General features: G+C 28.4%; 6 protein-coding genes across 15 annotated transcripts; 3 read left to right on the top strand and 3 right to left on the bottom strand.

Moving 5' to 3' along the window:
* The first annotated feature begins 27,529 nt into the window (after positions 1-27,529).
* Positions 27,530-47,471, top strand: LOC113555866 (RING finger protein nhl-1). 5 transcript variants are annotated; one of them, XM_026960452.1, is made up of 14 exons: positions 27,530-27,682; positions 38,660-38,835; positions 38,939-39,217; positions 39,294-40,520; positions 40,588-40,753; positions 40,831-41,064; positions 43,023-43,290; positions 43,358-43,746; positions 44,155-44,403; positions 44,946-45,118; positions 45,192-45,332; positions 45,402-45,542; positions 46,214-46,431; positions 47,068-47,471. In XM_026960452.1, the coding sequence occupies exons 2-14, from the start codon at positions 38,701-38,703 to the stop codon at positions 47,279-47,281; spliced, it is 3,834 nt and encodes a 1,277-aa protein (XP_026816253.1). In that variant the 5' UTR covers positions 27,530-27,682; positions 38,660-38,700; the 3' UTR covers positions 47,282-47,471. The 5 variants fall into 5 exon arrangements, with proteins under 5 accessions (XP_026816253.1, XP_026816255.1, XP_026816257.1 ...); XM_026960454.1 differs by having other exon boundaries at positions 44,158-44,403; XM_026960456.1 differs by having other exon boundaries at positions 43,358-43,428.
* A 1,229-nt stretch (positions 47,472-48,700) lies between these two features.
* On the bottom strand, positions 48,701-60,937 carry LOC113558765 (peroxisomal membrane protein PEX14-like). 5 transcript variants are annotated; one of them, XM_026964296.1, is made up of 9 exons: positions 60,793-60,936; positions 60,325-60,708; positions 50,222-50,374; positions 50,068-50,124; positions 49,950-49,997; positions 49,718-49,879; positions 49,499-49,639; positions 49,229-49,440; positions 48,701-49,155 (listed from the first exon to the last, which is right to left on the bottom strand). In XM_026964296.1, the coding sequence occupies exons 3-9, from the start codon at positions 50,303-50,305 to the stop codon at positions 48,804-48,806; spliced, it is 1,056 nt and encodes a 351-aa protein (XP_026820097.1). In that variant the 5' UTR covers positions 50,306-50,374; positions 60,325-60,708; positions 60,793-60,936; the 3' UTR covers positions 48,701-48,803. The 5 variants fall into 5 exon arrangements, with proteins under 5 accessions (XP_026820097.1, XP_026820095.1, XP_026820093.1 ...); XM_026964294.1 differs by having other exon boundaries at positions 48,804-49,155; positions 60,330-60,708; positions 60,793-60,937; XM_026964292.1 differs by having other exon boundaries at positions 48,804-49,155; positions 60,797-60,932.
* LOC113558766 (testis-specific serine/threonine-protein kinase 3-like) lies at positions 51,861-55,263 on the top strand. Its single transcript, XM_026964299.1, has 4 exons — positions 51,861-52,599; positions 54,111-54,318; positions 54,763-54,944; positions 55,167-55,263. The coding sequence occupies exons 1-4, from the start codon at positions 51,983-51,985 to the stop codon at positions 55,261-55,263; spliced, it is 1,104 nt and encodes a 367-aa protein (XP_026820100.1). The 5' UTR covers positions 51,861-51,982.
* Positions 60,938-61,159: 222 nt separating the features above from the next.
* On the top strand, positions 61,160-71,017 carry LOC113556892. Of its 2 annotated transcripts, XM_026962109.1 has the most exons (9): positions 61,160-61,328; positions 66,554-66,607; positions 66,676-66,908; positions 67,525-67,730; positions 67,796-67,916; positions 67,973-68,281; positions 68,347-68,489; positions 68,958-69,172; positions 70,256-70,332. In XM_026962109.1, the coding sequence occupies exons 2-9, from the start codon at positions 66,559-66,561 to the stop codon at positions 70,294-70,296; spliced, it is 1,317 nt and encodes a 438-aa protein (XP_026817910.1). In that variant the 5' UTR covers positions 61,160-61,328; positions 66,554-66,558; the 3' UTR covers positions 70,297-70,332. The 2 variants fall into 2 exon arrangements, with proteins under 2 accessions (XP_026817910.1, XP_026817909.1); XM_026962108.1 differs by lacking the exon at positions 68,958-69,172 and having other exon boundaries at positions 70,256-71,017.
* Positions 62,080-64,033, bottom strand: LOC113556893 (succinate-semialdehyde dehydrogenase, mitochondrial). Its single transcript, XM_026962110.1, has one exon. It carries the CDS (start codon positions 63,779-63,781, stop codon positions 62,267-62,269), a length of 1,515 nt encoding a protein of 504 aa, XP_026817911.1. The 5' UTR covers positions 63,782-64,033; the 3' UTR covers positions 62,080-62,266.
* An 881-nt stretch (positions 71,018-71,898) lies between the features above and the next one.
* Positions 71,899-73,729, bottom strand: LOC113557020 (integral membrane protein 2B-like). Its single transcript, XM_026962292.1, has one exon. It carries the CDS (start codon positions 73,452-73,454, stop codon positions 72,639-72,641), a length of 816 nt encoding a protein of 271 aa, XP_026818093.1. The 5' UTR covers positions 73,455-73,729; the 3' UTR covers positions 71,899-72,638.
* Positions 73,730-108,306: the final 34,577 nt, after the last annotated feature.

The raw sequence follows: 108,306 nt of genomic DNA on the forward strand, positions 1-108,306 counted from the left end.
AAGAATACATCATATTATATTTTTTCTATGAAAAATATAAATCATATAAACACAAAAGTACAGATGTTTGAAATTTTGTACCTACTAAGTATTAAAATACTAAAACCTAATTATTATTTATAAAAAAAAGTTAAAATTTATTTTGTTTAACGTAAAACATTCTTTTTTTAAATTAATTTTGTATCAAATTTTTTTTTACTTTAATTGTAAAAAATAAATTGTTTTTGCATAGTTCCGCTTTTTGTAATTTAAAATTAGTTTACTTGAATAACAAATTTAAAATATCACACAACAATAAAAATTTAACTTTAAATGAAAAAATTTATTTTAAAAGAATTTAAGAATATATTATATTAATAAAAATGTTAAAAATACATCTCTTGGCTATTAAAATTAATGTTATTGTAAATAAGTACATTGTGAAATTATTATAATTTGTCTAAATGTTTTAAAAAATAAATCAAAAGAGGTTTTTCGTTGAACTTTTAAGTTATATATTAACTGTAATATTATTGATCATGTTAGTATTTTTAACTTATGCCACAACAGTCGTTATTTTTACTATTACAATTTTATATTTTATGTTTAAAATATAAAATTAAATTTTAAAACAATACTGTACTGTAGTTTTAATATAAATAATAATAAACAACAATATTTTATGTCTATACTTGATGAAATGTAGTTTATATTTTTTTTATTCTGTACGTTTATTCCATATTTAATTTATACTGTAAATGATAAAAATAAATATTAACAATTGATTTAAAACGAAAATAAATAAACCTACAACATTAATTTTGTATAAATCATATTCAATATATTCAAGGTTTTTATCAGCAGTCATTGTAGTTAACGTCAAACTATATATGTGTTAACTGCCAAATATTACAAAATCCCGGAAAAGTGACCAACAGGTCAAAATACTAAATTGGACTTACTCTACCACGTAAAAATACCTTGCCAAATGGAAATAAGTCAAATCTATAATTAAAAAATAAATTTGTTATTATGTTAGTATAATGTCATATTTTAAGCTAATAATAAAGCATAACCTTTAATATTAATATTTAAAAAGCTCAACGACTAAAAAAAAATATGTAAAAATTTACTTAGTTATAATATTATACTAATAAAGTCTTTATTAATTATATATATTATGCTGCAATTCAAAATATGGACGAATACAATTTTAAAAAAGTTTTTAATACAAAATATATATACATATATGAATTCATATTTAAAACCAAGCAACAAATTTTACACATAACCTATCCATTGAGAGAATAACATTTACATACCATACACAATGAGTTAATAAATAATTTATTTCTTTTAACTATCAGCAGTATATTAATAACTATAATAATTATAAGGAATGATTCAGTAAGCATGCAAAACCCTCTTTTATCTCGTAGTAATGAATTTATTAAAATTCAAATTTTTCGAATTTTTAATTATATTTAAAAGACCATGTTATTCTTAAATACTTAATATTTTCACTTAAACTAAAGAGTGCCCTATACAAAATCATTTTTTTTTTTTTTTTGTTTTGTGATGAGAACCATAATAGTCTGAACGGAGCTTATCGTACTTGTATTGGTTTTACAAAAATGTATGTTTTTTTTTTTTATTGTGTTTAATGTCACCTTGTATAATATATCCTATAATGTACATTCTAAGGATAATAGTATTGTCACGGAAAACTCTTTAAATGCCATGACAAATCTAAGTTATTCAAAATAGTATGGTATTTAAGTAAATTTAAATATCAATTCATATTGAAATAAAATACTTAATATTTACTCGTATAATAAAAAGAAAAATGAAGGAGAGCATAGTTGGTCAACCTTTAAATAACCAAAATTCATATGTTTTAAACCTTCTTTATAGTCAAAAATGAATACCTATTTATTATTATGTATTACACATAATGCATCATATTATGCCTTACTTAAAAATGTATTTGATAATTAATTTAGATTTTAAAAATAGTAATTTAACATTAAATTTAATTTTTTGAACATAATTGAGTTATATTACTTAATTTTATCATAATTCAAGTCTTATTTTAATAAAATTAATATTTTATGTTATAAAAAAGATAATTTTTAACATATAGTGCTAATGTGTGCATTTTTAAATATCTGTGAATTTATGTTTTTTAGCATATATTTTTTTTATGAATATTTGACTTAAATTTCAATATATCTATAAGACTATATAAACGATATTTTTTTATAATTTTAATTCAAGTATTTTTTTTTTATTTTCAACCAAATTTTAAAAAATTAAGTCAATTTAAATCAAACTTAAACTTTTACAATAGTAATATAAAATAATTCAAAAATATAGGATCAGACTTCAGTAAGTTTATAAAATGAAGCATAAATATTTCTATGGATATTTTATAAAAGTTAGTGAATGTTGTACTGAATGGGTCTCGATATTCGTAGGCAGAATTTATGAACTCTAATCTAACTAGTGTTTCCAAAATCTATTCAAATAATATTCCAACAAACTATATGTTTGTCTATATATTGGCCAGTGTAAAATGTTGTATCATTCTCTACTCTGTAATCGATATTACAATGTTGTAAAATTAACTATGTACAATTATTTATAAAATTCTTTGAATATGCTAACTATTACAGTAATAATAAATTACAATATACTATACTAAAATATAAATTCATGTAAACAATGCTATATTGATTTTAATATTAAAATGAAATTTCTCGACGAAGATACCATTTACACAATATATTTATGTGATGGTCAGTTCACGACTAAAATATGTACATCGACATAAAAAATATATCAAACATATTGCTAATAAAAATAATTACCGACTTCATCAAAAATTAATTTGAAATTTCAAACGTGATTATTAATTGTTTTTATTATTTTAGAAGACATGATAAAATACTAAATACTTAATACGAATACGTTGATATACAATAGACCTATCATCTGAGTAAAATTAATATATTAGGTAAGTACTGAAAAAAGAAGTAGGTAATTGCATGGTCAATAAAAACAATGTAAATCTATTTTCAATGGTAAACACGATTAATAAAATAAAATAATATAAACAAAATCCTATACTGACAACAGCTTTATTATAAATATAAAAGTCGAAATTCATACTCGTAAACCAGCGAAATGTGTTTAAACTATTTGTTCTTTTGACAAAAAAAAACACGAATAACCGTTCAATTATTAAGAACTAATTGCCGAGTTGAGTACCTATCCATTAAAAATATCACATGCACTTCACTAATGTATCTTACACGTCTTTTTAGCGTAATAATATTATAATATACGTATTAATATTCAGTATTTATATAGCTTCTTTCGAAACCTTTTGAACGCCAAAGTTATATTATAATGTATGTCTATCCAAATGTTGAGAACGAGCTATTTTTTTATTACAATATAATGACCAACATTAAACCAAAGGGTATTATCATTTACATAAGAATAGACACCCTCTCGTCTTTAGATAATGCCCAGAGAACTTAACTCGGGCTATACAAATATGATATCCCGGTAATCGGAAATAATCTTTGAAATATTTTGTCAACAGAATATAATTTTTATATCGATATTTATTATATACCACTGAATTTAAAAGGGTTGTCTTTTTGTAGAAGTGTTAAGTTTTATATTATTATTCATATTAATAAGCCAGCTTGTATTTTATTACAAAACGCTAATATCTAGAATAATCATTCGTTCGATAAATATATATTAAATAATATCAGGAATGTAATAACACAAAATAATATTAATATCACACAAGTGTTCTTAATCATTTTATAAATGTGTCCAATGAAAAAAAAATATTTCACTATTTAAATGTAGTATTACAGTAGACGTTGTACGTTATAAATATGGAATAACTTATAATTAATTTAAATATTTTTAAAATTTCATTACGTATCGTAAAATACTAAAATATAATAATATAGGTACGTAAAACTTCCAAGTCATAGCAAACAATATTTACAATACAGTAACTAAAATCGTTATTCTTTTATTAGATATTATTATACAATTTCATAAAAAATAATTTGACTTAAAATATTAAAAAAAAAATTAAACTTTTGATACATTTTTAACTTAAAAATAATTCATACGTTTTCGCGGTTTATACAAATGTAATGTCGAGCATATAAAACGATTGTAACATTTGAATGTTTCAATTTTTTTGAATTAATATCTTTTGAAATACATTTAACAAACTAAAATCTTTGAGTCAAATATTTTAAATTATTATTATTATTATAATCAATTTTTTGAAAATGTTTATAAAAATATTTGGTGGCGTATCTATAATTATTCATTTTGAATAACAACAAAACGAGAAAGTTTTTTAAATTTAAATGAAAGCAATTTAAATCTATTTACTAAAATTTAAAAATATCAAAGTTCAATAACCATAAACCACAATTGATAATTAATGAAATTAGTGTTAGTGTATGAATTTTACATAACAAGATAGATGTATGTTTTTATTTGTTTTAATAGCTTATAAAATCTATGACATTCTGTTTCGATATTCTTTATAAACCTTAACAAACTATAAGAAACATAATTTTGTGTGTTTAAAATTTAAATTTATAATAATATTATAGGTATTTTACGTGTACTTTATGCTTATGATGTATACTATTAATTTGTTGCATACAATAACTTACTAACTCATTGTTTGTTATATAAGTTAATTACAAAATAAGAACTCCAGTCTCCTATCTATGTACTTCTGCAGTCCCGCATACTCCTGGCATGCTTTTCAAAACAAATCATTTCTTTATTAAATGTATATTTTAATAGTAGGTACTTACGTCACGCCAGTATTTCAAGTTCTAAATGTTTATACGAAACTTTTTTGAATATTGTATATTCATATTATTTATAATATTAAAATTATAATCTATAATATTATTATTAAAACTAACTTAATTTGTTTTTACAAAATAATAATTATCGATTTATATTCAATACAAGCATTTGTGATTTATTAAATTATTATTTTGTCATGGCCCGTAAGCGATGTGTCAATATTTCGACTAATGAATAAGTCCGTGATGTAGTTAAGAGAACGCCAAACCCGAATTTGTGTCTCCGTCTTGCAAATGCATAATATAGCAAACTTAAGCTCAGTAATTCACGTTTTTTAGCTTAAAAATAAGAATGAATCTACCCATTATGTTACAAAGTTTTAAGGGAATTATCTGTCAATGAAGATGTATGTAGATGTTTATGATAATTCAATATTTTTTGCCGAGCATTACGTACTTAAATAATACAGTTCAGTTAAAAAATGCTTAAAAACTAACATACAAATACAGATAACGTTCTTACTATTAAGTTTCATAATAGGTCATTTCACTTTAAATTCTCTTGTAAGTTACAAAAAAAAAGTTAAACAAGGTTAAATTCCATTACAAAGATTTTAAAAAAATATTGTAAGTTAAGTACAAGATTTTATAACTTAAGGTACTGGCATGACTCACCTCATTTGAATTTATATTTTTTTTATAATTACAATAAATTTAATTTCGCAATTAATTGTTTGATAATTTACATATTTATTCATACTAAAGAAAATAGATTCTTTGAAATTTAAATTTTAAGTAAGACTATTTAATATGTTTGTACGACTATGATTTAAGTTTAATAAATTAATTATCTTTAATTACTTTACCCCGGTTGAATAATTTTTAAATAATAATTAATTACTAAATTTAAATAGTACGTTGTTTGCTAATATTTTCGATCCTTTAAATTATTAATTATTAAATATATAATATTATAAAAAAAACTAAATTTACATACACACACAGCTAGAAAGTTTGAATACTAAAAAATATTTTAGAGTAACTGTTTTCGAAGGTCGATTATTAATTAATGGTGATCTTAATATATTTTATTATAGGTTCATATTATACCCTGATGTTTGAAAAGCCCGTCATACATCATTTAATCGTCTCAGTGTTTAGCTCATATCGACATAATAGTATAGGCGGTAATCGGGGATACTTTAAGTGAGGCTTAGCCCCCCCCCCTCGAAAAAAAATTATAAAATATTTTTCAAAATATAAAATATAGGTGCTTATTTTACAACAATATTGATAGATTTAAATTCCCTCCTCCCTAAAATTCAATCAAATGCTCGCCTGTGTATAGTAGAATAATAACAGTAATTTAGGTATAATCAGAAACAAATAAAAAACGATTCTGTGAAGACCTTGGTATAATATATTATATTGACTATCAAGTAATTAGTTTCATGTAAATTTTTATTAAAATTAACAAGAATTCTCTCACACTTTTATCTTAGTGAAAAATTTTAAATTGAGATTGGCAACGATATTTGTTTTAATCACTGGCTGTTTACATACTTCTCTTAAGGTTTCTCGGATATTTAATAGTTATAGAGTTTTTTAATTGCTTCTTTTATGTAATTATTTAGTTTTATAAATCAAATACTAATTTTTTATTGAACTATAAAGTTTGGGTTTTTGGAAATACAAAATATGTATGTATATTATTATTGTCAATCTAAGTACAGAAGTAAAGAAAAAGTACTTTTTTAAAGTTCAATCTATGTGAAAGAAATGTTGTATGCCAAACTCATAGATATCTTCTATCTTCTATGTATTTGTATTGTCTCAAATAATAATATATCTCAATAATATAATAATACCTCTCTTTGTTGTAGATATAATTTATAGCTCATATTCGTTATGAACCTAAAATGGAAAAATACATTTAAGTTTAACGGATTGATAAATTATTAGTGATCCTCCTTGGAAATTATTACAATAAAAGTTGTAATTTGTGTAATGGTTTAAATGAAACATAAGAAATACTTTTAATTCGATCAATAAATATATACATATAAAAACATGATTCATAATGATGATATTTACAAATTGTATTTTGTATTTAGGTATTAAATATAAATATTTACATATAACAGTTATGGTAACAGTACTTAACTAATTATATTTTAATATTAACTAATAACCGTTTGTAATAATGTATGATATAATAATTAAAAATAAGTATACAAAAGTAGGTACATTGTTATACACCAAATAATTTTACAGTATACAATAAACTAATTTAAAATATTGCTTATCTTAAAACTATAAAAAAATTATTGAATGAATACTAATACCTTCCTTATACGGTTAAACATACTAAAGCATACATATTATTTATTAGACTCCTGTAAATTATTTCTAAAAGAAACCTTATCTGAACATTTGTTTTTTTTTTTGTTTCCCCCTAAATCCTAAAAATGTATTAATTAATTAACACAACTGACGAAGAATACACATTTTATAAAATGTATTTATTTCATTATTTATTTTATTAATTCAACGAAATAAATAGCTGTTTTTCAATTAAAAAAAAAAAAACACTACAAATAATTATGGACATAATAACGTATTATTTGCAAATTTAAATGTAGAATATATTGTTATTATTATATTATTTAAACTATTAAACAATTAATAATAATATTCACAGGTATAATAATATTTTATTGTTTTCACATTTAACTTAGAAAACTTAAATTATGTTCATGTGCTTTAGAATAAGCATAACTGTATAAACTATACATATTCATTATAGTAATATAACTATATTTTTTTAATTAGATATAGACTTAAGATAACAATTATTTCAATAAAGTTCTGTATATCTGACTTAAATTAGTATAACAAAATGAATTAAATTAATAACTTCGTCATGAGTATAAACGTATCCACACAGTAATAACAGAAACCGCGCGATTCGATCTATGTCGGTATCTCCGTATCATTAAATCACCAAACTGCCAACACATATTATTATACGGTTGCAGATGTTATCGTCATCACATAACTCACCAATTTACAATGAAGAAAAAACAATAACATTCTACTCGCCCAATCACTTCACTATATTATACCGTGTAATTTATTCTATGAACGAGATCAGTTGATTCTGATCAAGCAAGCGGTCGACTCCTGAGCTCCACCAATCGATGTAAAAAATATTAAGGACTACAGTGCATCCTAAAACCCATCATAAAACCCATTAGTACACCCGTTACCAATAATTCTAACGGTTTCTCGTGTAAGTCTTCATCTTCATTTCTGTCTATCTACCCTCGCGGACGCTTAAATTATAATATAATCGCGGATCACCTGGGACCTGGCCGCGACAAATACCAGTGTCTAATCATTCGTACCACCAGAGAAACATCTATATATATATATAGGGTAATTATCAGAAACTTAAACCAAATAACCCTTACCTTTAACATATCTGAAGTTTTACGTGAATTCTGACATTCTGCATTGTGCCTTACTCGTTGTTATCATTAACAAAAAAAAAAAATTGAATTCCCCTTCCTCTGTTTTTTTTTTTTTTTGTAGACTTCAAGTCTGATCACAACAATAAGAACATTCTTAAATTCTCAATGTATCTTCACTACAGTGTACCGTGATAAAAGTAGGCATAGTTACCTCATAAAATCATGAATGGTCCGTTACAGTAGCACAATGACCATGAATAAACATATACCTCAAATTATTGTCCTTATCCATTCCGTTGCATCAAGAGAGAAAAATATCAACTCCCAGACAACTGTATAAAGTATAAAAGTTGTCCTGTATCAAGTGTGCCATATGTCGGAGTAATCTTAAATCCAATTATAAGTAATATCCAACTCGAATTCGTCCAAATCTCTCCTTGGGAATTGTAAAACAAATCATTCAAACTATTTCACATTATATTATCTAATAAAAACAGAAGTCATATTTCTTTATTCTCTTCCCCCTCTCCAGACCCGCTGGTGACTCCAATATTACTATATTATTATCTATTGATTCAATTAGCGATTTATCGTTATCTAGATATTCCTTGCAGACTTCATTGAATTAATTAACCTTCCTCTCCCTTACTACCGCGGTACTTCACAAATAATATACCCCATAGTTATTTCTATTTATATATTAAATTATATTATGTCATTAGAATGCGCTACCTATTAATTAAATTCGACATTTTACTTGTCTCCGATTTCCATTTACAGTATTTACACCCAATATCGCTTCTTTTATTTTATTTCATATATTCGATACATAATTATTATTATTATACTATCTTTACGCTGTAAGCTATTATTAATATTTGGCGAAAGCTAATGATAATAAAAAAAAGTTGTTATATTATTAATAATTTAACTAAAAATGTTTATGTTTTTTTAAATCTATTTTTAAGTAATTAGTTTATTTTAATCTGGCACTTAATATGTACATAACTAGTTAAATAAATTATATACTTCTTTGTTTTCTTTCGGAATATTGTTTTTAAAAAGAAACTATAATTTTTGTATTTTCAGTCAATATTTTTAAAAATATTTCATTTTTATTTAATTTTACAATTTTTAGATTTCAAACAAACACAAAACAATATTACAAGTTGTAAATGGATTGATTGCGATTTTGCAGTTTTACTTGGCATTCCGACTACATTTACATAATTTATCGGGGATCAAACAAATAGTTTACATTGATATAAAAAGCACGTTCCACTTGAAAAACTTAATTATAATTGTAAAAAAAGAAATTAACAATAAGTGTCGATAACTAAACTCAATGCTAGAACTAATTACTTAACATTCCAACGTTTTCCATCGTACATTTGATATCAATATCATTAATTTATTTACTAAATAGTAAATACAGTAGAACCTCGATTAACCGTCCGTCTCGGGACCAGAGCTTTGGCGGATAATCGAAAAGACGGTTAAACGAGCGACAACCTTTTTTTGTAAAACATACATACATATTATTTATAATTATTTTTTAGTAATTATTATGATATACTTAAAATATTTGCACACAGAGAGACTAAAAACGCGAACGGTCAAGCGAACAAACACATGTGTAATATAGAACTACCTAACTGACTTTTCAAAAACAAAATTTGATCAATATCGCAATCAACTGTTTTTATCTAGCCTATAATATGTATATATATATATATATGTGTGCATATGTACCTATCGCGTATCTAGGAGATATTGCCGGAAAGTTTCGGATTATACATATTATTATTTACTAACCGAGAAAGACGGATAATCGAGGTTCCACTGTACCATGTTATTTAATCTACTATTTTAAATAAGACTTTAGTAGGTACTCAATTCATTTGTATTGATAAAAACTGTGATTTTATAAGGTGTAAAATGTAATAATTATGATATCGCCGCAAATGCAATAATAATAAATACGGATATTGCGATGATTATCGTTCTTTTAATGTATTCACCGCATATACACAATAAAGTAGAAATAATGTCAATATAATATTAATAGGGGCTGTGTGAGTGAATACTCAAACAAGTGATAAATCTCAGAAATATGTTTGATTATATTTCGTGTATGCGTCTTTCACGAAAAAAATTCAAACTCGGTATCTAAGACTAGAAATATTATAAGAGTATCAACAATAACTACTGTTCTGCGTCATCCAGTAGTGGATACGTCCTAGACATCAGAATTTAAAACTATTACACATATAAACAGATTACTCTAATAAATTATGCTTACAAACATTTTCTATGTGCCCATAGAACAGTTCCGACCGGAACGACCCTCGGGACACTCTCTTTCCGGAACACATTAACAGTGTTCGTGGTCCGTAATCCATTGACTATTATCATCCAACGCTAAGATCGCGTTTATACTCATTTCGTACAATTATATGAAAACATTATCCAACCTTGTACGCAGTCATGCTTACACAACGTATATGATGACGCCATGTATTTCCGTTTCAAACTAATATCCTCATCATCATATTACGGTGTAATATCATTATGTTATATTAACGAAATTCGGTATAATTTATACTAATTAGAGTATGTTTGGTTTTCTTCAATTTAAGCCAAATTTTTAAAATCTTTGTAACTATCTACTAAAAATAATTATCGAGAGGATGGTTTTCTTTTTCTTTTTTTTTTTTTTACATACAATTATTATTATAGCGTGGATTATTACAATAAAATAATTATTTTCTTATTATAATTCCGTAGATAATAACTTAATAAGTATAAGTCTAATATCTAATATCTAATAGTTTTCTATTTTTAAAAGGTATTCTTTTGTGATTACAAAAAAAAAAAAAAAAAATTGGAACATAAAGAAATTTTTCAAAGACTTAATATTATATAACATGACATATTGTCATACAATATTAATTCTACATTACTTTACAGAGTGAAAATAAAGAACTTGAAATAATCCAAAAAAAATACATCCCAATTCTAAACTATAATTACGTCCCTTATGGACATTGTGTCTATAAATGCATTACGTCTACGACAAACTAAGTACCTATATAGGCTATATACAATGTGTTCCGGGGAGAAGTGATCGTGATACGAAAGTATACCTAAAATTATGAAAAAATGCCCTTTAGAGAGGGGGTCTAACTTTTTATTTTTTAAGTTATGGGCAGTTTAGCTTTTTTTAAACAAAACCAAACTCCTACCACGTATTTTTTTATGTTACTCTAAAACTTTTCAACATTTTAACATATTTTTTTTTTTTAAAGCTATTTAATTATCCTATCATCCAACATGCGCAATTAAACCAGAAATTATGCAAATTATTATTATTAAATTGAAAAAAGTAAACATTTTTTTATCAAAAGTTAGAACTTTTAAAAATAAATTTCGTATTAATCAAAATAATTCAATATTTAGTATGGGTTTTTTTGTTTGTGTATTTTTTTACTGAATAATACCTAGAATACCTTATAAGTTTGATTTTCATATCTTCCATAATTGCAGAGTTTTATTTGTATTTCTTCATCGTTTTAGCTATATTTTCGTATGACGTCGGCCGATCACTTCTCCCGGAGTACATTGTATAACAAACGGTATTAAATATTAATGTTTTAAGAATCAATCATCAGCCAAAATGTTCCAAAACATTTATATTGGAAACTGTGTCAATGTTTTCTATTAAACTCGAGTTTTCGGAATCTCGAAGAGCTTTCAAAAGTGGTATCTATAGACTATAATACGAAAACAATGTGCTGGTAGCAGCGTCGTTATATTGTCCGTGTCCCATATAGCGATGGTATAATATACTATCGAAAGTTACGGTTTGTTCAAAATGTTCGAAAAATACTCTTATAAAGTTATAACCCAAACTCAGATTAACCCTACAAACCATGATGGACCACGGGTTTATAAGCACTAATCCGTGGTATTTTTTAAATAATTTTCTTTGGGTACAAAATGCATTTAATCTTTTAGTGTTTTTTTTTTTTATTTTTTTTATTGAGTACACCAGTTTATAGTACTGTTAGATATTTTGATTCTATCATACTGCGTAGTTTAATTTAAATTATTTACATCATTCGAACCAACCACAGTACGGTGGGACATAAGTACAACTTCAAATTTATTACATAATATATGTATGAGCAATACTCGTTTCCGCCAAAAGCATACCTTTTCCTTTTTCACCGAATGTTGAATTTTGAATTATGATATTGACCACGCTTCCGCTAAAACAATTACTATAATATTAAAAGATATAATGCAGTATGTTTATTTAAAATAATATAAATATTATATTAAATTGTATGTATAGACGGGTAGGTATCCAACGAAGGCATGACTTTGGTACCGATACATAATTACATTCTTATTGCTATAAAGAATACACTTTTTGTGTTACAGCTTTCGATATGAACGTATTATCTTGATAGACAATTATTCTTCGATATCACATTTTGATGAAAGAAGGAAAGGGACACTTTTAGTGGAAACGTTTTACGCCCATTATACGTACTTATTTAAAATAAAACAAACTTCATAATATGATTGTATTTTATTTCTATTGTTTTACAATTTGTTCGTATTATATGTCCAATAAGTTAATCATATTATTTTATAACTTATTCAAGTTGAATTATAATGGATTTTTGTAAACCGATTGAAAAATGTAAAAAGTTTATACAACAAACTTATAATTACAAATTGAACATTGAAAAAATACTTTCACGGAGTGCTAGTAAAATATAGATGGGTATCGAATTCTTCAAAGCTCACAAGCACCGTAGACCTTAATCCGGGCCTGTGATATAAGTTATAACTAGGGTCCAGATTTATATGTTTTTATACATTGTTACTGAGTATATGCAGTCTTACGAGAATACAAATTGTGGACGATTCATTGAACACTGAGTTCACAGAAAATGTTTTTTTTTTTTTTATATATTTAAGAATAGTTCATCGGTTATAGAATATTCAGCATATTTTGGAATACTTGGTTCATTTAAAAAAAAAAAAAATGCCAATATCTTAAAATTTCAATAAAAAGGTACTTGGTAAAAATTGTTTAGATCACTTATGGCAAATAAATTAAATAATTATCAAATTTGTTTGTATCATTTTGATAAAAATAAGCCACGCAATGATAGTACCGCAGATATTTTGTTATACCTGTCGGTATATTAGTATAGCCCACATAAAGATGATAATACAATAAATATCATAAATAATTTTATTGTTTAATAATATCAACAAACTTTAAGTGGTAAAACAATATTATTTTCCAGCTACACTGATAGATCAAACATTTTACCGATTTTCTAGTTCTCGTGGTTCTTTATAAGTTAGCTTTCTGGTTATTTTGTAGTTATTCATCCATACTGATAAGAACAACGTATTTTTTTTATCAAATTTTCAAAATCGAAATACTTTGTTTTGACATTACGGTGCGTTTGAGGTTTTAAAACGAACAAAATATAAAGCTAGTCTTAAATTAAATTATCAATAATTCCATCACAAAACTGTATACATCACTCATCACAGTATAATTAGATATTTAACGGATAATGTAGTGAATATAAACAGAATATTTAGAGTTTTTTTTTTTTTTTTTAAGAACATAAGCATCATGTTATTTAAGGCATATTTAGACAGTATAAATCCGGGCCCTAGTTACAACCAATACCGTTTTCAAAATATTAGAAGCGATTTTCTGCAACACGATAAATAGTTCCGAGCAGCCGGTAAGGTTAAATTTTTTTCAAAATAAATAAAACAAAAATGACAGCAAACGGTATACACGTCGCACACAGCTTCAGAACTAATATAATACACACACACACACACATATATATATATACACTTTTTTTTCGAAAAGAGAGCTATATTATAGGGTGAGAAGGGAGGAAAGGTCAATAGGCGTACATGTTGTCAAAACGAATTGTTTTATTATGACCGGTGCGCGCGATGGTGATAAATCAGAGGACGATCGCTCCTGTACACTTTTCCAGTAGTATAAAGTACAACAGCAACGGGTCTGAGTGACTGTTGTTGAGGCGCGCGCGCGCGCGTGTGTGGGTGTGTACGTACTCGTTATTCGTATAATATTATATATATATATATGTGTGCATAGATACCTATATATTATTATTGTGCACTGTGTGTGCAGCGCTTTTGCTAGTCCGATACGACGCGTGTTGCTGCCGTCACCAATATATCACATTATTACACAGAGATTGCCTTCAGGCACACGCACGTACGCATTTTATTATTATTTATATATTGTATGTACACACACGGTCATAACGTATATAATATTACGATGATTGCCGAAAAACATACGCGCGGGACCAGCCGACCGATCTACATGGCTATAATATTATATTATTTTGATATTATGATAAACGCGCGCGCCGAGAGCGGAGAGAAAAATCGATGTGTATGACCGTACATAGTATATACGTATAAAATAGTGAATTTGTAACGCTGTCTGTGTATTCATAATATTTATCGTGCGTCGTTTATTTATTTTTTATTTTTTTCAACCACATTGTTCGTTCTGTGTACGACCGGCCAACTGAAACAGGTACGGTAAAACTCGCTGTATTCGAAATAATCATATTCACTGGATTTATACACGACACCGGCTCGATACCTGCACGATAATTGCATTGTACCAATACCGTGTTTACACAAAGCTGTTGAGAGAGAAAAAAAAAAACATTAAACCATACGCAGTAGTCCACACATACCTGCGGCGCATAGTCTTAAATTAAGAATAAACCGCCGACGACGGAAGGTACCCAAATTGTTCGGTAAATTCTCCAAAACCCAAAAGCTGGCAAACGGTTTAGTCCGATATATTTTTCCGTCCAGATAATATATATTCTCTCTCTGTCATTCAACCCCACCCCCCCCCACATCACGTGAAAAGTTGTTCAGACACTGAAAAGGTTTTAACCAATTGATATTTACGATAATATGGCCATGAATAATTTATTAGCTAATGGCAAGTGTCTTTCATTTTTTTTTTTTTTATCTATAATTAAAAAACCATTATCGCAAACAATTACTCATTTAAAAAAATAAAAGAAAACGTTTTACAACAAAAACACAACATTCTTGTGGTCTGTAGAACTGGACGTGGTGAATAATTGATTTTTTGTTTTGTACTGATCGTGGTATTGTTTTAAGATTTTTTTTTTTTTAACAATACAGTGATGATGAGTCATAAAACAACTATAAAATATTATACACAATAATTATCCCCGAGAATGATCAATTTCCAAAATAAACAAAATTAAGATATATATATATATGCATATATAAACAACGGAAAAAAATATATTATTGTGCTACTGCGAATTCATTTTTACAACATAGTCGATATCAAAAATTTGAATAATATCGAATATTCTAATCGGTTTTCTTGATTCAAAAGTTGTATACGCGTATTATATGCGAGTACGTGCGTGCATCTCATAGCCAACGATTTTTATATCGTGATAACTGCTATACAAGTATAATGGACATAACACGGCGGTAGACGAATAATATCTGCATGGACAATTATCAGGTCATCGCGGGTCGTGGCCCGTGGGTCCGGCGAACCGCGTAAGACGCGACCGTGGACGGCGCTTAACACTCGCATAATATAACATATCATTTTAACGTGCACTGGTTTTATGTTTTCTGTTGTTATTAATATTATTGTCGTTGTTATCCTGTACAACATAAGTCTCTAACAGTAGGTTTACGATATTACGACGATGTCTATATAACACGCGTACGGTCAAAAGAACTCAAATGACAGTGAACGATGATTCGAGACGATGTGCGTTTGTTTTTACGATAACGAAAAGGCATTATTCAAAGAGGATCGTTCCGCAAAATCGGGGATGGGTTACGAGTAAATATTATTCGAGTGTCGTCGACCACGTCCATGTTATGATAACGTTAAATTAAAGGATAACGAGTATATAAAATAGTAGGTATACAACAATATCGAGTGCAGAGCATATTTAGAGATTTCACCTGTATGAGGGGCTCACAGGAGTTGAGCCCTTAAAAAATTAATATATTACGATTATTATACTAAATTTCATAGCTTATATTTTATGTATAATATTCGAAACATTATAATATTTTAATTGAATTATAAATTACATTAAATTTTTGGATTCGATTGTTTTTAACCTATTTCCAAATGTCATATTTTAGAAATAAAAACATTTAAATATGGTAAAAAGTTTTATTTAACAAACTAAATACAAACTAGATACACAATAAAAAAAAACCCACAAGAGTGTCACTCTCCTGTATATTAAGCAATAAATAAACATTACTATTGAAGAGATACTGTATTCAGGATTTGTTAAATTTTAATTCAATGGTGACGAAGCATTGCACACGAGAAATGATCCTGAGCAGACCCTATGTATCAGTTTTTATGTCTAAAGTTATTTTATAATTTATTTATATCAACTACTATATTTACTACCTATTATTAGTTCGTTTTTCTATTATTAATGGCGTAATGTCATATTTCATAAGATATAACTGTATATACCCAATAGACAAATTTGAAGTATTATCATTTTAGGTTAAATCCAAAGTAAATATTTTAAATTCATTTCAGTACCTAATAGTAAACTATTTAAAAATATTCTCATCGTATAATTTAATTATTGTAAAAAATATTATATATTTTCAATTACATAAAACCTTATAGGTATACATCTACATTATTATTATTTTTTTTTTTTTTGAACTTAGCATTTATAAAGAGTATAGACAAACTAATTATTGGCAAGATCTTCAGAATCAGAAATATTTAATTTTGATGTCTACCGGGAGTGACGTAGTAGTGTTATATCTTATATACACTGAAATATAAACGTGTTAATTATAGATCAGAATAATATAAATAAAATAGTGCACTAACGCTGGTATTTTTGTAAACTTTCAGTTGAAAAACATATTACTAGCAATATACTAGTTGTACATAATTTTCAAGTTAAAAAAATAACGTAAACCAAATTAATTAATAATAATTGTATACACATATATGCGCAAAACAATATTAAGATAATTAAAAAAGCCAACGAGGACATTGAGACTACCATGGATTTTGAAAAAATTAATTTTATATCGCTATAGATAATTTACTTTTACATTAGTTTTACGATTAATTAAACTAATTTTAAAACGAAAAATTTAAGTCTTTAATAAGAAACCATCTTTATAGTTGAAGATGGAATCATTATTCTGACTAATCATTCATCGCACCACATACAATTTAATAAATTACTATATTTTAAAACACTTTGGATTGCAGAACCTTAAATCACATAATTTAAAGAAAAACATGTATAAACAACAATGGGTATTATACTACATTTGTTCTAAATATTTATGTAATAGTCTCTAAGGTGGTTTTGTCTGAATAACTCTAACATTAACAATCAAATATATTCACTATTTGTAAAATGTTAAATGTTCAAATTAAAAAGCTATACAAATATTCACTATATAAATATAAATTTATCTGTAAATAATTATCAAGACTTTAATAATAGCAATATTCAAATAATCCTAAAAAATTATTTTTATTTAAGTAGGATAAGATTTCGCAATAGGATTAATGTACCATGAAATCATGTTAAGTTGTTTGTGTACAAAACCCCTATCCCCCCAACCCATAAAATATGTAGGCGATGCAACTGAAATTGTCTTATCTCACTGTCGAAAATGTTCACGCCACCATTGCAGACTGTTATATATCATTTTATGCCAACTATCTATAAACCTTTAATCTAACATAGTCAATTACACTTTGTACTATAGAATAAATACCTATTTTTTTTCACAAGTTGAAAACGTTTTTAATTTCATAGATAATTGGCAGACCGCTAGTGTATACGTCATAATATTATGGTCTTACCCTGAATTCATGAAATAGTGATATATTTCCTTATATTTTACGTGCTCATCAGATGATAAGACTATTACACAGATTACTGGTACACTAAACATAGCACAGTTACATTATATTTGTAGCGATATTCAAGTACGTTTTTGCATGGCATGCCGAGCTATAATCATTTGTCTTTATGATTTGGTAATAAAGATATGGCTGATAGCCATTGACGTCAGAACGACCGTACAGATAAAATAATAAAATAGTATGATGAACATCTGAGATAAGAATAAAAATGATGTGTGGAAAAAACAAATAGAAAATCAAATAAAATGCATGTACGAATAAACATCGGTATGTCGTAAACCTATGAAAAAATAGATAAATTAGATTTAGCAATGTATAATACTGCACGCGAAAATATAAGAATTCATCGCATCAAATTAAACCACATAAAATTACTAACTAATGCGAATAGAAGAATTTAGAACAAAAAGAAAAACTTTGATAGAAATGCTAGGATAATAATCTCTATTACTATATAATATAAGAATATAGAAAAAATTATAATACACTAAAATTATAAGATCATTACCATTGAGTATATGCACGAAGATTAGAGTTAAATAATCTTATCAAAATAATAAACTAATACAAATAAATTGAAATAAATCAGTGAATACCATTTTCTGAAGTGGTTTTCGTCAATCGTAAAAAACCGCGTTATTTTTGTTTCTCAGCATAACATCGTGGTACATAATATTTATCGCTTTAAAATATGACGTGTAAGTCAAGTAACACGTGATTAAAATCATAGAAGTATTCAACTGTTCAATCCGACTACACACATGATTTTTCGCATTATTCATAATCGATTTTTTTATTATTATTGATCAGAAAAACATAGGTCCCTCGGGTCATTAGTAGCTGGTACATAAACATAATGTAATTCCTATAAGATTGGTTTTTATATATTATATTATACACCGATTTATTTAAACTTAAACGTACCACAGATTTCGGTTGAATTAAATCGAATTGTATACTTTTATTTTGGGAAAATTAATTTTATTTATATTTGAATGGAAATCCAGTCCAGACAGCAGTACTGGTGGTGACTTGTCTGACCTGTTGTGGAATGTTTCTTTTCTGTATCCTCGTATATTTTCGGCATTCGGTGGTGTGTTTCACCATGTTATTTACTCCAAATGGTTCACGTATAGGTTAGTTCGTTTATTACCATAAGGTAGTTGTTTGTTAGGAATGTATGTTCTATTCGTAGTAGACGGTTCATTGTAAATTCATCATTTTTTATTAGAACCGGGGTACACCACATACTTCACGAATTGCTTTTTATCGCATCTATTTTGATAATTGATTTTTTCAGTTTTTTTTCCATTTGTCGTAACTATAGTTGAGTATATTTTGTAAATTTCTGTTTGTTGTCTAGTTTATTTATATTTACAGTTTAATAGTAGAGTACCGGAAGAGCAGTCGAGAAGCCCACATTAGACGCTGTATGATAGGATTTTTCATTGCCGTATTATAATCTTGGCCTTTATACCATGCTAATTTTTTATTTTGACTAGAAAATATAAAAATTATTTTTATTTATTATTTTTGTATTTATACTTAAAATATAATTCATTATGACTACCACTGCTTAGTTTTTAAATGAATTATTTTCTTGATGTAAAAAAAGACAATATTTATTTATATAAACCTACTTGGCTACTTGGTACTACCATAATGTATTTATCAAATTTAATAATACGTATACAATGCATATTAAAATAATAGATAGTAAAATTGATAAATTTTACCGATAGAGATTGAAAGACTCCTATGACGTTAAAATGAAATATCATACAGACCCAATAAGGTTCTTTAGGTTCGTGTCCCAATACTTTAGTAAATATAGTTGTTATACCAAATTGAAAACGTCGAAAACATTTCTACAGATTCTTTGCGTATTACAAAATATAAAATTAAGCACACTTTTCAGTGTAATAAAAATATCATTACTTACTGCATATTTTTTATTTATAGGGTTTTTAAAAAAAATACACATCAAGTATAAAATATATATATATACATATTATTCTTTTTTTTTTAAGTTTAATATTATAAAATATTTTGATAATTTTCATGAAATTATAGTATACCCACTAAATAATATAATTAATAGAGACATTTAATTGTTTGTCATTTTTTTTTTTTTTTTTTTTTTAATGCAAAAAATAGAAGTATTTTATTCTTATTATTTATTTTAGATGAACAATTTTTAATTGATAATTTATAATAAGAAAAATTAATTAAGTCATTATCTACAACATATAAATTACATATTTACATATTATATTATTATATATAGTATAGAAATGCTTAATAATATAATTAAATACTTTTGTATTTTAAATGTATAAAAAGAAGTCTGAAGAAGATGATTTTATTATGAGTATTATTATTAATTTTTTTTTTTTTGGAGGGGACAAACCACGATAATATATTCTATATATTATAAAATAAAAATTATAATAAGGATATAATTTCAATTAAAAAATAATGATTTTATTTAAAGAATTAAAATGGTAGACTTGTTCATTATTTGTTTTATGGTATATTTTTAAAATTATTGAATGTAAGTATTTATACAAGAACCTTCTAAGTTTAAACCCATTATCATTATTATTTGCATAAAAAATCCACTTATTCAAACATAAGACTTAAACACAAAAATAAATTTGGTTTCAATTTATTTATTTTTTAAATTTAAAACATGATATTATCTAAAATATTTGATTCACAATCTTATAAGTATTATATATTTATATGGTATATAAATTATAACGCTTAAATATTTAAATATAAAATCATTACCAATCCTATTCTTAAACTTTAAACACTGCACAAACTTACAATCATTTATTAATTAATTTTAATCAAGCAAAATTTATATTTTTTAAATCTAGGTGCTATAAACAATTACTCATTTTTTTTATCTATATAAACAATTTAAAAGTGAAAAGAAGTTTATACCTCTGATTAATAATCGAATTAAAAATTATGAATATAATATGAGTACATAGTTTGTAAATAATTTGTATATTTTCTTCCAACTTTCTGTGTAGAATATTATTATTTAAAAATTAGAACACACTGACATCTGAAAAGTAATACTTTTTGGAGTATCTACCTATATTAGTAATCAGACATAACTGTTAATGTTCATAGAGCCTAAATACCCAATATATATTTTGGTCTCGAACATTTCTATCACTTTATAAATATAAACTTTAACGAATTGGTTACAAAAGAATAATGTTATTGGTTTTTTTTACTATAAATAAATTGAAATTAAAAATTAAATAATATTGTGTTTTAATAGTTATCGTACATCAAGTTTCTATGTACCTAATCAAATTCTATTTCTATACACTCAATTTTGAATAAATCATATTTCTATGTAAAGTCACACAATATGAAATTGCAGATTCTATTAGGACAGGCGGACAGCAATGAAATAAATGTCAGCTTGTCAAGTTACCCTCTTTCGGGTGCATTCAGTATATTTAAAATTATTTAAACGGGAAAAAATCAATCACTCTATAGATTCTACCAAACACATTATTAGGGTAAAAAATATCTGTATAAACAACGAATAAAAAAAAGAGAGACGCTGGACCAAACTTCTGAAGTGTAGTACGCCGTTTTTAATTAAATGTATTAGAATTAAATTATTTTGTCATGTGCAGATATAATGTAGGTATTTTATAAAGTATTAAACGAATTGTCACATCGAAAATTTTACTGTTAAATATTCTGGTTATTTTATTGATTTTTTAAAAGATTTCTCATTAGTCTAAAAACAATACATAGGTGATAGACAAGAATGTTCTTAAACTTAAAAAATAAAACGATGACAACATAGAAGATATCTATCTATACATAAATATAAATTAAATTAAAAAATGAATAATCTGCAATGTAATGTTTAAAACCACAACATAAATTGTTAACTCATTAAACTCAAATTTCAAGATAATATTTAGCAATTTATGTTATCTCGATGTCAGGTGTGGTGTGTTTAGGTGTGTAGCATCAAAATGTATACATTGTATTATTTTTGGTCGTTTTAAAATTAATCAATGATATCTTAAATATAAATTCAAATAAACAAGTACAATTAATAATTTTAATCTCTTTATGATACCATAATATAGTAGAGTTCTCAGATAATAATCGAAATATTTCAGTACCTACGTGTATATTAGAATTTAGTACCTGTGTATCAAATAAATAAAATATCTATTTGATTACTACAACGTGTAATGGCGTAACAACTAGTGATAGTTTCACTACTAATAAGTTTAATTCAAATATCGTGTTAAAGCTTATGCGTTAGTACGTTACAAAACAAATAAGAAATAAAAAATATAATTATAAAATCAAATGAATAGCTGTATACCCATAGTCAATTCTGTGTCTTATCATAAATGTATATGCACTCCAATAAACTATTATCTATTGAATTCATTTGTACGTAGAACTATAAAACTAAATTAGAATAATATACTAACCACATGGTGATAAAAATCGTTTTAAATTTAAATTATACGTTTGTTATATAAAAGCTATAGTAGTAATGTTCAGTTTCAAATCTTAAAAAATATATATAAAAAAAAATCACAGTATAGTGTTTGGGATTACTTTCAGGAAAGTGTCTATTCGTTCGACACCATTTTAAATTTAAAGGTAATCGGATTCTTTCGGCCAGTACGTGATACTTGATAAGACATCTTCAGCAAAGTAGAAACAAAAGTCGATAAATGTATTAAAAATAAAATAAAACATTTCCCAAGTGATTTAAATCACTTTACTGGTGTATTGATATATATTTTATATATTTTTTTAAAACATGCTTTAAGACAGAGCATGTGTTTTGTTCAGTATCACAACAACCATAAATATAAATTAAGGTAACTACTATAGAATTTAATACTTCTTACGTTATTAGAATATAATATTTGTTATCAATTTATTTAAATATAATTTACCGATATAAATAACAAATGTTTTATCACAATTTGTGTTATTATTTATTGACATTTGATCTAAAATTTTATTTTATTCCTTATGTACTAAAACGTATTTTATTCAATTTTGCGTTAAATAAGAATAATTAAATTCAAAAATTGTAGTTTTTATTGTATCGTGTTGTGATTTACTACATGATTTATATAATTTCGTAAATATAACATTTGTAGCAGATTGATACATTTTTTAATTCTTTTTATGAATGGAACTTCTTAATATTATCATCACTAGTTTAATATATACCTATCGTAACAAACAAGTTTCATATGTAAGTAATACTAGAAAAAATTATAAAATTTAAAACAACAAAATATTATGAATTTATACAAAAACATAGGTATTTAGATACAGATTTAATGAAAACGTATTTTTATTACAGACATAATAAATGTAAGCTAAAATTCAAATTTTACATCTATGTAGCAATTTTTTTTTTTTTTTATAAGCGGAAAATTCTCAGATTAAATTTCTTTTTTTTTTTTAAATTTCTCTGGGATATCTTTCAAGCGTAAAATTAAACATAAACATTCAAGAACAATATCCTTTCATAATAATGATGATGTTAACATATTATTTGTATTATAATTAAAATTAAAATATATCTTTTAAGGGTGTAGGTATATAGGTATAAGTAATTTTTTAAGTAGGTATATAGTTATTGCAACGTAGATAAAATAAGATAAATATTATACAAGGTGTTTTTAAAATGTATTATTTTAAATAATACATTCATATTTTTACTAATTAATAATAAAACTAAAACTGGTGACTATGTGATTTAATTTTAAAAATTACTAATCTTGTTATATTACGTTCTTGGCACAATCAACGACTCTGTGACGTTTCACTTTTCTTTGAACTTTATTTATTTCTATGTGTAGGTTAATTAGAATTTTCATATAACTTTGGAGATATAAATGAATACTGAATACTATATATATATATATATATAAGTATAATATATTAATGTGTATTGCAAAAAAATGTATTATATATTTATTGTATTGATAATAAATATTTTCAGGAAATTAATTTTCACTAGTACCCAATTTTTATTTTAAAATCTAATATATCAAACATAATTCATTGAAAGCAATATTAAAATAAAATAAAATAATATGTCTAAACGTATATGTATTGCCTACCAACCTCAAATGTTTTTAAAGTATACTATAGAAAGTTATTTAATAATAATTAAATAACTAAACATTAAATAGTAAATTCTTTATTAAAACTACAAGTATGTCTTACAAATTAAATACTATTGAATGACTTTTTGAAACTTTTTAAGAGAAATACTCAGACATTTTTGCTGATGAGAAATTAAAAACACTAACTAAAGAAAACGCAGTGTTTTTTGAAATACCTACTACTACAAATTACAATAAAGGGTTAAATGCTGAAAAATTACACAAAAATGCAAGTTTAGATTGAAATATATATGTAATACTTGATATTTTATAATTCAATATAGCCGAGGCCTTACTGAATAACTGAAATATGAAACGAAAAAACTATTTAAATTATGTAACGTACAAAATATTGATTAAGATAATTGTCGACAAAAGCATTTGAAAACATTATTTTACTATAAATATCAGGGTTTAAATAAAACCAAAACTAAATAGTAATAATGCAAGACGTAAATAAATCATCTAAAGCGAAACTTCAACGAACGTGTGTGTGTGTGTGTGTGTGTGTGTGTGTGTAAAGAAAGGAAAAATGCCAATAAATATCCAGCTCCTTATATTTGTTTTCAGCGTAATTTTACGGCAGACTCAATGTCGACGACGTTGCCACATCGAGGCGACAGGCGACGAAAACGACATTGATGACGATAATAATAATAATAATAATGAAAATCGGTGATAAAATAATAAATCGCACAACAATAACAAAACTTTAAATTGACGCGCAGATGAAAATATTAAAACTTTATTGGTATACACAGACCAATGTACCCGTGTATATTTACGCGTTTATAGTATTTTAGTTATATATATATTCAGCATACATTGTACGTGTATAATATTATATTCATAAATGCCGTGGTACACTGGTACTGCAGCGTGTGCAGACCACCGGTGAAACACGACAGCAAATCTGTAATAGGGTGGGAATGGGTTACGAAATAATTAAAAAAAAAAAAAAAACCACAACTCGATATCAACATACTCCTGTCAGGGGACAAACCTACAGCTAGTGATTTATATAATCTATAAATCACTGTATGAGTATAAGACGCATAATGATAACCACGTTGAAAATAAAATTACCCACTTTAAAAAAAAAAAAAAAAAAAAAAAACGTGTTCGGTCAGCAATTTATGATATTATGTTAGAGCGTTTATCTCGTTTTACTCATCTTGGCACGAGATATAATGTTGTATTAGTATCGTTTCAAAATTGAACGAGACAATAACTCGAATGTTCTCGCCACCAAGAAACGATGTTTGTAGTTAGCCAATTCACCTGAAAATGATAAATGTTTTTATAAGAAACATCATTACATGTTATTAATTGTGATGGTTTTTACATTTTTTCAAAATCTATATCGACTAATTAAGTAATATTAAACTTTTTTCGGCTACAGTTTGGTTTCAATTTCCACTCTATGATGGAAATAGAATAAGACACTTTTTGAGCTTGCTAAAAGCTCAAAATAAGACGGTGTGAACCGGACGATAGGTAATATCGTCTTATCTGACGACGCGGGCTAAAGTTGCGATACTAAATCTAAAAGCAATGGTAAGGCATAGCTGTTAAAAAAATAACTATTATAATGGTAGTTACATACCTCGACAGTAACCTTAATTTGGCAGTGGAAATCGCTTAAAAAATGCAGTCAATCATTATAGTCACTTGCACGAGAAACGCTGCTGTGAAATCTCTGTAAGCGACACGTTCAAAGACGATAGTATATCATATTTTCGTGATTTCCAGTCGTGTTTACTGATATATTTGTTGGGCACTTTTTCTGCGTGATTGCACATTAAAAAAAAAAAAAAAAAAAAAATAGCCCATCGCTGTAAAATCGCTCACCGCAGCTGTTCTCGTTTCGCTCGAAATCAAAAACCACCAAAGTAGTAAATTAGACACACAAAACCTTTCTACCCGCTTTGTATTATTTAATGGCGCGGTATTTCTATAATTATAGTCGACGAATTCAAAATATCATTTAGCCGATAGTCTTGGAGGTCGCGCGTGCGATATACCACGAGACGCGTATTATAATAATATATGGTACACGTGTTCGCGCGCGCTATTAAACGAGCATTGTCCTCTTCGCAATGGGCGTGCAATTCAAAAAAACAACAACAACAAACGTGTACGAATTAAGCGTATTTACGTTTATCATAATATTACGTTAACGGTCGTACACGAGGTGGACCCTTCGCGTCTTGCCGTTTTCCCGTGCGGCGTATTACGCACTCGAGGAAACCGAAAAACACCGCGTGGCCCTTCCCGCGAGACGCGCGCGCGCGCGCGTGTGTGTGTTTACCAATGTCACTGCGAACTTCGGCTATTGTTCTATTACCTATATATAAATAATGATATGTTTACATGTATAATATATATATATATATATATATACAGTGGCGGATCTAGGGGGGGTGGCGATCGGGGCGATCGGGGCAAACGCCCCCCCCGTCCTCTCAAAAAAAAAAAAAAAAATAGTTTGAAGTCCCTGATTTTAGTTTCTGACGTAATTGTACTTCAAGGGTAACAAAATTATAGTGATATGATATTTTTCGTTCTGTACGAGACCGTGGAAAGTAACATGATATGTACGCACCTAAATAGATACCTTATCAAAATGAATGCGTGCCCTCTAAAAATCGCAACACCCCCCCCCCCCCCCCGCCGCAGGTATCTTGGTCGGGATCCGCCCCTGTACATAAATATTTGTTCATATAATTATACAGTTGTACGAGTGCGATGTACACTGCGCCGCGCCGTGACGCGCGCGATCCGTCGACGACGGGCGACGGTTCGCATGAATAATAATGATCGTTATTATTGTACACTGTCGGGCGCGTCACCTGCGTTCACCGTGCGTACGTGCGCGTTACGGTATCGCCGTCTTTCCGTTCGCGGTGTGCGCGTGCACCGAGGTGGATATCTGCCAATGATGTCGGGATACAAATAGCCCGGGCCGCCGTCCGGGTTGGCCAAAAATCGCGGTTCCCCGACGCCATGTCGTTCAGTGTTCGCGTTCCATTCGGCCCGTCGTCGACCGACCTGGCCGCCGCCACCGCCGCCGCCGCCGCCGTCTGAGCAGCAGCCATGGACCCGAAAATCACCTAGGTAAGTCGCCGCATCCGATCGCGGTCGCGTGCCTCACCGGTGCCTGCCCACTGCCCACTAACCGTGCGCGTAACACGTTGTCACATTATAGCTTGTCGTGCATCGATATTTTTTAGGCCGTCCCGATTTTTCACCAAGACTACACTCAACTATGCTCTACGCAGATGGTTGTGTTATATTGTCATTGTTGTTATTGTAGAAGTCGTGGTCGACCGCGTTAGACACGCCGCCACAAGAATAAACTATACCGACCGCGTAGCAGCCGCAGACGCGTTTAGGTACGCACTAAATAATGTATGATGTGTATAATATTGCATATGTTATATATTATGCAAAGAACAAACGTACACGGGAAAAAATAATACAGTATCGTATTTTATTCCCTCCGAGAAACACTGCGTATAACGCCTCTCCCGTCCCGCAAGACAAACATAATATTATATAAGTACACCATAAAATATTTATTAAAGTTCACAGTTGCATGTCAAAGGAAAAAAAATTCAAATACATGTATATTTATCTGGTATTATTTTATGGTGATACTATTTTTAATTTATACTTATTTATTTGGCAAACAGAATGAAATCGTATATTTATTTTTTATTTTTTTTTTTTTTTAACTTTCGTGTAACACACACCGAGAACGAAATATACAATGGGAAACGCGATTTACATAATATTCATCAGAAAATATAATTAATATCTCGCTAATTGCATTCTATTCAACGTCAAATATTGACAATAATCATTTTATCAGTCCGTTTAAATTAAATCAAGCTTCGCGTAATCTAATATCGGATTTAACTGTATATAATATATGGGTAGACATTACGTCATAGTCTTATGTAATAAATAGATACATAAAATAATAACTGTTCTATTATAATTCATGACAGATTTTTTTAGAAATAATCGCCATTAGGTGTTTTACTAAAGAAAAAAAAAATAATAAGAATTGTGTGCACCTGTGTGTTTATTTTTGTGTAAGAATAAATTATAATAAAGTCACTTGAAAAGGCTTTTAATGTAAATTTAAAGTATGGTACATTGGATACCAAGAGTACTGTAATTTATATTCATGTACACACATTAAATTGATGAACAGTTTTTAATTTAATTTACAGAGTATTATAATATAGTCAGTTAAAGAGTTAGTGGTTTTATATGCATTAGCATTTGCCAAAATTCCATGTTAAAAAGGGCGTGACTAAATCTTTTTGGCACTTAAATGGTTCAGTTATCACGGCCAGCTTAAGAAAATTGAGTGCAAATAATAAAGTGTTTTTGTATCCAAAATCACAATACACGTTGCATTGTTTCGTGAACGACCATTAGACTTCATTATTAAACGCGCATAACTCATCAGTGTTTTGCAAACGCATCGATCAAAATTGTGATCGTTTGTATGAAATTATAGTGTTCGGTTAATAATTTAATTAAATATATTTTATCTTCAATTATTCATTAATAAATAAAATAAAACTATTCTAAAATTCTAGTGAAAAACCGAGTAGTATAAGGATTTTCATTTTTCGCAATTAAAAAACTTTAAAATTGTTTCTAATGTTTACTTTGAAGTACATACTTACTAACTATATATTTTATAAACAATTTAGAAAGTATTTATAATAATTTCAAATAAGAATATAATATTAAATAATATCTTGTCTATAAAAATTCAAAACATTTTTCCTATAAATAAAAATAAACGTTGTAAATAATAAATTATTGAAGCAAAAATGTGAATAAAGATTTAAACATTTTATAATAGGTATTCGTATTATATTACCCGTATGCTTTACATTTGAAAATTAAGAATTTTTTTAATAAAATTCAAATTGTGACAGGACGCATTTTTAAACTGTTTTTCAGAAGAAAATAATATTTTTTAATTTGCATTTTTATAATTATAATCTATATTGATTATTTCATAACATTTCAATAAGTCAATACGTATGTACACAGTTCAATTTAATATTTATCTTTTAAAAAGAAAATTGAAAAACAATTTATTTAATCCAACTGAACAAAAACCGTTTTGTTGTGAAAAACCTATATAATTTAAATAATGTTTTACACTTTTACATTTAAATATTGCAATGTAATTGAAAAATAAACTACATTAAACTCTTATATACCAACTCTACTCTATAGCAATATCCTTTTTAATAATTTAAACCAAATTATTAAACTTTATATACATTTCCTTAATGCTTTAAATGAAAAAATCTTGTTTGTGAAGGTATTTCAATTTATATAGTACTTTTACTATTCTTCAATTCATATTATTGAAAAACGTAATAAAGGAAAAAAAATTGTTCACGCATTATTATTACGTATTTGATAAAAATATATTTTCATGATTTTATGTTTAACATTTGTTGTAATATTTTTTTTCCAGTTTCTCGACAAATTTTATAAAGTAATATAATATAAATATTAACGTATAAATCAATCATATGCTACAACCAAATTGTAAAAATTCAGGGTATGTAATAAAAATTAATCAACATTTTGCAGTTAAAGTAGTTACATATATTTTTAGCGTAATACCTTCACGACCGAAACTCTGAATGTTGAAAGCATTGATTTGTTTTCTTCCACTCCTCTTGATTTCTAAACGTAACTATACGCTGCAAGGAGGCTGTCTTATGCATTTTGCCGGGTGATGTTTTTCATTATCGGTCCTCGGAAATCCTAGACGAACACCATCACCTTCTATACCATCTTATTTTTTCACGGTCACGGGATACCATTACACATTTTACACGTCATTAAACGCATCCAACGCAAAAAAGGAAGACGCCCATACCGAAGGCGAAGAGATGAAAAGGATGTCCTTTTACATTAAGTTCGGCCTAATTGAACTGAGTTTTTAATAAGAAAACAGTGTCTTGCCGGTTAGGTAATCCTATAACTACAATGTAGCCGTAGCGATGACGAAGAACACAAAAAGTTAAAAGGGTAAGAGGGGTTGGACTTCCTATTAAACAGATTTTTAAACCAATATAAAAACAATCATAATTAAAACACGGTGTAACGGTGGTGGTTCATCTACATATATATTGAAAACCAGCAGAAAGGGACCGATATCGACTAACGAAAAAAAGGAAGAAAAGAGACGAAACCCTGTAATAGCACAATGGAGGCCAGCGAGATTATTATTGCCGACGACGGGATGTGATCAAACTGTTTTACATTGACGATTACTCTCAAGACTTACCGGCAGTAATATACGTAATTTGGAATTGGTTAAAGTGAAGACTAAATGTTGTACGCGTTTTTATTAAAAAATATAATGTCTTTTGTAAACGGCACTTGGTACAAATTCCGAACATTTTAAAATAATATGAATTAACTATTCTTAATTATTTTGTTTACTAGAATAATAATATTATAACATTATAGATTATATAGGTTATAAATTATAACAGTTAACGCTGCAGTAATTATACTGTAGAAAGACGACAAATATGATAATTCTTTAATCATTCGATCATCATTAATATTACTGGTTTCAATAATACAATACGTCAATATCTATTAGGTTAGGCATCAATTGCAAATTCACATGCTGTTTGATAGTAAACTAATTGAATATAAACACACATTAAAAATATTTAAAAATATTCAAACTATGTAGTATTCTTGTTATACAAAAATAAATTATGATATTTTTTCAAGATGTTATAAATAGTTTAATATCTCAAATAAGAGTATCATTATATAAATACTGTTGTTGACTTAAAAAAAATAAACACACACATATATAATGAAAATGCAATAAATCGTACAGGAATAGCATAATTATACAATTCTCGTTGGTGTGCGCGCATCAATGAATCGTTGTGTTTGTCCAATAACAAAAACAAAACTTGAAATAAAATATATTATTATGATACGCCACACTTCCGTGTAGTAATAATTTGTTATATAATAGGAATGTATTTATATCGTAACGATGGGTCAGGGTATCTGCGTGTATTGCATTATGAGACAAAGGCCAATCAGCGGAAACTTATACGCGCATAATAATCTATAGGAAGTGTGCCATAGTAAAAACCAAAAAGAAAGAAATAAAGAAAGAGACGGCGTGATGGAAACAATTTTCAGCACAATATTTAAAGGGTCGCGAGGTGGACACACAAAGGCGGTTTGTGTCCAAGCCAAATTCGCACAATAAACACTGGCTCCGATCCAGGTCTCAAGCCTCGGTTGCTATCTAAAACTTCCCTAGGCATCTAATTATAAAACACAGACCAGCGCATATTATGCATACGAAAAGGGTGGGTGAACAATTCGAGCCCGAACAGGAGGTGTGGTGAACAGATTTTCTGTGCATTTTTGCATGTAACCTGGGAAAAGGCATTTCTCCAAACCTTTGTAAACTAATTCAAAAATATCCCGTTAACTATACACGAAGAACAAAAATAATTTCATTTGGAAGTCCTGGACGTTTTTAATTTTTTTCTTATTAGAAATACATTTAATATGTATAGTATTTTAATATTTTGATCATCTTACTTACATAATCCGTGTACGTTTAATAGGTTAACTATAATAGACGTTTAATCGATTGAAATATGATCAAAAATGTTATTCGCGATCCGTGTAAAATTCTTAATACTTATTTTATCTCATTTTTCAATAATTCAATTGAGCACCGAATATTTAATTAATTAATCAATCAACCTAACGAATCATACAAAATAACAAAATATGTATACAATATTACATTTCGGTTATTTTTATCAATGAATAAATAAAAATAAAATGTATTGTAGTGCTAATTATTTTTATCTTTATTAGTAGTGTAATTTAATTTACATTGTTATATTACACATTTACACACTATGCATTGTTTTAAGATGTCTAGTAAAACAAGATCTACCTTTACCTTCTTGTTAAGCACTATAAATTGTTTTCGATTTTATAAAATAACAAGATCAACCTTTTTAATAACATTAAATATTTGAGTTAATTATATAATTTAATAATTGATTCAGTAAACATAACTATATTACTCAAATTATACTTGTATCTTCTACGAATGCCTCGCGGTGTAAAACTTTCATATAAAATAAATTAAATTAAATCGAAATAACTGTATAAAAGTAAATAAACTTACTGACCTAATAATTTTAACTGTAAATGAACCTAACACCATAGCCTAAGCAGTAACCATGCATGGTGCATCTATTGTAAAATCTATAATGCATAGGTCTTACTTTTTTTCTAAAACACTAAAATTCCAAAACAACAATTAGTGACTTAATTCCCCGGTAGACAAATACCTACGTGTTAAACCTACTTTTTTGATCTTAAAAACATTAAAGTGAATCTGTGGATAATAATTAAAAATAATAATATACATATATAAATAACTAAAATAACCATAACATCATTGTAACGTAAGATGAAGATCAATTATATTAAATATTATTAACTATGATAAAATCATTTTATAAAAAATAAATGACATAATAATATCAAAATTTAGTTTAGTTTGTTTAATTTTTAAAATATAAAATTAAAACTGTGTTACATTTTTATAATAACTTAATTCCATCTACATAGACACTATTTCAAACAGTATATAATTACTACGTTTAATTAATAAAACTTGTCAGTGAAATTTGTATGTAGAAATAAACTTAAATGTGCTTCTAAATGTATTAAATGTATTTTTTTTTTTTTACAAATCTGATTTAAATACAACCGTTGTAAGTATAGTATACACTATTATGATAATAATGTAATGTATTATAACTTACAAAACACGTCTTGTCAACGATGAACGAATCACAAAATTATTATTGTTGTGCAAGTATTATATTAAAACGTAAATTACAAATGTTACGGATACATGCCTACTGCCTATATTTGAAGTAAATTCGTCCTATTCTTACGGTTCAATTGCGTAAATAAATTCAATGTTGCATTGAATTGTAAGGGTTTGGATCCCCTCAGTGTAAACAATCACATTTTAAAAGATTAATAACTATATTTGTTGAAATGATCACTGATTTGTTCAGTAAAACATTGAACTGAAAATTAATTATGTCTTGTATCGCTATCATCGTTTAGGTCGTATAATTAGTTTCAATTTTAAGCGAGCCCGCCCCCGGTTGACAAGATAATTGATACGATTTGTGTATGTTCGTTTCGCGAACATAATATTATACAATATTTATTTATACACTGAATATAATCAAATTGAAATGATCGGTGGCCACATCCCCTATAGGCACAGCCTGAACGGTATCGGACAAAACAATAAATTTATGTACATTAATCAACAATAAATCTTTTTAGAGTAGGTACTTACTATCTTCTGCTTGCATTTAAGAGGAGTACTGACTACCGAGTGTGGCAAAAGTATTTTCAAATGAGCGAATACAAAAAGAGTCGACTTATAAGTTAGTTTTCACTTAACTCTGATGTGCAAAACGGCCAAAACGTTAACCTAATTACATAAGTATTAAATATATATATTTATTAAAATACTTTTCTTAATTCATTCTAAATACTTGAACACATTCACAAAACCAACAATATTTTATATTAAATTATCAAAAAACATCTATAACGCATGTTTATACTATACACAAAATACAAATTATTATTACAATGCATTTATTTAGTCAAAATGGAATTAACAGGAGAAAATAAGTAGATTTCGTTAAAGAGAAGCATTAGTGTTTAAGAGGTAGATGTTTATGAATATTTACGGGCCTTACAAATTTTTCCATGCGTCTGGCAAATAATGAATAAGTACTTTAATGGCAGAATAAAACGCTCAACTGCAAAAATAATTGATGGAGAAATGTTGATTTATTTTTTTTTAATAATTATTGAAGGTTTTCTTTTACCTCAAGAAATTAACTTTATATTTAAAGTCATTACGTCGTTGCCTGCTCGTTTTTCTTCATAAAAGAATAATTTTCCCTTCTCATTATTAAATGCTTCTTATTTTTTATCTTCTCCTGGAGCCTGGTAATGTAGCACGTGTCTGTCAGAACGTGTCTCCCAATTTATCGTAGGCCCGAGATTGATTGCACTGGGAATACCATGTACCGGTTGTGACGCCAATTTTCTTTGGCCGTCACGGCAGTACCAATACGTACTCTCGTGACCCATTTTATTTTGACCACTCGGGACTCATACGCCATTGCACTAAAATCCATCTCTTGTGGCGTATCCGGAATGTAACCCCTACAGCACTGACCCATTGGGAATATGACTGTTAAAATATTATTTAAATTCCATTTGAACTATAGAAATGACAAAATAATTTGAATCCACTTGAAACGGGAAATGGGACTTTTGTATGTGATAATAAAACCGTTTATAAGAGTGATATATGAGTTTCCGGTTTTTTTTTTTTTTTTTTATTTACACATATAATTTTAATACGCGTTTTACAGTCATGCATTCAAGTTTTATTCGCTGATCAATTGAAACAAGAAATAAAACCGTTTTTAATGTATAATCTGCTAAGATAATAAACACGGAGAACGCAGTAACACATGAGGTACCTACCTATATAAAAACGTTTGTATAATATATAAAATATAAAAACTGTATATATTCACCATATCATTGCATAATTTTAAATCGACTAGAGTTATCGTAACAGTTATTTATCCGCGATAAAATTTACTATTTAATATTTCAGCACTACATAAACGAACAAAAATATTAATAGGTAGGTACTAATTATTTTGTACATACTTCAGTTCTAAAACTTATACCGTTTTTCAATACAGTTTAAAACCAATACATAGTTAGGTTACTTATGTTTTTGCTGTACATAACTCGTATTCTTCCGAATGAAGCCGTGACGTAGATACCTACGTCAACTCAAAATTACATTATATAACATCTTTAGCACTCTAATGTAGTTTTTACAGTTAAGGAATAACAGCTATTTTTCGTTACGTGATTAAAATTCTATTATCGCTCGTCTGGCATCCCCTGTAGTAGGTATACACCATGTAATAATGTAAGATGCGCGTCATGGTGGATACGCTGCGTATATTATATATTTATATTATGAATTATGAATGTATGATAAAAATGTAGATAAGTACACTTTTCCGTGAATGATTTGCAAACGTCGCGACTGCAAAGACGAAAAATTCTGAAAATGCTATATCTACTGTTATATGCATATATACGCTGAATTTAAATTCGACGCGATTTGAATTCCGCGTGACTGGAACGTTTCGTATTTTGCACCAAATCCAAACAGTGTATCTTATATGTGAGAAATGAACACAGGTGCAGGAGATATTCGGTGTATACTTTACGGAAAACCGAAGTACGACACATGCTTAGAATTAGAGAATAATGTGGATACCGGAGAAAAAGTTTAGATTCGCTAAAAAGGTCGACGGTCGTACACGTGTTTGCGATTCACTTGTTTTCCCAAGAGCACATTTTCACCGTCTTATCGAACGGTATCGTTAAAATGTCATTTTATTTTACAAAATAAAAATAAATGTACGTAGTAGTGTTGCGTGTACATAATATATATTTAGTATTTATTCAATAACTCAATAACTGGGTTTATTCGTCAGCGAAAACAAATCGTATTGTACCGAAAATAGTTACTTATTATTATAATTATTATTAGGTGCGTGTAAAAAAAAAACGTATTCGTATTAATGTTAATTTCGTATTACAAAGCTCTATACGTCTATATGTACATGCTGTATAACATGTTATTATGTGTAGTTCTATAGACGACCTATAGTATAATAAGTATCGATACACCCATATATTCCACGTAGGTACATTGTATTAAAGCTAATGAACTATACACATCTTATTTTATATTTTATGCACTGTACCAGCATATATATACATATATATATATATATATATATATATATATATATATATATATAATATATATGGTGTAAAGCATTGATCCTTCTTTTTATTTTAATATCACTTTCAAGAATAGGTACTGTTTTTTTTTTTTTTTTTCGTCATAATAAGTAACCGTAAAAATGTTATTGGCTTTAATACGTATACAGTTCAACAACACTCTGATATTAAAATTCATGAAATGAATAAATATATTTTTCGTGAGTTCTACATTAGTGATGTGTTAACAAAACTTTGAATAATATAATCGTCTCGTGCTAAAAAGAAAATAAAAAACTCTAAACTCCATGATATTAGTATTATTTATTTTCAAGAGATTACTGAACAAATAAAAATCGGTATATACTTACTCTGAATTTTAAATATTTTAGTATAATTTTGTCCATCTATTTAACAATTTTATTCGGAACATATACATATAAGTTTAACTTTGTTTTGAAACTTCTTAAATCGCCCATAAAGTGCAATGTTTTTTTTTTAAATCGGTGTTTTCATATACTATGTTAAAAATAAAAGGAGTACACTCGATGAATTTAAAGAGTGCTATTTAAGATCGATATTTTAAATTGGTTTTCTAACTTTTATTCCATGAAAGAAAATTTAACAATTTAATTTAATTTAGTAAATTTTCTTTGAACAGGAATAAAGTAATTAATTGTATATTTTGAGTAACTACATAGATAACATGAAACTATAGACTAGTATAATATATGAACCTATATAATACCTAATGTAGTGTGTTTATTTAAAGTGAATCATAGGTTATTACGTTTTCTTATTACTCTTCAAAATGTACACTTGTCACAAGTAAATTAGTAGCATATCTTTTTCAGTATTAGAAGTAAATAGTAATTTAAGAGATTACGTCTAGAAAAGGGGTGGAATGATACTCAAAAAAGGATAGGAACAACACAGGGTGTGACGTTGTCAATAATAAAACCCCTAGGGTTGGGAGCAAACACAAACAGCTGCAACAGTTCCCACAGACTCATCAACTAAACAAATTATTAAATATTACTAATGCATTCTTCGAGCAAAAACGGTTCTTTTTTTAATTTCAAATCTTTGTACTGCTTTTTTATTTTATTTTTTGGTCCATTTGAAATATGGTTTTTTATATCACCATCAATTCCTCTTTATCATTATTATTGCATTATAAACTAATAAATTTGATACGGTGAATACAAAATTATTTAATTTTCATAAATAATACCTTGATTGTTGCAAATGACACGACAGTATGATTTGAATTTTTCAAATGCAAGTATAAAAAATAATAATATATATCTAACCCACACGGTTTCATGACACATGGATGCCAAAAATACTGTAATCGGCAGCGTTCACACAGTAGCTAGCTCGTCGTCATCATTAGTCAACATGACCAAGTGCTTCGTGATAGATATACAATTACCAAATAAACTTCAAGTTCATCCAAATTTAATAAATATAAGTTGCGCAAAACATTTTATGCTTTTTCCGTCTTGAAATAAACTCCCACGTAAACGAACTCATACTGAGTAACGACGGGATGCGACAAGGTGAACGCTAGGATCGGATTCACTCGGCAAACATGTCTATTTATAGAGACTTCGTAACCGTATCTACAAAATATTTTATGTTCTTAGTCTCAGTCACTCATTTGCTACTGTACCGTGTGCTACGCTAAAAATACGATGACCAACTGTATGGGAAGCTTTTTATTATAATATTACAAATTGGAAATTGGAATTTTTCGAGGTAATTTGTGACCATTTTGCATACATAACAATTATTATGGTATTGTATACTTTATAATTATATTTTATTCAATAACGTGTAAATAATCGGAGAACTAAACTTCGAACGTTCATAGAATATATTATTATATATTGAAAACTGTTTAACTACAAATACAATAGTAGGTAGTCTGCGTCTTAATATGGTTGTTACGTGCGTTAAGGTAGCAAAAGTCATACCAAAAACAAAATATATATACATATATATATATATATTGATTAATACATAGTTAAAACAAAAAGTTTTGACTATATTATTTAAATTTAATATGTTAAATTCACGATTAATTTTGTATTGTTGTAGTAAACAAGTTAAATAAAACTCAATTAAAAGGATAAGACAAAATGGAACAGTTCGAGCAACTGCTGACATGCGCAATATGTTTGGATAGGTATAGAAATCCGAAATTGCTACCATGCCAGCATTCATTTTGTATGGAACCATGTATGGACGGTTTAGTGGATTATGTCCGGAGACAAGTAATCACATTATTATATAATTAAACTATATATTTTTTTATAATACAGTAGTTTCAATATCAAATATATTTAACAGTGATAATAATTTAATATTTTATAACAGGTAAAATGTCCGGAATGTCGAGCGGAACATCGAATACCATACAATGGTGTTCAAGGATATCCAACAAATGTAACTTTACAGCGCTTCTTGGAACTCCATATAGAAATTACTGGGGAGTTACCAGATCCAACAAGTGGACAAACAATGAAACGTTGTGGCGTGTGTTCAGAAAAAGCATACGTGACACCATGCGTTCATTGCGAAAAAGAAGTATGTTCGGACTGCAAAGGTGCTCATATGGATATTTTAAGAAGAGAAATAGCCCGAATTAACAATCAAGTAAACATTTAATTGTATTTTTATATTTTTATAATTTAAATTGTTGGATATCAAACATAAATTGATTATTTTACAGGTTAGGCGGGCATTACATAGGTTATCAGATATGCTTGCTGGTGTAGAAAAGAATATGTTGACTTTACAACAAAATTGCACTTCAGTTACCGAAGAAGTAGATGAAATTTATCGCAGATTGGCCAAAGCTTTAAAAGATCGTACTGATCATCTTAGAGGAGAAATCGATCGATACTTGACAACCGAACTAAAAAATTTATGCAATCTTAAAGAGAATTTGGATATTGAAATATCAAATATACAAAGTAATTGTGATCTGGCAGATAAACACATGCAATCGGATGACGTAGAATGGGAAGACAGTGAACTTATGGATGCTAAAGAAATATTTTTGAAAACTGTAGATTTTATTAGAAATTTCGAAACAGAAATTGGTGATTACAGCAGAAGAGCGAAATTTTTAATGGCCCATGACCCAAATCAATTGGTCATGCACGTCGCCAGCTATGGTGAGCTTACTATTCATGCTCCACATCAAGCATTTACTGCCAGTTCAAATTCTCTTCAGGCTCCAAGTCCAGGCCTAATGCGATCCAAAAGTGATCATAGACTTGCTTCACAGTACCGACAGGATGATAGAAATGCGTATGAACCAGGTAGTGAAATCGGCGGAAGAGTCTCGCCGCTAGGCGGTAGAAAATTCGGCGAACGATATCAAAGTCGGTATTCACGTGGTGGAGATAGAAATGATTACGATGCAGACACGACACATGACAACGAAAATAGAAGTTCAGCAAGATCTAGGATTAGATCAAGACTTGGAAGACATGGCTTAAATGAAAACACAGACTCTGATACGGATTCAAGATCAGTGCGTTTCTCCGAAACAAATACTGTACACCGTGAACGAGAACGTGTTTTAGACACCGAAGACGTGGCTAAAGGTCCTTTAAGTGGTATCACTAGATTGTATGATTCACCTAGAGTTATGAAAAGACTGTTAGAAAGCGAGAACAAAGATAAAAAATCTGATGCCGCCCCTAAGGCCCAACCACAACCAGTTCAACAGCCAAAAAAAATTACTCCACAACCAACACCACAGAGACAACTAAGCGAAGACGATGAAATAGCAAGGATAAAACGTCAAAATAAAACTGCATCTACATCGTCCGACACAGAACGAAGAGATAGAGTTAGTACAATTAAAAGAGATGACTCAAGGGATTCTAATAGATCAAATACGCCAGCAGACACCGCTCGAAAGACGCCTGTACCTGAACCGTTACCAGTAAGATAAGAAATAAAAATGAAATAACAATTAACAATTATTTAAAAATGTATTAAATGCTTTACAGGCGGATACCCAAGAATCATCTGAAAGTGAATCTGAAGAAGATTCGGTTGAAGTAGTTGAACCGAGGAAACCTACACCTGCCAGAACTACATTTCCTCCATCCACGTCGGCTGCAACGACAGACTCGAGACGATCTTCCACGACATCGGATAACTTAGCATCAAAAGGTACCTAATATAACTTATAAAATAATTCAAATTTACTCTAAATCGTCTAACACAGAAAGTATTTTTATTGGTCTTAGTAAATGCTCGACTAAAATCAAATAGATCAGACAGTATTGAAAGTACATGCTCCTCGGAAACTCCCGGAACGCCGGTACGAAAAAACGCCGGAGGTACTTACCCATCTGACGACGTGAAACAATCACCAGTTAGTTCAAGTTCTGGAAGTACAACACCGCGAGCTAGATTTTCTTCGGTTTCTTCAAAAAGAGATTCAGCAACACCAACAAGTTCTCGAAGTTACAATGTTACGGGTAATGCTTTTAAATATTTTACAATTACGGTAATATGTGTAATTATTTACTTATGGAAATCACATTCATAACATATGTAATCCAAAAAATAATAATTTATCATTTAAAAAAATGCTTTATTACTGAGTTCTAATTAATAATAAAAAAACTTTAAGCAACTTAGAATATATATATATCTAATTTTGCATTACAACAATATTCAAAATTATATACCTTATGAACTTACTACCTATTTAAATAATTTTTATATTGTGTATAATTTATGTCTATAATGTAGAAATAATATTGTGTATAGCTTAAAGTATTCTATAACCAGTTTTTTTAATTATTAAATTTACTAATTATAAAAGTTAGATTCATAATGGAAATAAATATTTTATACTTTAATTTAAAATAATAGTAGTTTTAGTTTTAATCTGTTTCTTTTTTTAATTTTGAACAGATAAATCTAACACTATGCCCCCTAAATATTTATTACATAGGTATTCAAATTCAAATTAAATACACAGAAAAGGAAACTATTTTTATTTCAAATCACTAAGTTCTCATTTTTATTTCATTTTATATTATGACTATGCAAAAGTTTATTTTTATGCTTTCAAATTTAAAAAAAAAATCAGTGCACACAGAATCAATTCAATAGCTATATAATTTTTCTAAACGTTAAATATCAAGCTTAAAAAAAAACTATAAGTAATACAACCTACATATAATCGGCTTACTAATTCTATAGTATTTGTTGATTATTTTATAGTACAGATAAAAATTATAAAATAAGCTTTTAAGCGTCGAAAATTCCACATATAAAATAATATATTTCATATTTTTGTATATTTTTGTATATTTTAAGTATTTTAAATTCTTAGTGCTATTTTTTAAGTTTTTAATGCTGTTTTTTACTGATATTGATACAGATTTTTTAATAATTATACGTATTAAATTACATTTATTTTGTATTTTTCATAAAGCTCGTAATTTGTATGAAAATATAAGAAAAAAGGTTATTAATACATGTTTTTAAATTTTATTTAATTTTGAAATTTTAATAAATACAGATAGTACGGTAAATAAAATGACAATTACAATACATATATTTCCCTTGTATACCTAAATAAACATAAATAAAATGAAATACATATTAATTATTATTTCTATTTAATGTAACATACTAACATTATTGGGTATTTATAAAACCGTACAGTAAAATAATACAATACAAAGTAATACAATTATTAATAATTAATAAAATAATTCTTTATTATAGTAATTTAGTAATGCTGTAAACCTGATATTATTATATAACTATATTCTGTTTTTATAAAAACCATAGTGTAATTTTTTAAGAAAGATAACACATATTATTATAGTTTTTATACCTTTATAAGTTACTTTACAAATTTTAATACAAATAAAAATATATATTTTTAAATAATCTTATTTGTTTATTTTATTTAAGTATTGTTATGCTATTACTTTTTAGCACGATAAGCCCCGTATTTAACCTGTTTAAAAAGTATAGTAGCATACCTAATATATTTGGTTTAAAGTAACACAATATAACATATATTATAACGATTATACAAATTTATATATAATAAATGTTTATACAAAATAAATACTGTTTAATAATTACATAAATTTAGGTAAATTATATTAAATTAGGTCACAATTCATTTACAGAGTACCTAAATAGTTATTATATCATATATTTCACAAATATATAAAATATGAATATTTTTTTATTGTCGAATTAAATTAGTTACATGCTAATTAGTAACAAAATTAATACATATTTTATGTTTTTTTAAACAATTATACATATTATTATTTATAAAAAGTATTTTTTGTTTTAATTTTTAAAAATATACCAATCAGATAAATTGTGACCAGCGTTTTTAAAAGAAGACCTGATATATATGAAAAATATTTATTTTATTTCTATACACACCAAATTATAGGTAACAATGAAAGTACTTCAAAAAAAGAAGAAATCGAAGATGAAGAAGAAGAAGAAGAAGAAGAAACGGAAACTTCGTCAGAATCATCTGAAACTGATACAGACGAAGATTCCGAGGATGCTAAACCAAAAACTCCTGTATCAAAAGGTATGGAAAAAACGGACATTGGACCATTGTTGGCCAGAAGCGCTCAAGCTAGAGATAATGGCAGCGGCAGTAACAGCAGCTCGAGGCGAACTAGCCAAGATGAATCTTACACTAGATCACGGTTAGTAAATTAAGTGGCTAACAATGTTTACGGTAAAATTTTATCGGTTTAATTTTATATTCTGCAGATACGGTACCAGTGGCTACAAATCACCATCGTACCAGAGCACCAGAGAAGCCGAGCCTTCAGCGAGTGGTAGTAAGTACCTGAACAATTCTCGAACCGAACCTGCCCCGCGGTTCACTAGCAGATTCCTAAAAAATAAAAGTATCCAAGAAGAAAATCCTAGCAAATCGAGTTACAACAGTGACAACAAATACACGTCAGACAAGGGCGGGCTATCGCGGAGTAGAACCAGCGCTAACCTAGAAGAAGACCTTCCGGATGACACTAACACGTCCACATACTCACCGTATTCTAAAAACCATTATGGTTCGGATTTGTCCAGAAGTCGATCCAGTCACGCTTTAAAATCTCGGGAAACCTCACCCGATAGGCCTGTAACAAATGCTTCAGGTATTACTGACCGAACGACAAAAATATACACATAATAAAACACCGTGCGTGATAACTGATAATCATGTTGATCGCAACGTAGTCCTACCATATAGATATACAATATATACCTAATAATATATTAATATAATATATATTATGTGGTGTAACAACCCTAATACATATGTCATACACACAACGGCTTAGAAAACAAACATAACTCACACCTCAACTAGCACATTATAATATTAGTCTATACCATATTATGGATATTTCAGTAGAACGTTACTTGAAAATCGTTAGAGTGCTATACATAACAATTTACGAATTATGACCCCTACAGAAATCGATAACACATTCACATAAAAATTAACGTAGAGAAAACGGATGCTTATTATTTTTTACGACAAAACGTTTTTACTGTGCTAGCAGGAACAGGAGAAAAAGACGGCGCGGCTTTAAGCTCATGGGCTAGGTATCTGAAAAACAAATACGGAAATCGCGGTAAAGAAAATGCAGCTAAAGATAACGCGGCTACCAGTTCTGCGTCAAGCTCGTCTTCTCGACGACTTTCGCTTGGATTACCACTACGGTCCAATTCCACTCACGTTGACAGTTCAGATGACGACCAAAAAAACATGCACAGCTCCCCCACCTCCCATACAATTATCGAAGCAGGTGCGTAATAATATAGCAGTGAATAATATAGCAGTAATAATAATAATAACTGTAAATAACATAGTCATATTGATCTATATTATGTTATTAATATCGACTATAGCGTCAGTCTTAAATCGTATGATGTTCTATTTTTGTTTTACAAAATGTCCATAATTTTTTAGTACAAATTTTTAATATTGATACAACATATCAATTATTACTATAACTAATTTTTATTATTCAAAAATAAATAAATAAAACAATTTTTTACTATTATTATTATTTTTTTTAATTTTAAATTGCCGGTATTATTTTACTGCATCTATGCAATATATCTGCAATCTTTAAAGCTAATATAAGTGTTTCAAACATATATATGTGTTTAAGTTTTGGTTTACCAAAATGGTACGTAAGAGTAAATCCCCCCCTTAAGGAACTGACATAAAGACTCCTCTGTAGCTTCGGAATAGATATTTTAAAAAACAATATTATTTATGTAATAAACCATCCAAAATTATTTTTTAATAAAATCAAATTTAAAATGTTCGTGTGTCTTTTAGGTATGCAGGGCGTAGGTTCTACCCCTAGAGTTCAATACCTACAAAAACGTCAATTGTTATTTAAGATCGGTGGTAGGGGGAGCGAGCCCGGATATTTTACGTGGCCTAGAGGTGTCGCTGTTGGTCCAGACAATCTAATTGTTGTAGCCGATTCTTCGAACCACAGGATCCAAGTACGTATATATACCGATAATTTATAATAAGCACAATAAAAACAAAGAAATTTTATACATTTTACGTATATAGGTATTTGATAACAACGGAAAAATATTAAAAGACTTTGGGTCCTATGGAAATAGTGAAGGCGAATTCGACTGCCTAGCGGGAGTAGCCGTCAACCGTATTGGCCAATATATCATTGCAGATCGGTACAACCACAGAATACAAGTAATAATTTTGATGATCAAAATCGATGTTTACATTTTTAAAAACAACTTGATTATTTCTTGTTTATAGGTGTTAGACCCGTCTGGGAGATTTTTAAGATCGTTCGGAAGTCAAGGTTCTAGTGACGGTCGGTTCAATTATCCTTGGGGAATTACTACCGATGCTCTAGGGTTCATATACGTTTGTGACAAAGAAAATCATAGAATCCAGGTAAACAAAAAACGACAAAAACTTTAGGTATTGAAAAATCCTAATCGTTCTATGGAATTAATACTTTTACTTTAAGACTAGCCGCATAGATACAAACCTACGTTTATACACATTACATTTGAATATTTGCAATTTAATTTTATCCCTTTTATCGTTTATTTTCTAGTTGTTATAGCATTAAATTTAATTAAAGTTTATTTTATTTTTACGTAAAATCTATGAAATTACCTCTTTGACTACTTACCTATACAAAATTTCAAACCAAAGTATACTGGTATACATAACTTTTAACGCTTTAGTTTATAAGTGTAACGTGACATACTCGATTATTTTGACTCCTTTATTTTATTCTGTAATTAATAAAACCATAATTCATTGAGTCTTTAAAAATAACTTGGATACTTTATAGGTACTTACTCGTCACTATTTATTAAATAGGCTCCTATAGGTAATACTCAATCTTACAAAGTTACAAATTAAACATATCTACGTATTATCGTAGGTATTATACCATTTATACCTAATAATTAATAATAGCAGTAATAAATATTATTATTATAATTTTTTTTTTACTAAAGTAAAACTAAAATAGTTATTATATGTAATCATATTTTGTAACAAACATAGTTATTTTACACACAATAATAGCAAAATTAAATTTTATTCGACAGGTGTTCCAATCAGATGGAACATTTGTAGGTAAATTTGGATCGAACGGGAATAAAATCGGACAACTGGAACATCCACACTACATAGCGGTGTCGAACACAAACAGAGTAATCGTTTCTGACTGCAATAACCATCGCATTCAGATTTTTGATGTTAACGGAAGAGTAATCAGTTCTTTTGGTACAGAGGGATCAGAAAATGGTCAATTTAAATTCCCCAAGTATGTAATACATATTAATTATTTTACGTATGTACACTAATCTATAAGTATATAATCTATAAGTAGATTAATATTTATTTATATAATTTATAGAAGTGTTGTATAATTAAAATGTATATCTCACACTCACTAGGGCGTAGATACATTTGACTGTAGCAATTACTGCCCACTGGGAAACGCGCTAAAACTTTTCTTTTTGTCTTTGACAACCAAAACAAACAACTTTTTTAGACATGATCATTTTATAAGTGCTTATACAAATCATAAATCTGAGTTGGTATTATTAATGTTTGTTTTAAATAAGATAATATTAGAACTAATGTACAATAGATTGGTATGCAATTATATTGATCGTTTATATCTCTCTTAACAAATTTCTGCAGTTTTCCATGAACATAAGGTAATAACTAATAATAAACTGTTAAAAGTAATTTTAAACAAAATAATTAGAATCACACTTGAACTTATCTAAAAATAACTTAATCTATATTAATTATATTATAAAATCAAAAAAAATGTCTAATGTACCTACTCAAACAGAAAATTATACTATACATGATATAGTTTTACTGAAGAAAACCGGTTTGTTAATAGTTTATTATTGATTTCATGTCAATAATACAATTAACTTTTCAGAGGTGTAGCTGTAGACGACCAAGGATACATACTGGTAGCAGATTCTGGTAACAATCGTATACAAATTTTTCATCCTGACTCAACGTTCCTGAGAGCTTTCGGTTGCTGGGGATGTGGAGATGGAGAGTTCAAAGGACTTGAAGGCATCGCTGTTATGTCCAATGGAAACATATTAGTCTGCGACCGAGAGAATCATAGGGTTCAAGTTTTCTAATTTTACACATTACTGACTTCATAGTAAAAGTAGTTTGAATCATGTATATAATAATAGTATTGACATTAAATCATAACTTCTTCATATGGCTTTAAAAATTAATACTTGAAGAATTGTACTGTTTTTTATTTTATTATATATATCAAAACAAATTTTACAATATAAATATCATGACTTACAAAATCATGAATTGAGTATTGTATGAAAAATAATATTAAAAATTAAAAGAATAGATAACATTGAAAATCCAAACTTCTCCAATGGATATAAAATGTGAATTATACTTTATTATAAAATATGTGTATGTCAAATAATAAATCGACCAATTAACAAAATTATTTATACAAATATAGTATTTTTATTTTGAGAAAATTGTAACAAAAATTAACCAGATACCTATTATATTAAAAAAATATTTAAATAAGTTAAATAAAATTATCTGCATACTATATACCATCTAAATCAATCAGTTTGAGTTTTTAAAATATTATACTACTAATTAGGTACAAAATATTTTTTACAACCAAATCAGACTAAAGATATTAAAAAACTCCATACAAATCCATTTCATCAATTTAAACCAATACTTGATTTATAGAGACAGAATAATAAAATTTCAAATGATTGAATCACATTATTTCAATTTTTTAATTTATAGTAGAAACCATTTCTGAGTTATGATGTTATTTAACTAAAGATTATATAACAACATTTTAATACTTACATTTTTATGATTATATCTATGTTTACAAGTTATTTTTTAATTATATTTTTAAAAAAAAATCAATCGGACTACAAAATGTTTTCTTAATATAAACAATTTTAAGTTTTTGTGTTGAGATCTAATTTGAATTCAATATTTTGTATATATAATGAAACAATGAAAAATAAAGTACACACTAAACAATGAATAGTAATAATTTGAAGTTTCAACAAATATTTCAATGAAATTAAAATATTAAATAAATATAATTTCAGAAAAGTAAATTACTATTTACTCATTTAAAGCAAAACATACTATACTTTTAATATTTTATTTGAATTTAAAAATGTGTTCTTACGTATATTAATTTACTATTTTACATGTACCCATTCTGTCAGTTTTCTACTTTCAGATATTTTAAATTTTAATATTTTTATAGGTAATAAAAATATTTTAAAAAAATTAGCGAATTTAAAAATAATATCTTTAATATGTGTTATTTTTTACCATATTGATTATTCAATCATTGAATAGGAAATAAAATCAATCAATTAATTTAATATATTATAAAAATGTAAAGAATAACAAACTAAATTCAGAATTTCAATCACAAAAATATATTAAAAAAACCCATTTTTATTTAGATCTTAAATACACAAAAGCACATAACCAGGTGATAAACCAATAACGAAACCCAATAAAAAAAAAAAAAAAAGTTGAACTCAAAAATATTTTTTAATTATCTGATTTATAATAATGTTCATACTCAAAGTTTAAAAATTAGTAAAAAATATATTTTTCACATTCATATATTTCTCGTTATTGATGTATACCTTCATTATTCTCAATGTGTTTACTATCATTTTTATTATCCACATCTCTACTTTTGACTAAACTTTGGTTTGGACTTGTCGGTAATGATGTTTCGTTAGACGTAGAGTTCATTGTCATGCAAACTTTACTGTTATCACTATCAATAAGACCATTTGATTGAGCACTAACTATAAGACTGTTTTGAGTCTCATTTAGTATATTCTTTTCACTTGTTTGTAATGAATTTTGTAAGTCAATGCTATTGGTTTTGTTTTTTTCTTCTACTTTTGGTTTGGTATTTTTTAATAGCTGCCATTCTGGTATACTGGAAGATGTGGGAGCAGGAGGAAATTGAAATCTAAACCATAAAATTAATTAAATTAATTATACATATACATATCAAAATAAATTAACAATATTTCAATAAGTACCTATTAAGAAGTAAACTTTTAATAGACTTAAGTTCAGCACGAACTTTATTATTGTATTCATTTTGCTGTTCAAAACATTCATTTGATAATTTGTATGAATTGTTTTTTTCTTCTAACATTATTATGCATCTTTGCATTGACAACTCTAAGGCTTCCAAACGTTTTTCCAATGGAGATTTTTGAGCCCCAAAAAGCCAGCTTTCTATATATTTCTAGAACAACAAAATATTTGATAATAGGGTTTAAAATATTTGTATGACGTACACATACTTTATACAACTTATAGCCAACATATACAACAGCAGCAGCAAAAGCTATTGGTCCAAAAAGACGACTATACCAGCTTTGTGATTCAAATGATGTTTGTATAACACCGGAAGTATTTGATGAATTATAATGAACAGGTGGCAACTATATGATACAAAAATAATTGATTTTAAGTTAATAAAATTATACATGTTATTAATTATGACTTATAGAAATTCTTACGTTTTGTTTATTTTGATTATCATTATAGATCACTGCTGCTCTCTGAATTGATGTTTGTATCTCATAGTCAGTTAATCCTTTTTTACGTAAGAAGTTGACTTTTTTATCAACTGGCATTTTTTGTACTGTTTCATCTATCAAAAATTCTGTTGCTTTTGATACCTACATAGCAATATATAATATATTTATTATAAATAACTTTGAAAATTATTGATGAGCTATAGCCTCTTACCATATTTTTTCGTATTTCATAAGATTCGTGCGTTTTTGAGTTATTCGCCTGGATAAAATAATATAAGAACAGTCAAGCGCATTACAATTTTGGTATAAAAAAATCGTATAAACCTTACCGAATTGTTAGTAGTACTTTTCGCTGTATTAGCTGTTTTTGTGTTTGGTTTATTCATCTATATTATAATAAATGTATAAAGTAAATATCAAACAACACAATTTAAATGAATACAAAAATATGCATGTATAATAATAATATACATATACACACACCGTGCTGTCGTTGCCGGAGTTTGAAACTGCATTAACAGCAACTGAATTATCGTCACTGTTGACTTTATCATCGTTGCGCGACATCGTGTAGCACGGTCCAACACGCAATGAACTTCTAGATGGTTACTTTGTAAAATTAGTTCCCAGAAAACCCTGAAACAAATAAAATGCATGAGTCTCTTGTAAGTACACATCAAGCCAAAAATTCGTAATCAAATTAAAACGCTTTGTGTTTGACAACGAAGTTCGCAAAATATACTCCGGTGGACTCGCTGCTCACCCCTCAGTGACTAATAATTATTACTCAAAAGTTTTAACGATAAATTACCATCATGACGTAGGTATACTAAGTACCTATTACACCGTCATAAACAGGCTAAGATTTACACAAGAGCAATAGATACCACTACACATGCACTTGTCATCGAAAAAGAAGGAGACCCTTATTATTTCACATATTATTTTCTTATATACAAAAACATACAATACAGTTTTTTCAACATGAATCTTCTTTAATATATTAATTTTTTTTTTCTTTTAATCGACAGGTATTGATAGCATTGATATACAAAATCAATAATATTCTATAGACCAATAAATTTATTTAGGCAATAAATAATAATTATTTTATAACCGTTTGTGTTACAACATTTATTACCGTATTAGAAAAAGATCGGTGTGCATAATTACGACGATTTCATTAACGTTTTCAAATAATGGAAGGGCCCAAAGAACAGTATTATTGTGAGAATATCGGATCTACTTTTACTTACGAGTACCTAAACCTCGACATGTCACTATTTTAGTGAGTAATAGTTGCTTATTTTCCGAGAGTAGAAAAAACGTACAACAAAAACCGAAAGAAATATAGTAGGTGTACTATAGGTACACATAACGCATTAAAGATGATATTATAATACCACAGCAAAACACAATTCTGTTCTCGAAATGATTATGCCAACTGATTTATAACTGTATACAGACTAATTAAAACGATCTGGCAAACATTTTTTCTTGGAACGGAAGAAGAATCAGCCTAATTTCAAAATAAAAATGTAAATTTATTTGGATTAATAATTATTATTTGATTGATTTATTTAATTGAAACTGATTAGGGAGCGGCGGGGAAAAATAGGCTGGATACATAAATTATTTTATTATTTTACATCGGTCGTTTCAAATTTGTGTGGAAAAAATAAAAAAATATGCCATCTTTTTTACCACATTAAAAAAAAAATCAAATGACACTAACACAAAATCCACATAAAAATATTATAAAAGGTGCGAGGTGTTCCTTTATGACTTTATAATGTGAAAACATAGTATTTATGACCATAAAGGTCTTAATCCTGCTTTGGGCACATACACGTAATATCTACAGAAAACACGATATTATAAAAGATAAATGTAGTGTATAATATACTGTATACTACTGTACACATACAAACATTAATACTGTAAAGTAAAAGTTATGGCAACGCCGGCTCGTTTTTCCAAACACAAAAAAATTTTACAATTGTCGTCCGCGTATTTTTCAATTTTTAGTATGATCGGTGAAAATATTTTTAGACATTAAAAAATTGAAAACGAAACTAAAAATCGACGTACATAATAGCATTACGTCCGTCACGTCGTGATATTTTAACCGAAAATCGCAAAAACGCGACAAAATCAAAGGAGATAAATCCGTAGGGTACACGATAACAAAGGCAGTACAATAGACATTTAGGCGGATACCGCGGATACCGCCGCGGACATTCCATGAACGGTCACCACCAGTTTATGCGCCAGCAACAGCACCACAGCCACCAGCAACACCAGCACCGCCACCAGCACCAGCGTCTCCTGGAGCAGCAACAGCGATATATCCAGCAACAGTGCAGCCGACGTCCAACTGCCTCGGCCGCAGAGGTGTCGCCTAATCCTGTTGCCTTTCAACCACCGCCGCAGCCGTTGTTGCCGCCGAAACACCGGCCACGGATCGTGCACCTCGACGACGAGAACGCGCTGACGGCGGCGCTGACCGCGGACGGTTACCGGTTGGGCTCGACCGTCGGCCACGGGTCGTACAGCAAGGTGCGGATAGCGTTCAAGACGGTGCCGGTGACCGCGACCACGTCGTCTACGGCCCGGGTGGCGTGCAAGGTGATCAACAAGCGGCGCGACGGCGGCACTTCGTCGTACGTGCGGAAGTTCTTGCCCCGAGAACTGGACGTTCTGCGCACGGTCCGGCACCCGAACGTGATAAAAACGCACCGGATATACGTGACGCCGTACACCGTCCACGTGTTCATGGACTACTGCGAGATCGGTGACCTGCTCAGCCACTTGCAGCACGTCAAGACCATACCGCAGTGGCAGGCGCACACGTTTTTCAGGTCAGTGCCGTTGCCGAGAACGTTGGCCCGCTCGTTTGCTTTTTCCGACATACTTCGATTATTTACTTTATTTCATTTATCGGACGGCCCGCGCGCCCGCTGTTGTTTTTCCGTTCACACGCGTAATATACCGCGCTCGATGCATCGAGTCGTAATATCGACTTTTGACTTAGTCTCGAATATTTGGACGAAACTGTTCGCATTTTTTTTAAATTTATCTTTTAATAATAGCACTTTTGAGGTTTTTACACGAACCGAGTGGCGAGTGTAATATGAATCATATATTTTGAGGCCTATATGTTGTTTGCTTAATTACCCCGCTAACTAACTCCAATCAACACTTTAAAACCATCTCATCGTAGATGGACGATTCGCTTGTTGTTTTGAACGGTATAAGCTTTTAGATTTTCGGTAAAATTAAATCTTACAGGACTTTGTTGAATAAACATAGGTTTATAATAGTACGAAGACGATAACACCAATATCAAAACTTTATAGAATTGCATATGTACCTTACAAGAAAAATTTAACCAGTGCTTTTCGAATTAATAAGTACTTTGCACGCGTTGTAGTAATAAGAATCGCCCTGCACTTTCAAACGTATAGGTAAATATAGGCGGCAGTGTTGGGTAAAAAAAACTACGATTAACTAATTATAAATTATTTTAAAGACTATATTAATACATTATCTATGTTTTAAAATCCACGCATTTATCGAATTTGTTAATACTTTAATGGGTCAATAATCAATATAATATAACGGGCTTAAGGTATACGATTTCCCTGCTGCGCCAAACAGAGAGCAACAGTACTACGTTATGACTGATATTATAGGAATATCCGGGAACCGGTAGTTGATACTATAAAACGCCGCGTCCAAATGCGGCAGGGTAATCGTATCTTAACGATTTTCTTTCTTCATATTTCACTAGGATATTTCCTAAGATGAAGGATAGTATATATTTCATAAAATTATAATTTTACTACTCAACTAGTTTATTTTCACAAAGTAAAATGTACATGTTTAAATGTTAAATTATATAAATGTAATCTTAACTAACTTTGAACATTCATTAATCATAGTTATTTCTCCCAACGCACTGACTACTGACTAGTGATTATATAGACCAATAAGGCAGACATCATTACGGTTCATGCCATCAATACAAATGAAAATATTATACGATATAAATTCTGACTAAAAGTTAAGTCGTTCTTCGTTTATCTAAGTAAAATAGTATTCTTCCTTTCCTAAAAAAAAAAAAAGTTATAATGAAATCGAGTAGAAAACAACAACGGTCATATTGCGCAAGAAGAGTTGAGGCCGAGGGGTAAAAATGATGATCTATTATATCTACACAAACTATGACATATGTTTCGATTGAAACTAAAATTTCACACGAGCGATAGCCAAGGTACCCCCTGTTATATACGCCACTGATAAAGATACATTATTATGTTGTGTGCTCTCGATTTTTTTTTCACGATCGTGCATGCCATGGCCATCGCAGGCAGATATGCGAGGCCGTGGATTATCTACACCGGAAAAACATATCGCACCGGGACATAAAATGCGAAAACGTGTTGTTGGAGAGTATGCGGACCGTCAAATTGACCGATTTTGGGTTTGCCCGGTTGTGCGCGGACGAGCGAGGGCGACGCCTGATGAGCCAGACGTACTGCGGCAGTTCGTCATATGCTGCACCCGAAGTGCTACAAGTTTGTATAATATATATCTCCTAGAAGATTTAATTTTGAATACAGAAAAATCAGAAAAATTTTGATTTTGCACACAAATTTTTTCCGGGACAATGATGGTAACCTCAATGATAACATTTGGTCAATTATTGACCACTTGACATTATTAGGCCAGATATTTCATAAGATATTTTATGTATATAAATAACCATAACATTTTATTAGTAACTTATAAGGTAGGTACTAGGTATATACAATAAAAAAATTAATTTTATTAGAAAAAAGGTAAGTATACGTAAAAAATAAACTATACCAACTACCTTAAGCAATTACGCTAAACTATTACCTGTAATTTGTAGTGCACGTTATGAAATAGCTAGATGTGATAATATTAAAATTATTATCACAGAACATACACCCCGCAGACCACAGTCCCTAAGTTCAATTTTTTTCTTTGATTTTAAGGGCATACCGTACGACCCGATTTCCTATGATATGTGGGCATTGGGAGTTGTGCTTTACGTGATGCTATCAGACGCCATGCCATTCCCACACTCTAATCGACAGCAGATCGTGGCTAATCAGATTGCCAAAAAGTTCTCCAGACCTAAGAAACCCGTGTCTCGAGAAGCATTGAAACTTATCTCGTAAATATTATGTTGTTATTTTTTGTTCCAAAATATACTTATGGTTGGCAAGTTTCAAAACCGTGTAAAAGGAGACACGATAACATTTTTTATTTTTTTTTAATTATTATTATACCGTATATTATATACAGCGTATACGGCGTATAACATTATTCACAACATTATCTTTAAAATGTAATAACATTAATAATCGTATATCCAATAAATTTATTTTTATTACAGGATTATTTTAGAACCAGACGTTAATAAAAGAGCAACTATGATTCAAGTAAAACATCATCCATGGGTTAAACAACAAAACCCATATCATACTCATTAAATGATTAAGAAAATTCATAAATTCTACGCAATATCAATGATAAACCATAGATGCATTGAAATAGAACTATAAAAGAATAGAACTAAAGAAGTATTTAATTAAATTTTACAGTGAAAACCAAATTCATTAAAATTAAATATTCAAAATCAAACAACAAATATAAATATATATGTATATATATTTACACATATCCTATATTATCAAATGTCTTGGATGTCCTATTACAATATTTAATGTATAGGTTTCATAAAGTACATTTTTTATAATAAACTTAAATTTTTAAGCCAGTTCTGCCTATTATCTGTATTAGAGTAAAACAATTTAAGCTTTGAATTATTTTTAGATTATAAAAAGATAATAAATAAATAATAATTAATGCATTTCAATTATAAACAATTTGATTAAATAATACCATTTCAACTTTAATATAAATTTGATTCGAATAGAATAATTAATAAATCATAATATATAACTTTATACATAATACTAGCTGAATAACCCGGCTTCGCTCGTGTGTTAAATAATAGATTCGTATATAAATTGGTATTTTATTATAATTAAACTTTTTAAAGCCTAGACACATAATATATAATATTTTTTATAATTGAACTTAATTTATGATATTTATAACTAAAATGACAAGTAAAATAAAATTAAAAATAATAAAAGTGATTTACTCGTAGGCTCATTTGGTTCACCCTTATGAAAAAAAAAATCGTTAAATTATTTAAATAACACGCTAAAAACCCGTAACGTTTAAATACAAACCCCCTCTCCCTCCCCTAAGATAAATAATAATAAAAAATCGGGCAACGTGGTGATACTCAGAAGAGTATTTGGAACATCTCTGTGAAAAAATATGGGAAAAAGTTGTCACAAAATTGGAACACAAAAAACGTCTGTTAATTTTTTATATGTATAAGGATATCATTTCGAGATTACTAAAAATAATTGTAAATTTAATCGTTTTTAAATAAATTTGATCAATATATTATATATGTTACACTTATAAGTAATTTGAATTGTAAATACAAATAAATTACTTAATCAATGTACTTATCATTATTTTTAAGTACAAGTCCCGAACCCTATTAATTATAATTTTATTATTACCTATTTATTATCTTTTGAATACTTTAAAACAACTTTAATTATACATTTAATATTGATGACAAAACACCATCCAAAATAAAAATAAAAATTAGTTATTATTCATTATTATATTAATATTATTTAAATTTTCATCATTACCTATTTATTTGTAAATGATTTGCTAGAATAGTAGAATAGCACTTAGAATTACAGTCTTCTGATTTCCTAAAATTTCCATTTATTTATTTTGCAGCTGCATACAAGTGCATTTATCATTAATCAATACATATATATAAATATACTTATTAGTTCATCATTATTAAAAATAGTAATAATTTAATACAATTTAACAAAATGAACAATCATTATTTAAAAATATTCAATTTATTATAAAATTATAATAAATTGTATAATAATTAACTTTTTTTTCATCAATATTATATAATTATTAGGAACTAGTAATAAAACATTATAAAATATTACACAAAAAAAATTATTTGTTTATTGTATTTGTGATTTAAATTGCCCAAGTAATATACAGATGTATTGCACATTTCCCATATCATATTCATATATAAAAACCCAAAATTAATATTAGTATTTTATCTTGTAACAATTTCAATGACATGAAAAACTTTATTTTTACACAGGTGATTAAAACAAATTAAATAATTACTATCTTTACATAATAATAGTTAGATATAAATTGATAATATGTTTATTTTTATTATTATGTTCAAATATGTTCACTTATTTAAAAAATCAAACTGGATACAGAAATTATGTTTAATATTTTAAAACAGCATTTATCAACCAGTGTGTTGCCTGATAAGTCAAAATGAGCCAAAAAGTATATTAAATTACACAAAATATACAAACATTTTTGACTTAGTATACAAAATTCAATGGGCATTTGAGATAATTTCTTTGATGACTAAAAATAAGTTATCTGATAAAGACATTTATTGTTATTTTTAATGTTATATCTTTTTTGTTATTTTTAATCATACATTATTAATTCAAATTAAATATTACTCAGTATTCTTATTTTTTTATTTTGTCGCAAAGTATGAAATATTTTATGGTATGTTACCATAATGCAAAGATTGAAAAACACTACTTTAAAACATATCATAATAATATAATCAACTTCTACAATATTTGTACTTAAATGTTTTAGATTAAGGGGCCACTACACCAGAATTTGTTTTCTCTGTCTATCTCCCACATAATATAGGATCAAAAATACTCCGTATTTCCATGATTATAACTCTCTGGTTCAGTTTAGGGAAAAAGCACCTATAATATATTTTATAAAAAAAGAGTATTTCTTGTGCATTGACCAGATAGATTTTTAATATTTACAATTTTGAATAAATTATTAATGGTTAAAAATAATCGAAATTATTTTAAATTAAAACATACTTATATTTATAAAAAATGTAAATATTAAAAATCTATCCGGTCAAAAAAAAAAATAATAATAAGATACTCTTCTTTATAAAATATATAATAGGTGCTTTTGCCCTAAACTGAAACAGAGAGTCATAATCGTGGAAATACGGAATATCTTTATTCCTATATTATGTGGTAGACAGAAAAAACAAATGCTGGTGTAGCGGCCCCTTAATTAAGTAAATACAAAATAATAAAAATAATAATATTTTCTATTATTAAAATTATTTAGATATTAAACAATATTGTTTATACTTTGCTGTTTGTATATATTATTATAGAATTTGTATTATTAGTATCTATTTAAATAAAAATTAGAATAAAAAAATATCTACATTTTAAACTATGGGATTTATAATAAATTTAACTAAAATTAAATTAATTATACAAACAAAATAATTATTAAATTAAAAAAAAAAATTATATTCCATAACTTTACGACTAAATAGATAAATAATTTTAATCGAAATATCATAGATACATTTCTAGAGATCAAATTATAATAAATTATGTGTACTGTATAAATAATAATATTAATATCTAAGTATTATATATTGCTAGAGGCAATAGAAAATGTTTAACATGCATGTATAGTGTATACTGTATAGTTTATATGTATAACAAACATACATACAAGTATAATCAGTTTAAAAATAAACCTAACTACCCATTATCACAAACAGTTATAATTTCATAAAATAGCAATGAAACCATTTTCATTATGCAATGAATAATAATGATAGATGAGTACAAAGTAAGAGACAATTCCACAGGCAGAAATGAATGAATGAATGAATGTTGAACACAAAAGTAATTTTAAAATAACATATCAACCAGATCAGACAAGCCGATAGATTAGATTAGATTCAAATGTAAATTATTATAAACATCAAATTTTTGATATTGATAACAATCTTTAAAACAATATTTTTTGTTAAAAAATTGTATGAATTCTTTCAATAGCTACAAAATATTAATACCATGTAATCATGTCTTGTAGACTATGATCATATAGCAGAAATAATATGTGAACAATAACATGGATTATGAAAAATCTATGCGTAATATATGAATTTAAAATTCCATTAATTATATTAACATTTGAAATATTAAAAAGGTAAACTAAGATAAAAAACATCTGTTTGGTAAATTATAATAACAAACAGGAAGACACGTCAAAAATTAATACATACTTCTAAGTTCTAATACAGCTAACAATGCTAAAATAATAATAATAATAATTTTATTCTAATTTATAAATCAATCCATATCATTCCATTTTCATTTTTGTTATTTTTATTTCTTTTCTTTAAGGTCTTTTTAAAATCACTAAATGTCTTTGGTTTTTTTTGTTGTTTAGGTGATTTCGTAGGTTTTACAAAAACAGGATTTGAAACAACATATGTTCTTTGTCTTTCCAGCATTCTGTAAGGATACTTAGTATTGATTGATGGTAATGGTGAATATCTTGGATACGCAACAGTTTTGTTATTTTCGGAAAACGTTACATGTTTTTGATTATTTGACAACTGTTTACTATTGAACTTTTGTTGTACCTTTGGAAGTTTAGTATTACGAGTATTTCGACCATCTCGATTAAACCAAAAGAACATTATTTGTGTTCACATAAATTAAACATTTAAAATGGATATTTTTAAATTTAAAAAGTAGAAAAAAATAAATTAAATTTTTTTTTTTAAATGTGTGAATTTTATGTATTTTACATACTTATGAATAAATAACTTATTGAACAATGTTTAAAGTTATCACCATAGAAACTTAAACTAAATACTTATTGTTGCACGGCCTTTTGGTATAATCAATAAAAATAATAATAAGTTGATGTAATATTACATGCCATACATATTAACGATGGGTAAACTTAACATTTTATAGTTTAATTTTTTATTGTATGAAATATTTAATTTTTTTTTTAATACATTTGTATTAAAGGATTAATAATAAATTGTAAATTTATAAATTTGAATAAAGCTATTATAACGGCAATTTCTTAGCAATTAGGTATATACTTTTCAAATATGAAACATAAATCAAAATACCAATACAGTTTATGATTTTGTTATGACCTATCATAAGTATAAATAGTTATAACTTTTTATAATTGTACATATACTATTTTATGAAAATCTATTAAACCTCAGTGTAAAATACTTAAGTCAGTGGCATACACAAAGCTTAAAGTCTGACCTCCCTCCCCTTGAAAAAAAAACTAAAAAAATATATATTAGATTAAACAGTATTATAGTATATTGTCCTGCATAAAACATGTAAGGAAAATAGAAAAATGTGTAAGTTCCCCGAACAAAAATCCAGTATGCACCTCACTAAAGTACTAATTTATAAAAAAAAACATTTGATAAAATGATTTGTATACAGCTACAAATTAAACGAGTATGAATAAATTCAAAGAAGATTACAAAATATATAAGCTTGTAGCTAATTTTAAACGGTATAAAGTTTATTTTTATATTAATATAATTCCTTATAAATTACCTTACAATTTATGTCAGACGCCGATTGATTCGTAGATGTATAAAAAATTTTAAATTAATCTATCTTGAAATTATAGTTATTAATACACGACCTGAGTACATAAATACTATGTTATTTCCAAAATTAAAATTTTAACTTTGTTTACAAATACTTGAAATTCCAAATAATTCCAAAACCATATTAATATGTACAATCATTTATCAATAGTGGTTCTTGTGGTAGATAACTCGTTATCATGAAATCTATGATAACATTTTATTGTTTGATCCAAGGTCATGACTACAGATACTAGTATTACCAGTATCACCACAGAACAGACTATATCTATAGCCGTGTCCAAGCTCCAAGACGTTTCATTTTTTTGTATTATAGAACACCGTGGACCTATAAAGAAAAATAAAAAAATACGATTACATTTGTAAGATAATCGATGAACCATATAATTTAATATTTACAGTAAGTTATTACCCACGAATAAAATATTCCATCCAAATCATTGACATAATTATTAATAGTCATGATATATCAATGGACAATGATCCAAATGTATGACGGTTTACATTATGCTCGCAAATATATATATATTTTATATCTACGCTACAGCGGTGCAGTAAGCATGTCACTAAACTATACTTACATTTAGATATAACAAAAAAGGCGTCTACGACAGTACGACACTACAACGGACGCCGAGTGCTGGCGAGTGACGAAGTGACGAGTTGATAATTGGTCGCAGTGACGTTACGTGTCGTTCGGCGTTTTTGAGTTTGTCAATTTTTTATTTACGAACCATAACCTAAACGAACAGATAACCGATCGTTTTAAAAATGATAACGCCATCCTCCAAAACTACGGAAACGTCCAAAACCGGAATCGTTATATTATTTTTCCCTTTTGTTGTTTCGATTACTTGGATTGTTTCGTTTTTAACTAGCTGCCGAGAATCGTTAGTATGAATTAATAAGATTACATTCACAATCGGTCATCAACCCATTCAACTTGAGGTATGTAACTATACTATTGTTCAACATCATACTTTGATTAAAGATACTTATGCAACACGTTCACTTGGTTATGATTAGTACATTCTATACTACTTAGTGCATACATTAATACTAATATCTACTCTGTTAAGTAAATTGGCATCGTCGTTTTAGCAATATTGTGGAGGATTAATTCAATTAATTTCTCAGTTATTATTGACGTATAATATTAATAGATACAAGTATATATCAATTAAAAATTGTACATACAAATTATTATTTTTTGGATACTAACTACATCTCATTTTTTAGATTGGATTATAAACTTAGAAATTGTACAACTTGTAAAAAGCATATTTAGATAAATTTCACTTATCAAAATTGTCTACCAAGACATTTAATGTTAATGATAATTGTTTAAAAACGCCAACATTGATTTATTTTAACTAGATAACTTAATTTAATCTGGAAATGTAAGTTTTGTAAAGGATAATATCTGATTTGTACTATTTACTATTTATAACTTGTTAATTATACGATTCTGATCTTGGTACGTAATAAGAATATATTAGGTAAATATGTCCCTGTTATTGAACTATTTTACTCTGGACACTTGAGCAAAAAACAAATGAATGTAAAATATATATAACAGTTAATTAATTAGGTAATACGTGTTGCTTTCTTTTATAAATACATACTAGATCATCTAAAATATTGTTAAGTCATTACATACTAGATATTGTATTATAAATTTAAAAAAAAAATAGGCCTGTAACAATGATAATCTGAATCATTTAATTAAAATACTTTGAACAATTTAAATAACTTTGTTAAAAATTACTTTTGGAAGACAAATTTATTTTAATGGAAGACATTAATATTCAGTACCTATTTCACTTACAATATTAAAATATAATAAGTATAATAAATATTAAAAATTATTATATATGTGATAATAATTAGTATTCTAGGTTTCCAAAACAAATATATTTTATTTCTGTGTATTCATCCATACCATGGCGAGAACCTTCTCTTCCTAGACCAGATTCTTTGACACCTCCAAATGCTGCTTCTGTAGCTGAAATGATACCTTCGTTGACGCCAACCATTCCGACTTCTAAAGCCTTTGCTACTCTCCAAACTTGAGACAAATCGTTTGAATAAAAATAACCAGCTAAACCTCTGTTTGTACTATTAGCAATGTCCAATCCTTCTTGTTCTGTATCAAACTCAATACATACTGCAACAGGTCCAAAAATCTCTTCTACGTAACAGGCCATGTCTTTAGTAACATTTGTGATTAATGTTGGCTCATAGAATCGTTCGCCGAAATTTAATGCTCGTTTTCCACCAGTTATGATTTTAGCTCCTTTGTTTTTAGCATCATTTACTATTCTATCCACCTTATCTGCTTGAGCTAAATTGATCAATGGCCCCAAATTCACGCCGCAAGTTTTACCATCACCCATAACTAATTTATCCATTTCTACTTTCAATTTATCAACAAACTCTGAAAATACATTTTTTTGAATAATAAATCTGTTAGCACTTACACATGTCTGCCCACAATTCCTGAATTTTGAAGCCATTGCTCCAGCTACCGCTTTATTGATGTCTGCTTCATTAAATACTATAAATGGCGCGTTTCCTCCCAATTCTAAACCAACACGTTTCACTGTGCTGCTGCATTGTTTGTATAATAATTTTCCAACCTCTGTAGATCCAGTAAATGATATACCATAAATGTCTGGACTTTCACACAACGCTTTACCAATTTCTGGAGTATTTTCTCTTGATGCAGTGACAACGTTAATTACACCTTTGGGAATGCCAGCATCTTCGGCAAACTTTGCTAAAACTAATGCCGTGATTGGAGTATTTTCTGCTGGTTTTATGACACATGTACATCCTGCTGCTAGAGCAGCTCCAGCTTTTCTAGTTATCATAGCTATTGGAAAATTCCACGGTGTAATAAGACCAACTGGTCCTAGTGGCTGACGAATCATTAAAATTTCTTTGGTCTTATTTGGACTAGGAACATGTTCACCATAAGTTCGTCTGGCCTCTTCTGAAAACCATTCAACAAATGAATTTCCATAAGCTATTTCACCCAATGATTCTGCTAACGGTTTCCCAGCTTCTGATGTTACAATGTCTGCTAAATAATCTTTATTTTCAACTAAAATGTTGTACCAGTTTCTTAATAGATCACTTCTTTCTTTAGCTGTAGTCTTTTTCCATGTATTAAATGCATCATTTGCAACATTTATAGCCACTTGTACGTCTGAAGCATCCAAATCTGGTACAGTTGCAATGGTTTTTCCTGTAGCCGGATTGACAACATCAAAAGTCTTTCCAGATTTTGCATCATACCATTCGCCGTTCACATAAGCTTTGGTAGGCCACATTGTTGAGTAACGTTGTGCACACATTATCATTGATTTGGTAATGCCTTGCGAAGATCTAAGTAACATGTTGAAATGAAAAGTTTTTTTAAATAATTTCGAATATTTAATAGGCTAATTAAATTAAATTATGTACGTGATATAAAAAATCAATTTTCTTTAATTACTCTGATAAATTGATTTTTGAACGTTTTGGAATTTAACAGTTACTCGTTTAACGATAAATGTCAAGTGCTTATATGTCGAATATTATAATCGTAATTCGACTAATTCGTAATCCTCAGTCGAGCTGATCGTCAATCGGCGTTTTGAAGTAGTTTAAAGTTTTATCAATAATTGCAGTGGTATGGGCGGGAAAGTGGATGTCGGTCACCCTTTACCTCCTCATCGCTTGATTATGGTGTTACCAACACATGCGCACCGCATTTATTAAACTATTCAACACCATTAATTTTCATCTTATTTAATATTTTACATGTTACAATACAATATTATTATCAATGCTATTATGTACCGATAATTATTGTACTATTATATGTTATTATTTATTAGATCCCGAGTTGTATTAATTGTTGTATAAAACTATAAAATTAACTCGATTTCACTGGGTTCAGAATGCATTGATTTTTGAATATAATATTCATTATTATATTCTATGAAAATAAAATTGTCAATTCGTGTTTCATTTTCATTGCCGGCGAAGTATATAAATACGTTTTACTGGCCCTCGTGACATTCAATCTGACCCTATTTGTTTTTTATTATTATTTATTACACATACTTCCTTATTAAAAATTCAATCATTTTGAGCTAACTAAGCCCGAGTTTGTTAATATAGACCCCTAAGTATTTTTTACGTTTAGTTTTTAGTTTAATACTTTGATATTTTATTCATTTGAGTCATTTATCGAAAAACATTTATTACCTACTAACTAACTACTTAATATCTTGTAACTATACATATTTATGTGACTTATATTTCATATTAGTTTCAATAACATACTCAACAAAGTGTATCTATATAGTATAATTTGTTAAAATTCTTATTAAGCTTTGAAATTGTTATATTTGTATAAGTTCGCATGGGAAAATATATAATGGAGAGCTTTTAACTTGTTTCCCATCTTAGTTCTCAATAATTTGAAAAATTTTCAATTGTGGTAGTGACCAAACATCCTCATTAGAAAAAAGTAGGGGTATTGTCTCGCTTTTGAAGTCTGCATTCCTTTTTTAAAATTGTTGCACATTTATAAAAAATTTAAAGTATTAATTATTTTTATCTTATCAAGGTATTGACCTCTTACGATATTCAAACACCAATTATTAAAAATATTTATAAGCTTATAACTAATTAATAAGTAATAACAATTGCTATATAGTGTAAAATATACATCATGTTGTATAAAAGAAAAAGGAATTAACATATTTATTGTATCATAAGCGTTTTATAATCTGATTATTATATAAGTTGTATGAATTATACGATAATTTATATGGTAATATTATTTTAAATACCAAAAATGTATTACTTAATATAATATACTGTCTTTTAATAATTTTGGATTTAATAATGATTAAGTGAGAAATGTTTCATTTATATATTTGATTTGAAGAGAATTTACTTCCCCATTTTTATGGTATCTATGTAATTTCATAATGATTATTGTATTTTGAATATCTTATTATATATATTAATAAGAAGTAAAAACCTTCCAATTGCTACATTCGACCTATCAAATTTTAATTTTGTTGTTATTTCCTTGTATATATCCTTGTTAAATATTTTATATTTTAAAGATCTTTCAACAAGTTTTTGTCTAATTGTGTTTTTAGTTTGATGTTACCTATTTAAAAAAAGTAAAAGATAAATATAAATTTAAAAAAAACATTAAGCACTTAAATATAATCCATATTTGTTTAATGAAATATTTTATTATCATCGGACATAGTGTTATATGTTGAAAGATTATTAGCTTAGTATTATAAGTATAAAACATTACTTTTGGTAAATTATATAAACGGGACTATTTATGATTTATTTCCACATAATAATATATACAGGGTGTCCAATAAATATTGATTGAACTTTCCATTTAATGTTAGTTTAAAACAGTTTTGATACAAAACTCTTGTACCTGCCTCAATGTCTTGAAACCATGTAAATCTAAAATATGTCTACTTTTAAGTTAAGAATAACAATTAATATCTAATTATCTAACTAGTTCTAAATCCCAGTCAGCGATAAAAAAATATTGTCTTTAACCTGACTCTTGTATTCTGTCAGACCTTTTTGTCCTATGTTACTTTTAGAATCTTATTATAATAATACCAATCATTAACTAAATTATACATTATTAAATTTGATAAATTTCAATATAATATACTGATTAATAGTATGCCTATTGTTCTATGGTTTATTATAGTAAATCTTATAACTAATGATAAAATAAATATGAAGAACGTTATATTTAAAAAATATATAAATAGTAAGGTATTTTAATTAAAATACAAACTTATATTAACTTGTAATGTGTAGGTGAAATACAAAGAAAAAATGTCATGTTATCATAAAATTAAATTTAAAAAATTAATATATTCAAATTTAGATTTTAATTTTTGCTGATCAAATCATATATAATATGATAATTGATAATATACTCCATGACATTTATTAATTTTAAAATAATACTCTTACTCTGCTTTATGTTTAAATTGGTATTCTTCAAATAAATTGAAATTTCATAAATATAAAAAAATCATGAAGGAAGAATTTCAGACATAAGATTAAGTAAATATTATACATTTCTTAATTTATCTTTTATTTCATTTTTTTTTTCTTAGATATCATGGACCTGCTCAAGAAGTATTTCAATGACGATTCTTTATTTCCTTTCTGTAAATATCACTTAATATAAAAACTATAACCTACATAATATATTTATATAATTAATTTGTGCTTTTAGTTTCAGATGATTATGTCACAAATTATTTTAATTATGTCAATGAAAAACCAATTCCTTTAGTCCTGACACCTATAACAATTACTCTATTCTGTTACTATGTCTACATTTATGTAAGAAAATTTTATCCAATTTATGTAAACTGTTGGTTCTGCAATGCCAATTTTAAAGTTGCTTTTGAGGACCGATTTGAATATTCATGCATTGAATGTGGACAGTTTAATGGTTTTAAAGAGGCAAGTAATAAATATTTATATATCCTGTGTGTATGTATGTATATATGTATATATTATACTTAGATATGGTGTGGCTCCTCTGATGAATATATTGATTTTACAATGATGTGTGTTTTTTCTGTCTTGTCATCACCTTTTGACACAGTAAAAATGCTAAAAATGTTAATAGAAATTGCCTCACAAGTTTATCGTTTACCTGTTAGAATTTTGACAAAATCTCAAAAATTTACAAATTATTTTATAGTAAGAAATTCAAAAAAAAAAATTCTTTTTTATCCTAGAGTCAAAAATTAAATACAAGATTCCTTGTTAGTTTATCTACCTATAATAAATATAATAATTTTAGAAAAAATAATTTTACCTTTTATAATACTAATAGTAAAATAAATTACTATAACAGTGATATTACAATTATATCATAAAATATATTTTATGGTAAAGGCTGTTTTCCGTATCCATTGATACATCATTGAATTCAAGTTTAATACATCCATTAAAGAATCCACTTCATGCCTACTGTACATCAAAGTGGTACCTATTTACCCATGTTTTTTAAAATTATTAGATCGATTGTTATAATTTATAAACTTATAAAGATACATTTATTTTATTTCAGGATGGAAGTTATAGCAAATCAATTCCTGAACAACATGATCAAAGGTACAACAAGGCAATTTTTTCTGTAGTCCAGGAAGATGTTAAGGAAAATAAAAATGGTTTATGTAATAAATGCAATATTATTCAAGAAATGAAAGTGAAACAGTTAGCTTGTTTTATCCCTACCAAAGAAAAATACTTTGATAGGGAAATTGAAAAGTTCAAGTAATTTTTAAAAGATATTTCAAAATATAAAATTGTGTGTAATCTTGATGTGTAATAACTTATAGGGAAAACTTAGAAGCAACATTAAATTTGTGTTCCAAATGCAATCAATATACACAAAAAGTTCTATCATTGCAAGAACAACGTTACAACTTGAAATCAACTAGAATAAATATTAATCATAAAGTAATTTATAGTTAAATTTTATTTTTATTTATAATTAATATTAATTTTTGTTATAGAGTATGCAAGATGCTGATGTTTGGCTTAATATATGTTCACTGTGCTTATCAATTATTGTATTTGTACTATCTTCTGGTGTTGAGAAGTATTTGGGTGATTGGCCAATCCAAGATTTAAACCTTTTGATTTCCAAAAATAGTCCTTTAACTCTAACACGTTCAATTGGAATGATTAGCCTAGTTGGTACATTTTGTCAAGTTTATCACTGTTTGACCACATTCGACAAATTAAGCGCCATAACTATGTTCCTATGGTCATCATTATGCGCTATCAATAACTTTGACATTTTTGTACATTTAAAACCTAAAGTAATTTAAAACAATTGCATTTTAAAAATAATCATGTTAGTTAACTAATATTTAATATTTTCTAGCTTCTTGCTTCTGCAATTATTGTGCTTCTATCGTCAGTATCTATATTCAGAAATTTGACAAAGAAACAAAAAATTGAACAAACCCGTATTAAACTGGAGGATGAAAAATACAAAATTAATAATACAAATTATTTTAAAACAAGGTAATATTTCTAAGAGTACTATATTTTAAATTTTATACATAGACAAATCTTTATTTGATGGATTTCTACTACTAATTAAGCTTTATATAGGTAACAACTTTCTAGGGTAAACCATGACATTTTCATTTAAAAACATTTATATATATCTAGCTAACTAATTTTTTATCATCATTATAAAATAAATTTCCAAATAGACAAACTTGTCTATCCCATAGAATGCGACTCTTTGATGTGTATCCGTTAAATCTTACCTCTTAATTATACCATCTTTTTATATTAATATTAAATACTAAAAAATAAAAAATAAAAAATGTTTAATACTTACATAATAGAAACTTTGAGGCTATAGTGAAACAAACCTTGTTAGTATCTATGTATTTATTTAAGTTTCCCATTTAGAAAAAAAAATAAATTAGTAAATAGTATTTAGCTAGTTGCCAGTTTATTATAATTTAATAATCATTTTAGTAAGAATTGTATATCACCAAAAATACAATTACGAGAAACTCATTTTCTGCCTGGGTCAAGTAATCAATTCATCGTACGCCTCCCAAAATTCAAAGTCGCTCGAGTACTTAATGAAAAAATCTTTCTTGAAGCTATTCCCAAATCCATTCAGTATACAACAAGGGACGAGTATGATTACGACATAGACGCACAATATATGACCTCTCGTCACAACGGTATGTTATTTACTGCCTGTTAGAAGTCAAATTTCTATATCTTTCCTTACTTATGAGCCTAAAGCTATTAACTTACTTTTAATTCAACCAGTATCAATAATGTCTCAAACCATTAATATCTATATTATCATTTGCTAACTTTTCAATGACTTTTTTATAAGTTGTGATATAATGCCTTAGCACCTTAGAGTCAACATATAAATAAATTTCCTTCAAAATAATTAGTTGAAATCAAAAGTATTATTAATTAACTAGCATTACATTGAAAACTAGCCTCAATAATGAATATAATGTTTTGCAAGGAATGTTTCACTATTTTTATATTTTGATTACTATAATAATAATAAATTCACATTAAAAGATCTTTCAATTTTATTATCTATAAGTACATTTCTTATAGTCATGTAAACTATTATGGCATTGTACATATTACTTATATATTAAATTAAGTGATATGTTTATATAATATGAGTACTTTTAAAATGATTATAAATTATCATTTATGTATAACTAATTTATAGGTTTCTATTATTTGATAAATATATGTTTTAGTTGATATATTAGTACAATATACTGTTGTCACTAAATGACATAAATAAATTATTCATTTAAATATATCGATTTTCTGCAGAGATACTTAAGATGATATAGGATTTACTGGTCTTTTGGAATATACTGTATGTAATATGCATTATATTATACACAATGTAGACAACTACATGTGAGTAAAAATTAATAACAATGTATTCAGTCAATTTTTTTGATTTACTCCCACATTGACTATTAATTACTAATAGAATTATTAACACAGCATAGGTTAGTCAATGCTTGTATTTAAATGCAATTTGGTTATTATAAGTAATTTATCTATTATAAACAAATTTGTTCAATGGTTTAGCTCTAGATAATATGATCACTTAAACATATAAAATAACCCAAATGTAAATAACTAATATTATTTAAGTTGGTAATGTTAATCTCTAAAACCTCTTTATATATAATTATAATCTTAAAAAAATTTAAAATATCAATATTAATTTAAAACAGGTAGCTTAACAATTAATTTGTGATTTGCTTATTTAGTGCAAACGGATCTTATAAAAATAGTGATGAATCAGAAATGATGGACATTGATCATATCGAGGAGTTACCTAAGAGTCGAAAAAAGATGTTGAACAAGACTGTTAATAACCTGTTCCGAGGGATGAAACTCGATGAAAACCGTGGTGTCAAAAATAATATTCTTCGACCACCCAAGTTTTCAATGCCTGTTAAACGGGACAAGTTTGTTGGATATGCCGAGTCTTCTACTGGATATTATCCGTCATATTCTGTGAAAGATGATTATGATTTTGATACACAGAGCATTTATTCTCAACATAGTTATAGACCACAGTGTTCACCATTGTGTCACCAGCCAGTTTCACCGTATACATATTATGCTCTGCCACACCACCAAAATAGTCCTTTGAACTTATCGCATTCGTCAAACACTTCAAGTATACAGCACACTTCAGAATGGCCAAAGATGTTGATGTACTTAATTCCTGGAGTTATATTACTTGCTCTGCAATGTTACCTGTTGCACGACATTAAAGACTACATGAAACAAAAGTGAGATTAGGTTTAAATTTTTATCTTAATTTAATGAACTAGACATTATTTTGTAAATATTAACTGTAACACTGCTATTGTTTGTCTCTTAAACATGTTAACGTATTAGTGTTCTTAATGTATAAAGACTGTTAACATTTATCGTTGTTTTTGTTAACATTAATATAAGGAAATTTGTTGTTAGTTTTTTTTTTCTACTACGTAAACTTTTCTGTATAAACTTTGATTTAATTTTTAATAAATTCTTTCAGTCATAATTTTTTAGAATTATTTTCAAATTATTTCATTATAAAGGTGTAAACATACTAGATATATTATTTTGGTTCTTTAATGCTAATTATTAGTCATATATTCATATTTATGTCTCAGCAGTTGTAGCACTTGAAAATATACACAAAATAAAATACTATTTGACATATTTAATTAAAATATTTTGTCATTCGTGTATGTTGATAAGCAGTTAATGGCATGCAACATGCAAATTATGACTATTGTATTTTATAATATTCTGATTTTATAAAATTGATATCTGACATAATTGTTTATTTTTCCTTTACTATTTGCTTTTTATTTTAAACGTGAACACATATATTTATGATATTTCATGGAAATATGAATATAAATAATAGATTGGTCAAAAGTGACCCAAAAATAATCTAAGATTCAACTACAAATTACTGTTCATTCGTGACAGTAGCTTTTTCATAATTGTATTATTTGATAATATTTAGTATCTGATGTCTTCACTCTTAAGCTCAAATTATTCATCAGATCATAATATAATAGTTCCTCAATTTAATATATTTTACTGTTTGAATATCGAAGAAATTCAAAAAAATGTACACTTTTGGCTATGACCAAATTTTTCATAAATACCTTTTTCTTAAATCTATGTCGGGTTTCAATAATTCTTCCATTTTTGATAATTCATGGAAATAATTTTATAAAACATTTCTTCATTTATGTTTTTTTTTTTTGATTACACAAAAATTGTCAATTCACAAAATATACAATATTGTTCATTTTTCAATTTTTATTCTTGAAAAATTTTTTAAATTATAATCATAGTTAAAATCCAGTATATATATATATTAAAGTAGGTATTCAAATACTACATATTATTTAATGTCATAGAATATCGGTATTAAGATTAATTTTACCATTGCTAAAGTTAAATAATATAATATTAAGTGCTAAACATAACAGATACTCATAAAAGTTTATGATTAACACGTAACTAACATTATAATTATTATTATATGGCAAAAAAACATCTATGATTTGTCATACACCAGTCATGGGAAATACAGATAAAAATCATTGTAACTATCATTTTACTTTAATATTATATTCATACTCCATTGACAATCATGATATTGTTTACATTCCTTAACTCAGCAAGAAAATTACAGTCTATAATCATGCAAACAAAAATGTAAAAAATGAATCTACAATCTTAATGTATATATTAAAAAACAATTAAATACTATAAATGTTGACAGGATAGTAAAAGTTAAATGTTATAGTATAATTGTATCGTTGAATGGATGCTAATAATATGTTAAAATCTCTAAGTTTGGATAGCTGAAATTGTATACAAAAAATAAATCATACAATAAATTACATTAATAATGGTGCACTTTCTGAAGATTGAGAAAAGAAAATAATAGGAACAATACAGCTAAGGAACTTAGTCAAAATTGGTAACAGAATTAATGGTCCACAGCTGAGTAGTCAACGCACACAAGTGTTTATTATAAATGTAAAAGAAGAATATTTAAGTAATATACCATATTAGGTATTATAATTGGTTGTTAAAGTGCGTCGATGAATGTGGAAGTTAATAAACATCTTATGGGGATTCGGTTACAATGTCTTTTTCCAGTTTGAAAGTAGGATAGTCAGCACAGTCTTTAGAAATGTACAAGCCATAGTCAGAGAGATCGCTGATCGCCGGCTTGACCATGCAAAAGTTACTAAGAATTTTGTTAATGTCCATGGAATAGTATCCTGATGACATTTTAACCAACATATCGTACAGAGACTCGGGCGGCTCAACAGAATTGCGAAGCAGTGGCATAACATAACAACGTTGGCTTTCAAAGTCGATGATGCCGGTGATGTTGATGCTGAAATCGTGCAAGAAACGGGCCGATTTACTGATGGTGATCGGCTCCTTGCTAACGGTTTCTAAAGACGGATCGGTGTACACATAAATGACCACGTTACTCGGCTCCGGAGACGACGGCAACGACAGCATATCGCTCTCGGCGGCCGCATACGACGAGTAAGACTTGTAAGGCACGGTGGCGTCGTCCTCGGTGACGGTATCCTGTTGCTTCTGTTGTAATTCTTGGGCGTAAGACTTGCACAAAGTATCGATAGCGAAATAGAGAATCAGTAAGACCCCAAACAAGATTGCAGTGATTCTGACCATCTTTTGAATCCCTTGTCTGTACTCGGGCGAGCTATAGTAGCATGTTTTTACCGGCGCGTCGTCATCGTTATCGCTGTTGTTTGAGTTCGGCAAACCACCGTCGCCGGTCTCCAAGAACTTTGGGTGATACGACGGCGGTGCCTGTGTCTGACCATGTCGGACTTCTGCGTCACCGATCAACGGCACTTTGTCCAGCTTGCCACCGACCGGCGGGAACGTTAAAATAGTCATCGCAGGTGACTAACGGCGTAGCGGAGTCGTGTTTTTCGTGAATTATCAAACCTAACGGGAGCGGGCAAACAGCTAACAGATAAATAATAGCAACTGTAAACCGCTGTGACCGTGCGTCTGACACTTACTAGGTATGACGACTGTGGACTGTCGGACTACCTGTAAGATAAGCCCAGTTTTTGCGTCGTAGCTCCCGGGACAAGACGTACGAAGTATGATAGTATGAATTTAGTATGACTCGATAGATGAGCGCATAATCAGATCGCACTATCATAGTATCATTGTGAATCGCACACAGTTATTGGTCGTAGTGTTATAGGGTGACATGCGCGGGTGCGTTGCCCAAACGCCCCGACGAACGACCGCGCAGCGGTGAACGCGACGGACCGCTGAACTACCCGAATATGATAACGGCGGGTAGCGAAGTGCTACCATAGATAACGTGACCACACGTCCCGCTTTCTAGTTTTGAGTTCCGCTATCGCCAAAGAATGAAAGAACCGCTTAAGAACCCAATACAATGTCCCGCTTTGATGCTTTGAAAAAAGTCAAAACCGAAAACATTATGTCGGTAGGCGTACGGTATACGTAAACTGTACGTCTGTACACAGATATGCATATACATTTTATATCGTGTAAACAGTGTAAACTCTCATAGGCAAAGGCAAAAGTCTAGAGGAAAAAATTATACAAAAAAAAGTAATTGAAGTCGTTATTAAGGATTGATGGATCCAAAAAAAAAAAAAAAAACCAACCAAATAATTTATATTATCAATTACACAGTACAAGTCCTCGTTTAACGTCGAGATTAGGTTCCTGAAAAACAACGTTAACCGAAAAAAACGTCAACACTTACACTTTATAATAATGAGTTACTGCCAATAAATAACAGTGTATGTATTATATATATAATTTTCGACCATAAGCGAACCTGATCGTTTTGTTGCTATAATATTAATTTATAAATTAACAAATACTGTGTAACAATATAATAATACGTAATATTTACAGAGTTACAGACAGCAAAAGTGTCGATGAACAACTGACTGGTGGTGACTGGTCCGACTGTATCAATAAAACGATTTAACGAAAACGAAATACTTATTAGGTACACAAGTATTACCCAAGATGAATAAAAATAGAACCTAACCTACGTATGATAACAGGTATGCGAATAAAAACGATAACAGTATATTATCTGAAAAAGGTCGACGAAATTAAATTGCCTATAATACCTACAGGAAATATGTATAAACATAACAAACATTTGATGAATTCATGTACGCGTTACAAACGGTGTGTTACGTTGAAACCGTCGCAGTGTTAAACGAAACACGATTATATGGTCTTAAACTTCTGTGACGCAATAGCGAAACAACGCTAAATGAGGCGACGTTAAACGAGGATTTGCCGTACAACATTTGTCCGTGTTTACGTATTGTCGTCTTACGCGTAAAATATTTTGGTTTTCCTATTGAGGTTTACAAGCGTACCGCTCTGAGTAAGAAAAAAAAAAAAAATCACGGTCACGTTAACCACACGGTCCATTGTGACCAGTCAATCGCCTTACGGCGACGCGGAAAAAATCTCAGAGAACTAATAGTGAACAATGAGTTGTCGTTGTTGTCGACGAGTGCTGTTCGAAAAATCACGTCGGCGCGTCGCGCCGCCTCGTCGTTATTGCCACAGGCGCGCATTCCTTCACCGCTGGAGCGCGTTATCAATATACAATTCGAGGTGTGGACCGCTCTGGGTGTTCACTATTCGTTTTTGTTTTTGAACGCACGTCCGCGACTAGTTACGTTAGAACTACCGTAGTAGCGTCTCAATTGGCGGTGATGGAACGGTCGGTCGGGCGATCTGATACGGACCGAGTTGTTCGAAGAGTCGCAATTATAACGTCGAGACGGTCGACGAATCGTATGTCGCGCAATGTGCAAATGGGACGGTGAAAAAATAGTGTTTACGATGTGTTTACATTATGCCGCGGTGGTGCGACGAATCACGGCCGACGTGGGCGGAGCGTGTGCGAGCGCCGAGTGTTTCCGGAACATTTTCGAACGCAATAGCAACGCGTTTACACGAGACACGTGTAGCATCTGTTTTTGAGTGGCAACGCAGTTTTGCTTACCGGTACCTTACTGGTGTTTTTCTACTGCCGCTTGGCGGGGGGTGAATAGGTGTTCGGCTTGTACCCAAGACACGATGTGACGGCTACCTATATCGTATGGCGATCGATTCGTCGCTCCGCCTTCGAGCTGTTGTGATTTATGTATACAAGTTGTATATTCAATATTATTATTGCGCTATCGTTTTCCTGCTCGAACATTATACCGACGAAATATACAGACCACTTTTCCGTGTTTTGGAATGAACGGGTTCCCGAGCGATCTGTTTTTCAGAGAATAACAACAAGTTGAATAATAGAAGAAAAAAAAATGAAGAACGTAACGAAATCTTTTTCAGGACGAATATCGTCATTTTCCGTTCCTTTTGATTTACCTACACAGACTGCATGTAAATAATGAAATGGAATGAAATAAAATATATTATATTATATTGCTAGTGCGTGTGCCTGCCTATTGCCGGTTCGTAATCGTTTGGCTTCTATACCTGGTTACTAAGCTTATAGTTTTTATTATTTTCTACCATACCATCTCGAGGCAAAGACTTCAAGTTAACAAAAATAACATGATTTGAAAATGTCATGATTGTGCATTTTTTATCTAACATTTTTTTTAAAAAAATCGGAAACAAAATACATTTAAAATTAGCTTTGTATATAATAATAATGCAGTTTGATGAAAATTGAATTTTAAATTTTGAATTCGTGTATTACAAGTGTTATTTACAAACAGTAGTGCCAAATAAAATTGAAACAGGTAGTTCAAATAATTTGATTGATCCTACCACCCCTTCAATTTACCAACCCTTTAAAAATTATTTTTTTTTTACCATCTGTAGCAACTAGTAAGGAATGTTATTTTTTAAGTTATAAATGTTATTGAAGAAGAGATTAGAAGTATTATGAGCTAAAAACGGTTAAACTGATCACTGATTATCTTTAATAAGCACCTGCCAAACTTGAACTATTATCAAATTTAGACTTTAAAAATAATAAATATTTCAGAAAACTTAGGGAATCAAAAGCTAAGAAGAAACCATAAAACATTATTTGAATTAATAGGAAAATACATTTTTGTAATTATAATAAATAATAAACGAACAGAGATTCACACGAAAAATGACTTATTAATTTTCATTAATAAACTATAATATTTAACATCTAATAATACTATATTACGTGTTAAAAATAATATATATATATACATAATCATAATTTAGGTAAGTATTTAAAAGCTTTCGAATTATGTTGGACCTTGGGGCCACACATAAGTCTAAGACGACTACTTATTATTAATAAAAATTTTTATAAACGTGTCAACGGAAATAGCATGAATTCGTGCATTGGACAATAAAATAATTAATGATGCGGGTTGGGACTTGGGATTTGGAAGTACCTACAGCTATAATTTAAAGAAGTCCTTAGCTAGTATGGTGAAATATTATTTCAATGATAATCTTCTATTCTCAATAGATACAATATAAATAATACAATGTAAAAATGAATATTTTACTGTTTGTCCTCTATGGACTTAAAAAATAGGTAAGTACTGAATTGTTTTCAATAAAAGGCATATCAATAAATCCATTAAGACACGGGGAGGATGTTTAAAGCTCGTTTTTTAACCCCTAAAAGTTACTATAAGCCACATGAATTTATTTTTAGCTCTATTATTAATTTTTTTTTTATTTAAACGATTACCATCATTGGTAGGTATATATTATACTAAAATATTAAAAAAAATCTTAAAATCAAATACTTTTAAACACAATTTTAATGATCACTTTTATAATTTACTTTCTTAATTATGGACATAATATATTTAATGTATAAAAATTTGTAATAATTTTTTTTTATGTATTTTAACTTTATGTATAGTTCTTCTCAATTTAACAATTTATTATTTTGAACAAAACATCAATTAATACAGTTTATAGAAAATAGTAGAACTCGTTAAATTTGCTCGCTACTCAGACCAATAGATATACTCTGATTAATATGAGATCGTGACTCGGCGGCAAACTTGTGCGTATGCGTGTAACTTTGCTACACAACAAGTGTACTGATAGTTGACTCGGTAGGGTTGACAAACGGGTTTTGTCTGACCCCAGCTCGACAAAAATTAGTCGCCCCCGAGTCACGATCTGATTTTGAACAGATTATATTTAAGCACTTACCGGCTATACTCGTATAAATCCAACGGCGGATAAAAAGAGGCAATTTCTTCCCCTACCCCGTTCACAAAAAAGTATCATATATTCTAACAAAGTTTTTTTTTGAAATAAATGATGACCTTTTTTTAGTTGATAACTAAAAAATTGCCCTCTCCCCGTAAAATCTCTTGCCAAAGACTTAATCCGGCGGCCGATTAGTTGATGAACTGCGAGCCGTTGCCGCCGAACAACAGTTTGGCCAATAAGAGAGAGTTAACACTCGTAAAGACAAATACTAATTTTACAGTTTACTGCAACGACTTTTAAGCACTAGTTGAATCTGTTTACATTTTTTTTTTTGTTATTAAACATTTTCTATTAAAGTAAAATATATAATTCCTAACCTCATTTGCAGTATTATATAATTGTTTTAAAATTATATGCTTAATTATTAAAATATAAATTAGAAAAATGTTACTTCCTCATTTTTATATAGTTTTAAATTAGGCTCACACTTTGCAGTCATTATCAGATTTTTTATGTAATATATTTCCAAAATTTAAATACGTAAGGTACTTTATTTCCACGGGAAGCCTTATTTTTATTAGGTTTATCGACTTACCAAGAAGTACCTCTAGTTCTTGTGTTTCATTCCTGCTTTTGCTATATGCATATAAAAAAATTATGCATGACGGTCTACATATAACAGGTTTAATAATTTGTTTATAAGGTTTCCAAACCTATATGATAGGTATTTAAGGACCTTAATTTGTTCAAACCAGACTGAATCAAAATGTCTTACGCATATACATATATAGGTAATACATTAATTGTCACAAGACATTTTCTTGATTAAAACAAAATTACAGTATTTTATACTATTAAAGTTAAGTCCATATGAGACTGGAATCGGTTGATTGTCCTTCTCTGAGTGTAATCCTGAATCCCTGATTAAGTAGTAGGTACCCATGTCAATGTTACCAAACGTCACAAATGTATTAATTAATTAATTAATTAATTAACAAAATTAAATTATATATATTCAATCGAGTAACGATACCTCGAAGTTGAAGGGAGATAAAAATTCGCTTTGAGATATTTAACTCAAATTTGTATTTATATATCTATAATAGCTTATATTTCTAGGGGAATAAAAAAAATTCGAGTTGCCAAGTTTTTCGAGTTATTCAGGTTCAAGTTATCGTGACTCTGCCGTAGTATACACATAATATATTTTATCAATGATAATGAGGTTAGTTCTTGATATAAATTTGAGTGTTTGAAAAACCTGGTTTGAATTTTTGAAATGTGATTGAAAATTTCACATTTTCTCCTCTTCTTTTTTCCTATATATTCTGTAAAAATATGTGATAAAATGTAAGGGTACTACAATTTTTAGTGTACAAATTCAATCTATTTTCAAACGTGTAAACGCGTTTGAATAGTTTGTTTCTTTTCAAAATTAAAGGATTTAGGTAAAAATCAGGGTTACTATCATTATCGTTCTCAATCAGATCTTTGTTTAGAGTAGATCTTAATAGTAGTTATAATTCTACGGTGTAGTAAGAAAAAAATTAGTTAAGATATAAAGCTTTCGATACAGACATAGATCTACCCTCTTCTCTAGAGACTTCTGTGTAAATTTAAAAGTGTAAAGTTCAGCAATTTCTTCAGGTAAATGATATTATTAATTTTATTGTTATACAATTATAAAAGGCTTAATTGAGTAAGATTCACTGGGCGTGACATATAAACGACGAGTCAGTAATCCGTAAATCGATGCAATACCTATCTATATCTAAATAATGACTATTATATATTGTATAATGAATTATTAATATCTCTTTCATGGACTCATAGTTATTACTTATTACAATTTACAATCACATTAAATGTGGTATATTTAATTTATTTACATATATTATAATATTTAGAGTAAATGTTGGAACAAATAACTACTAAATTCTTCAAAATAACAAGTACTTACTATAAGTTGTAAATATTAAATAATACTGCGGTAGTGTAATGAGTGGGAAATGAAAAAAACCGTACAAATGTATAGGTAATATACGAATATAAATAGGTATCTCTATATGATTAATAAAAATTGAAAAGGCTATAATTATCAATTATTCGTGATAATCATATTAATTACTAATGAATCAATTATTCTGAATATAATTCTTGACCAATATAATGGTAATTAATTATTATTATTATTATTATTATTATAGGTAATTAATAGTTAATATGATAAATTAATTTTATCTATACAATTTAGGTACATATAATATGTATAACATTTTTTTCTAATAATATATTCTGTACGAACTTATAATTATAAATTATGCCAAATGGTATTAAGCAAATATTTTTCTAAATTGTATACAAATATTCAAAATTTTATAGTTGGGATTATTAAAAACATTTTAAGTTAATTAAACGTTACTTTAAAAAGTTAGTAAATCCTTTGAAATTATTATTAACGCATAAGCTCTCCAGCTGTTAGAAAAATTATTTTTGAACTGAACAGTAGAGTGATTGTAAATTCCGATAAATATATTTTTCTTTATAAATTAATTCCACCAGTACAAGTTTTTTAAATTAAGATGTATGTCAACTCCACCCATATTATATTTTGACCAATGACATCTTTAAATTTAAAGTTCAAACAAAATTTTACTATAACGAGATATTTTCTTTCTCAATTTAAGTCTAAAATTAATTACACGACTCGTCCATTTCCATATATAGGTACTATCATATAATTATTACTTAAATATTTGATTTTTGATCATATACCATATTACACAGAAAAAAACTGAAACAAGACAAAAAAAAAAAAATTATTAGATTTTATAGCTTTCATATTTGACAATATTATAAAAAATTTAAATAACATTGAATGCATGGACCCACTGTACCACTGTGACAGTTCGATTATTTAATTATAAATAATTTTTTTATAAAATTATAATATTTTCCCAATTCAACCATTTATCTTGATATTGTTAACATACAAATTATAACTTGTCAAACTGTATTGTAGTGTTAGGTATTTTTAATTTTTTAAAACAATAATATTTCTATAGAACGTTTCTAAAATTACAAAGACGACATTATGGCAAATTATACTATTTCTTGTATACAGAGTGATCACAATTCACTATATACTTAAGTTCAAAACAATTTCCTTGAATGATTAATTATATAATATTGTTAATATATTTTATACTTAATTTATTAGTCATTATTCGTTATGATTATTAAGTACTAACATAATAGTACCTAATTACCTATACTATATAAATAATATTATATTAAGTATTTAAAAATACCTATAATATATTAACTATTTTCAAATGTCTTATTATTTATTTATTTTTATTCTATAGACTATAGTAGTGGTGACAGTGGTGTTGGTTTTTTATTAAATAATTTAATTAACAACTACAGGTATAATTATAATAAAATGAAGTTTCAATATTCAATAATATTATTGGGTAGAAATAATAATGAGCATCTTTCTATAATTTTAATTAGTGCTTATGGTTATTTCCACATTACATGTTTAAAATAGGTACTGGAGTACTGGACTACACGATTATATCTATGTTATAAATTTGGCAAGGTAAATAAATTAATAATAAATTGAATCCAATTAATTATTTTTTTATTATAATATCTAGTAGAAGTATTTTTGGTTTAGTTACAATTGTTTTTTTCTTTTCAGGATGTGTAAATTGACTAGTAATCAAACCCGAAATAAACACTTAAGAAAATGTATTAATAATGATGTATAAAATATTATTATAAGTATTATATTTATAAGGTAAATATTAATAATAACATTAGTCAAAATGTATCTTTACCTGTATTAATATATAGTTATTTAAATATCCAAAATCACGGAAATCTCATTATATTTTTATTTATAGTATTATATTTAGAGGTATTAATTTCATTTTAAAAATGATTATGATTATTTGTATTAACATTTAAAATATAAACGAAGCCATACACAATAATTAAAGGTTCAAATTAAACCTTCTATAAAGCAGCAGTCCATGTATAGCTGGAGCCTGGAAGAAATACTATTTCTTATTAATCAATATCAATTAATTTCATAGGTACAATTATTGATACGCATTGTTAAAGCATTAAATTATATTACATAAAAAGTAAAAACTTATTACATCGTTTTTACACATTTTTACATAATACCTAAAGAAATAATTTTAAGAACTATTTGTACTTTTCTTCAGTTCTTTCGCGTGAAATCGTTTTTTTTTTTTAAACATGTAATTAATTATTTATTCAACTTGAAAAATGTCAAATGTGTCGATATCATACATTAAATCTGATTTAATTAAAAATATGAAATTCAGGAACACAGATACCTATTTAAATAGATACATATATAATAATTTAATTTTTTTTAATGTAACCATAACATTATTATAAACTATTTTTAATTTCAAGTACATACTAACATATTTTTTTACGGCTGGGGGGGAGGCAGAAAAATGATTTTGCTTTGTATATATCATTGCCACTTAATCTGACTCGTTTATCGGTAATAAATAAATTAAAATAATATCTTGTCTATTTATTCAATTTATTTCAAAATTTCTATACAAATATATATGATTATAATAATAAGTAGGTATTAAACTGTTAAGTAATAACAAATAATTGATGATGTTTCAACAAAAAAAAAAAAGCTAGGAAAGATGTAGGTATTAGGTAGCCGCTCTTACTGTACAATTCGTAACGAGTGCAGTAACTTGTCATTGAGTAAATCGCTATAATGTATGTATTAAATTTGATTTCAATGATAAGTTATTGCGAAAAAAATTCTAGCGAAGACGGTTGACCAGCTTATATTACGGAGTACATTTGTATTGTCATTGATTTTCAGACAATATACCAACTAACCGTAAATGTTGTGAATTATTAACTATATTGACGTAAATAAGCTTAATAGTTAATATACACATAAAATGAATCTAACAATCATTATTCTTTGTTCAAATATTTAATACGTTCAACGTGAATATTCGATGGTGATAATATCATATTATTGCGGTTGGTAACTTATTGTTATTAAAACTAAAAAAATTTACAAATCTATAGTAATAATTATATAATTAATATTTATATGATATTATTCGTATCGTATTATTCCCGTGTTATGATCAATTTATTTGACCGTTCTCCATGTTAAATTATATTAAATTGAAGTTTTAAGTATATTATATTAATATTATTGTATGTACGGTAAAAGGGCGGAAAACAGCGAACAATTAAAAAACGGTACAAAAAAAAAATTCAATGTAATGTGATTTTTATGTTGTACAACAGCCAAGTATAATGTACAAAATACCTAAATGTACCATGTCTGTTATTATTGGTACATTTTTGTTACGGTGCAAATAAACCGTCACAGACGACAGCTTGCCTTACCCACGTAGTGTTTGTGTAATATCACGTGTCTTAGAAATTATATAATATTATATTGTGTTAGGCGGGCGTATACGACCAATACAAAGCAATTTCTTTTGCCTTTCATCACACTGGACCCGTATGACCGTCCGAGCGAACGTGATGTAAAGCCGGAAACCCTTAGAACAGTACCTATCTACCTAGTCGTCGAAGTCTGCAGGAAGACGAAAACCGTTACATTTGTCGCGTTCAAATATTATCGTCTGAATCCCAACACATCCGACGACAAACATTCACTATAATAATATAATACCATTGATTACAAATACTATTTTGGTATAGTCAATGATAACACGGATATAACGCGTGTAACGCGTATAATAGCCCAACATCGTTTTGTTTGCTATCGCTCATTGTGCGCAGTAGTATTTTTTAGTAAAATTTATAAATGTGAGTTTGCACGATTACCGTAATAACCAGCAAATAACCGTAATTGCGTTTTAATTGTACCATAGTCATAGTCATAGTAAATACATCGATATTTTATGGATACAGTTTGTCTGCTATTTTAGCATCAGCATTTTAATATTGAAATAATTCTAATAAAAATGAATAACTTAACGAATCCACAACGTAAACCAATTCTCATTATCGCGTGCATTCTTAAGGTATAGTAATCTTCAATTCATTTGTCTGCAAAGGTGTTCGTTAACGTGTAGTTTGTACGTGTGCCGCCGTGTTTTTATACACAATTAATCACCCATAATCAACTATCACTGTTTTAATTTTAAAACCGCATTCGTTGTTGTAAATATCTACAGTCGTACACCAATAGCTGATTATAGTTTGTAATTTAATATTATCATATTATAGAAACGCAATTTTGACGCTGATAGAATTATGCGTAATTAAAACTAATTACAAATATTTTTCTTGTCGGACACCGATTTCATATCTTTAATAGAAACTATGCCCAAATGCATTTTATTATTTTTTTATAAATATGGGTAAAAATGCATGTATATTCGAATTCCTTATCAGCATATTCAAAAAAAAAAAAAAAAGATTAATTTAAAACAACTGATACAATTTAAACTTTAAATACCTTCCTTATTATACACTAGGTGCCTACGTTTTAGGATATAAATTAGGTATATTATAATTTTTCACAATTGTAATTTTTATATACTATAATATTGAAACATTACTGAACTACTTACTTTATTTTAAAACTAAAGTTAGGCCATATGTATCTATAAGTAAACAGTATTATATATATATATAAATTATTATTTTTAAATGTCATACATTCTATAATTCTATATCAACTTATAGACAATAAGTATCGGTGAATTGTGATAACTGATAAAATCATGGCAGGAAATAAACTCTTTGACAATGAAAGAAGCCACTCATTAATAACACTTCCTATTATATATTGTGTTTATTAATAATTATTATACATATTGTAGGAGATCACCACACCATAATACAGTAAAATTACTGAAAATACCATCAATTGTTTTAACTGTTTTAATTTTTGTGTTTGGAAGACTAGCTGGCATTAAAATTCGGGTGAATTAGCCAAAAAATAATTTTCCAACAAATGTCATATCCATCTTGACCTTTATAGTGTAGAAGTAGTTTCCCCAAATGTTTTTTTTACACATAATCACATAAATTGATAGATACTACCGAACTGCGTCATTTTGATGTCCGTTTGGATCAAAATCAACGTTTAAGTCACACGTGATATTGTAAGATGTATCAAATCTTGACGATTGAAAAGTGGAATTTTCAAATTAGAATCAAGAAGTGAATCAAGAGTACCATGGTGAATTTTTACTTATTATAAAAATTAAAGATAAGAAAATTTTCTGTGTTCTCTAGTTGGTTTTTTACGATATTTTTATTTATTAAGTGAATTATAAGCATTATTATATTTTAATATTTTACATACTCATAATTCGCTTGAAAATAAAAATATTATATTAAAAAACAAACGAGAGGACACAGATAATTTTTTTTTTTTTAATTTAAATTAATATCGAAAGATTACTGGGCCTCACTGAGAAAAACTCACGTGGAGGCCCAGGGTTATCTTTGATTACAAATTATTTAATCTTAAAATATTATACAAATAAGGTTTTTCATAAATAAATTACATAAATAGTTTCAATAATATTACAAGTGTTAATTAGTATGTTATATACGATATTAAGTTTTAAACTAATAAGTAATAACACACAACTGAAACTGCTGTAGTTAAATATTGGTGTTTTATTGTTTTGTGTTAGTAAGGCGATTACAACACATGCGGGTATTATGACTCCTATAGTTCACCTAAGTCACGTGACCAACTCATATAATTTTATTGAGAAAATACAACACAATCTGTTATACCTATTATTAAAGGGTGGATGTTTATGCATTTCTGTATATTTTTTTCTTTAAGGGGATTGGAAGCGGTGATTTTCTGTCTTTTTCTAACATATATACGCAATTGTTAACATGGAATTTTGGACGTGTTCTCTTTCTAACGTACCGATTGATAGAATGAAGCGATACGAATTCTAAAAACAGATTTGAATTTGGCCATTTGAAGTCAAGACTTCTCGAGATCGACTTTTCCACAGTTTTGATTTTTTGATTTCAAATTCTCCAAAAATTGAAATATGTCAATTTTCTAATATAACGTTTTTAGGATTTTGGTGGGATAAAATCAAACATCTGGGAAAGTCGATCTCAAGTACACTTGACGACAAATTCAAATCTGCAGTGCTAAGAATTTTTAAAATGTTGGAAATAAAACACGTTTATAATCCTATGTGTTGCGTGTGTGTTGGACAAAGACAAAAAATCACAGCTCCCAATCCCCTTAATGGAAAAAGTTGTAAAATAAGAGAAATATATTTTGTTACATTTTCAGATAGTATTAATTTAGATAGTATTTTCAGATTTTTTTATCAGTGAATGTTTCATATATTTCGTCAATTTTAACATACAATTATTCAGTACAAATGTTGAAATGTATAAAGTTCACTTGAGCAATTATATGCGATACACTTAACATTTATGCTATGTATAAGGTAAAACTATTTTTTTTCTTGAAAGTATTGTAATAAATACATTATTTTTATTATATATTTCTCCTGATGTATATGACGTATTATCAACTTTATCGTATTATCCGAATTACAAAAATGACTCAATAATATTATTATTTAATGAAGTATGATAAATACGAAATTATTATCACACTATTTTTTTTAAACGGGTTATAACATTTTATTTAATGAACTCTTATGCACATCATATTTTTAACGATATGGGTTCTTATGATCCTGTGTAAAAACAAATAATTAAATTTATTATAGTTTCGGTTTTTATGAACTCATGACTGCTTTCTTCAAATTATCTGAATTTCATCTAATCATGCCATACGTATTAACTATTTCTTATAACTCAGAATTTCTTCGAAATTGCGCATTGTTGCTGAACTTCTCAATATTCTATTATTAATTTATTTATTCTTTATTTTCTAAAAGATTTAACAAGAAGATATAAAGAATAGTATAATTTATGGAGAAAAATTGTTATGCTGCTGAAAATAAATAATATTATAACTTAGAAATTAGTTAAAGTTATTATAAGTTGTTTTAATATTATGTAATATACTATAATATAATAGTATAATACTAAGTATACATACGTATTATACTTAATAATAATGTTTAACAGTTTTGGATAAAAAAAACAGTTGAATTGCGCAGAAAAGGGCCTCGAAATAATAAAGATAATGCACTATCTATACAAAAGACTACCTATAGGTGCAGAAATTGAAGTAGAAATAATATCTTATATGTAACTGCATATGTTAAACATTATATTATGGTATAAATAATATGCTAGCAAACTGTATGGGCGTAGCATGGGAGGGGCTTTAATTCGTTATGAACGACATCAGCCCCTCCGAAAAACACTGCAGTAGTCCCCTCCACCTTTATTCTTATTAAGATTTAACTTATTTAATTTGTTTAAATTTTATTTATACTTAATACTAAAGAGAGATAAGTTATGATCTATATGTTACTGACCTTTGCTATTAATTATCGTGTTATTGTATATAGAAGTAGAATGGAGAATGAGTATTGTGAGATGTAGAAAATATTGAATTGTGAACCTGTAGGTTATGTTAGGTTATTATAATACAATTGTTTTTGTTTGAGGATATGGTTATCTAATCAAAATTAATATTTTGAGTACCTAATAATTTACATGATAAAAATGATACCATATAGTATAATTTATTTTGTTCATCTTGTAATAGATAATTTTAAATAGTAACAGCATTTAAAATATCTAACAAAGTAACATCTATTCTCTTTTTATCGTTATAATGTATAGGTTATGTGCTAATAGTTAAAAACTATTAAAATAATTTCAATATACGTAATATGGTTGTTGATTATAAAAGGTACTATAATAATATGTTTAATGTTTACCCAAATCTTAATAGATTAAAATTTGCAATAAGTACAGCCAAGTGTGCAGAGAGTTGTTTTTCTTGAAAGATGTGTACTTTTATGCAATTAAATGAAAACAAGTGTACTGTACAAGAAAATAGGAAATGTTATTTTTTTTTTAATATTGAAAGACATGTTGTCAATTCATTAAAGAATAACCATGTATTTGATATATATTAACGATATTTAAAAAAATATGTCTTGATTAATTTAGATATACCTATTATAGGTTATACATTTATAAATATTAATGATTGTTAATAACAAAATATGTAAATATATTATTTACATATTATATATAAACTTGATAGAACGATGTGAGGGAAATATTATCAAAGATTAATAAGGAAAAATATGAGATCTATAACTAAAGCCATGTGTTAAAGAGAAGGAAGGATAAAAGAGGACGTGTCCTACAGACAGTTACCTCAGCCTGGTCAAATTACAGTGTGTCCAAATATTAATTTATAATAATAATTAATTATAATAAGTAAATAAAACGTTAACAATTTGACATTATATAACTTAGCAAGATCTTGCCTACTACAGTTTCCTCACAAAAATAAAAAAATAAAATAAATTAGGACGGTGTAATGGACTCCCTCCCATATTTTAAATAATTATTGATACGTAATCAGATCGACTAGATTAGAGCAGTTCATCTCGTTAGTCGTTAGACTGGATCAGTCGTCGCCGTGCCGTGTTCCATTGACGAATAACGTGATTCCGTTATCCGGGTATTTTTCAAAAACGCTGAGTGGCTGTGAAGCAGAGAACATTTCGCACTCAGTTTGGCTTATACGTAATGATAAATGTCCCTGATCGATAAACGATTTTGAATTAGGTAAAAAGTAGAATTACAACGAGATCAGCAATGTCATTCATGAAGAAATTACTTGAATTCCATGTAATATGCTGGCGAAACGGATTGAAAACTTTCGAGAACAACTCTATACTTGCGTCGTTCGTCAAGTCAATTATTTGGACGACGATACAATTTTTTAATAAGTAAAAAACATTATATGATTAAAAGTAATATATATAAACATATTCATATTATACTATTTTTAAAATCCACGTTTGAAATGTGGAAGTTAATTACGTCACATCCTAGATGCAGTTGCACCGATATAACTGAACCGTTTGTAAGTTTATGTAACTCTGTTAGAGATAATGATGTTTTGGGCTGAACGAAGTTGTTCGTTAAGAGGACGCCATACCTGCATGTGTCGTCTCCGTCTTACAAGTATGTAACATGGAAAATTGAAAATGCTCATTACTCACTTAGAAACTGAATAATCATAAAAAATCAACATACTTACACAGATATTATGTTCTTACCATCAAGTTTTATAATAGATCGATTCACTTTAATTTTTAAACTAATGAACCTGAATGTGATCTGCTGAGCGTAAATTTGCAATGTTATACGTACTTCTAAGACGGAGACAACACATGCGGGTATGGCGCACAGTGGTCTGAAACCCATTTTTAGGTGGCCAAAAATGTTATTCCTAAAAACTAAGAAATGCTAAACTTTGATATTTGATTATATTTATTATAGTTTTTGGATGGTAAATTAAAAATATGAGGTCAATCATATGATTATTAAATATGATATAACCATTTGAATAGAAATATATATAGATGTTTTATAAAATATATTTCCAATTTTAACGCTATAAATTGTAATTAATTGTTTTCACTCTAAATAATTTATTAAAATTTTTTTTTCTTATTCACGCTTAGTATATTCGTCTTAGTATTTAATTCTAAAAGAAAATTTATTTTTTTCATTCCCATCAACTTAGATGCAAAATTTAACAAAAAAATTACACGTTTTCCGCTGTTTTTTCGGTTGTTATAGAACATAACTAAAAATTACACAGTTTTCCGTAATATTCGATGCATACATTTTGTAGTACAAGTTGTCAGCAAAAATAAAAAATAAAAACATTTTGCGCCTAATTGCTTTTGTAATGTACACGTTTAGTTTTCCTAAAATAAAAAGGTACTCACTTTTGGTCAGAAAGTTTTTTTTTGTTTTTTTTTTTTACATAATTGAACCAAATTGTTACTAAAAATATTATTAATATAATAATATAACGTACATCATTTATACAGTAATATAAGAACTAAATGTACTTTAATCAGATAAATTAATTTCTGTTAATGATTGATTTAAATCAATCATAATTTCTTTGTCGGTATTTGAATCGATCGGTTTTTAAAGTTTTTTAACGTCCTCTGAAATTTCCTGTGCATATTTTTTAGGAACATTTCGCAAGGATGATATACATGAATCAGACGTAAATAATGAAGTATGGATTAAATCTTCATTCGTATTTAATCTCGAATTTTCTCTCGTATGATGCTCCCTGTACATCTTGTATTCTTTATTTCGACTTTCTTGAGCTTCTTCCGATAGTTTACCTTAAATTTATTACATTTTAGTAAAATAATATACGTTTAGAATATTGTTCATTATACAAAATATACCTATTGGAAGATCAGAAAATTGTATAACGTCTGCACCATGTAATAAAACATTATGTACACTTGCAGGCATGTAATACTATGGATTCAATGACACAAACATTTTTGCTGTTATTAAACAGTACCTACTCTTTAAAGTAGTCAGTGTTTATTGTGTATCCGCTTGCCATGGCCAAAAGTATGTTCGCGCATCGTTGTATTAAGTCTACATTAATTCCAGTGCAAGCCGCTGAAATTTTGGGTTTTCTAAAAAATGTTCGCGCTGTGTTACCGTCATTTGTTGTGCCATGACCTGAAGAAATTAAATTGTTCACAATAATTTACTTAGTTTACAAATCTAAGCTAGCAACAATAAATTATTTAGTGATTATTGTGTAAAAAAAACAATTTTAGTTAATAAGAGTGTATAAAATTAATGTGTACCTTGTAATACCGCATCGACTAACAGTGCCATCTCGGACCGAAATTTATTTTGTACATGTTATTTTTTTTTATTGAACATATCTTTATGAGCCGCCCTAAACTGTCAGTATTTTCATTTAAAAAAATTCATGTTTAAAAAATTGAAATATGATGAAACTAAAATAAGTTTTACCTGCCATGTTTTGAACTCCAAACGATATGCTAAATGCAAAAAATATAAAAATATTCGAAAAACCGTATCCATGCATGTAGTGTTGAAAGTCCAAATTTGTAATTATCTGTGATACTAGGTCTATTTATGACATAATCAATATCATTTAATTGTTTTGGCTTAGACCCACAAATATAACATGTCTGGTTTGATGTTCCAGCCATTGAGTTACAAACCTTTAAAAATGAAAGTAAAATGATCATAAAATCCTATTTTAAAAATAATAATTTATTGAACTGTTATAACTATAATTATTACAAAAACATCAATAAATATTACCTTTCCATCTACCATTGAAAATATAAGGGTATGTATAACTTGAACAACCTGGTCATTTTACAGGGCATCTGTGTTATATAAATTATTAATTTGTTCTTCTATGTCTTTAACTTCTTCTTTTGTGCTTTCAGCCGTTTCTTTTTTAAACATAAATTTAATTGGTCGGCAGAATTTCGTTGATGATGGCAACGGATTTTGCCAAATAATATCATAATCTTTATTGCAATTAGGCGCAAAATGTTTTTATTTTTTATTTTTGCTGACAACTTGTACTACAAAATGTATGCATCGAATATTAGGTAAAACTGCATAATTTTTAGTTATGGTCTACAACAACCGAAAAAACAGTGGAAAACGTGTATTTTTTGTGTTAAATTTTGCATCTAAGTTGATGGGAATGAAAAAAATAAATTTTCTTTTAGAATTAAATACTAAGACGAATATACTAAGCGTGAATAAGAAAAAAAAATTTTAATAAATTATTTAGAATGAAAACAATTAATTATAATTTATAGCGTTAAAATTGGAAATATATTTTATAAAACATCTATATATATTTCTATTCAAACGGTTATATCATATTTAATAATCAAATGATTGATCTCGTATTTTTAATTTACCATCCAAAAACTATAATAAATATAATCAAATATCAAAATTTAGCATTTCTTAGTTTTTAGGAATAACATTTTTGGCCACCTAAAAATGGATTTCAGACCACTGTGCGTCAGTTTAAAAATTAGAGTGAATCGACCTATTATGAAACTTGATGGTAAAAAAATTATCTGTGTTTTTATGTTGTATTTTTACGATAGTTCAAAGTTTTTAGTAAGTTATGCGTACATAACATAGCGTAAATTAAAAATGCTCATAACTCAATTAAAAACTTTATAAATCGTAAAAAACCATTATACAAAGTACAAACACAGATAATGTTCTTGCCATCAAGTTTCATAATAAGTCGATTCACTCATTTTTAAACTAACGCAGCTAAACGTGATCTGCTGAGCATAAATTTGCTACGTTACGTACTTGTAAGACGGAGACAACACATGCGGGTGTTACGGTATCTTAAATGTTAGACCACCCGTATACATTTTACATTTGTACCTTATTGGCTTCAATACGTGACTGCAATATTGACGGTTAAACAAACGGCGCGTAAACTGACCTATAACTCGAATAAAATATTATAGGTTAGTATAATATTATTTTACCTAAACACGATGTTGAAACCGAATTCTTATTTTTCAAATTTATAATATAAGTATTAAATTTTAAATAAAAGGATTGTATACGAATATATTATATAATAAATCTCAAATTATATTTTTATGATACTACCTAACTAGTATTTAACAGTTAACACTTACGGCATACAAATTGTCTTTAACTATAACAACTACCTTTACCCACATCCATTGGCATCGAAGTACAACATTAAATATGTGTCAAGGATCTGCGGCATAAAGTTGCACATGGGATGTATTATAATATAATATTATTATCATTCAGTCACCAAATTTAACCCAAAATTTTTATCGTGATACTAAAATAAATTGTTATACAAAAATTTAAATTATTAATATAACTACTTAATATGTGGACCCCGTCAGTAAAAAATGTATGTATATTCAATAATTTATCTTCATATTGAATCATTTTTAGAAGCATATAATTTTATTTTTCGACATTAAGCTGTATGAAAAATTTACTTACCCTGATCTTAACTGGAGGCTTACAGTAATTATTAGCTAAACCTAGGAGTAAAAATTAGACTTATAATATCAAAATATGTATAGTTTAATAATAATTACGAACACACTTGATGTATTTAAAACACTTAAATGAATATTTTTATTATTTGAAAATATGAAATATAATTACCATAAACTTATATACTATTAAACCACGCCGGGAGAGTGTTGAGGTCCCATGGGTATACAGCCCGAGTGGATAGCATCACGGTTTGTTTATATTAAGGACATAATACTATAGTCACAGATGACCATATTATAATATAGGCATTTGTGTGAAAATGTATACAACAATAAAATGTACTCACGCACTAAGATTCTGACGATGACAGTCTTTTAAGCCATTGACCACAAAGAGTGGCGATCATTACAGTATAGTCCGGTTTTTCATTACTCTTCGGTGCAAATTTTACCAATTTATAGATCTTGACTTCTATTGCCATTCATCGGAAAGTTTTTATGAAAATATTACATTGAAAAATCTTTTCGAGTAAGCATAGTTTAATCTTCCTTTTTTCAAATGAAATAAAAATAATTTTTTTCAATGAATTAATGAAGGAGCTGTAACAGTAGAGCGAATGATTGTTTTTTCTACGATTTGAACATACTTGAATCAGTAGGTGCTGCGCCTATCGGCACACAGATGAACTCAATTCCGGTCCGTATTGAACGGGTTTGCGGTCCGCGGGGTAGAGGGTACTGCATTCACGCCACTCCATTGTTACGTATAATAATTACAACAACACTATACGCTGACGGTTCCGTTATCTACACCAACTGACCAACTGGGATTATTCAACCTCCAATAGTGATTTGTCTTTGTGTCGTATGACTACAATGGTACAATGTCACTCCGTATGAAAGTAGGAGAAATACTATAAATAAAACTATACATAAGCAATAACAATCATATTGTACACATACAGTGTCATAGAGATTATGCATTATGAATGCTATATAAATAAGAGGTATTCAAACTGTATGTGGCGGCTCTCAGGAGCGTAGCGGGATTTGGAGATGAGAGCCGCGCTAAAGAACCGGAAACGAAAATGAATAAAAAAATATCGGTCAAAAGCGAACATTGAAATGACGAGAATAACTATTTCTAAACTAGAACCAAGATTTGATCATATTATGAAACATAAACAAGCTCATCTTTCTCATTAAATATTAGTTTATTTTTTTTATTAAAAAAAATGTAATACAATATGCACTTAAAATACAAAAATACATTTAAAATGCCAACAATTATAGTACAAAATAAACTTGGAATGGTTTTTAATTTAATTTTTATATTTATATTGATATTATAGTATATTAAATGCATTAAAATGTATTTAATTAATAATAAAAAAAAGCTGATTTACTTTGAATTTTGATTTTGAAGTTGATTGATTCTTTAACATTGTTTAAAATTATTTTTTATGTATTTATTTTGACGGAATTTAATAAAAAATTATATGTTCAGTGAAAAAATGTTTGAGTACTAATATTGCAGATCAATCAATAAATCTCTTGTTAACAGTACAATACAGTAATTGGTCAAAATTATTAAAATTACATATCTGAACTCGATATTAAATATAATTTCCTATTGGTAATTTTCGTATATAACTAAAGCTGATACAATCACGAAGGGCTTTGGAAAGAGTAGTGTTTGAGGGTAAAAAATGCCAAATTAATCGATAAGATATAGTTATTAGCAGACAGTACCTAATCAGATATTGCACACATAATAACACTAATTGGTGAGTGATGGTGAGATGAATTAATATAGATAGGTGCCAAGGTCGGAACAATTGCGTATTACTAAACGATTAAACAATATTCTACCTATGAGCCATAGTGTAGTAGACATCGGCGTAACTAGGGGGGGATCTAGTAGGGCTCGGCCCCCCTGTATTAGTATTTAGGTTTTACATTTAAGCCTCAATTAGCTTTCAAGTCATTTTTATCTTTGGTTTTCTAGGACTCTATAGTCCATGTAACCATTAAATCCTAGTCACGCCCATGAGTGTAGATTGCAGATAGTTGCAGAATGCCGTAATCATTCATTTCGTAATTATTAATTAGTAATTACTGCATACTAAAAAGTAAAAACTAATGACACTGGCAAAAAAAAAAAACACAAATTATCCAATCGAAATTCGGAAAAATATTAAAATATATTTAAAGATGAAAATAGCTAACGTTCACGTTCTATTTGAAAAAAAACGAATGACGTTCACATATCGTTCACTGAACATGAACGTGAAAGCGTAAACGTGCGTTCATGAACGACGTTCTTTCAACACTGTAATAGACACACAGCGCACAGTAACCCAGGCAAACATTTTTTCCACTGTGATTTTTCAACAAATATTATTTATTATGTAAACAATTATCGGGACAATATCGGGAGCGATTGGTTAATGATTTTTGAAAATAAAAAAACAAAACTATTTAGTCAAAAGAGTAGCTGATAGCCATACTAACCTAGGGGTTAACTGCAGGCGAACATTAGGGGTACTGCTGTGGATTACGCGAATGCTATTGCAACTGACGTCAAAGATGAAGGATTTATCAATGAACAGCCCGATTGTTAAGTGATTTTAAGGGATACATAACCGTGTCGCGAATAATGGCTTAAACGCCGCATGGTTGCGGATCGTAAGAACACAGCGCATTCTTTCGGCCGTTGTTTGCGTTTTGGGATGTAACACGCCTCTACGTTTTGTAATGGGTTGTCCCAAATCATTATTAATACATATGATATCGCGGCGACGCTACTGGTTCGACCGGTCGCATGCATAGTAGTATCCATCGCCGCCCGGTAGACGGCCGAGTCCCAGCATTGTGTCCAGCACGTCGTCTCGTTTGCAGCTGTCCAAACTCTTAAATATTATATTGAATTAAATTGTTCAATTTTCGTTTGTGATTGATTAGTATAGCATTAAACTAGAAACCAGTGACTAGATTGTTCTGAGAGTGATGGCCAGATACTGCAGATGAGCAGTAATGCTAATTAATAATTATTATTTTGTTTTATTTACGTTTTAAATGTGCTGTTAGTTACGTCAGATGTAAAATAATACTATGCTGTTGGCGATATAGCTCTTGTTCGTTAATTGGTGTACTATGCCAATACGCTATAATTTAATAGTTATTATCTTCCGGTTTTGGGCGATTATTCGTTTTAGATTTTATTCTATAAAGTCTACTAAAATTATTTTCATGCTTAAAAGTTTATGGAATCGCGTAACTTCAAGCCATCGATAACTTATAAATTTAAAATTATTTTTTTATTTTTTCTCGCTTGCTGATGAACAAAAAAACACCTCGTATCATCATACCCTTGCAAGTGTACATGCACACTATATAATATATCCCACCAAAAAATGTTTATAATGACTCCGTGTTAAGGAGAAACTAAGCTTGAAATAGTTATATGTATATTGAAAAATCTAACGTGGGGCAATTTAGGAATTACCAGCTGATCTCCATAAAAAAATTTAACATCATATAGCACAAAAACCTAGCTAATCGAATTTTTATAATACAATTTGGTTAGCAAAGAATAATATGAAAAAATAAATTGAAAAATATTCAAAATAATTCTTAAATCACAGAACTATTCGTTACCTACCGTAGGTAATTTATTTATAAAATACTTGTACAATTTACAATATTATAATAATAACATATAAACTCTTTTGATGCGGGATGCCAGTTATTATTGTTAAGTACACGTGTATTGTGTACAGGTACCCGCATAAATCGTTGAAACTTATCTATACTGTTATTTGAATTATTTTTATTATTTAATTAAATTACAAATAATAATAATATTGTTACTTTTATTTCAAATATTGACGAAAAACCCATGCAGCTGTCAACCTTAAAGATAGATGGTGTATAGGTATTAGGTAAACATTAATTATACAATTTTGTTTCCACGCGTAAAATTATTACATTTCTGTACTTAAACCCAGATATGTTATTTTTTTTTTTATAAATATACAAAACAATATTACGAAATATATCATTTTATTTTGCGTAATAATAATTTTTATTTTTACGGCGAAGTCTTGATACAATACAAATCGTAATATTATATCATACATTATGCTTATGATTAATTTAAAAACAATCATTTGAATATCCATATAGATTTCTTATTGTTATACGTAAGCCTAAACTTTAATCAGTTCAGTAGGTACCACTCAAATTCAGCTGTACAGCCGATTATAATATTTCGTATAAGCAAATGTAACAGGTTCTTATAACTACTACAACTACGGATTTCTCGTTTTATTATATCGTCTACATACGCCTGTCGACTAGGAATCTGCAAATCGACCGCACAACCCAAATATATACAAACAACACGTGTCACGTACACAAGGAATTCAACCTTTATGTGTACGTGCGCAATCCCGCGATATCCCGTGTTTATATTTAATGTTTAGCAATTAGGTAGCAACTAAACCTACTTTATATTAAATGAAAGTAATGAGACTAAATTTTAAAGATGACATAATGTTTAAAGTTTAAAATCCGTTTTCTTTTTTTTTAGTAATTTTTGTTCAACTTCTTATGGAAGCAAGTCCTTTTAATTTTTTGTGTAAAGCCCTATGTAATTGTAATTTAACTGTACTACAGAAGTTGAAAAACTTTAGGACCTATGGCACCAAATTTCTGAATACGTCTCTATTCCAATCCAATATCAAAGCTAACATAACATGATGGGTTCTGCTTAACGAAAAGTCGCTATGATGTCCGTTAGTAAGACGGAGACAACCCGTGCAGACGTGACGGACCTTAAAGCGAATATAGATTTTATAAAAAATTGTTATTGCTTACAATAATTGTATTACAAAAGTAAAAATAAACTCGGAAGAAATGGTCTAAGAAGATGCAGATTTTCCATTTATAACGTGTTTTAAGAAAATGACTGGTGTATAAATGACTCGCTATATTTTAGATACATCCAGCAAATATCATATTAATTGTTTGAAGTGCTCGGTATAATTTACGATGAATATTATAAGAACGTGAAACCGGTTTTAAGAGGTTAATGAAGTATTGGATTTTTGATGACACAAAATTAACAAAACGTAGAGTAAAAAGATTTGAAAATCAGTGTCTTCATTTGAATGGAAAAACACTCTATAAGAGTTGATAGCTTTGTTAATTTTTCTAAAAACGTAATCTCAGTGGTCCTTTAAATTATTCAAATTGTTGGACAGCTTTCCTGCATATTGATGTGTAGTAGTTCCTTTATATGTTATTCATAACGCTTTCCGTATAAGCACAGCAAGCGTGATGATACGAGTTATGAGCTCACATAGTGAAAACATAGAGTATCACTATGCAATTCTACACGGAAAATCTCTAAATCAATACATAGCATTCGCCATTCTATAATATAAAGAAAAATAGCAAATAAAATAATTAAAAACTAATAATCCACCATAAACTCAGTAGCGTCTCGTTGTCATCGGTTCGGTTCGTAATATCATAAATATAGGATGTCCAATAATGTGCTTTCACATACGTCTTAGTACATAATAACATTACAAAAAAAAAAAAAAAATGACTGGAAGAATGCCACAATTGTTCACGAATAACAGGTTTGACGGCATTTACAGCAGTCAGCGACTAACAAAATCATTTGTAGACGTAGGTATATATATGGTCATCGCCCGCCGCGCGACCGGCGGCCAATCATCGCATTTAACATGTCGTCACTGTAATCGTATGCGTTGCCGTCGTTGCTGCCGCCGCCTCCAACAACGTGAACAGTGGAATGGTCAACTTCTGGATTGAGGAGGGGGGAAGGGGCAGATAATAATATGTTATACGATTATGTTCAGGGTCGGACTGGGCCCCTGGCCAGTTGGGCCCACAGACTTAATTTTCATATTTGAAAATTCAATATATTGCCATTGTTTTAGTAACTGTATTTAAACATTTTTTAAGGTTTCTTATTAATATTAGTAAAGTAAATTAATATTAGGTCTCGATAAGGTTAAGTAGACAGGTGTTTTTATTATGAATATATATTATGACATTAAAAATAATATAATTTGATACACTGTTTACCAATCTGAGTCTAGGATTCGTTCGCAACAGATGAACGGCCAAACATTTCATTAACTGATGGGTTTAAAATTGAAACTTTTGATTATATATCTATTTGATATTTGTGCAAATAGCTTAGATAAACGACTTATAAGTAGTTCAAAATTACTTAGTGATTGCATTTGCTTAGGTCCAAAAAATGTTTAGTATAACCCCTTAAGGGCCCCTTGATCAGATTGTAGACTGGGCTTTTTGACCTTGATTATATTATATTTCGTCTTACATTAATTATTTAAATAGGACATAAAAACAATTTTAGACATAACTTTTAAGTTACCCGGCCAATCTGCTTGCGACTTACTCTATTCCAAACTGTACAATATTTCTGTTGGATTATACCTTATACCAGTGGTTTTCAAACTGGGTGCCGCGGCACACTGGTGTGGCTTGAAAACCACTGCCTTATACTACACGACCTAAAGGAATTGACACAGTTTTCAATGGGATAATCACAGTTCAAACTCCTGTTAAGTGCTTACAATACCTTAGGTACTTGCCGGTCACAGCCGATCTTTTCTTTTCTTTTCGTTTGCTTATAGCTTCGCGACATTATCGTCGCATTATAGGTGATAATGAGCAGGAGTAGACTGAGTGGACGACTAGGAAAAATAATTGTTGGTTATAGATTACGGATCTATTATGATGGATATTATTATATCTGTAAGTTGTTATACCTGTTACTATAATTACTATTATTTATTGTTTGAGTAATTCAATTCCGTAATCATCGATCACCCACATTGTATAGTCGGGAATACACCGTATGCAGATTTTATACATTCAGCGAATTGGTATACGGAAAAGACGCAGAACCTGATAACGGTCCATACAGAGTGAATTACAGCAAACCTGGACATTTCGCTGTGAACAATTCGCCGCAGAGTTAACCTCCTACAAAACATAAACAATACCAATAATGCGCTTATCATTAATACATAATAATACCAAGATTATACTATTTTTTCATGTCTCCTTCTTGCGCCCGCTTTTTTTTAGAAGGTAAATATGAACAGAGTCGCGCAAAAACCGCTTTTGGGAAAGGAAAAATAACATTTATTGTAGATGCAGTCTACGACTCTACGTTCATGGCTCAATATATTAGGTGATGGGAGTTATACGGTGAAGCTTCTTTAAAAAAATATATGTTTTTAATTTTCAACATAGAAAAATGTAGAATAAAAACCTATTATTTTCTAGACAGTAAAAAGACCTAATTACTGGTACTATTAACAATTATTATGGTTAAAAAAAAAACGTTGTTTCGAAATAAAAATTATACAATTTTTTTTAGAAAATCCCTTTATGAGTTGAGCAGACTTAATAGTTACGGTATGAGTGAAAAAGAGCTATACGCTTATAAAAATATCGGGAAAACTTGATGGTATGGTATAGTTGCGCAAATCATCGTATTTATTAGTTCTTTTATTATAGAAGTTTTTTATTTTCACACTTAATATTGTAACTTTTTTTCGACGTTCCATATCGAGAATCAGCTATTTGCAATATCTGCGACGAGAACGAATATCGGAATATGTCGAAGACCTGAAGACATAAAAAATCATAATTTGAGTCGTTACATTTGATTTTCAACTTAACCTTGAAGCCATAGTAAAAATTTAAAGGTAATATACCTTATTTATATTTTTTTTTTTGATAATTAATCAATTTTCTTAGAAACGGGGTTTGTTATTATTATACCGATATCGCATATTTGAACTTTGCCACCCCTTTAAATCTTAAAATGTATGGCCTCCGCAACGCTGCGAATACTATGTTGGTTAGGTTCAAATATAAGTTACCGTTATCCTTCAAATATTAAAATATTCAATCGATATTTTAGCCTACAGTGATGTAGTGTTTTCTATTGAATAGATTATTAAGAGAGATCAATGATAAGATCGCATTACACACGTGTTTTATCAATTGCCGATCCCATTTTGCCATTATGATCATTGCCTTACGGTGAAACGAAGAAATTTCTAGTAAATTTAAAAAAGTAAAATAATGATTGATCTATCTAATATTTCTTTTCTTTAAATAATTATTCATTTTTTTTCTGTAATTACAAAGAAATATAATTGTTGATTATTCATAGGTAATAATTACATTTTTTTTTTTTTGTTTATATTATGACTTAAAAATATATTTATTAAATTATTATGAACGTTCTTAATTCCTAATTGGAAGAAAATTGAAAGTGAAGAAAAATGGTTGAGATTAATATTTTATTTATTTTTTTGTGGAAAATGAATAGCGGAAGAAAATGTTAACTATTATTATTAGATGAAAATAACTGCGGTCTGTCGGTCGTAGAACACAAAATCAGCTAACAATAAAAGGTAACCTTATAAAATTAATAATGACAAGATTTATGCGGTACTTATACCTATACTTTTTTTGGTGATGGTGGTGGTGGTGAGGGGAGGGGGGTTGGCCACGTTTCCTCTTTTATTCCCGCAAAATTCCTCTTAACGTTGAATGTTGATGCGCACGTGAGTCGTTCGATTTTTATTGACGAGGCCTCATAGGTATTGCTTCGGTTACGTGAACGATACTTATTAGTTACTTATTTCTGTACGGTCACATTTTATACGGAAATAAATTATAAGTGGATATATTGAACTACCTTCACACGAGTGTAATTTTCTGATTTATAATTTGTAGCTCTCAACAGGAGTATTTTTAACAAATATAGTAACATTTGTAATGGAAATATGTCAAACAGTCTGCATACACTGCACCTTATATAATAATATATCATGTAGTATACGTAACTTGTCAACATTATTCATGTATATGATGTTACAATGTCCATCTCCTGTTGTCTTGCGATGTATTTTCCGCGTCCTGCAATCGCACACTTCTTCCGCGGAAAATCGTGCACGATTGTCCATGCGCCGACTACTGGCTGTAATTCTCCGCGTATTTATTATTATGACCAATTCTCAAATCTCCAATCTGCATATCGTCGTAATAATATTGTAACCGCGTTTATTGCGTGCAGACGGTCATACAGAAATGCACATCGCTGTACAATAAATAACGCAACAAACCGCGACAGACAGCGATGTCACGCGGCAACGCGCGTCAAAACCGCACTGGCCTGACGCATTTCATCTACATGTACCTACGGGCATAACAAAAACCACTCTAGCGTGGCGCGGTCCTAAGGCATAGACGTGCGCGGGTCGTTTATGCTTGTGCACGATCTGTGGACCGAAATATTAGTGCTGTGCGCTCGGGACAGCTCTGATAAAGCTCATCTCTTTGATGATTTTCCACTACCTGCCAAACACGACGTACCTCTGTGCACGCCTATGCAGCAAGGAGGTGTTTAAAAATATTTGAGCCAAGTAACAATATTCATCTAATATAGAGAGATTCGCTTAAATAAGGTTCTGTTCGTACATGTCTACTGGTAAATTTTATGATGAGAACCAAAGAAGTTATTTCACTGGATGATTAAAAGAGCAAATCTAAAATCTAGTTTAATTCAAAACCTAGAATAAGGATTGGAGCCATTGGAGGATTCGACGTAATCTTAATAAGTGCTGGGCGGTACTATGTATACCCACATCCGTCATTTTTTGATGAAATAGGCGGTAACCGCGCGCAGCTTTTTAATTCGTTTCTAAAAAACGCATTAAAAAAAAAAAAAAAACTGGTTTCGTTCAACGCCGCGCAACACCAATCAGTATTCATCTAACAATAACAAGCATGGGCGTAGCGATGGTGGGGAAAGGGGAGCAAGTTCCCTCCCCTTGCATTTTCAACTAAATTATATTTCTTACACCTTATAAATTGAGTTTTAATGATTTAAAATTCGCTATGCCAATTAACAAGGTTATTCGAGTGCGTACGTTGCCTCCGCGGCAAACGTCGGCTTTTACTTTGCAGTAGATGAAGTCGCACTGCGCTCTTCTAGTGATGGATATTCTCTATTGGAACGAAGTAATCGGAGAATGTATATATTTAGCCATATACATCGGCATGCTATACTGTATACTAAAAAAAGATAGTCGAATGTGTACCGCTCTGCTGAGCTGCTGTAGGTACATTAGGCGTCGGGTGCTTCACTATTATGGGTGCCTAAAATTTGACTTCAATTACAGGTACATCATTGTACACGAAAAATTATGCTGAGTGGAAACGATCTGTCAACCTTTATCACTAATGTTTATTTCGTAATATAGTTTATATATTTATACCGTATCATTATATTATCGTTATTAACTTTTGAATCAATTCCACCTTCCGCCTTAACGCAAAACAGTGTGAATAAGTTCATAGTATAAATTGGTAGGTAATATGTCTTAAAATTAAAATTAAAATCCCAATTCCATATAATTAATTATATATTACGTAACATTAAAAATAGTCACATATGGTTACAAAATCATTATTGTAATAATAATATTGGATTTGTATACAAATTCCCGTTTTCCCTTTGTTTGTTTATCCCGAATATTATTCTTTCAACTGTATTTCTCTATACTATGGAATATTATGTATTTTATATAATTGGTAATTGTTCTTTTAGTTAGTCTTCATGTTATATATTCATATAAAATTAATATTGGTTATTTTTCTAGTTAGAGACAAAATGTTTGTTGATATAAGCGAGTAAAATAATAGTAAATATAAATGTGATGTTATATTGCTCATAATGTATTTTTTATCCCGCCTTATCTTTTATTTTTTTCATTTTTACCACTGACACTCTCCATTGGCCAACTGTTAAACAACATAACAAAAATCAGCTAAGAAGGGGTAATAATGGACGTTATTCCAAAACGTTTATACGTGTACCGTCACGCGCACTCACGCCAAAAGATTAGTGGGCGTGTTTTCAAAACTGACTCAACCGGTTTTTTTTATACGTGTAATTAGGTTAGTTGCAGATTGTAGGGTTTACCGCAGTATTAATGATATAGTAAACCTACTACTTTGCTTTGTCGTTCTTAATTCATAGATACCGATACATCAGTCATAAAAAGATTTTATTAATTTATGAATGAATTAATTTCATTATTATTTTTAAGTCATCTCACCAATATACCTAATATACTATCAGTACCGTTACTTAGCAAAATATTTAGGGGAATAAAAATCAATATGTAGGTATAAGTACCTACTAATATCTAATACGTACAGTTTTAGTATCATTCAATGAATTTAAAATCTATGCACGATTGTAAGTTTAATGGATTAAGATAACCATTATTTAACTACACTAGTACCCAGAAGTACCATTATTTCTAAACAGAATTTTGACATCCTGTGATGAAAATCGGAATGATTCGAGAGGCCTTAGTCCTCCTAAAAGTTGAAAGTTGGCTTAGCTTTTTCAAAATACAAAACGAATTCTCTTAATTACATTTTAACAATTATTAAAATAGTTATTGTCAAACTTCAAAACAGTAAGCATAAAAAAAATAATTACATCTATTTGAAATATGTTACTTTGAAAAATATCTATAAAAAAACATATTTGATACCGCATTTCAATAATTGTACATAATGTACAGACATCACCACATCACCGCAGTTCTATACATTATTAAACAGGAACGGATCTCTAATAAATATGCCTATTTTGTTATTCATCCCCTACCATTAAATACGTTTTTTATTTTCCCTACTACTTATTATAAATAAATTATACTTAAAATGTGAGAGCTGGTCTGGCCAGTCATAGGTACAATGTTGGTACTAAAAAGTATTCAAATTTTCAACTCCGTTAATAATATATATAGTTTAACTCCTTATTCTATCGTGTTTTTCATCGATGTAGATTAGTTATAGACTCAATTAAAAATGCACTTTGATTCCTAAGTACAAGGACGCGAGGAACATGTTTCTGTCAGCGTTTAAAGAGTCCCCCGACTAATTCTTTAAACAGTATGCATATATTTACCTATATTCACCTATATTCAGCTATTCATATATTCACATGTATTCACCTATTCACATAATCATGAATTTTTTAATTAATAAATCGTATTTTTAACTGGCAAATCTAATGTAGTTTGAATAGAAAAAAATGTATTACAAATCACGTTGTTCACATTGTTTGCAGTTCCATAAATCCGCCACTATACCTACAGTATATACTTATAATACTAATAAATACACTTCAGTGTGACAATGATTAACGAAGGAATAAATAATCAATATTTAAAAAAAAGTAATCTCACGAGCTTCAATATTTATCAAATTTGCTTTTTATATCAATAATAATACTAAAAATACTATAATCGACTTTTAACATGTTAATTTATTATTCATGTCATAATATTATAAAAGATAGCTGTCTGCAAAAAACTTGTAAACTTAATAACAAAGTATAATTATTGGAGAAAAAAAATAAATTGTATTTCAAACAAACATTTCCACGGGGTAACATGCATTTTGCGACGTGCAGCGTTTGCAATCGCCTGTCAACCTATTAGTAGGAATTGAACTAATATGTCCGCCATGCATTTTAATCATAATTATTTTTACGAGTAATTGGGTACAAACCGGTTTTTATCATTTAAATTCATCTAATTTTTATTCGTTTTACAGATATGTCATTAAATGAAAAATTATAAATAATTATAATAAAAAGAAGAATATTGTATTAAGGAATAACAAATCATAACATTAAATACTGTAAAAAGTTGAATATTTTTTTAAATGTAAATAATAATTACTAATTTGGGGCCCTTTTTTACATGGCACACTCGTACACTTAAAGATCCCAATTACCTACCTATTGCTCTTAAGAGGTCGTTATGCCCGCATGTGTTGTTTCAGTATTACCAACATACAACACAGCAATTTGCGTTCAGTAAAACCCATTATGTGCTGTTGGCTTTAATATTATAGTAAATTTACCAAAGTAAGAGCATTGTTAATGATTAAGCGTTGGGATTTTTCTATCTTTTAATATTTAAGTCATTTATGAGATGTAAAATATTATAAATTAAAAATAATCATAATTAGCTTAAAAACTAAAATTTAATAAAAAAGCCAACGCATAACTATTAATAAACTTCTTACCTTTAACTTTTATAATAAATCAATTCAGTCTAATATTAATAAATCTAATAACACTGCAAAATAGGTTCTACTGAATGCAAATTTGGCATGTTGTAAGTATACTTGTAAGATAGAGACAGTGCATGCAGACGTATAGCGCCCTCTGAACACACCGTAGAATATAGAGCAATTATTTTAAATTAGTAGGTATCCGTCGATTTCTCTAAATATTTAGCCAATGACTTTGTACGTAGATTAATTGAATTTATTACATTATCTAGCAACCATGACGTCGCGGTTGATCTGTACAATACTTTAATGAATGACTGCTTGGGATCACTATATGTGTCGTTATTTTTTATTTAGTAGAAAATTTTGTTAGTGTTCATCTTTAAAAATGACTTCTTTTTTCATTTATCAGGTGAATCATAACTTTAGATTTTAAAATTAATAACACATAATACAGGAAAAATGTTTGAATACCTGATAAAATATTTTATTTTGGTTACTTATATTAATTTATATTTGGTATATTATGTGATCTAATTTTGTCATCATAATAATACATTTATTGTGACTTTAGAGGGTAAAGAGTCTTCGTTTTTTCTATTATAGGCTGTTATGGTAAAAATCATAAGATTTAAAAATTTCAAGTATTCAATAATATACATATATATTATAGCTTATTAATTTTGTGGTACATTTTATTTTTAGTGTTTAAAATATTTTGTAATTTTAAATCAAGTTGATCAAAGTTAAATATATTCCAGCACAGGGAATCAAATCTGATCTACTTTGGCGAAAGTCAAGTATCCTACTATATAACCACTATAGGCTAGTATACCCACTAGACTAAAGGTGGGAAACCTATTGCACCCGCGCCAAAAATAGCAAGTAATATTTTTTTCATTGTTTAATCGTGCATTTCATGAAAAAAATAAATAGACAATAGTAAACAAAATTATTTATTAGATATTTATAAAAAAATATTACCATCAATTATAAAAGTTCAGAACTTACTACTTTCAGACATCAGGCATGATATTATTTACTTTGAAAAAACTTGGTTCATTCAAAATAAACTCAATTTTTGTATCAACACAAATATGTGAAAGATTAATTTTACACAATGAACTATTTCAAATAAAAACAAATACCTATATTGATTGAATAAAACTAATGCTACTTGATTTTAATGAAAACATTTAAGACTTATAAAATATACAACTAATTTTAAAAGAAGTTCGTTACACTTTTTTAAGACCCCCCCCCATCGTTCTGAGAAAAAATGCCTTATACGTACCTATGCAGAGCTGTAACAAGCCATTTTTTATCCTGAGACATAACTCTAGTAATGCGTTTCCTGGGTGGTAGGAATAACATACTCGAAATTTTTAATATTTCTTAATAAGTTGCGAAAATTTGAAAATTTGTAAAATATTAAACTCCTTTATAGGTAAGTATTATACTAAACAATTCAATTTAAAATTCACAATCACAAGTTATTAGGTATTTCAAAATAACAAAAAATAAAATAAAATAATTAACTGAATTTTCCTTGCTTTTGAGACAGCAAATTTGTTAATAACTTCGTCATAATTTATTAGCGGTTTCTGTTTCTATTAAAAGTATGGCCATGTTTGATAATCTATCCTGAATGATTGTAATAGTAACCAATATTCATGCTAAGAAAGTTTTTATCAACTAAAGTTTGCTAAAACGCCTTTCACATGAAATTACTCTGACGGGCATTGAGAAAAAAAATTATTTTAGTAATTTCAATATTATGATACGATTCTTTAAGATTATAATTGTGAATCGTTTATAATAAATCCAAAAACGTTACTGAATCAGTATTTGGAAAAATTAATAAAGCTACTTACTTAAAATCTTTAATTTTTTCAACTATTTCCTTAGTATTTATAATATCTTCATTACATTTTAGTGCTAAGTCAATAGCTGTTTTTTGCAAATCGTGTAAATTCATATTAGCTAATGAATGACCGAGAAGAAATTCAAAAACGTTTGATATTTCCATAATTTTTTCATACTATCATGTCATTTGAGTAAAAAGAATAACTAAGTCTATAATGGGAATTCAAAATTGTTTACTTTTTTTTGATCTTGATTCCTTTACAGTTGTTGGTATTTTTAACTCTTCTGCAATTTTTGTAGCATTAGAAAAATTGTTTTCTACATAGTTGTGTCACGGATTTCCTGTAAAAAAATGTTAAGCTCGTGTAGCAAATTTGAAGGCAACCTATTATTACTGGCACATTAATTTTTTTAAG

The sequence above is a fragment of the Rhopalosiphum maidis genome, chromosome 4 (genome assembly GCF_003676215.2).
Source record: "Rhopalosiphum maidis isolate BTI-1 chromosome 4, ASM367621v3, whole genome shotgun sequence".
Lineage (NCBI taxonomy): Eukaryota > Metazoa > Arthropoda > Insecta > Hemiptera > Aphididae > Rhopalosiphum > Rhopalosiphum maidis.

Coding starts and splice junctions, on each gene's coding strand:
- LOC113555866 (XM_026960452.1), top strand. CDS start 38,701: ATGGAACAGTTCGAGCAACTGCTGACATGCGCAATATGTTTGGATAGG. Junction 40,754..40,830: donor GGATAACTTAGCATCAAAAG/GTACCTAATATA, acceptor TATTGGTCTTAG/TAAATGCTCGACTAAAATCA. Junction 41,065..43,022: donor TCGAAGTTACAATGTTACGG/GTAATGCTTTTA, acceptor ACCAAATTATAG/GTAACAATGAAAGTACTTCA.
- LOC113558765 (XM_026964296.1), bottom strand. CDS start 50,305: ATGTCGCGCAACGATGATAAAGTCAACAGTGACGATAATTCAGTTGCT. Junction 49,998..50,067: donor AAAGTACTACTAACAATTCG/GTAAGGTTTATA, acceptor TATTTTATCCAG/GCGAATAACTCAAAAACGCA. Junction 49,156..49,228: donor AAAAGTTTACTTCTTAATAG/GTACTTATTGAA, acceptor TTTATGGTTTAG/ATTTCAATTTCCTCCTGCTC.
- LOC113558766 (XM_026964299.1), top strand. CDS start 51,983: ATGAACGGTCACCACCAGTTTATGCGCCAGCAACAGCACCACAGCCAC. Junction 52,600..54,110: donor CAGGCGCACACGTTTTTCAG/GTCAGTGCCGTT, acceptor TGGCCATCGCAG/GCAGATATGCGAGGCCGTGG. Junction 54,945..55,166: donor GAAGCATTGAAACTTATCTC/GTAAATATTATG, acceptor TTTTTATTACAG/GATTATTTTAGAACCAGACG.
- LOC113556893 (XM_026962110.1), bottom strand. CDS start 63,781: ATGTTACTTAGATCTTCGCAAGGCATTACCAAATCAATGATAATGTGT.
- LOC113556892 (XM_026962108.1), top strand. CDS start 66,559: ATGGACCTGCTCAAGAAGTATTTCAATGACGATTCTTTATTTCCTTTC. Junction 66,608..66,675: donor CGATTCTTTATTTCCTTTCT/GTAAATATCACT, acceptor TTGTGCTTTTAG/TTTCAGATGATTATGTCACA. Junction 68,282..68,346: donor TTGTACATTTAAAACCTAAA/GTAATTTAAAAC, acceptor AATATTTTCTAG/CTTCTTGCTTCTGCAATTAT.
- LOC113557020 (XM_026962292.1), bottom strand. CDS start 73,454: ATGACTATTTTAACGTTCCCGCCGGTCGGTGGCAAGCTGGACAAAGTG.